We start from the raw sequence: 144,179 nt of genomic DNA, 5'->3' as shown, positions 1-144,179 counted from the left end.
CGTGTCCTCGAGCCAGCTCTGTGCCGGTGGCTTAGGGCCATGCTGTGCTCCAGACGGATCAGGGCCGATCTCAATGAAGTATCGCTTGTGATCGCACCCACAAGGGGATGTCCTCAAGGAGGCATCCTGTCACCTCTACTGTGGAATCTAGTAGTAGATGGTCTACTTGAGGACCTTACTAACAACGGAATCTATGTCCAAGGATATGCAGACGACATAGTCCTTATGGTACAGGGAAAATATACAAATGTTGTTGTTGATATCATGAATACCAACCTTCAACATGTACACAACTGGTGTCAGGGAGAGGGACTGAAAGTAAATCCCTCTAAGACAGTAGTTGTACCATTCACTAGAAAAAAAGAACCTAGAGTCTCTTTCTAGGCTGAAACTCGCATCCACTCAGCTGGAGTGGTCAAAGACAGTCAAATATTTAGGACTGACTCTAGACCATAAGCTTACGTGGAATGATCATCTTAATAATATCCTGCACAAAGCAAAGTGGGCGCTCATGACGTCCAGGAGACTTGCAGGAATCTCATGGGGCGTAAAACCCCATATAGCACTATGGCTTTACAAAGCAGTTGTAAGGCCTCAAATCACTTATGGTTCATTAGTCTGGTGGACAAAGGTGAATCAGGTAACTGCGCCAAAGCCAAGCTTGAAAGCTTACAAAGGCTTGGCACAATCTTTGTAACCGGAGCATTCAGGAGCAGTCCCTCAGCGACCCTCGAGGTGGCTTTAGGACTTCTACCTCTTGATGTCCATATAAAAGCTGAAGCGCGTAAGTCAGCTTATCGGCTGATGGTTGCTGGCTTGTGGAGGAATGGCGCGTCTAACGCGAGCCATGGCGCCATCACTGAAGCTGTAAACCCAAGCGCTATTCTCGAAATGGTCTCCGACACAATGAGAACGGAGTTCGTATTCAATAAGCCATTCTCTGTTGACTTCTACTCCAGAGATGAGTGGAAATCGCAAGATAACATCCCAAAAATAAGAAAGAGCTTTGTCTGGTACACTGATGGCTCGCTTATTAAGGGTAGAACTGGATATGGAGTGTTTAGTCAATCCCCTAGAACTGCCCTTAGCGGCAGTTTGGGTCGGAACTGCTCCATATTTCAAGCCGAAATCTATGGTATCCTAGCCTGTGCCAACCTAGGCCTCACCAGAAGTTACCAGGGAATGAACATCTGTATAATGTCAGACAGTCAGGCAGCTCTTAAAGCTCTTGACTCCAACAGCATTTCATCCAGGCTTGTGTGGGAGTGCTTTAACACTCTCTACAAGCTTGGATCACGCAACTGTGTGCGTCTTGGTTGGGTACCGGGCCACACAGGCATAGGTGGCAACGAATGCGCCGACAGGCTTGCCAAAAGCGGAGCAAGCATGCCATACACTGGTCCAGAACCGAGTTGTGGTATAAGCAAGTCAGCCGCTTACCAAACTATAAACAAGTGGTCCAGGAAGACACACCGCTTGCGGTGGCAGAGTCACCAAGGACAAGCACTCGGCAAAAGACTGCTTGCCGATTCTAGCTCCGGATTCACCAGATGGTTGATGGGGCTGGGCAGGGATCGGGTTAAGCAAGTGATTGCCTTGATCACTGGACACGGCCACTTCAGGAAACACCTAAACACTCTAGGTTTACGAAATGAGGACTCGGAGTGTAGACTCTGCAATAAGTCTGAAGAGACTGCAAAACACATAATACTGGACTGTGAGAGACTGGGAGCAAGGATAAGGGCTCTTTTCGGTGATAAACAACCAGGCGACGAACCAGATGCTAGTATCGGGGAAAAGCATCTTAGCCTAATTAAGGGCACGAAGATAGGCTTACCCCTCTAACATCAAAGGGGCACACAATAAGCTCAGGTTGACGTGTGAGGTTCTATGAATCCACCCCAATATCCCAAAGGAAAAAAAAAAAATAGATGACGCAGTGTCTGCGAACCAGCATCAGACCGCAGCCGAGCCGAATGTTGAACGACGCCGGAAAAGAACATTCATTGCTGAACGACACTTCGGAACCGACATCTGTATCACTCCAGTTTGACTGTTATGCGGACGTTGTGAGAAGTAGCAGTTTGAAGCGGTCGTCAAGCGGTGGGAAGCAGCTGTTAGAACCCTCACTTCAAGTTGCTGATGACGTGGAGAGCCACACCAAACGATCGGAGGCAGGCGAGTGTCAACATGGGAGCGTGATGACGAAGTTCCAACTAAATACATTGTTTAGAAGTAGGAAAAAACAATTCCAACAAATGTAAAATAGGACCCAAATGTGAGATGCCGGTACCTCTTCCAAAAACATTGGTCAACACTCAACAAATTCCATAAAAAAGTACAAAATTCTGCACCAAACTCTCAGACCGCTTCAAATAAAACTGACATGTAAAATCTGTTAGCTGATGATGTAACGCTACAAGTAATGGTCATTACCGAACATTACTTTATTAATAACGACACTATTCAACAATTTCGACAAAAAATTATTTCTAGAGTAATTATTTTGCTCGAAAACAATTTAAGGGTGGGGGTGTCGTTTTTTGTGTGTGAAAGAGAGAATTAAATATGAAAGGTGATGCAATATGGTTTCTCATGTAAAAGATTTTGACTTTTCTTCTATATTAATAACAACAGAAACAAAACAATATTTTTGATCGGCCTCTATAGATCTCCTAATGGAAACTTTGATACTTTTATGGACCAAATGAACCTTCTTTTGCAAATTATTTTTTCAAAACAACAGATCTTTCGTTATCAAGAACGATTTTAACATAGATGTACTTAATGTAACAGACACTAAAACAAGGAGATCATGGGATCTGTTGAAGACCTGCAACCTGCACGGGTCCGTGAACTCGCCGACAAAGGTGACAGCTACCACTGCCACCACGATTGATAACGATGTCACTAATATTCCATTCGTGGATCTATCATTGATCGTCATGTCTGACTCCAACCATGACGCATAGCTGGTTACTCTTACTGAGTGTGTGCCTGTTATCCTCTAGCCTCAGACTATTACTAGCCGAGTTACCCGACCCGAGAATATTTCCATTGAATATATTCCCGTTATACGCATTATTGAATGACTGTCTCGACAATTGCTTTGGAGCTTATCAAATGTTTGTAACATTAAATAAAGTATTATTGTACCATCTGGACATTGCATGAAGATATTTGAGGGTCATCAAGATATTTGAGGCTTTGTTTCTCACTCGGATGTTTTCTTTCCTGGATGAGCATGGTATTTTCTGTAAAGAAAAGTTTGGTTTCCGAAAAGGAATATCAACAATTGATGAAGTCACCCAATTGATTGACATTGTGGTGGAGGGCCTTGAGAGAAGAATGCCTACGCTAAGCGTCTTTCTACACCTGTATAAGGCATTTGACGTCATAGATCGCCAGATCCTTATTTCCAAATTACACAAAATGTGGCATACGAGGCATACCATTGATGTGGCTTGAGTCGTTCCTCAGCAACCGTTACCAACAAGTTTATTTAAATAGCGTCTCATCAAAAAACGCCCTAGTAAAATATGGCGTTCCACAGGGATCTATTCTTGGCCCTGTGCTTTCTTCAGTTTATATATAATATAATAAATTATATAATATAATAAATAATATAATAAATTTATTTCCAAATAACAACAAATAGTTACAATAAATCCAACAGTAATACAATAATTCGAAATAAGGTAAACATTACATAGCATATATAAAAAACATAAAATAGCATATACAAAACAAAAATGATTTGCTCAGGCTGACCAATTAATTTTACACTTACCAGTTAATTAAAAGGAAAATACAATGAACATTATTTTTGTTGGTTGTTTTTGGAAAATGAAACCTCCAAGGCAAAGCCTGATTGGAGGAAATAACGTGTACTTATTGGATAAGAAATTGCCGTCAAGTAATACAGGGCTCTATATTCCAGTATCATTGACCCAACTCCCTAAGAATTAAAATAGTATATGAAATTTGAATTCTTATAAAAGACATTATTATGAATTATATAAACAATTTAATAAGTAGGCCTCATTGAACAATATAATATGAGAGACCTAGCAAAAAAATTTGTATCTTGAGTTAACAAAATTAACCGCTTTAACTAAACGTAAATATCTAGAATATTAACATTAATAAATAAAAAATACGACCTATACTCAAGCACAAGAATTCATTCACAAATCTCACAATAGAATATCATCAATATGTATCCTTATATTCACTAATACAACTATGAACATGTACACATACATTTTCTCAATACACACATACATTCACATTACACTTGCATATTCACAAAAATACATGCACACACACACCCTTGCATACAAATAGTATAGAATAATTTATAAAAATCACAGTAATTGTAGAAGTAATTTTTCAACTTTGGATTTCAAATAGCAATTCATTTATATCTTGCACTGTGATTAGCCAATCTTTGAGTTTTCTAATAAATTTGTGTGAAGTATCTAAAATTTGTATTTCATTAGGCAATCTATTGAATATCAGAGGGGCTAAAAAGTTATATGTTTTAGTGAAAAAGGTTTTTGATGGTCTAGGTACAGCTAGATATCATGGTCTAGATATCATTGACTTTAGGTCATCTATATCATCTGGTCGAATGGTTTATTACGCAGAAGATACAACCCTCTGTTTCCAGGGCAAATGCAAAGATTCTTTGGAAATTGATTGCTTTGTAAATTCAAATTCATGTCTTCAATGTTTATCAAATGTGAATCTACAAATAAATTATTCAAAATAAAACTTTATCTAGTTTTCAGGGCGCAGAGCGCCCAATGAACCCGGTTCATTAGTTGTACTGAATGATGTGGTCAATGAAGAAGTCTTAAGCACTCAGTTTCTAGGAATTCACATTGATAAAGGTTTGTCCTGGGAAAAACATTTGGACGTTGTCTGTGCTAGAGTGTCCTCAGGCATCTATGCTTTAAGGAAATTGGCCGAATTTTGTGGAATACACACTTCTGAAAATGGTCTATTATGGCCTAGTTTACCGAAATATATCATACGGCATAACATTGTGGGGAGAGGGTTCAAATATCCATTTCCAGAGGTGTTTCGTTCTTCAGAAGAAAGCAGTACGAATCATGGCAAAAATAGGAATTAGAGAATCTTGTAGGGATTATTTTATAGAACTTGATTTATGAACCTACCCATCCCTATATATGTAACTACGAGACCGTCTTGTACTTTCGTTACAACTGTGAGGTAACGCGGTGCAGGTACGTTCATTAGTACAATACCAGAGTTTAGGTTCGTTTAGATCTCCGCATTACAGGCTCCAGGCTTACGAAGCTCTACCACCTAAACGTTGGAGCTAAACTGTTCAACAAGCTGCCCTTAGACTTGCGTGTAGAAAATAGGAACCCACTGTTTAAGAGGAAGCAAAGGCACCTACTGGTGCAAGGAGCCTACTACTCTGTTGGTGAGTTTGCAGATCACGACGATTAATCAATTCTGTTAGGTTTGGGGTGCCGTTATGTGTAGCACTTTAGCTTTTTACCTTGCAAAAATTTTTGCATTCTTTGCTCACAATATTAATAACTAATAAATAATCGAATTTTATATTTTAAGGGTACTTCTTTGTTATTTGTATTGTCTTGTAACGTTTATTTATATTCTAATTTGTTTTAATCGATATGACACTCGACATGCAATACTGTAATAATTGTCTACGGCAATTTTTTTTTTTATTTATTTTACATTTCAACGGACATCTCCATTTTTACAGTTTTGAACAATATTTAAACAATGAAAGTACACAACCACAGTGACAAATAGAGCAATAACGATTAATAAACTATTTAAGTGACGAAACGGATATAAAATATGAATGACAATAACGTCATTAATTATTAGTGTACCGTGATTTAACTATGGAAAACAACGAGCAATAACAGTACCTGACCACTCTTGACACCCACCATTCAAATAAATCTTTTTTGAATAGTCTCTAGTTCATCTATGAGAAACTTCTGGTGGGGGTTCCACACTGGAGAGCCATATTCAAGCAATAAAACAATTATTATTATTATTATTATAAAACAATTGGTTATACTTTGACCCATATTCTACTGCCTCCCACAGATTCTATAAAAATTACTATTAGCAATTTAATATACGTCATCAGCTACATAAACATCATACTAAAAGTTCTATTGGTTATGACATGAATTTGTGTGCGTTTCCTGTAATATCGTTTTGTGACTATGTTCCGCGACTGTCAAACAAAATGGATTTGCAGTATTGGTACTAATACACAATATTCAATAATTATGTAACTAACGGATTCAGTTACCTGACCACACAAACTTGTAAAAATAAAATGAATAATAAGTAGTATGAGAAGTAAATACAGATTATAAAATTTTAATTACTTTTCTCATCGATGAATACGTAATAGCAATACAAATATTATTAATAACTAAGGCTTTACATAGTTTACGTAAGAATGTGTTCCTTTTTAAATTTTCTTGCTTCATGAAAAAGTCTTCTATACCATGATGTTTTAGGGCAATTTAACATGCATTTTAGAGTTATTAATGTTAACATACGACATGGTGGTTGTGATTCAAAATGTATGCTTTTCGCAACGCTCTGATATAATTAGTTTATTTTAACCAAAATGTTAATTACGTGTTATTTACTGACCTGACGAATGTATCAGATTGCACACATCTAAACGTAGTGTTACTAAGATTTTTGGAAAACGGGAACATTATGTTTTCTTCACAGCTCTTTTATCGTAAAAAACACTTCAAAGAAATATAAGAAGGGTCTTAAAATATAAGAAACTCTTTTTCTTTCCTAAATTTTTTACTTTAATAATATAAAAACAATACAATCGTTATCACTTCAATAAGTACTGAATAACGTACTCGTATTTTCAGGTAAGTTATACAATACATAGTTAAATACCAGGTCATTTAAGAAAGCAGTCTTGTTCCTTGTTACGGAGCAATCTTTACTGTACATGTGATGTACAAAATTACTACAACCGTTCAGTACCCTTAAATAAATGAAATTAATAGTAACTAACGAATTCTTTTAATATTATTGGTCTTACAAGTGGATTACAGTTATAAGAGATATATTTATAAATTTAATACAGGAAAAACATATAGGCTTTTTACGTTCAAAGATTAGCATGAAAAGGTTCTGAATGCATCACGTTTAGATAGGTTGTTGATCACTACTCCTAATCAAAGTGAAATACTTGATAATGGAATAGCTTGCCTTATGATTATACTGTTAAGAGTAATACGGATTCATTATTTTCACATATACCTAAGGAAGGGGATGCTCTTTTACAACACAGTTCTTTTTAAATTTGCAATTAACAAAATCGTTCGATACCGGAAGCTTTAAACTACTTATCTTCGTGAAGTTTTTAAGATATATTTTTGAGTGTATGACACCTAATATGTACCAGGAAATTTAAGCAATACGAAAAGTAATTTGATTTGGAGATAAAAAATAGTTTAAAATTTACATTTGCTTGCCCCTGTTTTGAGCTACACCAACATGCGGCAAAAGAAATCTACTTTTGTCATTAAAACGTGCGAGCGGCTCTGATTAACACTCAACAAAACATTGTAGTGCATCATATAAAGTGAAGAAACACGATTTAAGGGAACTCTAACATTACATAATTTAAGTTATAAGAATTTTTAATGTTATTCATAATATTTTAAGCTTTAATTTTCATGTACCTAATTCATTTAAGATAAGAATGTGAGGAAAATATAAATAGTGAAATAGACTTTGCTACTGACTCCACTTACAATTGAATGTTGAAAATTAAAAATTCTTTGATAACTGAAAATAAATCATAAAATATTTTACAAAAGTAGTGGATTTATCAGGGTGTTATAAACGAAAGGAGACCATTTTATCTGTATAAGCCACAGATATACAGAATAGTAGCAAGGCATTTACTGTAATCCGGAATAGCGCATTAGCCAAGCCCTGGTTTATCGTGCCCTCTTCCACCCCATCCACCAGTACTAGCTCAGAGGTAATCGACTGATAACCTACCAGTAATTGAATTCCCAACAATAGCTTGTGATATTTGGTTGGACCATAATATCATCTTGGCAGCTACTTTCTATTACGTCGATACTAAAAATAAATTTGGAATGTTAGTAAAAATCAAAACTAATCCTGCCTTTGTAATGTACAATGAATGAAAAATTATAAATATAAACCAAATTTAAATAACGTTTCAGTAAATATTGTTTAAAAAATCACATCAGCAAGTGTTTTCCGATGTTTTGTAGTGTGTTATAACTTCACATTTATATTAGTCGTTATAACGCAATTTCCTATAATTTTTACATATGCTGTATTATTTGATTACGAAGGGGTCTTCTAAAACACGATAAGTAAGTCATTTCGTCATATGTTTAAAATCAAAGTCGGGGCTTTTAGGCGAACTATCTCTAAAATATAATTTTGTTATAGAAACTTGGTGCAATAAACTTTAAGGTTTAAAAAAAAAATTGTATACATTTGAAGAACACAACTATTAGATCATCCGGATTTACTAAGTATATAATTGAAACAAAAAAAAAAAAACAAATTAGAGATTAATACTAGTATTTTTTAAGTCTCAAACATTTTAATTGTTTCATGTTTTATAATAACTAATATTATAAAATGTATCTCTATTCCTATCTTATAATATTTATGAAATAAGGACCAGCAGAAAATACTAACCCCACACTAATACAATAATAAAAGGTATTTACTATTTAAACGTGCTTTTTGGAGTATGTCATGGTCACATTTATTATCATAGCTTCAAAATAATAAACTGTAACGAAATGAAATCCAAAGCACATATGTTGATAATACGAACATCTAAACGATGAACTAAAAATCGTTGTTCATAAAGTCTACTGTCATATTATAGGGATTATTTTATTAATTTTTAAACTGGTTTGAATTAATAATTGAAACTCTATCGTGGTTGAAAGAAAAACACAGTTCTTTTTCAAAACATAACTTTCCGTCCCTTTTCTCAAAGACTAATTAGGAGCGGGTTGTCCTAATTATTAACTAACCCTAAATTTTAGATGGCAAAAATACTGAAATATCGCATATATATATATGCAATATTTTCAGTATTAATATATATATATATACGCGTTTTTTCAGAAATGACAAAATACGTATAAGTAAACATATTTCATATTGTGTTTGTAAAAAAAAAAAAATTGTAAATTATTATTATTTACATTTAATTAATTTCCTAACCTACTACACAGAACCAAATTGTATCAACTGTTGTCAACCTCACGCATATCAACATTTTAATAAAGATATAAGGAAAAACATGTTTCCTTCAACATTGTATTATATATATATATATATTATATATATTTTTTTTTTCTTCAATATATTCTGTATTTTACTAAACGTATACCTCCTTCCATTGTTTCTCTTTTTTCACATAATATGTCCCCCCGATATTTAGCTATTATTTTTAAATACCTCTAAATAGCAATGATAATTTCTTACATAAAATATACTGTTACGTTGTTGTTGCTGTGTTGTTTGACATGCAGTAAGCGATATGCCAAGGTTTACAGCGAAAAGAAAATTAGTCTCATAATATTGCAATTTATATTTTACTGCTTAATTTTTGAGTTTGTAAAATGAGCCACAATAGCATAATACACATCATCACACATGTATTTTGGAGATAACTGAGTTAAATGTTAATGATTATATATTTTCTAAAGGTTAAAACCTAAAATTAATTACATCTGCGCAAATGAAGTGTAGTGGTTGCATCAGCATACAGTGATTTACTACACAATACCAAGTATGCTCAGATATATCTCACATTTGCATTGCATAACCATTAAATGGAGAGATCAATCTGTCAGGGAAACAAAGGGTCCTTAATTTTCTGCTGTGAATATTTATAGGTTTGTACAAATATATTCAGAAGTGTGATCTCGTTTCAAATGTTTTCTCTTCACAACTGCCAAATATTATAAGGATACTGCAACGCAAAACCCAAACATATCTAGGGACATACCTGTACTTGAATATGTATTTTACAATTATGTACATTTATATATATATATATATATATATATTATATATATATATATATATATATATAAATGTACATACATAAGCCGCCATAAAAAAAATTAAAAGGTGGCAGTTAAGCTTTTAGAATTTTTTCACCTCAAAATATCGTCTAGACACGTAAATAGTGTGGACACAACATCTAAAGGTAACAGGTACTTCTCTAATTACGGGTAGCCTATATTAAATATTCGTTAAACAAATTGCAGCTTCTAACTTCAAAATCTCGTGCAAAATGATCATGTTTTACTTTATTTTCTACAAAACTTCAAGTAATTAACCTAAAATATGTTATTATTTAGTTTTCAATCTATCTATACCTAATTTATTACACAATACTGTGTTAGCTTATTTTAATTTATAGGGATTTTTATTATTAACCAAATATACAGTTAACTTTTGCAGTTTATTCACTATTAAAATGATAAAATTAACAACTATAAAGAAGTCTTTTTAAGGGAAGTTTAATTTGATTATCCTAATCTATTTTATGCTGAAACGGTCCAAACCATTTTGTAAAAATTTATTTACCTCCACGGAATTGAATACGCTACCCCTTAGTTAGACAGCACCAGTGTTACCCTACGCTGCGGTGTAGATGGACGTGTTAGAGAAATTTTAAACCCCAACTTGTATTTCCAGCCTAAAAAATATAAATACAAATAAAACACAAATTTTAAAACAGAAGATCAAGATAACAAATTGGTAGAGTTAGAGAGCAAGGAAGTCAACAATTACATATGGATTGTAAGTGAAGTAAATAAGGGTATATGGTAACGTAACTGATAAAAACTGTAAAACTGTACATGAAAAAAACTCAAAACGATGTCAATCTCAACAGATTTCAAGCGGAAAGCAATTAACTCCGTCCCTTTGTGACGCATCAAGCAGATTACAGTGCACCCACCCTTTACCATACCTTACTTCCTACATGATCTTATACGAGGCGTCTATTGAGATGCTGTAGTAAGAGCAATTATTCTTTATAAATCCAAATTGTATCACCTCATCATAACTAATTATAATATAAATGGATTTATGTTTAAAAGTAATTTATATTTTTTGGAAATAACATATAAGTAGAATATTTAAATATAAATTAGTAAATATCTATTGAGATTTATGTCACAATACAGTATCTGGTGGTTTTTAGTGCCATAGGCTATTTAGTTTTTTTAACCCAATTAAAAATAGTTATAAATATGTGTTATTATTACAATCCGGTTTTTCCTCACTGTATCCGGTTATAATCCCGATGGATCTGTTAGTGTGTTCATTAATTAATTGTTATTACTTAAAGAAAAGAGAAACATTCTATTTAAACAGATGAAAATACAGGTAACGATTTTCCGAAAACATAGAGCATAGAGTTAAATATGATAATGAATGGCAGGTCTAAAATTGTCAATGAAAAAAGGTATGAGTAAAGCACAACACGTGTTACGTAACAGGCTTCGTTGAAGTTAAATGCAAAATGTTGAGTTTAAAAACATTTCATGAGGTGTTACCTGTAAATGTGTTACTATGTTACATGTAAGATTATCTTTAGTTCTTGTAAAAATTATTTACCCTACGAATTTTCCTTTACCGCCATCTTTACCATAAACAGCCAAAGTAAAATAGACTAACGCTAAGTAAAAGAAATCATAATTGACTTAAATCTTGCATGTGTAAAAATTTAGCATCATGTAAAATTCTTTAGATATGTACGTTTAAGAGATTCTGTGTGGACATAGGAATGTACGAGTAGATGTTATTTGTACGATCCTTCGTGTGAAAGGCTTCTTTACTGCTCAGCCTATAATTCAATTTATTTTCAAGACACTTTGGCATACCTTTCTCAAAAATCTCCATATTCTCTGAGAATAAAACTCGCTTATAGTTTAATGCATTAGTATTTCATTAAAGTATTAAATTAAACTATAATGTTTAGTTTTGACATTATAACTATTCTCTAAGGTAATAACCAAACACAATACGTTTTTTAATAATCATCATAACAATGCATATTACAGAATCAAAACACCTGGAATCATATTTTGTCTAAAATATATCCATTTTAATGAAGAACGTATCTAGATAGAAGAGTTCCAAATGGTAATTTTTATTATTGCTCACATATATTCATAAAATGATACACCACGCTTTAATTTTATTGCAGATATGTAAAATAGGGTCAAAAAATCTCAAGAGGAGAGTAAGGAACAATTCCTTATGGGAGGACACAGACTTCTGTAACAGAGATACTCTGGCATTCATATTTATGATGTCGTTTTGTTACGTTTATGTGCGTGAATGTATTTTCTGAGATTACTACATCAAGAAGAATTGGCGGAGTATATATTTTTTTACTCTCGTACAGAGCAATACTACTAATCAGTGAGTTATTATTATTATTATTATTCCATACAATGGAATATAAATTGATAAAAATATGTTTCACTTAGGAATAACAATTTATCATGAATCAAATAATTGTTTCGGGTTTATCGTAAACTTAAGATATCGTAATAATGCTTACCTATTATTTATAATACTATCCCTTTCAATGATAAGTGCTTCTATAGAGTAACAGTCTTTGATTTTAAGCTCAAATCTCAAAGTCTGTCTTTCATAAGACGGTTACCAATGCGTACATTATGTAAAAAAGGAAGACAGAAGTTTTTATGTTACATTCTTACTATTTTCAGCTACTCCTAACACTATCACAGTTAAAATGTAGGGGTACCACTAATGAACATTTAACAAGTCCTAGCTTACGTATAATTGGTCAACAGTAGCATTAACTAGGATTAGGGTTAGCACATAAGAGATTATGATAATCTCCTGCTTGTCCTTAGCTTAACTGGTGGTTAATACTACTCAAGCTAGGGCTGGTGACATGGGAGTTACTGGTAAAATCTTACACTAGCTATAACTGGGCAACAAACACTAGCATAGCTTAGACTTATGGGTGTCACATATGAGTTCGTGATGATTACTATTCCATAGCTATGATTGGTCAAAAATAGAAAAAAACTAGGGTGAAAAATTTTACATCTTTAATTACTATTAAACTTGTAGATTTATGACTTAGAATTAAAGTTGCAATTCATTTATAAAGTTTACGTTTTGTAATGTCATATATAACATATAACATATTCCTGGATACAGTAACCTAAAAAATGTGTATGTTCGTGTACGATGTTTATGTTTCCTATCTGTTGGTACAAAGGAACCGTACAAAAATAAACAGTAACATTAAAAAAATACCTTTTAGTTTCTAGGAATTTCATAAGTACATACAGGTATAGTACCAGTTACTTACCTGTCACGGTTATGTTTTGAATCCTTACCCTAATTAGTACAATAACTTCCCTTATCTCGAAATTTTCATGCACAAATCTATGCCATTGGTTGCTACATCTAATTTCCACTCCATGTGGATACAAAATTAATAGCGTTAACACTGACAGGAATTTGGTACTGATATGGATCTCTTTTATTATGATATTATTACGTATGGTTTATAATTCACCTTTGTATAGAGTAGCGAATTGTAACACGTGAGAATCTATTTAATGACAATTCGTTGTCAAGTAGAGATCCCGGATTGATTGCTGATTGCATATTTATCATGCATCTAGATAACTAGTCCGTTGCGTTACCAAGTGCGATCTATACTAGAAAAATAGTTTTTTTATTTGTATCTAGGCTAATTTACGCTCATGTCTCTGTTTAAAGTTTAATATTTTTTGTACAAAGCTATATATTGTAATATGAAATTTGTAAACAATTACTAATCAACCTATTTTTAAAGTTCTATGTCAAAAATATAATAATGATGATGTTTCATAGATACAAGCTGAAACAGGGCAAATAATATGATCTGGAGTAACGAATTAGATTACTCCTGGTTTATAATTGACATTTTATATCAGGCACTAATCACTGATTCTCGTTTAAAACTATCTGACACTGGTTGCGATAGTGCTCATGAGACATCTTGTTCCATTTTCGACTAACTACATTTATTATAGTCAGACTCAGTAAAACTAGAGTAACTTCTGAGTAGTGCAAACGCAGTTTAATATGTCATATGTTGTAACTCCGTATGATTGTACTCAGATTGTTTACAAATTTGCTTATACTGTTATTTTCTTGCTTCTTGGACATGTTTACCCATGTGACCACTGTAACCAAGTTCGCTGAAGTTCATGTTACCATGTAATGCAAAATAATAAACAAACACAGAAGATATATATTTGTGTAATTTTTACGTGTAATTACAATCTGACATCCCCCAAATGTATTACCGGTATCATAAAGAATTTACTGTAAAAGTATTACTAGTTCCTACCTTAAAACTATAGCCAATATTAGCCTGATCTTGGCCATAGATCTTGGGTTATTCAACGCATTCTGCTAGAGCTCAACCTTTGCATTGTGGGATATCAAATAAATTTTCTTTATACATAGTCTCCTTTCTCGGCTAAAGTCTGTTACTTCTTCATTGCAAAAAACATGTATGTACAAATTTATTTATCATACAAATGTTTATAGAATTATGTGTAATAAATATATGATACGCAACTCTATATTATATTGTGAGATTTGATAATGTAGTACTGTCTTGTTTCTTAAAGGTATACCTTATAGGTGATAATTATATGTCATTGATTCAGTTTAAACCAAAGTTAACACAGTTTCACTCCTCCCTTAAAATATTAGTATGAATATGTCCAATATTATTTCACACATTTTGGTAACATATGTTGCTAGTTTAAAAAAGTACATAGCGTTAACAGAAGTGTAAGCTTACGTATTATTTTATTTTTTTACAAAACAGTATTCAACATTGTATAGAAAATAAGGGCATACACTTCAAGGGACATTTTTTAAACTAATCTCTGCAGTTGGCTGTTTGGCTATTACACTTTTTATACTAGTGGTCTGAAACATCTTTTATAGATATTATACACACGATACTATAATATTTATTGTGCGCCTCTAAACGCACAGCAAGCTTTTATGATGCTTTAGGATTTAAAATCTAAAACTGCAGACACTTAATGGTGCATATCAGATGCATGCATAGTTAGTATGCTCCGGATATTACTAGCTATTAGTATACTCCCCTCTCTACAGATGTGAGTCATATTTCTTATAAAATAAATTATTTTCTTTTGTTCATTTTCTTTAAAAAATTTTCTTCCCGTTTAATCTCCGCGTTGATATCCACTAAAGAAAATCGGTTAGAAACTATAGAAGAACAGTCGTCCACTATATGATATGAGGAAATTTTGCATAGTTTTAATTTTTATAAGGAGGTTCATTCTATGACAATGGAATTTTTAAATAAGTATGTCTAATCATTTTTACAGTAAATAAGTCTAAATCTATTTGCAGACCATAATTAACATCTGCGGCAATTTTATCCGTAATTACTTACAGACCAGAGCCTCCTACGTCACGATGAAGACAAGAATATGTTTCCTGAACTATCAAATATAGTATATTACCAGCTATTATTGGCGATATCTAAGCTACTCTATACATTAGATTTAATAAAAAATATTATGTAAGAATGTGAAGTAAATTTATATATTTTATATCAGTGATGCTAAATATATTATTAAAAAAATGAAAATAAACTCAATGCGATGTCAATCCCAACAGGTTTAAAGCGGAAGGAAAGTAATTAGCTCTGTCCCTGAGTAACGCATCAAGTAATGTACAGTGCTCCCACGCATCTTCCCCTCACTTTTTCCTCCCTCCAAACACATCACTGACTGAGTGGTAATCGACTGATAAACTAATCTTATACGAGGGATCTATAGAGATCAACGCTGTACTTAGGCGCGTAACGCAAGGATTCTTTACAGAAGCAGATTGTATCATTGCATTGTATCCCCTGGTAATAAGAATGGATGGTTTTTTTAATATATATTTGATTTTTATAAATAATATTATAATAAGGAAATATTTCTCGAAACATTATGTATCTCTTAGTGATTCTAATATCATAATAGTATATAATGTAACAAAATTATTTCTGTTAGCATTTTTCAGCAGAACAGAAGTAACGTAGGACAAGTGTACACAAATATATAGTTATCTCTTATTTTCTTCATTTTAAATTATTAAAGGATAATTGTTGTTATTATTGAGTTATGCCTCATTACCTTTGATGAGAGTCCCGATGGATTTATACTTTAGCGAGATGTAAAAATTTTAATATTTTTACAGATTATTGGCTTTCCGGTCAATTTTGTTAATGTATGTGTGACATACAATATTCTAATAAGATAAAATCATAGTATTAAAACCTCCGTTATTATATTTGTCATAAACTGTCTGACATCTGGGCCATTGTTTAGGTGTAGCAGGTGGAGTAATATTTTAAAATAATTTTTTTGTAAATCTTTAGATTATGTACTAAATATAAATAATAACTCATAAACTGAAATACAAGATTTATTACATAAATTTTACTTTGTTATAAACTTAAACTACTTGTTCTTTGAGCTTGAAAAAGAGGCTTATCACGTAGTGTGTTCATATTTATTTACCACTCAAAGGACTTACTAAGAAGTACCGAATAGTAAGTTGTTAATAAAGTACTATGTATAAAACTGTATTAATACAGTTTTGTTAAAAAAAAATTAATGTATAATATATCCACTCATGTTTATTTCACTACTGTTTACTTATAGATTATTTCCAACATACGATATAGTGATACTTTTGTATTTACCTACTATCATCAAATAATCATGGATTTTAATTTTATAAACCTACGAGATAGGATTAGAATAGGTCACGTATCCAGCCCTCACTAAGATCGCATGCGAAATTCCATGTCTACAGCACGTTTCACTCTCAAAATCATCTGTTGTCAAAAAAGTAGTGACAAATGATGCGGAAATATATTCTAATATCCCCTACGCATAGAAAAAGATATTGTATCAGTATAGTAAGTAAATCTTAAATGACGCTCTTAGCCAATTTACATGGATTGGCATGGAACCATTATACAGGTCATTCTTTTTCTATGTAGAAATCAAGTATTAAAGGCCTGCAGATGGTTTTCATAGGAATATCACCTCACACAATATATTCTTTTCTTTATTATGTTAGTGTTCGTAGGCAGTGTTTAATAAGACAGTTTTTGTGAAATGAGGAATGTAAATACAACACAAGAGTGAGTCAAGTTACCATATTCTGAAATTTTCTTTCACTCTACAATCCATTTATTTTTTACTATATTAATAATCCACATGTATTAACATGCTTACTTGATAAAATCTCATCTGAATATACTCAGCTTGTTTACAAGTTTGTTTATTCTATTTTCTCATTGGTATAATGGTTACCGTACTCATTATTTTAACGTAAAAGTATTAGTCAAGGCTCATCCAAACCCCATGAAGTGACATGCATCATCGTGGAGATCAATGCTCTCCATATATAAATGAAGCTTCATATGCATGTCTTTCGGTCAGTTTCGTTTTTGAGATATCGTTAGCAGAATAAGAGAGATAGAGACTGACAGACAGCAAAGTAATCGTTTAAGTAAACTGTATATGAAAACCTACTCAATGCTTTTTTCGAACTCAACAGATTTGAAGCAGAGGGAAAGTAATTTGCTCTGTCTCTGAGTGATTTATCAAGCAAATTAGAGTAAACTCTTCTTCCTCTCACTTATCCTTCCCTCCCAACACATAACTGTATCAATGATAATCGAATGTAAACGTATATTATAACGGATAAACTCAAATACATGATTTATTAAATACTAGTTTACGCATTTTGATTTTAAAATACTTGTTCTTTGAGCTTGAATGTAGTTATATCACCAAAAGGACTAAACGAAAAGTGTGTTTTTTTAACTACTATGTTCAAATTGTATTAACTATGATTTATTGTTTAATTTTAATTGTACTTATGTCCGTCATAGTCACTACTCTAATGTTTACTGATATTATTATTTCCAATTTACGTATTGTGACATAATTCTAGCTACCTTACCTTCTCCCATAAAATAGTAAGGAGTACTCCTTAGGAAATCACACTAGTTTTAAATTCCATAAGTTTTTGATTGATTGGTAAATGTAGGCGGTGTTATACTATGAAACAAAATAAGCTTTATATAGCTTAGAATATATATTTAAGTTCAATTATAAAAAAAATTAAATTTAAAAAGTAAATTTGTATACAAAAAAGAAATTACCATATCAAACAGAATTGAATAAAAGAATGAATAAAATAAAAATAAAAGTTTTAATCATAAATAGCAGTTATATGGTTTTTAGCAATACAGCGTTGGAATACAGAACACTATGGGCTACATTGGGTTAGAAGCTTCGTCGAAGTTGCAGGTAGGATTTAAAGTCTATAGCTCATTACTTTGACTAGATGTGTTATTAGGTTTAACTAACATATGATTATCCTCAGTTTTCGACAAATTTATTTATTTATTTTACCTTTCATTTTCTCGCCATCTACATTGTTAACAATAAGAACAGTATAAAAATAATCACTAAAACTGAAATTGTATGGAACATCCCTATAATCCCTAAAACACTACTTGACGTTGCATATATTAATATTAAGCTCCAGTCAAAATATCTGTTATTTTTTAAAATATGATGTGGATAAAAACATTTATAAGTCTGTTGAGTAATAGTCTTCACTATCACTACTAATAAATCCAGATTATTTTCAAGGAACACTTCAAAGCTAGATTTTAGGTCTCATATTATCTTACAATATTATATTTATATCTTATAATTATTATAAGAGATTTTTTTTTTAATTTTGGTATTACAACTTATAGTTCCAACGCCATATAAAATATTTAATAAGTAAATTTTATAGGTAATTTAATGAAACGAACTAGATCGATGATTTAATATAATAACAAATACTTTTATCAATTTAAATGCCTAAGAAACTAAATAGTTTTTAAACAAGGCTATTTTATAGAACACAATTGTTTTACTCTGTTGAGATATAGATACCAAATGTACATTTTTAGCATTTTTACAAATTAGAAAATCAAATATTTTCATGAGCTCTAAAGAAGTGTTGTGACTTATGTAATTGCATTATGTAATTGCTCGTATTTTACAAATTCAAGTCTGTATAAATTATTATTGACATTTGCAATTGCAGTCATTAAGTAGAAAACAATGAAGTTCTGGCGTCTTTGCCGTGAATATTTATAGGGTCGTTCAAATATACTCGAGAGTGTGACCGAGTTTTCAGATTGCTTCGATTCAACATTGCCAAATATTTACAAGAAGCCTGCCAAATCAGGCACATATGGTAAAGTATTTTCTTATGTTTGTGTTACATCTTACAAAATAAAATTGATAATCGTTTTGAATTTGTTTCCATAAAAAACTTGTAATAAGTAAATTTTTCATCGATTAAAAAATTTCCTACACATATTTGAGCGGACTTAAACAATTGTAGATGGATAAAAATGTGTTTTATAGAGTGGTATTGACGTTAAGATTAATATATTGCCTTGATTATGCATCTATTTTTGTCTGGATTTGAGACTCCAAGAAATATAATTTTACCAAATGAAAGTGTTGTATCTTTTTGGTTTCCGAAATAAAAAGTAAAAAAGCAAAGAAAGAAAAACTCTTAACGAAAAGAGATAGACTGTTAGTTGCATCTAGTTATGAGCACCTTTTGGTCCATACAACAATATCCTATAGTTTTTTAGAGAATTTTGTACAGGGTTTTAACCTGTGTCAATCATTAAAGAAGATTTAATGATTGACTGACTGACTGATCCATCAACGTCCAGCAAAGACCATGAAAGATGTAGAAAAGTTAGGTATAAAATTTTATCTTCTACCTTTTAAGCACACTAACGAGATTTTTTCTAACTTCAGGACTCCGCCCAACTGGCCTCTAATATCACAAAAACTACTATACGAAATGCATAAGAACAAAAATTAGTTTTCAATTTAAAGAAATTTTATAAACATAATCAGCGTTTTATTGGAAACATTATAATGTAACAACATAAATATAATATGTCAATTTAAGTGACATTTTAAATTGCTTTACATTTTTAGTACAGAAAGATTACAATATGATTAAAAATAAACAACACTCCTTGTTTTAACCATTACTGTAATCACTGATAGACCCACATAATATAATTTTTATCCAGACAATAAAATTTGAAGTTTTAATACAGTATAATTTTAGCTGCGAATTGTAGCAAATAATAAATACGCAGAGCTTGCTAAGGAGTGTAAACTAAACACAAGGGCGCAATCAGTGAGGAGCAGAGAGGGCAACCACTCCTTGAAGCAACATTAAAATAAATGGATAATAAATCTTGTTGTTGTAAAATTATACCAATTATTGAAAATTTAAAATTAATATTAAAAATTCACTACTGATAATTATTTTGTTAGTGTAATTTATTGTAATATTATTGTCAATTGAAATTATCATTAACAAGTACACAATTACTTTATAAGGAAAAAATTAAATATACTATGAATAGGACAATTATCGTAATCATAAATCTTCCAACACTCACATGGAACAACCTGGCAAATGATAACAGAATTATGTCAGCTGGTTAATAGGATTCGAGAGAGGGAGATGTCTCATTCTGGCTCTAGAAGAGTCTATATTAATTGGATAAAAGAGTATCTTCTAGAAGTTTTTCCTTCCTCCTATTTGGTCTAGTGAGTTCGGCGTCACTATTTAAACTGAGCTACCCGCCACTAGTTTATCAGTATTTTCCTTGCTCTGTAGGTTTTTTCCATAACTGTAAATTGAACCATTTTAATAAACATGTCTAAATAGCAGAGTTCCAAAAGTTTAATTAGTTATGGCTCATACAATACAACGTTGTGTTTTTAAGTAACCTCAAAGTATGTTCAGTGTTTGTTATAACCTAACCTTGCAGTATAATTAATTATATTGTAGCATAATTTATAAATTAATATATTTACAAAATACTTACCGCCTTTGTGAATTTATTTTTTATGATGGTTTTACAGTACTTGTGATGCATATACAATAAATAATTGATACTTTGGCTAGCACTCTCCAAACAATTTAATTTTGTATACATTGCTCAGTTTCTATTTAAAAACTGATATACTGCATACTTGTATTGCATTGTAGATTTTGTAAAAGAGGGTCAATGAATGTCAAGAGGTGAGTAAGGAATTCCTTACTGGAGGAGACTTACAGTCCTCAAAAACTGAGATACTGTAGCATTCATATTTATGATGTCGTTTTGCTACGTTTATGTGCGTGAATGTATTTTATTAGAATATTAACTCAAGAAGAATGGAAGGAGCAGACTTACATATTTTGCGTTTTGTACAGTATAATATTGATGTTTACGTTTCTCTTTAAATTAACTAGGTTAATTTACGCCTAATTATTTTAATAACAAATCAATTAGTTATAATTATTTATTTTAATACCATACATTGGAGTATGATATAGATAAATTTAAGTTTTACTTTATTAACCTGTTGTAATAAACGTGCCTATTAATTTTAATATGACTTATTTGAAAGGAAAATGCTGCTATATAGTTTTCGATTTTATTTTGAAGCTGAAGTCAGTCTTTCATAAGACGATTAACATTGTGTACTTGTGAGGGAAACAGGATTTTTCCGGACATTTGCCATCTTTCACTGAAACAAGAAATCAGTAACACTACGTTTCGAGATCTGCAATCTGATCTCTTCTTCAGGTAAAGAACTAACCTAATTCATAATTACAAACTAGGTTAAAATAAACAAATCTTACCAAAGCGTTGTGTCACGCCTTTTTCCTTCACAACACTTCCATCGTCAAAAAAACCTTCAAACAAAGAATTGTGTACTTTATGTAACATAGCAAAAAATGGGGTGGTTATTCTAATTTCAATATTTAAAGCTTACTTATTGTTCAACGCTGTTACAATTAAAGGTTATGGGAATCACATTAGTGTTACTAATAAACACCTCCTATTTCCTAGATAGGTATAATTGGTCAACAGTAACAATACCTAGGCATTAGGGTATCACATAAGAGTTACTTATGGAGTTTCAAGCTTACCTGTTCGTCAACACTTAACATCGTCGGCTCTCTGTCATTACATGGGAGTTATTGATCGAACTCCTTTGTTCGTAGCTTACCTGTTGGACATTACTAATAAAGCTAGGCCTAGAGTAATCACGTGGGAGTTACTGGTAAAATATTACTCTTGTTATAACTGGCTATAAACCTAGCCTAGGCTCAGGAGCATTACAAATAAATTAGTGATGAAATATTATTAGTTCATTGTTATAATTGGTTAACACTAGAACAACCAACGCTTTAGGGGTATTGCATAGGAGTTACTGATGAACTCTTACTTATCCCAGCTTAGCTATAATTGTTCAACTCTAGCACATCCTATACTTTGTAGTACCACGTATGAGTTACTGATGAACTCTTACTATTTACTTATCCTAGCTTAGCTATAATTGTTCAACTCTAGCACAACCTATACTTTGTAGTACCACGTATGAGTTACTGATGAACTCTTACTTATCCTAGCTTAGCTATAATTGTTCATCTCTAGCACAACCTATACTTTGTAGTACCACGTATGAGTTACTGATGAACTCTTACTTATCCTAGCTTAGCTATAATTGTTCAACTCTAGCACAACCTATACTTTGTAGTACCACGTATGAGTTACTGATGAACTCTTACTTATCCTAGCTTAGCTATAATTGTTCAACTCTAGCACAACCTATACTTTGTAGTACCACGTATGAGTTATTGATTAACTGTTACTATTTCCTAACTTGGAACAACAGTTGCAGTTTATTTCTAAATACTAAGTATTGTAATGTCAAATAAAACATACTGCTTAATGTAATGCTTTATTATTATAATCCACGAAAATTTTCTGATCGTACACGTATTTTTCGTTTAAATTCTGTCAATTCTGAGAAAACATAAACAATAGACATAACCAGTAAAAAATACTTCGTTTAATATATAATTTTGTTAATATCTCGTAAGTAGTTACAGTACCAGTTCCTTGCCTGTCACGATTATGTTTTGAACTTTTACTCTTATTAGTTTGTCTGTCTGACAATAAATAAAACTTATCTTTGTCACTGGTTGCTACAGCATATTTCCACTCCAAGTGGAAACAAATAGCGTTGACGCTGAATAGAATTCGGTACTGTTATGGGTCTCTTTAATTATGATTATGGTCTGCAACACAGAACTATGTGTTTTAATGGCATTCAGTTGTCAATAAGAGATCCTGGACTGATTGCTGATTGCGTTTTAAATATGTGTCTAGGTAACCAGTCATTGACGTTAGCTAGTGCGATAAATACTAGAAACAATGTGTTTTCCTGCTTATTGCTAATTTTTCTTACAAATATTGTATGCTAATTTTTATTCTTTGAAGTTTTATGTTTTGTACAGATTCAACTATGAAATATGAAGATTTTACATAAATATTAAACTATCTTGTTTTAAAAGCCGCTGTAAAGAAATCATGGTGTTTCATGAAGTCACAGAGATAAAAAAATGAAACATTGCAATTACTACAATACGGAGTAGCGCATTGATTATTACTGATTAATCATGCCTCACCATCCTACCCCATATCAAAACATTGACTCAGAGGTAATCAGCTGATAACCCTACCAAAAACTGTCGTTAAGTATGTCAAAAAATAAAATTAAAAAAAATATTATATATTCTGCATTCATTTAATTTATTTATAAATTAAATACTTATAGCGTGGACTTACATTAAAAAAGGATATATCTTTATTAATACAGTATTAGTTATTAGTATTCGTTTATTAATCAATTATATATCTAGATCCCATACAGGTTACCCATTTTACGAAAATACTCTACATTATTCTATAGAAATTACCAATACCAATAAGGATATTTCCTTATTCTCAATATCGATGTACTTTTTCAGTGGTTTAATAATACTGTACCACTGAATGAATTTTCATAATAATTATTCCAAATTTACGTAATGACATAGGTATAACGTAGTATATACATTTAACATCGATACTCGTGTATTAATCTTCCGAGACTGTTGTTTTCATTAAGGGTTTTAAACGTTTTATTAACAGCATAAGGTATTTTTATCCTAAGCACATCTTTGTTTACTATTACTTAATTAGCCAACTAGCATATCGTGTAAAATTACAACATATATGTTTTTTTTCTTACATACTGTTACATTTTATTATAATATCTTTTAAATTTTCATTTTCTAATTTCTCCCATTTTCAAATATTCCAACCACAGCTAGAGATATCTGGATGTAATTTGATAAACTCAAGTAATTTGTTATCTTCTTTTGTTAACCCGTTTTTCCGCTAGTTTCATATATCTGATCATTCAGTTAGTTTCGTTTGTTCAATATTTGATATTTAATGTCGAAATAGCATTTAAAAAAGGTAATTAAACATTTGTTACGAATTATGTGTATGTATAAATGATTACCTAATGTAAAAGATACAGATATAACATTTTATAGCAAGATTATATTGTTCATTTTAATAGGAGTTTTAGGTTAATTTCACACTGGCGAGAATATATTTTTACGAAAACTTGAGTAACTGCTGTCGCATATTATAATTAAGGATACAGTGTGTTTAGTACTTTTGACTACTGATGTCACTCTGGGTGCTGTAACAGTCAGTGCAAAGTCTGTTTACACAAGACGGTAATATTCGGAAATTTTTATATTTGACATTTTAATATCCAGTACTAATCTATGATTCTCGTATACAATCATCTGACACTTGTTGAGATAGCGCTCATGAGAACTATTGATACATTTATAAATTATAGTGTAAAGGGAGCCCAATGTATATGTTGACCAGTATCCCTCCTTAATTGATTTTCCAACCTATTACACGGAACAAATCGTATCATCTATTATCAACGTCAATCTTATCTAGGGTTAGGATCTGATATTTTTAAAATTTGGAAACAGTACCATTATCTCCTTTTATTTTTATCTTTGTAACACATCTAATAACTACAAAATATTTGTGAAATTTTTTGGTATAAGGTATATGTAAAATTCTAATATCAGGGGAATTATATAGTAGCTTTATTATTTTATTTTACTATCAATGATAAATACGTATATAAAAACATACTTTTACATTGTTTTACTACGTAAAGTGAGCCACAACTCACACTGTACTGAGAACATTAAAAATTATCATATGGCAAGTGAATTATTGCTTAATATTGAGGTTTGGAAAGGACCACAATAGCATATTACATGTTTTGCAAAATAACACTATCAAAACATGTGTACATTTAGAAAACAGGATCAACTGTAAATGATGGAATTTTTTTAAAGAATAATAAGTACAATTAGTTGTACTATCGATAAATAAACGTTGTGATTCCGTCAGCATAAAGTAAATTAAAACACAATATCCAGAGTGCACGGATTTAATAATCATATTTGCTGTGTATGGTTATTAAATGGAGAGATCCGTCTGTCAGAAAAAAGGGTCCTTAATGCTCTGCTTTGAATATTTATAGGCTTGAGCCAACATATTGAAAACTGTGACCGAGTTTCAGATTGATTCGTTTTACCATTGTAGAAATACACGAATGAAACTTTTACAGCGAACCCAAGAATATGTGGTTAAATATTTTCTTAGATGTATGATATAGCTTGATTTATACAGAGCAAATAAAATCTATATACGTTTGATACTATTACGTGCTTATTCCTTCAACAGTTTTAATATGCATTAAAATACACTATAAAGCATTCAAATAAGGAATAAAAATGAGTTCGATATACTGAAATATTTTACCCCTACATTTAATAGATTACTTATGGTTGAAAATTTTAAGCTTCAAACACTCGTATTTACAATTTTTATTTAATCTGACATGATTTACTCTCTATACTCAATCCTCAAACTTTGATATTTATTGAAAGTCTATAATGTGTAAAATCCTTTACACTATTATTAGTTGAACAGGTTATGTTTTTAATTTACTTAGAGTATAATAGAAAACGCGCACCATCCTAACCTACAGATCACCTGATCATCAGATGTATTTAAAACAAGTTATTTAAGTTGGGAATCTTTGAATAAAAAATCATGGACAGTAAGCTTTATGGAATAGACTTCAGAAATATTTATTAAGATATTAGCTTTTATATACAGTATTTATAAGTGTGATTTTTATGTAATTTTTAGTGCTATAGTACGAATTTTGTAAAGAGATTTTGATATTTTAAATAATTAAGGTATATATACAAAGTGTTGTATATTTAAAAGATTACCATACCTTATAAAATTAACTGTAAAATCATTATAAAAATATAAATAAAATAATATAGTAAAAGGAAATAAAAGAAACAAAGATTTTTAGTAATATTTACATGGCTGATTATTTCAGCAACCAAATATACGTAAAATAATAAACGCTGCAATTACAAAGGAATGACGTAAACTTGTATTCTTCTGGAACGGAAACCAAACAAATAACACCAAAGCCAAGTAATTGGTTTTACTTTTGGCACTGCTCCGAGTGTCTTCCACAGACTTGGCCGAAGTTATTCATTAGCAGTCAGTTGCTCAGTGTCAGGTACAATGTCTTTAAGTTTGAAAACTAAGAAGGCTGATTTTATTAATAATTGGAATAAATGTAAAGTTTTAGCTATAATGACCACAATCAAATATAACTTGGTAATCAATCTTGCACAGCGTCTAATCTCATACGGGGTCACTCTTATTTATATTAAGACTAATGTAAAACGTGGTAATTTATACAAATTTCATGATTGTGCCTCTATAAATAAAAATGATAATCATCACTCACTCTCTTAGCCCCTTACCCATCCTAATTTTCAAACTTCTCTATATCTGAGAAAACAGAAATTCAGCATACTTATGCTTCATGACTAATTAAAAATCATTGTAATTAAGATGAAGCATGTATAGATGTTTATGTTGTGTTACAGCCGCTAGAAAACTATTCTTAGCTAACAAGCTGGATTAATTATTATATCGGACTATAATTCCTGTATTTGATACAATTTACCAGGTGTCATTTTGTGTAAAATCATGCCCAATTAAACGCAGTATTCAGGTGGAAAAATTTCACATTTACGGTAGTATTCTATCTATAAACATTAGAAAACTTCGATAAATAACTGTATTAATGAGTACGAAGTGGGTGTTTAAATTATAGTTTATCTTTTAATGATTTTTTTATAAGACATGTAGCTCAGACATTTACGCTGAATATGTAACCAGGCACAAGTACATGGTTGACGTCATATTTATAAAAAACTGAATTTTTTTTATTTATGTTATTGTTTGTCCTCTTAAGTCCTTAACAATACATAAAAACTGAAAAAGTTTAAAATAACTGAATAATTATAAGCATTTAGAGGGATTGTTGATTGTTTTGTTGTTTTTCTAAGTATAATATTTATTTGTTAAAATGTTTCGTATCCCTAAAATATATTAGGATAGGCAGTAAGCCTCTTAATATTTAAAGAAAGTATATGTTTTATGTATGCTATTATTTATGAATTAAGGAAGGATAGAAAACATTACGTAGCAAAAGTAATGTTAATTTTCCACACGTGATAATTCTCTTGTAATGTAAAATTTTAGTGAAAGGTTATGAAGTAATTAAGTGTTATTTTTGCTGGAATGGTAAAACTGAGAAGTCGTACACCATCGCACAACAAGTTACAATATTATCTTGAATCTGTTTTCAATACAGAAACAGAAAAAGTTAAATCTAAGAGAAAAATAATATATCTGGAACAACGCCCGGGGATCAGTGAAGAGGAATGTGTTTGTTTCCGTGGGCAAACAATCGACTGTAATATACATGTGTCGATATAGATTTACTTGTCACACTTTAATATGTCTCTTTCTATGTTATACTTCTTTACATAATACCACTAAAACTTTAAAACTTTCACAAATCTCCTTACAAACGTTTCTCATAGAGTTAGAAAATTATACGTAACGTAATACTATATTTGATTTTAATCAGCTCAGAAATAAAAACCCCAAATTAAGTTAAAATGTTTAGTTAAACAAACTTTAAGGGAAACTTAAATACCACTATTTTCCCCTTATTTTTTTCTAACCATCAAATCTTTTGTTTTTACTAGTTTCTTCTTTTCTTTTTCAATTGGCTTCTGGTTTTTAAGCTATTCTTTCTTTTTCTGTACTTTTTCATTCTGCAGTTTCTTGTTGGTACTGAATGATATCAATATATCTTCTGATATACTTTTTCCTGTAGTTATTTCAAATTTTCGACGTTTTGTTGTCCGTGGCTGAACAACGTCTTGTATTTTTTCCTTAAGGTGTTCGATCAAAGTTTGTCCTATTAAATCAAGGTAAACAGGAGCATTGTTTGATGGCAATCGCACGCCAATCTCTTCTTTGCTGATTGCGTGGATTCTAGCCTTTTAAAATCCAGCCAAAAGATTATAGCGTACATTCGGGTTCATGATGTCTAAGGACTTTTTTACCAACCTTAGGGAAATATCCTTTTGGCGATATAACTAGTAAAAGCTGATTCTTCTCCTTACGACATGACTTTAAGGTGGCCTTGGAAACTTAAAAATGCATTCATCAACTTTATTTTAATAGTGCTTCGGGTTATTTGAAAATTTTATGTAGCTTGCCTTTGTGCCATTTCATCAGATCTGATGGTTTCTAAACAAGTTCCAAGATATTCGTTGTTGTAGTCAGCATAATTCTGGCTCTCAAGGAGACGTTTGTAGTTGTAGGAAAAACTGAAACCAAACACATGTAATATAAATATATTCTACAACTACCCAATTCGCAAGCTATTTATAGAACTTTAACACTAAACATCGTGTGTATAAAAGTACAAACTACAAGTACCTTTGGTCATAACAAAATCTGGGTCAAAGTAGGTCGTACTGTGCAGGTTACCAGACCTGATTTAAAAATAAATGAAAATGGGAAGTCACGCTGTGTTTCACAGAATTGTAACTACAAGACGACATTAGTAACTTAAAAGAGTTATAAAAAACATAGTCACATTAGAAGTTCCTGAAGAAAAGTGTGTTCTGAAATGAAGAAGTTTTAAAGGTTAAAAATTTGTTTGATTACACGAGACACCAAACTTATGGTCCTTCTCCCTAGCAACGGACCGGGAAATCACATGAACTATCAGGAAGCTTATTTTGTGGCACCACCTAACGGAAGCAACCAAAACTAATTCAGATACTGTCAAAAATGCTTAAAAAACTGGTTTCATTATATTTTGCTTTTGGGCCAAAGTAGCCCTTGTTTATGGTACCTGTATCACCAATGAATCAAATTTAACCAGTTTCAAAATTAAAAACGTTTTTTGAATAAATTACTTTTGTGCAGTTTAAAGAAATAATTAACGAATATAAATAATACACTAGCAACAATACGTCGAAAGCCCAGCTTAGCAAAAAAATACATTTAGAATAAAAAAGTAAAACATTTAAATTGCCACATCCATTTACTACACTGCTATGTAGTTTAAAATATTTACTATTATTGTTATTGTACTATTTTTTCACATTTTACACTCCCTTTCTACTGAATCCCTGAACAAATTATAAGGGAGTCAATAGTCTAGTGATTTAAATATTTTGTGCTTATCTTTAGTTTCATATATTGTACTGTGATAAATATACTTCAACGGAAAAGTACTTTAAATATTCAACAATTTCAGACTCGAACAACTGATTTAAATGAAATAAAATGTTGACTGTAGTCATACCTACGGATGATATAACACAGAGATTATACATAAAACAAACATGTTCTTCACGCACTGCACAACTAAAAATTTATCGGATTGAATACGTGGTATATGGGAACAATCCTTATTTCCCAGTAGTGGATCGAGGAAATATATTGGTAAAAATACAGGGTAGCTTAGGCTGACATGTTTGTATTACTCTGTTAAATATGGGCTTATTGTTGAAACATTTGGTGAAGGACAATATGTGGCATCATAGAAATTGCTTGTTACTTATTTAACGGTCGTGTTCTACGCTAGTAATATTTGTCTACTGTCCGTTACAAGTGGTCCGTCATCATTAAAACTTGTGTAACACAATATCAAAAACATTCAATTTTAGACAGCATTGTATATAATTGTATTGCTTTTCATTGTTTTTTATAGTGGAATTTACAAAAACAATTCAGCAGTACTGTTCTAAGAATGTCTTGCAATTTCCCTAGACTTTTGCTCTGGGAGATGTCATCAAGAAACGTGAATTATTTGTTGAGTATTCATTATTTCTAATGTATTTATCCAAATAACTGCATTAGAGTTGTGAATGATTTCTTTGGTTAATAGTTAGGAAAAATATAATATGGCGTTTCAAAAGTTGTTACTTACACACTTATTTCATATCAAACTTGATGTAAATAAAAATACACCTGTAAATGAACAGTAAATGTAAACAATTAACTACGGACATGCTGTATGTAAAATGTGTATCGTACTACCAACTCTAACCAAAAAAGATAATTAAATTTATAAAAACAACACACAACACTTTAGCGCAACTTCAATAAATACATTACACGAAAACTTGGTTCAGAATATCTATAACCTAACCCTAGCAAATATAATATTCTTAACGGTGTAGGATGCATTGCAGCCTCTACTAAACTTTCAAACAAATATTTTGCCAGATTTCAAATTTTCCAACGCACTCTACATAAATAAGAAGGCTAAATAATATTTATCGCTAAAATATTTGACAGGAATGTATAAATAAATATTAATAAATAAATAAATATATTTATTAGTTTTTCAATATACAATATATATAATCAAATTCATTAATCAACAGAGGATACCCTGCAAAATTAATTAACAGTGAAATAGCTAAGCCTAAAAACACAAACCATGTTTTAAGTGTTGTGGAAAAAGATGCCAAATTTGTAACTCAGTACCATCCTGGATTATACAAAGTAAATGGAATTATGAAGACCGCCTACAAAATATTGGAACAATCTCCAGAAACAAAGGATCTTTTTAATAGACCTCCTAGAATTATTTTCAAAAGACCACCAAATCTGAAAAATCTATTAGTTCATCCAAAATACATTAAAGATAAAGACAACAGTCAAAATTTCAAACACAAATGCCATCCATGCAATAAACCACGCTGTGGAATATGCAATATGATGCAATCTACAAACTGTTACAAAAGTTGCGTTACGCACAAAAAATATTCTATTGCAGAAGATATCACATGTAACAGTGAAAATGTAGTCTATAAATTATCCTGTCAACATTGCCCTAAAGACTACATTGGAGAAACATCTACGTCACTTAGGCTGAGGATGAACAATCATCGTGCAGATGTTCGACATCAAAATTTACTTAGACCCGTATCTGCACACGCTGTCAACACAACAAAACCTTTGAAAATTGTTTCTCTCTAATTGGCATCAAGAAGTTTCAAAATTATGACAATAAAGAATACACAATATTATTACTAAGAAGATACGAACAAGCAAACATAATGGCTCTTCAATCAAAATCACCAGTTGGATTAAATTTGAGACACAGCTAATTTAAATTTATTATTCAAACTTTTTATCTATCTCTGTGTTTAGGAAAGGTTACATGTTTAATTTTCTTCTTTGATACCATATGTTTTGTTTTGTTGTTTCCAATGTTTTTTTTATAACCTTCATTTTTATATTTGTTTATATTTTATTGTATACATGCTTTTGATAATGTTACTGAAAAGTAACGAAATATTTAGCTTTTCAAGTTGAAGAAACATGTTTTGTTTTCTTTTATACCTATATATATATATATATATATATATATATATATATATAGTATTAAATATAAAAAGGAACGTCTGTTTGATTCTAATATTTTTTATTCTAGATAAGAATATATATTTAATCTAAAATAACATCTACTTTTTTAATGGGAAGATTCCCTTTTAAGCCTTATTCAGTCCGCCCTCATGTGCCACTGGCCTATGTGACGATATTATCAAATAGAGTATGTGGGAGAGTAGATACAGTACAATGTCGATAGTACTAATAAAACGTGCAACGGTCAAAGATAGGATTTAACTGCGCTATATTTAACTCAGTCTCAAAGTCCAACGTATTAGACCGCTCAGATATGTCACTTCCATAATATATCTTACTACGCCATAATAGTTGGTAAGACACCCATAACTTCAAGTAATCATAAAATTACAAATCAAAATGCAATAATAATAACACAATATTATAAGCTGTTTGTTTGTATTCGTTCAAGGTAAGGGAATTGAGACATTGAGACATACAATTTAGTTTGACTTTATATCGTGACATTTAAAATATTCTACCTCGTGGTAAAGATGCAAAATAATCATTATTCACACGTTCTTAAATATTTATGGTAAATTATGTGAACTATAAATTTGGTCAGGATTAATACAATTAGAGGCATTTCATATTAACAATACAGCCTAAAAGGTATTGCAAAAAGATTGTATTTTCCATTGTTGAATTTGGATTTTAATAATTCCTGGTTTTATTTTATGTACTTATAAATGTGTGTCATCCTCTTTAAATGGAGTAACAATGCATCATATATATAGCATATTCAACTGCTTTCCCTGAAGCCTGGAAAACAAGATATGATTCCCAATTCGGATGGAAATCCTAGTTTTCATGTGTTTTCGTTGTCATCCATAAAGCCCGTGCTACATACTAAAATAACAGTGTATGAAAACTTATGAATGGAACCTTTTATTATATAACTGCTTCTATATAAAATGGAATAAATGAAAAATGTATATAGGTCAACACTTTTTATTAGCTTACTTATTTTATTACAGGGTCCGGTATTCTAAAAAAATATAACAACACTTTTTTTTTAATTTTGGTTATTTTCAAATAAAGATTTAAATTCTTTTCCTCACCCAACTAGTACAGAATTAAAATTATTTACCTCGAAATTTTGAAGCCATTTCATAAAATATTATGTTGATTAGAAACGCAGTTTCAGTAGGATAATTGTAATATTACTTCTATAAATATAATTAAATAATTTCTAATTGTTTATAGACTAAATATAATACGGACATTTATAGTGTTGAATTATGTTTGGTTATTCCTTAAGTAATTTATGTTTAAAATTATCTTTTTTTAAATCCATTATTTCACTTTTTTAGTCATTTAATTTATAAACACTACAGTGTTTGATTGGTAAAACTTTAAGTAGTTCCAGTGAAAAACTTCGTACAGCTGACGAATAAGCTGGTGTATTGTTATTTTAAGAAACTATTTTAATTTAGAACTTTTATACATTAAAGTTTTAATACAATCTAAAGGAATAACTGTAGAATAATATAAACAGTGTGGACGTAAATGTTTCCTTATTCCTACAGACTTCCAAACCTCAGAAACTGAGATACCATGGCATTCATATTTATGAAGTCGCTTTGTTACGTTTATGTGTGTGCACATATTTTCTGAGATTAATGCGTCAGGAAAGACGGGTGAATCGTACCTTTAATTAAACAAAAACTCGTCACTTGTACAAGAGTAATATGTCTCTGTGCCTTCGTTTCTTTCTCGTAACACGGTATAAGCACACCTCACCATGTGTTGCGTAGCAGCAGACTTTTCTTCAGGTACGTAAAAAATTTCAAATTACTAACTTATTTCGTTGTTTAGATACCCCACGGACGGATATATGGACGTAGAGAAAATCATGCAAAAAATTACAGCTTTCCCACGAGAAAATGGGAAATTGTGTTAGCTCCTGAATATATTGAGCTTCAACAACGCACAGCCAAATTTCATATTTATACTTGCACTACCATAAAACTCAGTTTTACCTATGTAGAAAATGTGTACGGGAAATTCAAAGTTTAAAAATTAAATATGTCTATAGATGTCTTGTCCCATGTTTTGTTAAATTTTTATGCATAGCAATATTTATTAGATAATTGTTTCGTTAATCTGTAGAGGGTACAACAATGCAAGAATGTTTCGTAATCAAATAATTGAATTTATTAAAATCATTGAACTTCCACTCTATTATTTTCTTCTGTTAATTTAAATTGTATTCATTGAACCTCACATGATTGTACTTAGTTTTTTAAGAACCTGATTCGGTATACTATTTCTCGTTGCCATAATGGTTGCCCGCTACACTAATGTAAACATATTCAATAACACTAATCCCATTACGATAAAGTTACAAGAATCCTAGTGAAATTCCCTGTTACTCAAATAAAAATGAAGCTTAAAATGCGATATCTCTATACTTACAATGTTTCATGTTTATATAATTATGTGCCTATTTCTCAGTAATCATATATAATTGAAATTTACTGTTTATTTATTTTCAAATTTAATACTGTTACAAGTGAATTGAGTATTAAAGTTGTTACATTTGGTGTTATAAAATAAACTCCTCACAACTATGTGAGTACGTATTTCGTGCTGAACCCGGCAGCAATATTAGTTCTTCTATGGCGTCCGAAATATAATTCGTTAATTTAGAGTGTCTAACATAAGCAAAACTTTATGTCACTTATCTAACTCCACCATTATGCATCAACTATAAGTATAAAAAGAAAAATATACAAGTGTAGGACTTTTTTCACTTTGGCCTTAAATTATTAATATGCTACGTATATGATTATACCTATTCAATGAAATAAAGCAAATAAGTAAAGAATGTTTTATTTTACCAAGCGATCTAAGAACTGGGAAGCCCTCTCTAATGCAACCTTATGACCAGAGTCCTCCTCTCCATTTAAGATAGTAATTTTAAACAAACATTTTAGTTACGCCATTTATAAATAGTATGCACGATTTCATCTTTAAAATTTAGCTTCTCCAATCTATTATCTTTTTACTAAACTTAGTAATAGTAACAAATCAATGTATACAAATATTCTAATACTGTACCACGGACTATGAAGAGCTAAAATCTATATACAACCAATGATGTTCATGCTTTCGTTTAATGCCTGTCTATTTTCAAGATTTTTTATTTAATTGTTCTACCTAAAGAAAATTAGTAAAAATACAAAACCTAAATTGCGTACAATAATCTTTCTCCGTAAGGAAAAATCTATGTATTTCTTTCCTTATCACTTTTCTAGATAATGGATAAAAATAAAAAAAAAATTATGGAAATATATATTGAATATTAAAATCTGCTTCATTTCATTAAATATATCTTCACACCTAGATCATAAATATTGGTATTACATAATGTAGGTATAATGATTTAACTGTTGCGCTGCACGGTTAATGACTCAGTAAACCTTTAACCAGAAAATTTTCTCGGTGAATTAAAACAGTTAATATATTATATCTACACTATTTAATGTCCGATTTTTGTGTTGTGTGTAGGTTTGAAATTAAACACAGCTGTGTATATAAATCGTTCTTTAACAAGCTTTTAGGGTGGCTTAAAAACCATCCACTATCTTTATATGTGGTATGATCATATATTATTATATTTCTCTCGATTGGAGACTTCGCTCAAAATATTTGACCAACTTTCATTATTTACATATACTGGTTTCTTAAATAAAATCTAAAAATTCGTACAGACAGATAAATAGAACAGATGCAATAAAAGAAGATACACTATTTGTCGAATTTTAGTTCCTAGTTCCTCTTAATCCATGAAAAAAATCGTAAAGTTTGTTTGTAAAGTATATTTACGTCCTTAAAAGCAATGTGTTCGTATAAATTCATGAGATCATACTCAATAATGGGTTCTTGGTTCAATTATCTTTACAAAAGCTCACAATCTTGCTATTGTTTACTGCCACAAGATTAAAATAGTACGAGGTTTTTGATAAGTTGACAAATAAATGGTCACCTAATACTGATAATTATGATATTCCTAATATGAAAAATTAAAGGAAACTTTGCAATTAATACTAAAAATGTACAGCACACAGTTCATCGTAAACGTTTTGCTATCTTCGTCATTTGTCTGTATACAGGGTGCTTTATACAAGCATTCCAAATGTCTAACGATCATACGGCCAACTGCAAAGATATAGATAAAACAAATGTCTATTCTGTAAATTACAGTGTGTCCCATAAACGCAGGTCCCACGTTCAAATCTAAAAACTTTCAAATGCACGTCTTATTGTACATCATATTAACACTCCTTTCATCACAAACTATTTATTTATTAACTTTATAACTATTTTAAATTGAAACCCGTAATAGGTTTTAAATTAATCTATCCAAACTTACTTGTAAGTATTTATTGACCTAACATAAAATCCAACCCTTAACCTCTCGCCTTACTCCTACGCTACGGTGAAGGTGAATATAATGGTTAAACTTGATAGAAAATATTGTTACCAGACTGTATGCTGATAAATTACACGATTTATTTCAGTTTATATCAAAGGCAACAAATCAGGGTAATAATGGTGAAGGGTCCAAATTAACCATATATGGGAAGTTCAGTAATATATTTATAGGATACAATTGCTAAAATAGTTATTAAACTGTGTATGAAACTCAATGCAATGTCAATCCCAACAGTTTTCAAGCGGAAGGAAAACAATTAACTCTGTCCCTGAGTGACGCATCATGCAGAGTACAGTGCAGCCACCCTTTACCCTCCCTTACTTCCTCTCTCACATCACATTACCGACTCAGTGGTAATCGACTGACAAAACTATCTTACACGAGGCACATATTAAGACCAATGAAGTAGTTAGAGCAAGGATTATTTGCAAAACCAACATGTTTCACCACATTACATGCTTTGATAATGGAAATGCATTGATACTTATAATGTTGTTGTTATAAACATTGTATTAGAAGAATATTTAAATATAAATAGTAGTATTTTTCATCCAAACATTATAATAGTGTTCATATGATATGTAAGGTTACCTCCAATTTTTTTTTTGCAAATCCTCATTAAATTATTAATGATGTTTTTAAAATTATCACTTTTTTATTTTTTATTCTATATGTACTTTATTAATCATTACAGTATTTAGTAGTATAAAAACGTAATCAAATCAAATTAGGTAGTTTTTATGGTTTTTGAACTTCCGACCACATTTTATAAACATATGTATGACATAGGTAAACCTAATACGATAAAATTATACTCAAAATCAAAACCAGTATAATTGTTGTTCTGATTAATATGAAGATAATAATTTTAATAGTGTAATGTTTATTAGTTGATCTTCCTGTTTAAAATTATGTGAAACAAACAGCTGTTGCTGACACTTATCTACCTCTGTCAGGAATCACTGAAAAGTATTTATAATTATTTTTAATATATATATATTTGGTGTAAATAATATTTATCGACCTTACGTTTTAAACCTTATTTTAAATCATTCACTAATTAATAATTCACTTCTTCCGCCACTATATTTCTTCCACTTTACTAGATTTTACTACTCACTTCCATAAAATGATTTGGTCTCCAATTTCTAAAAATCTTTGGAATCAAGTATTGATAGTACAAATTAGTTATTACTATCATTTTATAGATGTATTCTTTGTTGAGATGCTTCTTAACTACTCATTCTAGTAAAAAATTTTTTTAGTAGAAGTAAAATTAGAAACCAAAACCATCACAAATTTTGTAGTTGATAGATAAATGTTGTCAGTGTTATATATGTCAATTTTGAAAAAAAATCGCCATATACATTATTATAAAGAGTGTATTTGTTATTCTGTTATTTTACTAATTGGAAGTAGGTATCAAGAAATAATATACAGTACAATGTTATTGTTTCAAAAAAAAATAAAACACCCAATGAAATAAACAAAGTACAGACCAAAACCTTTACTAAAACAAAGTGTATGAACAATTTTAGGTGTGAGTGGTAAGATTAAATTTGCATACAACTTTTCGAGCCAAATTTTGTTCGATGTTGTTCAAATAAATTTATTTACTCTGCTTTTTCTGTTACAGTTATGGTTACCGTTCACAACCAATGCAAAAATATAAACTAACGCTCAGAGGAATTCCATCATCGAACACAGTCAATATGTAAAAATTAAGCATCAAGTAAAAGTGTTTATATCTCAATTTTTATATATATATATATCGTGCGTGATATGGTGAAAAATAATTTTTTTGCTTCGTGTGAAAGGCTTCGATATATCCTCATTCTTTAAACCAATTTATTTTCAAGACACCGTTACAAGCATAGCCTGTTTAAAAATCTCCATATTCTCTTTCAATAATATACTCTTAAAGTTCAATACACTAATATTAATTTAAGATATAATTCTAAAACTCGAAAGTTTATTTATAACATTTCAATACTTGTTAAAGTAATATATAAAGACGGACGAGGTTCGAAAACATTAAATATTTTATTATAAGTGTTATAAAAGTTATTATAATAAATTTTACTATAATAATTTCTGTTTTAATGCTCTAAAATGACCTATATACTTTATTTTTAAATAAAACTAGTTTAATGGACAAAATCATAAACCATAATGATGAAAATATAACATTAATTTTAGCACACATATGAAAACAATCAATGAATGTAAAACAAATTTCGATGTTGTTTTTATATTAAGGCTTAATTTATAAAGCAAAAGACTTAAACTTCCTCCCCGACTTGTAAATTTCTCTTTGGTCGTCGTGTAATAGTGCTAATATGTACTTAATGTGTATGCCAAAAGTATTCCCTATCGTCCCAAGGAGTTTCTAAACAATTACCTGTTATACATATTTCTCAATTTTTAATTGTAATCTGATATACCGAATACTATAATATCATTGTGATTTTGTTTAAAGGGCCAATGAATCTCAAAGTTACGAGTAAGGAGAGAGACTTATGGACCTCCAGAACTTAGATACTGTGGCATTCATATTTATGATGTCGTTTTGTTATGTTTATGTGTGTGCATTTTAATGCATTTTTTAAAATTACTGCGTCAAGGAAAATGGTGAGGGCGGACATTATCATCCTATATATTTATAATCAGAATAACATTTCTATACGATCTGTTATAATTATTTAAGTCTATACATTGGAATATGAAATAAATATATATAATTTTTTACTTACTAAATAACATATTATTATCGTTTATTGTAAACTTAAGATTTCCTAAAAATGTTTCCTCACTATATTTTCTTAACATAGCCCTTTCAATTCAAAATGCTGCCTTATAGTAATAGTCTCCAATTTTATGCTCGCAGTTCAAGAGGCGATTAAAATTTTGTATATAATTACAAAACAAAATACAAATAGATATGTGTATATATCTCCTGTGTAGATATATACACAGGAAGAGAGGTTTCGAAGGTTACATTCTTACTAGTTCACGCATGCCTGTTATTTCACACTATCACTATTTAGGGTTATGGTAATCACGTGGGAGTTATTCTAGAGTTTTACTTGTTCATGGCTTACTAATTGACCAAGACTTAAACTTCTTAAAAAACTAATAACATTTTACAACTGTAGTAAAAACAATAAAAACGTACAAATTCATTGAATATGAATCTTTTGTGTAATGATTGCATGTGATTGTATCAGACTTGCCATACATTCAGTACAGGTACCACATCATATTTTTTGGATAGTGATATTATCCCAACTTAAAGCTCTAACATACACCAGCTTTATCTGGGCGCAACAAACTGAACGCATTCATTTAAAGCTTTACAGTAACATTCAGTCGTGTAGAATAACTTATATTAATACGATGTATGTATTAAGGCTGTTTCATCTTTAAATCAAATAGCCTGTATATGTAAATATATCAACTATCCATATATTTTGTAATATTGTATATTATATGCATGACCCAGTCCTCCTTACTGTACTAAAAAGTACATTTATTAATTTAAGTTAATTATTAATAAAATGTCTAAAGAACATGTATAAAATGTAATTAAAAAAAAATCATTAATACATGTAGTTCTTAGTTATGAGAGTGTTGTTTCTTTTCGTCACTTATATAGCAAAGACAGCTTAAAATTAATGCAGAATAAAAGAACATTTTTTAACTTTAAGTTTTATTAACACTAATTCTGGATTTTATACATTTATTTCAATAATCTTAATCCAAAAAAGTGTAACTGAAAGCAGAAAATATCACAGTATGGTGCAAAATAAGATGTGGCTACAAACTTTATAATATTCTTGTAAATAATTCCTTGGACTAGATTTTATAGTAACTAAAGGTATTTCCATAGAATTTTAACTTTTGTTTCTCTAATTGTGTATTCTAATATTTTTTTTTCATACTTATTCTATCATTTTATCTTAAAAAATTAAATGTATTCCTCTATTGAAAATAAAAATTACGATAGTAAATAGCTATAAAGATGAAAAGTATCACAGTAAACCTTATAACATTGTCTAGCTGATGAAGCAATAATAAATTAACTAATTACTTAGTTTGTAATATTCGTAGCTTAAAACTACGGTATATTGGTAAAATACATAACATTTAATATATTATTATCTATTCATTTTAAAAATATGTAACTTTTTCTTTAATTATAAGGTATTTGATATATATATAATTATAAAACAAACTTGTACATGTGCATAATTTAAAAGACAATTAAAATTTATTGTTCTCCAGATAAACCCACCGTGCAATAAGAGAGATATGGACTCTGCTAGATACTTAAACAATTTCGTAGTGCATAAGTGTAAATGTATAAAAACGTTTTAAGATCACTATAATAGTTACATCTAAGATTTCTTTCATTCATTCAGTCATGAGCAATTTAAAAACAATATAATTTAATATTTGTTTAATATTGATAATATATCTACACGTAACACAAACACAAGACTATTAGTGAAATGTATAGTAACATACACTGTATGGATGTTTCGACAGTCTTAACTTATAAAGACTTTTAAAGATTATAATCACTTAAAAAGTAAAGATCAATTAAGACATATTTCACACAAGTAGGAGAAACATAAATTGACAAAGTTTTTATGAGAAATAAGTTAATTTTATCAGTTGAAGCCAGAGATATATGGAATAGTAACAAAGCATTTACTGTAATTCGGAGTAGCGCATTAACCAAGCCCTGGTTTATCCTACCCTTCCCCCAACTCTCTCACCAGCATCGGCTTAAAGGTGATCGACTAATAAGCTGTCAGTAATTAAATTCGCACTAATAATGGTTTTAATTTGTTTGTTTTATAAAATAGTATTGTCAACTACGTGCTTACACTATGCTACTAAAAATTAATTTCAATGTCTGTAATATTAAAAATGTACCTCGATCACACAGTATATAATGAAATTTGAATCGAAAACATACATGCAAGTTTAAACGTTAAAATGAGGATTAAGCAAATATTTCTTTTCTCAATCACCTTATTATGGTTGCGTAGATCCCTAAAATTAGAAAAAATATTCTTTTATAACCATATCACATTTATTTACTAGTAATTATACCAGTACCTATAGTTTTGCCTAGAATACATTACTTAATTAGAAACTAAAAGTTCTTCAACAATCTGTGTTTTGAAGTCATTTTGTCAAACATTTAAAACTCTAGGACCGACGTTTTTTTAATAGGAACTATTAGAAACATTAACAAATTAAGTAGTAATAATAGATTTATAGGTCTATTTCTAGAGGAGTTGTACCTATAACAAGCTAAACAGGTGTCTTTCCGGTTTTATTCTTTGCCTTAATACTTTGTAAACTAAAGTTGTTTTATAGATAACATTTTAAACTGTACAAAATTGCAAAAAAAGGTTTTAATAAATAATTTTAAGAATTGTATTACGGATACAATTGTATGTATAATAATAACAACTTAAATTTACTAGACCATACTAACGCAGCGTACTAATATACGAGGTTATAAGTATGTAATATCTTTTTTGTATCTATATAAGTATGTAATAAAATTTTTTCTTATGTCTTTAGACGTAAAAAAACTCGTACACCTAATGTTACACGGATTTTTGAGACAATTTCACGAACAAGCTATATATTTATAAAATAAAGTAAAATAAAAATATTAGTGGATAAAGTCAACTGTAATATCAATAAGATTACTTTCTTCATTTTGGGATTAGCTTAAATTAATATTTAAAGCTTTTTCATATTTAATAAAATGTGGATTTCTTTTTTGAACATTAAATTCTTTTCCTTTTCTCAAATGTTATTATTAAAACTACGGATTGTTCATGTTATAATCTAGCGTTATTGTTTATATGAGTACAATAAATACCTGATTATACATGAGCATATTTTCATATTTGTAAAGTGACAGAAGATAACTTCGTTTATTTATTATACGTAAAATGAGCATAAATAAATATTTAAATTATTACTCTTTAAATAACTTTCAACCTACTACATTTCTGATACTACTAGTCTTGTATCAACAGTTATCAATACCGTTTATGTAATATATCTCGGTTGGTATTTTCTATTAAAATACTATACATACATAATACAGTTTAGTACATAATAAAGTTTAGTACATAATACATATGTACTTTTTATATAGATTTCACATTTTGTATTGTCTTTAGACGTAATCCATATACTACAAGATGTATATAAGTTTTTATAAAATAACACATATTTTAAATACCTTTATCGGGAATATTACATTGCCAGCCATACATTCAGTTTTATTTTACAGTTATTCACGTTTCTATTAATTCTGTACTTTTACTGCATGTATTTGTTTCTGTACATACCTCACTCAGATATTTTCATACTTAATTTTTTTATTCCATTGAGAGATTCTGTTCTTGCAAGAAGCACTGCCTGCCTGGCCGATGGTTGTGGTTTGGATCAGACCTTTATGCCGTTTTTCCTAGGTTAAAAGCTACACAGGGCTTCTTGGCCCAAACTTTAACTGGTAAAATAAGTCAGCTTTACTTTAATTTCTCTTTAACAGACATCTAACCCTGCTGTGTTACTTTTATATCTTTGCATTACCTATAAAACACTGTATCTTTCAGAATTTTATACATACATTAAACGACAAGTCGAGCTAAACAGGAAACGTAAATAAGAATTATATGGAATTTGATATTTGACTGCTTAGTTTAGCAGTTTGTTATATGACCTATACGCACCATGACAAAATGTGTAAATTGATAAAATCAAAGAACACGAATCAAATAATAACTAAGTTAGAATATTTTATGGCTAACAACAGAAACAAATTGCATGACCAGAGACAAGTGCTGTGATTGCATCAGCATAAAGTAAATTACTACGCAATACCCAGTATGCATGAACTGATTACTCACATTTGCATTGTATATTCATTAAATGGAGAGATCAGTCTGTCAGGGAAACAAAGACCTTATGTCTCTGCTGTAAACATTTATAGGCTTGTACAAATATATTCAGAAGTGTGACCTAGTTTGTTTCGATTCACCACTGCCAAAATATTACAAGTAGACTGCAACGCCAAACACTAACATGTATGTAGTATTATAGTTTTATATTTGCATGATATAATATAGTTATGTTACTAACATAACGTATTATGTTACTTTATGGAGAAAAAATAACATTTATAACTGTGTAATATTTTTCACGTATTTTAATATATTTAACAATAATATCTAAATGATACATGAATTAATATGACTTAATAAGATTTTATGAAATAAAGATGTGTGTTGGTATTGTGGGTGATTTTAGCATAACGTTTTATATTGATAATAGCTTATAAAAATTTATCTGATAGAGCTTATGGAGGTGTTTTTTTAAGACTCATACCTGAAACTTTGAAATTTAAAAGGAAGTCGTATAAGGAGTTTAAAAGATGAGTTTTGATTTCCTTGACTTCATAATTTCAGGTTGTCTGGAACAGATTAGAGATCGCCCACCGTGATAATACATAAAGATTGATTGTTCATTATACTTTGTAGATACATTTAAATTATTCAAGTTAGAATCTATGGCTTAATAATCACTGACATTAGCTTCGATCGATTAAATTTCAGAAACGATCTTCAATTTAATAGAAATTTCCAAAATATGTTTAACTATGATTTCTGTTGGCATTTATATTCAGTGATATATTTTACATATTTCTAGCAGATTTTTTTGTTAAAATAAGTAAATGGAGATGTATAGGAAACATTGTTTATTTATCAAGTACTAAAATACCTCAAATATGTAACTATAAAATCATATTATAATGTTACAAGAAAATGAAATACACATAGAAATTTATATTAATACAATTTTGAATATGTTTATAGAACAAATTAATATACACCAACTAATAATACGCTTACAAAGGAATGACGCACTTGGTATTCTTCTGGAACGGAAACCTTACAAATAATACCAAAGACAAATAATTGGTTTTACTTTTGGCACTGCTCCGAGTGTCTTCCACAGTCTTGGCAGACGTTATTTATTGGCATTAAGTTGCTCAGTGTTAAGCTTAATGTCTGAAAGTGAGAACAAAAATAATCAAATCAGATTAATTAATGAATATAATTTAACTCTTACATACCAGTATAGAAAGAATAGAATACACTATCACTATACACTATACCACTATAGATATACATTTGGGTAATATTACTCAATAAAACCTCAATCTTTGCAATGATCAGTATTTGTATAAAAAGGCTCATTTAAATCTTAATATCTGTATAAAAATTTCATGTTTTTATCATCGTTAATAAATAGAAAATTCCCTCACTCACCAAGCTCATAACTCATTATAATTATCTAACTTCACGATGTATCGGAAAATCAGAAATTAGACACACTTATGACTCATTACTTAAATAGAAACATAAAACTATTTTCGTAATGAATTAATATCTAAAGGAGCTAATGTTTTATTACAACTACCAGAGTAACTATGTTTCAATTTAAAATATTATTGTCGTAGAAAGATGTAATTTGCCGCACACGCAACTAACTCTCTCAATAGATATAAGTTAAGATGTTTATGAGGATATTCATTCATAGGAGTTTAAAAAGTGTTACAATCAATTAAATACTTGTTGAGATTGTTGTCGTCTCCCCCATTTTAAAATAAACTATATTTTACTTAGAAACTGCAAATGATTATGATATTAATTATTTTTTTTTTACATGAATGATAAAGTTCTAAAAAAATAATCCCAATGCACACACACACACACACACACACACACACACACACACACTCACACACACACACACACACACACACACACACACACACACACACACACACACACACACACACACACACACACACACACACACACACACACACACATACACATATAAGTAGATAATAATATGGCGGTTCTGGACCACTTTTGGGACAGCCCAAAAATCAATACAAATACTGTTCAATACACCATAAATATGTAAAAACAATTCACAATACAATTTACTTAAATAAACTATGGTAAACTGTATTCAAGCAATTTTTCATGACAGTATGACAACATAAATTGTGGAATTTATAATACTCGAATGTTGAATTTAGAATATGTTGGCATTACCGTTGAGCGAGAAATGTTGGTAGCACTGCGCGGCACACAGGAGAACAGCCTTTCCCGTCCAGACCTCACACTAGTCAGTCATATTTAAATTTTACTCTATACTTTTGATCCAGGAATGTTAAAAGTTCACTGTTTACTGGTTTAATATCGCATTCTCTTCATCTTCAGCTCTATTTGGAACAAGACTTAGTGAAATTAATCCGTAGTGACAAGTTCAGTGCTTTATATTCTACAATTTTAACCACGTTACACCATCTTTAAGACTCATCCATCATAACATCTCTTCCTTCAAGACAGTGTGAATCATTCAGTTCATCAAGACATTTTCTAATCATGCCTATTTCATTACTTCAAGCGACACTATGATGTGGTCTACAGTCACTGATCTGCGTTGTGCAACATCTCGAAGCAGCGGACGTGTTATCACCATGACGTGATCTGCAGTGTTGTGCAACATCCTGAAGCAGCCGACGGTCAAGGACTTGTTATCAACCGCAGCCTCACACTCTGAACATCTGGCTATACTGCCTCAACACTCCGCAACACCTTGTTTCATCACTCGACCCCTTTCTGCACCCTCCAACCACGTCATCGCAACCCTCACGAAGAATGAAGATCACAGATGAGTTCTTAAAGAAATTAAGCTTAATCTATAGATTTAATAATGTAAATAGCGCTTATCAACACCTTCATGAACTAATTTCAAAAACCTTTCTAAAAAATAACAAACCAAAATTCAAAATTCATTCAGATGACAAAAATTGGCTTACAATTGGCATTCAAACCGCCGTTAAAGTTAGAAATAAACTGTATAGACAAAAGAGATTTGAACAAGCAAAATTTTATAAATCGAAAATTAAACATTATAGCAATATTTTAAAAGAAAACTATTATAAAGAACTGATTGAAATGTCATCTGATTCAAAAACCAAATGGAATATTATAAACAAATTTTTAAATAAATCCAAAAAATCTTGTAGATACACAGGTGATTTAAATACAATGAACAAATTCTTTGCAAACATTGGTTCAGAATTGGCTTCAAAGATTCCAGATCTAGAAAACGAAAAAATGAAATCAAATCCGAACTCTATATATCTCTCTGAAATTACCAAACTAGAAATTGAGACCAAAATTAAACTTTTAAAGAATGATAAAGCAAGTGGATCAGATAAAATTCCAATCAAACTAATCAAAAATCTTGTATACATAATAAGTGAACCACTAGCATACATTTTTAACTTAAGTATTCAAACTGGCATTTTTCCCGATAGATTAAAAATAGCAACAATCAGCCCAATCTACAAAAGTGAAGGAATTTTATCAGATCCATCCAATTTTCGACCAATCAGTCTACTACCAATAATTGGCAAGATATTTGAGAAATGTTTGTATGAGAGATTATATAGCTTTTTGGAAAAATACAATCTGTTATCAAGAAAACAATTTGGCTTTAGAGTTAACAAAAATACAGAGGAAGCAATCAATTTAGTTGTTAACAGTATTGATCAAAATACACTAATCTCATTTCTAGACCTTAAGAAAGCCTTTGACACTGTAGATTTTAAGATATTACTATACAAATTAGAACATTTAGGAATTAGAGGTAAATGTTTAGATTTATTTGCTAGTTATCTTGATAACAGGTTCTGTAATACAAAAATTGGCAACAAAATTTCAAATTTAGAAAAAATCACCTGTGGAGTTCCTCAAGGAAGTTGTCTTGGTCCTCTTTTGTTTATAATATATATCAATAGTATAACAACCCTTAATTTACATGGCGAATTAGTACTCTTTGCCGATGACACAGCCTTAATAGTTAAAGGTAACGATTTATATAAAAAAACAAACGAGGACCTGACGAAAATTAATAATTGGCTACAACAAAATAAATTAACTTTAAACTTTCAAAAAAACAGAATATATAGATTTCTCCAGAACTAATGACCAATTACCAATAAAAAAGGTAGAATGTTATAAGTACTTAGGCTGTATCATAGACTTAGACTTAAATTTTAATCAACATATTAACCTTATAGAAAAACAAATTAAAAAAGCTTTGAAACCGTTATATGTATGTAAAGAAGAAAACTTCAAAAAGTCAGTATTTTCAGCATTTGTCATGTCTTTTCTAAATTATGCAATAACCATTTGGGGTAACAAAAATATTTCAAACCTTTCTAACATTCAAAAACATATTATGACTAGATTCAAGATAAAAAATATCATATCTTTAGATTCTTTATATACATATAACAGGATAAAATTAGCCCGTAAAAAATAAAACAGATGTAAGTAGTTTAAGTAACATAGAATTAGATATTTTTAATAAAAATTTAAGCGATACCAAACTTAAGGCATATTTTAACTACGAATATATACCAAATAAAAGTTATTACAATCTGTAATTATCTTGTTTCAAAATTATCTTATTTCAAAATTATCTTGTTTCAAAATTCTTTAGGTTCAATTGGGATCACTTGGCCATTACTTTAAAACAGATTTGATTGTAGGAAGTATGGCCGAGTTTTTCTCATTGTATCTCCCTTATATTACTCCTGATTACATCATATTCAAGCAATTTATCAGAGACAACGACAACATAACAAACCGCATTGGTAACCGCACTCTGAAAATCCATATTGATAATTATATCGTTCTTTGAACCAGAAATATTTGTCAAACTCTTTGTTGTATCAATGACATAAATAGGTCTATTCGCTAAAAATTCTTTAGGATTGTAATACATTTCCTTATTATTACAGTAAACTTTCTTAAAATCTTGATACATCTGATACATGATTCTGAAAAGACCTCCTGAAATGTTTAAGTTTTGTAATTCATCTGGATAATAAGAACCGTTCAATTTTACTCTGATATTTTTTACATTCAAACTATCAAACTTTGATGGATTTTTTTCTTGATTATTCTGTCTATCTGTTTGAAAACCTATAATAATGAACTTGGGATTGAAGATGTTTCTATAAATATTTGTGATATCGAACGAATAAGTTGTTCCGGAAATACCTTTTTGTTCAATACATTGCCAATCTAGAAAATTAAACATAATGTTTTGACTTTTTGTAATTTCATCAATCAACCTAATTTTACTCGTGGTTTTATAATCAATCATTGGAACTCTAATAAAAAAATCTGTAATTGTAATTTTGCCATCAACTGGCATATAATTTCCAGTTTTTGTTTTTAAATATCGCATCATCGTCTTCTGCTCTTATAAAACTTAGATAAAATCCTCCTTTATAGATCGGAATAGTAACATTTTCAAAAAATCCTAATCCAAAATGAGATAAATTTCCAGCTGCTTCAAAAACACCAAATTTAAAATCTGATTCAAAGCCATTAGAAGTTTGAGAAATAACATCACTTTTTGAATACGAAATAGTTCCTTTAATAGTGCTTAATTGGCCACAGTTTTCGACTTCTTCTATCAATTTATTGTGTTTTCTTACCTCAATCTTAGAAAATAAAAACGGTATAAAATTATCGATTAATCTAACATTATCAGTTCCAAGATATGCTTGACCATCTTGTTTTGTTAAAGTTCCAGAAATATAAAACTGGAAGTTAGACGAGCAAAAGTTATCTCCAAAATCAATATTAAACTCAGTTCTTTTATTCGGTTCATTCAAATGTTGTTTACTAATTGGATAGAAATTTTTAAACTCCGCCCTTTCAATATCACTAGCATATTTTCTGTAGTCCGCCATTTAATAAAAGAAAATTTAGAAATTTTAAACATCATGTATAAGAAAGATATCATTTTTTTCATCGATCTAATGTACGTTTTTATAAGAAAAGATATAAATTTTAGTAAAATAATTAAAAAGATTAGAGTCATTTTTAATGATCTACTTCGTCATATTCAGGATTCTCTTCCTTAAATTTTGCGATCTCGGTCACATATTTCAATAAAATTTGCACAGGATAGTAACCGCTATCTATAATATTGTTCCAATCAACTGTATCTTTATTTTCATCCAAAAACTTTATACTCAAGTGTTGATAGAGACAAAGAACAGACATATGATCTTTTAATTGATAATGTATATTTTCTTGAATGAACTCTGATGATAAAGTTTGATATTTAGCAATGTTATACCAATTCAATTTGTTTACGTATAATCTCATCATATCTTCGGATAATTCATATTTTTGAGAAATGTCATCCCAATGTTCTTTTTTCAAATCTCTTTCGTGTTGCATGATAAAAAGATCGAAAGCACTGTAATGTCCCGCCATCTCTATTTATTAGGGAAAAATTTCAAATCAAGTTTTTATAAATTGGCTCTTTTTAGCGTTACATTCAGCACATTTTCCAGAAATTCTCTTAACTCCATTGATGTTTGCATAGTATTTTATATCATTTGTTGCAGTTTTTTCTTTACATCTCACACAATATATGAGCGCCATTTATATAAGGAAAATTAGTCATCATAGCCGCCTAATCCATTAAATCTGTTATCAATGTTTTCAAAAGATTTATTAACATCTTCTTTAAATTTATTAAAGTTTTCTTCTAGTTTATTTACTTTATCGAGATATAAAGAGTATCGATCATCTATTCTTTTAAGTAATTCATTATTATGTGTTACTTTCTCATTGAAACGTGTACCAAAATTTTCAAAAAAGTTTAATTTCTCATTGAAATGTGTATCAAAATCTTCCAGAATTTTGTTAATTGTTACACCAACTAATTCATTAACATTATTTTTATATGTATTAAAGTTTTCTTCTAGTTTATTTACTTTATCAAGTAATTCACCAACATCGTCTACTGATCTTCTATTTCTGGCTTCTAACTTGTCATAGACTTCTGTTGTAAAATCTTTAACATACTGTTTATGATTCTCATAATTTTGTTTTAGTTCATTAAACATTTTAATATGATCTTCTAATTGAATCATTACAACAACATCAAATGGATTAATTCCTTTACTAACACTGCTAATTCTTTTTCCTTTAAAATCTAAGGCATTTTTAACATTCGGATCATGTAAATCAACAATATCGATGTTTTCTGATAATTTTAGAGGTTTTAAAATTTGTTCTTTAACAACAACATCATGTTTGTCAATACCAGGTCGAACACCGACAATTCTTTTTTTATTAGCCAAAACTAACATAATTCTTTTCAACTTTGATCGCTTCAGTAATTTTATCAGCTTTTTCGATATGAGACATTAAATTGGTAAATAATTTTTTTACACCATCATCAACTTCTTTTTCCAATGTTTTTATTTTATCAGCAACTTCATTTGAACTCATGAAATTTGCAAGTTTGTTATCATATTCTGCTTTAAAAATCTTCAATCTCGACAGCAAACATATCTGAATCTGGAAGGTTTTGTAATAAATTTTCTAACTTGTTATCAAACTCATTTCTCAAACTATCAAAATTGAAACTATTATCTACATTTTGAATAATTTGTGTTCCAAATACGTCAAAAATATTTTGTGAATCCATATTTATTAAGTAATAATTTGTTAACAACTTCTTTAAAATCTTTACCAGTACTCAGTTCATTCAAAACAAAAACACATAAATGACCACAAATTGGGGGATCTTTATAGTCTTGAATCTGAGAATCATTGTAGTAGACGCTTGATTTTTTCAAATATTTAATCAATTCTATAGGTGGTTTGTCCTCAATTCTTCCATACGAATCAAAATAACATGCATTCTTATCATTTTTATAATAACAAATCCAATGCGTTCCACTTCCCATAATCGAGTCTAAATTCACAATTCCACATTCAAATTTCTTAACTTTTTCAGGTAATGTATCTCTCATGAAGATTCCTCTAAAATGTTTAATATTTTTGCAGATTTCTTCCAATTCCCCGAATGTTAAAGGTTTAAATTTTTTTTTTCAATGTTTGATTTCACGTAATTCAAAGTTTTTTCATCTAATCCAGATCCTGTAACATCTTCCAACTCTTTATCTAACCAATTTAAAATGTTTTGAACAATAGGAATCACATCTTTTTTAACGATTGGAGCAACTTTACGAACATAAGGAACAACATTTTTAACAACTGGAATATTTTCTCCAAAATCTAATAAATCTTTCAAAAGTCCACATTTTTAAGTTCTTTCAACTGATTATAAAGAAAATTCTATTCTGGTTCCTTTATTGTTTTTCTTATGTTTTTCGAGTTTATTGTATTGTCTATTTGTTAAAAATATCTTATCTTCCCCATTTTTTAGTTGATCTATTTTAAATTGAATACTAACGGGTATTTTCTTCTTAAAAGCGGATTTTATTTTTTCTTTCTGATTTTTGCTGAAATTTACATTCACCTCCATTTATATAGTTAAAATTTCAAGTTCTCTTCGATTCCCATTCCTAGTTTTCTCTTCAAAAACATTGCTCCAGCTGTTGGAAGTGCAACAAATCTTTCACCTAATCTAGCATCTTTTGATAAAAATCTATCCATTGCCTTATCTTGCAAAACTTTATCTGCTATATGTCTGGAATTTGTGTCTCTATGTTTTGCATAAAAAATATCGTGTTCCATAGCAGCTTGATCTAATTTATTTATACCAGTATCTCCTCTTTTTAGTCTTTTTTCGAGTTTTGTGCCAGGTCCCAGATATTCATAGCCTGGTACGTGTAATTCAAAAGGTAAATTGTTGATAAAATCATTCAAAAGTCCGCTACCTTTAATCATAGATGAACTTATTGCCGGCAAAACTCGTTTTAAATATTTAATTCCATCAGGTTTTTCAATCATTTCATCAAGTTTGTTCGAAATAAAATCCTTAATCGCTTTCTTTTCGTTCAAAAAATTGTTGTTTCCAGCCTTTTCTTGAGCATAAATATAATTAATAATTCCATCGAGTTTTGTCAAATCGTTGATATATCTGTACTCAATCTTATTATCACTGTATTTTTATTACACCTGATCCTTCGATTCGTTTTTCCCAAATTGGTTTAATTAATTTCATATATTTTTTACCTCTACTTGACTTAGGCTTCTTAGTAGATGGATCATTATTTTTGTAAATTGAGTCAGATTCCCATAAAATTTCTGTATACTTTTGCAAATCTTCTTCAGAATATAAATTGTCTTTTGGGACATCATTGTCTGTTAATAATCTCCATAAACCCTGAGTTCCTTTATATGTTTTATCTTCAATAATTATATCATTATGTTCAAAATTAACGGGTAAATTTCCAATCATAAAACTTTTCTTTTTTTATCCCAATACAAACCAAATTTATCATCCTTTGCTCTAGGAAGAAATTTTTTACCAATTTCACCAATTATTATATCCGTTGTTCCAGGACTTATTGGTTCAACTATTGTAGATTCTTCAATGATTCTAGGTCTAAATGGTGTTGACGATGGTAATTTTGGCAATTCAAACTCAGATTCTGGTATCGAAATATCGGCAAATTGTCGTACAACTGGAACCAAATTCATCAAATTTTGATTATCGCTTAAAACATTTTCAATTTTTCCCTCAACATTTTTTATTGCAGATGTTACAGGTTGATTAATTTTTTTAATAAATTCTTGTTCTTTTTTCATCAATTCGAATCTGTTCTTTAAATTCTTTGATTAATTTCTTTTCTATTTGATCAAGTTTTTTTGCTTCTTCTGAAGTTACGTTCGCCATTTATTTAGGAAAATTTTGAAACGTAGAACGTGAACGTGGAACGTGAACACGAAACGTGAAACGTGAACACAAAACGTGAACACGAAACGTAAAACATGAACGTGAAACACGAACGTGAAACGTGAACACGAAACGTGAAACATGAACGTGAACGTGGAACGTAACAGATTTACCGTTTTTCAGTTGTTTTCATAATGTAAATAAAAAGTAAAGATAATGTAAAAATAATTGTAACAAATATTTTATCGAGACCACTGAGCAGCATTTATATTAGAAAAATTTATTCAAATATTTACCATTTTTAGGCTTCAAAGTTAGATTAATTGTTAAAAATCCGTAGTCTTCCTTCCAAATTTTATCACACAACTCAATAAAGTGGTTTAAACTCATATCAGAACCAACATAATTGTTGTAAATCTTTCTCGAATAGTGATCGTCTTGCTTAAAAACACACAAAATATTCAGATTATTTCTTATAACTTGTTTATCAACCTTTGAAAAGCATTGAGAAAGATAGATTACAAGAGATATTTTTGTGACGGGACATTACGAAATATTCCTTAATAACGTCTAGATTTTCTAAAATACAGTCATCGAAAACGATTAAAGAATTCGGTTTACATTCGCTTAATGGAACTATGTCCTCGGAAGCATTATAAAAATATGATATTTTCTTACTTAAGTTCTTCTCAATATTCTCAAATCTTTCTTGTAATTTTTTATATGCGTCTTGTTCTAAAGATTTACTAAAAAACATACAAATTGGAATAAGGAATCAACCTATTGTAGATAAAATTCAATAATAAAGTTGTTTTTCCACATCCACTTGAACCAACAATTAACAATCTGATTGGTTGATCTTTCTTATTTTCTTCAAACGTTTGAAAGTTTTATCTGATCTTTTTGCTTTAAAAAATTTCTCCATTTAAATAGAAGATTTTCATCTTGAAGCAACGCTTGCGAAAATGAAGCTGTTCAAGTTGACTTCAGAAAGCTCTCAATTATTTTTAAACTTGGAACATCCTATACACTTAGAGGAAGAATCAAATTATTTTATCGGTTTAAGCGGTTTTTATTCTGACAATTTTGTAATAAATATTAGTGAAAGTTCTCCTTATTGCATAGGATTTAGTGAGAAGAACATAACAAAATACTATGGTTTAAACAAAGGATATTATACTTTCGATCAAATAAAAAATTCCCTTAAAAATTATCTGAAAACATTCAAACAATCAGATAAATCTTTAAACTTTGACGAAAACAAGTTTGAAATGCAAAAAAATTATCTCTCTAATAAAATTCAAATAAAATCACCAGTAAGAATAATGTTTTCAGCAATTATTGTAAATTTATTAGGGTTTGTTCAAGAAACTATTGAGCCAAATCAGGTATATTTAGGAAATAAAAACGCCAAAATTTAGACCGTTTGATGTAATTGAAGTGCACTGCAATCTCGTTGAACCTAGTTTTGAAAATCATACCGAACATTTACACAAAGAATCTGAAATTTTGTACACTTTTTTCCCAAGTGTTGCTTATGGATCAAAAATCAGTGAAAAACCAAATGAAATCGATTATATTCCAATTAGAAAAAATATTAAAAGAATTCAAAAAATCGTTCTGACTATTCAAGACTCTGAAGGAAATCTATTAAATAATGAGAGTAAACCAAACAATATATTTAAGATTGCAAGTAACTAGTTAAATTTCTTTCTATCTAAATGGAGTCAGTTGTAGACCTACTCAATAATCAACTAACATTCAATAATAAAGACATTGTAACGATTGTTGACGAAAACAATGTAATCTGGTTTAAGGCTAAAGATGTTTGTGAAATATTAGGTTATGAAAAAACAAAACACGCAATTAAATTAAATGTTGATGATGATGACAAAATTCAATATTTTTACTTAAAAAACAAGGGGCTATTTGAATGGCCCCTTAACAATCTTCATCCTGACACTGTTTTTATCAATGAATCTGGACTTTATTCTTTAATTTTGAGATCACATAAAAAAGAGGCAAAAATCTTCAAAAATTGGGTTACAAAAGAAGTTTTGCCAAGTATTCGTAAATTTGGTCAGTACAAACTTGAAAACAAGATTAAATATTTAGAGGACGAAGTTAAACACTTGCAAATTAAAGATGAAATAAAAACGGAAATAATCGCAAAACAAAGTGTAAAAATTGACTTAATGAAACCAGAACTTGTTTGTAAAAATTTTGATAAGAAAAAACACCATGTTTTTGTATTAATTAAGAAGAATCACATGTGGGAATATCCTTATTACGTTATCAGAGCTCAAAAGAGAGGAAATACCGAAAAGATTGAAAGAACTTGAAATTGATTACCCAGAAATGGAAATTTTATTAAGACATGGAGATCCAAATAGTATAAATCTCTACAACCAAATGAAAGAATCTTTGAATATTTTTATACAACGGAAATCATTTTACTACAAATATGGCAGAATCTCGACTGATTTATAGAATATCTAAATTACACGATGAAAATGTTTCTAAATTTTACTAAAAAACTCTCGATTTATTATATTTTGTTTGTAAATGTTTAGCATAACTAGGTAACCATTGTAAAATCTTTTTTTCATATTCACAAGGCATTTCGTTTTTATAACTTTCGCTGAAAATTTTTTTAGCACAATCTTTGCAAAAAGCATCTTTTCTATCTTTACTATACTGCCAGTTATTAAATTCAGAAATATTTTTAATTTCTTTACAAAAGTAACAATTTTTTTCTTCTAAAGTTAATTTGTCCATTTTAACGTATAATTCCTTACAATAACAGTCTTTTCTATTCTCTTCTTGACACTTTGTACATTTCTTTTGAGACTCCATTTAAATAGAAAAAATTATTACACGATGAAAATGTTACTAAATTTTATTAAAAACTCTTGACTTATGATATTTTGTTTGTAAATGTTTAGCATAACTAGGTAACCATTGAAGAACTCTTCCACATTCGCAATGAGTCGGTTTATTTTGACTTTCTCGGAAAATTCTTATAGCACAATCCTTACAAAAAGCTTGTTTTTTATCTTTACTATAATGCCAGTTGTGAAATTCTGAAATATTCTTAATTTCTTTACAAACGCAACATTTTTTCTCTTCTAACGTTTAATTTTTCTATTTGTTCGTATAATTCTCTCTCATATTTACTACGGCAATCCTTACACATAGACCCTAATCCTTCTTTTTTATTCTTATTTTTATAAAAAGCTTCAAAATCTTTAAATTCTTGACACTGTGTACATTTCTTTTGAGACTCCATTTATATAGAAAAAATTGCAGCTTTGACTTTCTCAATTCATATTCATAGAAATTTCCGGTTATTTCTTCATTATTTAAATCTTTTTATACTATAAGTTACAGGATCTGTGTTATTAATTTGATAAATTACAAAGATTTCTCTTGACCAATTGTTCTTATATTTGCTCGAAAATGTTTGTTTCTTACTAACAATTCTTACATGATCATTGACTTTAAATTTAGTTTTCGTGTGAATTTCTGGTGGAACATACTTAAAAACCGACTCTAATAACTCTTTTTCTGCATCATTATCTACGTCTTTAGGCTTCATTTTGATTGTGCTATGAACAGTATCGTTATATTTCTTTACGATTTCTTGAAGAATATCGATCCATTTAAAGTTTTTATTAATCTCAAAAAGAACCTTCATTCTTTCATTTTGAGTTCTGTTATATCTCTCTACAATACTTGATTTCTCTTCGTTTTCAGTATGATAAATCTTAATGTTGTATTTTCTCAAAACTTCGTTAAATTCTTTATTTTTAAACTCTAAACCCTTATCTGTATGAAGTAGATTTGGCGGTTTGTGATTGATCTTTATCGCGTCTTTTACTATATCTTCGAAGGCTTTTGAAACATCTTTACCGTTTTTTCTTTTGATAGCTCTTGACCAAGCATATTTTGAGAAAGTATCAATAACATTTAACATATACTTGAATCCATCATTTTGATCCGAATAGTTAGACATTATTACTAAATCTGCTGCCCATAAATCGTCAATTCCTAAAGATATAGTTTTTTCTCTTTTTAAACTTTTTTCGTACTGGTGCATGAATTTCTCTAGCTTCAATCTCGATTTCTTCCTTATTCTTAGATTCTTTCTTTACTTGTTTTTCATAAGGATTCTTTATAAATTTACTCTTATTTGTCTTACATTTTGAACATTTTGCTGCAATTCTATACAATCCGTTTTGAGTTTGAACAATTTTAGAATCTATATTTTTCGTTTTTTTTCTTACACTTGTGACAATGTATTAAATCATCTTCCATTTATATATCAAAGTTTCCAATTTTATTTAATTCATCTAAAATATCTGTTTTATATCCATACGGTACTGTATCGATCTTATTTTCTAGGACAATTCTCTTATCATCTTTAGCGTTCAGTGCTAACTTGTTTATAGTGACGGTGTACAATTCATGTTTGTAGCTTTTGATTACTGTCATCTCCCTAAATTCTTCTTTATCTTCGAACAAACATTTCTTCAAGTTTTCGATATTTATTGTTTTATTTACAACGCTTCTCTTAATCCCTTTGCATCTTACTGGATTTTTGTCTAGATATTTGTACGAGTACATTTTCGATCTCAATCCACAAAATTCTTCTAAAACTTCGCTATTTAACTCATCTTTGAATTTCCCTATTACCTTCTTATTTTTAGTAGTGAAACATTCATGATCTTTTGGATAATCACTTGTATCAAACACATCTAAATTTTCTTTAATAATTTTAAAAGGATCCCGTTTCAGTTCTAGGAAATAACTGTCTGTATCCAGGTAAACACAGATTCAAATCTGGATCAAAACTCTTTAATTTTTCATAATAAAATTTATACATTAACAACTTTGACAAATCAAGAACTGAAAACCCTATGTAAATCGGCTTGTTAAATTTTACCTTCTGTTTGTACATGTGACTCGCTATACAGTTGTCGTCAAAGATAGTGAAGCATTTGAAAATTTGTCTTCTTGGCATGTTTCATTGAAAATTCTTCATTACCGAGTTTGATATCAACATCTATTTCGCACATTTTCCATACTTTTTCCAAAAACAGAGTTGTTCATTAACTTGTAAAAGTCCTTCTCAAAATCACTTGTAGCTTTGGTCCTCATATTAGTATTAAAATCAATGTACTCTTTCATAAAAGGCTTCTGATCGAATGCAATAACTCTATTCACATGTTTTAACACCATTCCTTGTTCGAGATAGAATTTCAAATTTCTCGAATGAACAACGTAATCAGTTTTATCCAGTAGAGTTGTGCACAACTTGTTTTTAAAATGTTCAGGAGCAAGAGGCAAATCCTTGTGATTTTCATGTAAATTTGTTGGATATCCTAGATCAACTTCAAGAATATAGCCATAATCTTCGTCGCCAGCGAGTTCTAAAATTGTTTCTTGCCATTCTGCTGTTGTATATGTTTTCGGGTTCATCCACTTGATTTCGTTATATGGTAAATTTTTGCATAAGACCATAAACCATAAAGATTATTGGCATCGACGTACAACAGATAGCTTTCTGGTTTTTGTCTTATCGAAATCTTTCAAATATTTGTTATTTGCTTTCACATATCGCTTAATACATTGAGAAATACCTCCACGAATACCTTTTTCAATCATTAAATACATATCGTAATCGTGTATCAGTTGAAGCTCGATTTTCGTTAATTTTAACATAGCGTCCCATGCGAGACTTGGAGCTGTTAGATAATGTGCCGGATCAAGTTTGTAACAATTTAGACAAATGTTTCTGAAGTTTTCGAATATATATCAGCGAGCAATAGTACATCTTGGATATTGTACAAATCAGAGTAATTTCCAAGATTTTTATCTTTTAATTTGTTCCAAACGCTCAAGTAGTGTTGATAATCTTTCTCCAGATATGCTCTCGTCTGTCAAAAGTGAATAGAAATCTTGAATTTTTCAGCTCTTCTGTGTAATCAAGTTTTTTCAATACTATCGATAAATTCGTAAGGAAATATACCTTTCCCAGATAGAATTTTAAAGATTTCTTCTTCGTCATTTGGTTGTCTATCTAGAATTGCGTTCAATATTCGTCCATCTTGTATTAAATGATTTGTATGTTTGAAGTCTTCTTTCTTTAGATTTTTAGCTAACTTTTCTATAGACGAGGCCATGAATCTGAACGTGTCTACGAACGAAAACTTGATGAATTTTCTTGGCTTATCACCTTCGAATTCATATCCATATCCTGAATTTACTGAATAATTTAATATATTTTTCATCTGTGTTTTGCGATCAAATCAACATTTCCATATTGTTTAGCCATCTCTTTTATGTACAAAATGAGTATCGTAATTTGACATATTATGGACAGAAAACTGGGATGTTCTGGGGAAATTTCAAATTCAGATTACAACATGAATGAGCTGCGCCTCGAAACTTGCCGGTTAAATGACAATGATCTCTCACTTTATTATAACTCTTATCTTTCCAACTATCAGGAGTAAAACCATACTGAATTGACCCAACATCATAAGGCAGACCATTCGCAAATATGACAAACGTTTGCATTTTGGTATGAAATTTCTTCTTCTTCAGTCAATTTCATAGGTTTTTTTGTCTTAGAATTATATTTTTGTAGCTATGTATTTTGATATTTTATTGAGTTCTTCAAACAATTTTGCAGGAACATTTGGCAAATCTTCTTCATTTTTTGCTCGATAACATATCGGCTTGTACATACGATTGCTCACATTCGAAACTAAATATAGAGTAAAACCATAAGGAATATGCTTCTGAACCTTGGTTGTAGTCGATCGTGGATTGTTTTTGCATGTGGGAATCTTCTCTAATATGCTTTCAAAATCCATAAAATAACGTAAGGATGAGAAAATTTACTTTTGATAATTAGTAAATGTTGTTGTTTGACCTGGAAACGGCATAATTGGCTTACAAACTTCATGTTGCTTGCAAATTTCTAAATGATCTGTTAAATCTCCAGATTTTGTAGAAATGGCTTAAACATCTTCTACAAAGAAACTTTTTGTGCTCATGCTTAGATAACTGAGAAGAAACAAGCTTATTTAAATCGGTTATCAAAAACATAATGAGATTTATCATCTTGTTTAACATACAATAAATCAATGTTTAATTCAGCGTCATATTTTCTGAAATTTGTAACGGAACAATGTTAATTTTTTCATCAAAACTGTAAACATTCACAGACATTTTTGGATATTTGTACTTAGGATTTGAAGCTTTCGTTTTTCAAAATGATTGTATATCTTTCAGAGACATTGGATACTCAAAACCCGAAAATATTTCGTCATTCACAAATTTTTCGTATTGCTTTGCTCTGTCAACATGATCTCAGGTTTTTCAATAGCACATCGGATAGAATAAATAAAACAGAAATCATCTTTATTTTTTATATTTATACAAGCTTTCTTAACTTTGATATTCTTTGGTAAATCGATGTACGATCCTGCATTCATCATTTCGTGTTTGTTAAGGCTCAAAACTAGTTGTTTGCAGCTTTTTTAAATGTCCATCCGGAACCTTTTATTTGGATGATTTGGTCCTGTTCTCTATGTGTTAATTTATTAAATTGTTTAGTGATAAAATCGTTTACATTGAAGATTTCATCTGCTTTTATAGTAAAGTACATTGGGCCAAGTTTGTGGTTCACCATTCACTAAAGTTTCGTTCGTATTCACATTCTAAAGATAGATAACCTTTCATATTTTTAACGGATTCTTGAAATTTTCGATTAAAATTTGATTTCTGGCCTCATAATTGATAGATTACTTGTAAATTGACATGAAATCATCGTTCAAATTCGTTAAAATGTATTGTTTGAACAGACCGTGCATAGAGGACAAAAACTTCGACATCGATGATATTTTCAGATTTGTGTTTATCTATTTGTTCGATCGTTTTCAGACTTAGTTTTTTTCGTTAGTGTTGATAGATAATTTTTTCGGCGATTGATTGAATTTTTTCATCACTAAATACTTTAAGATCTTTCTTTTCAACTTTAAAATTTGTCTTTAATTTCCTCAATTTATCTATATTATACATCCTCTCGTGATTAGCAATTTGATTTTTCTCTGGCCCATTGTCTTAAATAATTTAGTTCATTATCGTAAATGTTTTTTTGTTCTTCAAATGAATCTTTTAGTTGTAGTGCCGATCATAATGATGTTTAAAAATTTTCTTTTTTACAAAAGGGACATGATACTTTTCGCACTCCATTTAATAAGGAAACATTTTATGAGTTGAGTTTCACTATTTAGTGGAATGTCTTTTTGTTTAACGGAAATTATTTGCTAAATTCATATTTTATTTCTTTCATTCCTCCTAATACTTCAAAAATATACTCTCTCGCTGCTGAAAAATCTCGATTTCTTCCGTAATAATCTTTGTAATCATAGACAAAAATATCCTAAATAGTTGTACAATAGAATGAAATTATTTCTATTTATCTCTGTTGTAGAAATGTAAACATAAACAATTGTGCTGAAAAATTTATATCTTGGTAGACTTAGTTCCATAATCTCCATTTATAAAAAAAAAATCTTTTTTGTTTAAATGAAGAGTACAATGCCAACTGTTACAAGTGTTATAATAGAGGAGAAATTATTGATAAAAAAATATTTAGTTTGTAGAGATTGTAATTTAATTTTGTACGAAAGACCTAAACCTAAGAAATTACGAAATAAACTAACACATTTGAATAATCTGCTTATAAAATTACAATACGGAGATGAAAAAACAAACAAAATTTGTTACAGAGTTTAGGTAAATAAATAAAAATTTTTACTTATCTCTTAGAACCGTTGAAAAATTATTTTTCTCTTTTCAAAGAATACATCAGGTTTGTAGGTATCGATACACACGTTTATTATGAAAAGATATTACCTGTATTTTTTCATTATCTGGATGTTGAATTTGTCTACGACTTTAAAGCCAGAAATCCTCGATGATTTTTATAGTACATTTGGAGAAATTAAACGAAGAACCTCGTGAAAAGAATGCGGTTTTACTCACATTCTCCCCGACTTCTCGAGTGATTGTTAGCAAATTTCATTTTTTCCGTCTTTAAATTTTTTTCTATTTAAATGGAGTTCTTGAAGGAGTTAAATGATATTGGAGAATGTAAATTCAAAAGAGTATAAGAAGTTAAATGAATTGGAAGAAAATAAGAAATACAAAATTTTGAATTTGGAGAAAATAAAAGATAAATTCGTGTTTACAATAATTGCCGAGTTTGGAAGATTATAAAGTACACTTACCGAACAGACTTTTGACTGTTTTGGATGAAAAAAAGATTAAAGAATTAAACAAAAATGAAAAATTACACTTGATTGTTACTGGAAAGAAGACTATTAAAGATAAAGAAATTACAACAATTAACTTTGTAGAATAAGGATTTATTTCGTGGCTTGATCAATATACTTCCAACTCCTCGGGGCTCCAACCGCCATGTAAACGCTTGAATTTTTCAAGAATTAGATTTTCTCTTTCTTCTTTAGAATCACAAGGAATATTACGAACATTAATGTGTTTCATTTCATCCAAAATGTCATCAAAAACGAAAAGCAAGAATTCTTTGTTTTGTTTAATGAATTTTATTGATAAATCTTGATATTGACAAAGAGTCTCTAGTAATGCTGTATAATTCCTACATCCTCTTTTCATAAACACTTCTGTAGCTCCAATCCTTCATAGTTTTGATCAATTATGGTGGATAAAGTTACAATAGTGCCCAAAAAACTCTATACAAAATTGCTTAAAATATTCTGTTTGTTGTTTTTCTTTTAACCTTTGTCCAAGATCTTTTGAAATTAATTCATACATGTCCGCTAGAGCTATCCGTGTTGAAATATATTTGGGGAAATCCAAGTCCTTTAAATTTAATGCTGATATCAATTGCAGTTTGCAATATTCTGGTAACTCTTGGAACTCTTTATAATTTTTTTCCCTTGGTAACTTCTTGAAATGCTAGAATTGTAGAGACTTTGGAGAGTCCATGTTGTTTGGTGACTATTTAGTAGAAAAGATTTTTTTATTTAAGAAATATCATGTTCATTAAAATTTGTAGAATATAAAGCACTGAACTTGTCAATACGGATTAATTTCACTAAGTCTTGTTCCAAATAGAGCTGAAGATGAAGAGAATGCGATATTAAACCAGTAAACAGTGAACTTTTAACATTCCTGGATCAAAAGTATAGAGTAAAATTTAAATATGACTGACTAGTGTGAGGTCTGGACGGGAAAGGCTGTTCTCCTGTGTGCCGCGCAGTGCTACCAAACATTTCTCGCTCAACGGTAATGGCCAACATATTCTAAATTCAACATTCGAGTATTATAAATTCCACAATTCATGTTGTCATACCTGTCATGAAAAAATTGCTTGAATACAGTTTACCATAGTTTATTTAAGTAAATTGTATTGTGAATTGTTTTTACATATTTATGGTGTATTGAACAGTATTTGTATTGATTTTTGGGCTGTCCCAAAAGTGGTCCAGAACCGCCATATTATTATCTTGTTTTTACATATTTATGGTGTATTGAACAGTATTTGTATTGATTTTTTGGGCTGTCCCAAAAAAAGTGGTCCAGAACCGCCATATTCATATCTACTCTATATATATATATGATGATGTACATCCCGATATATATATATGGCAAGTGAGAGATCCGGGTTCGACTCCCGGCGGAGCAAGTAATTTTTGCGATTCAATGTTTATTGAAAATTAAATAAGGCAATTGCCATTTATACAATTTAATGTAAATAAAAGTCGTTTGACAGGTATTTGGTCTTCCGATCATATGTTAGTTTGCTTATTTAAACGCATATGTGACAGATACGGCCAAATACAAAATAATTGAATCGGAAAAAAGTAAGCGCTCTGTGGTGTAATGGTAGCACATTCACCCGGCAAGTGAGAGATCCGGTTTGACTCCCGGCGGAGCAAGTAATTTTTGCGATTCAATGTTTATTGAAAATTAAATAAGGCAATTGCCATTTATACAATTTAATGTAAATAAAAGTCGTTTGACAGGTATTTTGGTCTTCCGATCATATGTTAGTTTGCTTATTTAAAACGCATATGTGACAGATACGGCCAAATACAAAATAATTGAATCGGAAAAAGTAAGCGCTCTGTGGTGTAATGGTAGCACATTCACCCGGCAAGTGAGAGATCCGGGTTCGACTCCCGCGGAGCAAGTAATTTTTGCGATTCACAATGTTTATTGAAATTAAATAAGGCAATTGCCATTTATTCAATTTAATGTAAATAAAAGTCGTTTTGACAGGTATTTGGTCTTCCGATCATATGTTTAGTTTGCTTATTTAAACGCATATGTGACAGATACGGCCAAATACAAAATAATTGAATCGGAAAAAGTAAGCGCTCTGTGGTGTAATGGTAGCACATTCACCCCGGCAAGTGAGAGATCCGGGTTCGACTCCCCGGCGAGCAAGTAATTTTTGCGATTCAATGTTTATTGAAATTAAATAAGGCAATTGCCATTTATACAATTTAATGTAAATAAAAGTCGTTTGACAGGTATTTGGTCTTCCCGATCATATGTTAGTTTGCTTATTTAAACGCATATGTGACAGATACGGCCAAATACAAAATAAATTGAATCGGAAAAAAGTAAGCGCTCTGTGGTTGTAATGGTAGCACATTCACCCGGCAAGTGAGAGATCCGGGTTCGACTCCCGGCGGAGCAAGTAATTTTTGCGATTCAATGTTTATTGAAATTAAATAAGGCAATTGCCATTTATACAATTTAATGTATATATATATATATATATATATATATATATATATATATATATATCGGGATGTACATCATCATACATATCTCTATATAGATAAGTAAAAGTGATGAGTTAAATAATTTATTTTTTCTTTTATAATAATTTTGCTATCGAAGTTAAAATTTTCTTGCTGTTTGATCTACATGTTGAGATCAGCTGTAGAGAAATCGAATATTTTCCACAAATGACATTTTGACACTAAATATGACACCTTATTTTTTACCCCTTTTTGTAAGTATTAAATTTGTTGTTTATCATACTGTAATAATAAGATAATCTCTTAAAGGAATTTAAACATTTTTTTCTAGTTTTTTAATTTGGATATAATTCGAATAAACAAATTATTTGTATAAATTAATACGATTTACCAAATTATTGACTGAAAAGATATATAGTACGTTCTGTACAATATGGTTTTGTAGAAAGCCTAATACCAGTCTAACGCGTACACTAAAGAAGGCCTCTTACTAACTTCACATGACCTATTACTAATTTAGAAGATATATGTAAGATTTCCGGTCATATAAAACAAATTAGGTAACCAGTTAAATAAAAAGTCTGAATTTATGCTTAAATCCTTTGCCACTTTTATATTTTTATAATGTTGGCAAGGGATTACACCAGTTTTCTCCGTGTCACTGAAGCTGCTCACATCGCCTGTAAGGTCTACGGCATACACAATAGGAAAGCCTCTCACAAACTTCACATGACTTATTACTAACCTAGTAGATGTATGTAAAATCCCTTCCTGTAAAACAATTCTAAAACTATAGAAACAACAACCAGAGTTGATGCTGTTGATTCAAAATGATGTGACTGTTTTCTCCAAGTCCCTGAAGTCAGTTCGTTAATAAGGTGTATACAACACCACATGAATTCTTAAAGCGGTATTAATTTTAAATAAAATACGGTTTTATGGAGAATCTTTTGCACTAAAAGTTACGAAGTTTTCTACACTATGATTTTGGATTTTTCTTTGGTACTGATATGGGTCTCCAAATCTGCAAAACATGACAATATGTTTTATTGAGACTCAGTTGTAAAGTGGAGATCGTGGATTGATTGCTGATGGAATTTTAATTATTTCATTGACGTTACCAAATGCAATTAATACTAGAAACATAGTAATTTTGCATAGTATTTAGCATGCATTGCACTCATTGTAATTTCTAAATTTAATGTTTAGTACAAAGATAAAGATATAAATATAAAATATTTGCTCAATAACAATAATCTCTACTAAACATTTGCTATCAGAAAAGCGATCATTGTGCTCTTGAATCCAGAGAGATACAAACAGAAACAAGCCAGTTACTGTAATCCGGGATAGCACATTAGCCAAGTCTAGGTTTATCCTACCCCCTTCCTACTCTACCCCATCATCAAAGCATTGACTCAGAGGTAATTGACTGATACCGCTACCTGTAATTGAGTTGGATCAAATAACAGTTGCTATTTTGGTTACATTATAGCGTTTTGTTTACGTACTACCAAATCTCCTGAATAATTACTTTGTGAGAAAACTGAAATCTAATTTAAATAAAAATAAATAATAATGCGATTTTTGAGTAAATGATTACTTTCCAATGTAACTGATTAGGTACGTCAATAAAAGATTATAAGAGAGATTTTTTATTTTATACTGCACATTGTAGTATGACACACTTACATTTTTTACGCTTAAATTTTTTTGTATAACAACGTTCTTCTATGCAACACTAACATTGAAAAAAGAGGGATTTCAACAATAATAATAGTCGTTAATTTTAGTTTGTTAATAATTTAAATATCTGTATACAATTATGGACTTTAAAAATAGTAAATATTAATACATAATAGTTAGCAATTTGTAGCTTGAATAAAAATACTCAATATTGATATCTTTCTTTTAGTTATTTAATAAACCATTTTCAAATGAGTGCATTTCTCCTTAATATGTTTTATCTAAAGGTCAAAATTAGTTTCTTTTAAAAGAAATGTCTTTATTAGAGTAATAGCTTCTATAAGCAATTTTCTAGAAATGTTTTTCAAGTTACATTTACATCATTTTATAAATCACTTGGGTTCTCTACTATCCACATTTAATAACATTTCGGAGTTTGTAGTTTATATTTACATTTTATATTAACTTTTTATTACAATGAAGTAAGTTATTTCTTATCTCCAAATATATTAGAAAATATTTCATTATTACATGAATAGTTATTACTTAATTCACAATTAAAAAAAATACTTTTCAATTCTTAATTCCAGTTTCTTTCCTTTTTTAATTTTATTAATTCGTTTATTAATTCTTGTAAACGCCCTTAATATGTGTCTCACTTTATTTGTTGTTCCGTTCATCTTAATGTGCGTATATTTCTTTATCTGCATTTATAGAAATATAAATTTCCTTTAGATAAAAAATTTAGATTAAAAGTATATGTTGTATTAAAAAAATTAAATACCTTTATCACGAATCATCTGGATGTGGAAATGATTATACGATGTAAATGATACAAAAACTAAACTTTCGATATGAAAGAAACCTTATTGGCACACAACTGCTTTAGTATTTTACTTTAAATATTTCTAACAGGAATATTAAATCAAGATATAAATTTATAAATACCTTTCTACAAAAAAAAAACTTTATCGTTTTTTAAATGATATAGTAGTTTTGATGCGATTGATTTTATTGTGAGTGGTACACAAAATTAATATTTTAAAATAATAGAAAGCGTGTATAGATCATGAAAAATATTTTTATTTCAAAACATTTTAATCACATGTCTTGGTAAAAAGTATTCCTACATTTATAACATAGCCTCATTTTTAAATACTAAATAAAAAAGGGATATAGCACTTAATACATATATTTTAAAGGAGTTAATCTTCTATGGGATAACCTCAAATACATAGTAACATTTTAATTGTACAATAGTGGTTTGAGGCAGAAATACCTTGAACTGATATCAATAATTATACACCTGTTTGCTGAAAATGTAGTAGATCTACATACTTAGATGTTAAGTATGTGATAATTCAGTTTGCAATACCGTTGTACAGTGCCCTAGTACATCATAGCTAATATATAATATTAAAATGTTAACTTAACCCATTGGCCTAGACTCACGTATATACCTCGTGCAGTGATGCACGGACCGAACCTGGACTCACGTGCGCAGCACGATCTCGTGACGTTGCGATGTACTATTTAAAGTATTTATAGTTTTTCCCGTTAGATGGTATGCCAGTACGCTTTATGCAGATCTTTTGAGTTGTTGGTGAGATCAGGTGTGCTAACTATGGCAGAAAATTATTACTTTTTTCAATAATTGTAATCTATTACCAGTGCTTATTTTGTGTTGATACTAGGATTATGTTACGCCTAATATTACGGCTAGCACTTCTGACAATTTTATTAAAAGTTTATTACAGTAGTTTTATAAAATCCATTTAAATATTTATTTGTTATATTCGGTAAAATTTTGTTTTGTTGCAAGTACAATATGCAAATTGTGTGTGAATGCTACAAATCTGCGACCCGTGCAAACTTATGGAAAAACTGGACTTGATGAGTATACTCAAATATAATTTTTTTAAATAATAAATGTTCAAATACAAATTTTTATATAATTTATTTTTCATGACAAAGAGTTACTGAACAATAATATATATTCAGTTTTTAGATAATAAATAATTTTAATAGTGAAAAAATGTAAAACTAAAGTCTTTTTACATAAAAAACCCAACATTTTTGTTATATTTAACATTATTAGAAAATGTAAAACTAAATAAAAATTCATTTATAGCTGTAAAATGTAGTCTAGTTTCTTAGAAACATGATGGTAAAATAACCATAGTAATAACTTAATTAGTTAGGTTTCTATAAAAATTATATGAAACCTTTACACTTTCAGCAAAATTAATTGCTATTTCAGGTCCAAGCAGCACCAGAAAAACTACTAGGCCAATGGGTTAAGTAGAGTTTTTTAATGAACTTTAATTGTTTTAAACTGGCCGAAAACTCTAATAGTATATTGGATATTTAATAATGTTACAATGTGTAATCTAAGTGGAAAAAAATATACTAATATATATGTTTAATTCGATTAAAATTCATATATAAATATTAAATATATTATAAATTATGTACGTATATAGTGTTATACTTTTAAGATATTTGTGTACACACTTTTGGAAATGGTTTATCTATCTAAAATAAATACTCTACTCTATTATAATTCTCTGTACACTTAGTTTTGGACGTAATTTCATGTATTTTACAAAACACCTTAATCATTATCGAAGTTATAAGTTGAAATGAAGAGGATGTCACAAACAAGTTACTTTTTAACAGTTATAAAATATTTATACAACCTTAGCGAAGCGTATTATGTGACAATTGGTGTGGTATACTCTTACCTGACTATAATATAGAAAAAAAACTTCACTGTCCTGTAGAAATAATATGTAGCCAAGTTGTAGTTTTTAATTGAATCCTAACAAAAAAGCCAAAACTCCGAGAGGTTTTCACAAAATCTTGTGTGTAAATTAGTAAGTTTTTGTTATGCTTAGCTGTTCTGTATATTTTGCCGTGTTTTGAAACTATAAAATTTTTTCACAGTTTCACGTTTTTGGTCACTTTCACTGGTAGATAGATGTCCTTAAATCCTTAAATTTATGTTATTTTGACACCTAGCAATAGCATTTATGTACAAATACTGCCCTATTAAACTATTTTTAGTTTCTAATGACCTTAAATAAATGAGGTTACGATGTTTAAGTGAAAGTACGATTGATTTTACCAAAAGAGTTTTACGCTTTATTGCTGTACAACGTAAGCGCTAAACACTAGGCTGAAAGCACTCAATGGTCTAATCGGCATCAGACGGTCTGTTGAAGAATAGCCAAAATTTATTTTTAACTTTTTTTATATTGCAGCTTATAAAGAAACAACCAAGGATTATATATTGTAAATGTTGTCTAAATAAAGTCAGAAAGAAAGGCTTAATTTTAATACGTTCAGACAACGTTTTGTAGGGTAAAATAGATTTTTACTATATATCTCCTTATAACAGTTATTTTAGTTCCTCTGTAATTGGATTTTACAATTCAGGAATTCATAACAGTTATTGCAACATAAATAAATAATGATGGTGTGCAGTTTATGATAAATATTTTGACACAGAGTACTGATACACGATAAAATGTTACATTCCATTAAGTATATTTTACAGGTAACAGAGAAAATTATGAATTGGAAAAAAGTGCACTTCACATTGTATATTAATTATATTTGTAAATGGGAAACTATTTTAGCATGGTCTGTTGAGTTGGGTGTTCAGCCCTCAGATGTTTGTTTTAATTTCTAGAATTACATTAATTTATTGTAATGATTAAATTTTTATTAACGTATCGCCAAAACTGTCAAGCACTTTAGCTCACCTGAATATTTAGTTAGAAAAATGTGTTTTAAGAACATATGGTGTCTAACCGTATTTTATTCTACGTAAAACTTATTAGCAAATATAAAGTGAAAGGAATATTGTAATTTGGGTAAATGTTATCAGTTTAAAATAATGAGTTTTAGCTGATAATTGTTACTTGAATGCAAGTGCATTCAAAAACTATATATGTGTAATAAATCACGTGAACTTATTGAGGCATAAATAAAATAATTTCAATATACAGTAAAAAAAGTACTAATGCGTTAAAAACAGTAAGAAATGAAACAGACTGTTTTCATTTGCAACGGAAACAAAAAAAAATAACACCAAAATCAAATAATTAATTGTATTTTTGGCATTAATCCTAGTGTCTTTCACAGGCTTGGTCGAAGTTATTTATTAGGAATAAAAATGCGCACTTTCACGGATAAATACTGCAGTTGTGTGCATTAAGATAAATGTTTAGTGTATTTATACAATGATGTTCTTCGTACTTAGTTAAAGATTTAGTTTTTACGATTATTTAACCCACTATCATTAGTAATTTGTATATACAAATTTTATTAACGTGGTAAATACGCGTATTAATAAAATACATACATCGCGGAAATAACAATAAATTATTCCATTTGATGTTTAACAGTCAATATGCAGAGATAATAAAAAAACATATTTCAACTCTTACATATACAACTCCCGGCGGAGCAAGTACTTTTTGTGATTCAATATATACATTATATATATATATATATATATATATATATATATATATATATATATGGTTATCCAAAACAGTCAAACATTAAAATATATAATTGCCTAAGACATTGTGCAATTTTTCTAAAGGTTTTTGTATACAGTTAAAAATATTATGGTGTATCCAGACATTCTAAACGGATTGTCTATATAAACAATGGATCAAATTAGTATTGTAATAAAAAAAATACTTAAAAGACTCAATTACATAGTACTATGTTAGATTATTAACAGCTACTATTTAACAGTAAGGGCCAAGAACATTGCAGTTGGCACAACACGTCAACTGCCGCCGGGCCTCAAACTAACATAGTTAATTGGTTACCTCAGTCCTCGTTGGCTGCTCCAAGGTCACGCGCCAAATAGGTTGTTCCCTTAATTTGATCCTCTGGTAGTCCCAAATGTTGTTCCAAATAATAGTTTTTTGTAAGTTTATCTTATGCAAATATAGTTAAAATACAACACAGCACGGGTTGCGTAACAGGTTTCAGCGAGGTCTCATGGAGAATTTCAAGTATATAGCTAATTTACTTACTGATTAATAGATAAAACAAAAGTCAATTATATGACAAAGAAATTAAAATCACTGGAAAACAAAAGGAAAAAATTATATTTTAAGTGACAAAATACAAAGAAGCTCAGTTAAATCCCATAGTAGGACATGCAACATCATAGAACTCATCACTCATCGTTACGTACCAACAAATTTTAATTTCATGTCCGTACATTTTAAAGTATGCAGATAACCTTATTCTTGTCGATATATTTTTACACGTAATACATTCTCATTTTTTCATGTTTATTCATTTTAGTTATAATAGTCTACACCCTAAATCACCGTAAATTAGGTGATATGTATTAATATATCATATGTTATACCCTGTTATTAGTATACTGAATTTGTTTACAAATTTATTTATTCTGCTATTTTTTCTTTGGTGTCATAGACAACCATAGGACCAATGTAAAATAGGACAACATATTAGCTAACGTTCAACCTAATTGATTTGTGTAACATGGATTATTATCTAACTTGGAATTTATTATACATAAATTTAGTTTTAACCCAAATATGAAGTCAGGTCGGTTTGTTTTCGAGATATCGTGTAGAGGGTTAGAAATATACAAACTGAAATGACTTTTCTTTAAGGGCCTTGGGAGATAGGCTTCGCTAGTGCATAGCCAATTAAGAATTGCAATCCATAGTAATTTACTTTAATTCCCTTATTTTTTTTTGTGATGTACTCTACTGACACAACTCAAATGAAGTCTCAAATAATTTATGATATTTTAGTGTGTTATATTTTTATTTTTCTGAATTATAGCAGATGCAAAAGGAAATTATGATTCTGAGATTTAGTATACAAGCAGTTTTACCTTTAAAATCCTTAAAAGAAAAAAATTTGTATCTCAGTACTTAATCATGTAATACAATGCATGTAATGTAAAGCTTAAATATATTGTGCTATTTGTACAAAGTTATTGTTTGGGTTTTACTAAATTGACTTTTGGAATATAAACGTGTCCTAATTTACAACTGAGGTTATGTAAAAGATTTATGTGTAGGTCTTAGTACACCATTTAAAATGTGAACTTGCCGGTATATTCCATTCAAAACTACAAATGTATAAATATAAAACATATTATGACTAGTTTTAAAATATCATTTGGAACAGTTTTAATAGACTCCTATAAATAGGACTATGGGAATGAATAGTGTAAAATTGACATGATTATTCCATTTAATGTGGAAATATTTTAAAATACTAATGTTTTAATAAGAAAGTATTATCATAACTAAATTTTCTGTTTTTTTACGATTAAAAATGTACTGACTAATAAAAATCAAACAATTATGCTATGTGAAAAATAAAGAACTGTTTCAAGCGAAATATGCCTTATATTCCATTTCCGTATTTCATACAGTTTAAATTAGGTTGTTTACAAAATCTACCAACATTATTCAGAAAGAGAGGTTATTTAAAAAGTTAAGGAGTTCAGTTATAAATTAAGTATCTGGTATTTTACGAGAATGTGTAAAACTTAATATATCACCCAAAAATGACCTAAGTGCTATAATCTTACAGTAAATCTTTCTCAGTAGTTCAGTTGTACTGACTCATTGACCTTAAATGTGAAATGCTAACAACCGATAAAACACATTGAACATGACAGCTACTGTGATGCTTGCCACTCATTTATTATGACGTATTTATTGATTTCAAGGTTATCTAAGAGGGCATCTGCCATGTGCTGTAACGTGTTATTTATTACAAGAATAATACCTAAAATTTAAATGTATTCTAGATATAACTCTCGCTAATACTAACTCGTGTTACTAACTCCATGTTACAGGGTTATCTTCATATTAATATAATGAATAGTCGACTAAAACCCTTTTTTATTATTTTATTACAATACACGTGTTTTGGTATTTACAAATCGTGTTGGTATACTCGATCGATGATCGAGATGATCGATGATCGATGAATACTGAAACATGTGTATGGCAGTTATATAATTAAAAAAGGTTTTAGTTGATTATTCATTATATTAATATATATATATATATATATATATATATATATATATATATTATATATATATATATATATATATATATATATAATGTGTTATAGTCATAGTCTTAATCCATATCGATTAATATAATCTTCTTAAATAAAATCTTTAAATAGATTAAAACAAATTTCGAGGTACAGATAATGAGTTCCTAATTGATTTTATAGATTTAAATGTAGTTAACTTTCCCACTAAGGTTTTACTTAATAGTATGAATATCTGTTATAACACAAAATAATCAAGAAAACAATATGACTAGTATAACCACTGCGAGGTTCGAAAATTGTTCTTTATTGTTGTTAAAGATGTTTATTCTAAAGTCAATACAGATATATAGCAGTATGATAGATATGTTAATTTTAAAATCTTTCAATTACTTCATAATTAATTCAATTAGTTCCTAAAAGGTAATTACCACTAAATTATTTCTAATAATTTTAACTAGCATAAAAACTATTACATTATATTTAAAAAATCAGGACCTTAGACGAAGTTTCCGTACTTAGAATGTACGAACATGTATAAAACACTCAAAAAATTGGTCTAAAGTCTACGAGGTGATCATACGTCACACTCTCAGCAAGTAATGATTCTTTTACCTTACACGAAAAGAGGAAAAAAGAAATAAAACACGTCACATATAACTGTTGAGAGATAAGCCCGGTACTGTTGTGCGTGCAACTATGTTTATTGACTTCATACTTATCTAAGTGGGCATCTGCCTCTTGGTGTAATACGTTCTTTGTTGAAAAACAACACCCAAACTTTTTCTGGATTTATTCTCGCTAATATCGAAATATGAAATTTCAATATTTGTTACTAATATAAATATTGCTCATTAGATGATGTTAAGTCTCAAATTCAATGTTAGCATGATTGAACATTACATATATTAAACAGCAAAATACTTAGGGCAAACAATGAGCCCGGTGTAACCAACCAGTATACATCTATATGTCTGTATCTTATATTTCCAAATACTTTAATTCTAAACTCAATACAGGGATATAAAAGTCTGTTAGATTTAAACATCTTTGGATTACCTGACCATTTCTTAGGCTTAGGTAATTAAGATTTTACCATACAATTATTATAAAATTATTTTCAATCATATTTACGAGTATAAAAACAAAGAACGATTATTTGTTTCATGGATTACTGAAAAGAATGCTTTCAGTTAATTAAATCTTCTAGTAACTAAAGAGTGTAATTAAACGTTATTACATCCGTTGTTCATTTTAAGATTGAAGTAGTGCTGTTCTCATGTTTATTAACATGGCTGCATATATAATCTTATAAACAGTTTCTAATAGTTGCTTACATTGCATACACTTGATTTTCTCAGCTATTTAACATACTAATGAACATTTTCTTGTTAATATTTCTAAAAATACGCTTTAAAAAAATTGTAAACCTGGAAATCTATGACAGTTTTGAAGCCAATAACTACATTTTTGTTTGTTTTTACGTAAACGTAGCGTAGACCCTTTTAGCACTTGAGTTTACGTGGTCAGTATCCTAAGTCATGTTAAAGTTTTCCGGTTTACACTATTATTAATTTGCTATATATAATTGATCAATTATTTGGTCTAATTGATTTTAACTACTCTCGTGTACGAATATAGTTGAAATTTATGTAGTAGCAGTTTGTGCTGTGTGTGAAGATTTCAGGTTGCCGGATTACATGCGGTGTGCCTGGATTAGGGTCGAACTACGGTTTAAAGAGATTGCTTATAAGTCCTGCCCACTTAAACGACTGTTCATACACGATTCCTATTGTAGAATGAGCTGTCTTTTTCAATTAAACTAATGTTCTTGAGAGAAATTACTTTGACAAGAGAAAAATACTCGTATGTATGACAAGTTTACGTTTAAATAATAATGAATAATAATAATGATTTATTTTCTCAAAATACATTACAGAATTGAACAGAAACCGTGTTTACATCCAATATTACCATAATATCTACTAATGTACAATAGAAATACAAATATAAAATATACGTTCTAATAGAGAAAATAACTAACCTCCAAGGCAAAGCCTGTGTGGAGGAAATTAACACACAATTTTTCCTAGAGTGATGACTAAATCTTCTATTTAACATAAAATATATGGATCCAAACTTTAACTACTATATGTACAATACGTTAACTAATATATAAATTTTCACAAAGTTGTTACTAGTGGAAAATTAGGAGCCTATAAGTTTCATATAATACAATTTAATTATGCAATAAGCCAACAAAAAGCATAAAATGTTACAGAAAAAGAAAAGAATCTCAACAGAATTTAAAAATTATTACTTAAAAGATTTTCTTGAAACTTAAACATAAACACACAAGAGGAATACAGCGAAAATGTTTGCCTGAATTTCCACATACAACTTCATTATGACATACACAAAAACCTGAAAAAAAAATCCAAAATTGGCAACTTATTGAAAATATGGCATTACTGTTCATATACCTAATCTATTAATTAATTCTATTGCAACTTAAATACATAGGAAAAAACACATGGTAAAGTACACACACATCATAACCGAACCAATTTACTATTTACTAGCAAAACAGAAAAATAAAAAGATATGTTACCTTTCTAGCTATTTACAAGTAATAATTCATCAATAAAGTATGTTGAATGCTTAAAAACTGCCAAGACCTCAATCTAGAATTGAAGAAGGTTAAAGAGTTGGCATTACGAATTAAAATGGGTAATTGGTTAAAAATTCTTGGAGCTAGGAAGCTATAAGTTTTAGTAAAATAGGTATTAGCTGGTCTAGGCACATACACATCTCTTGCATTACGTAATTTCGTCTTATACACATTCAAGTACGTATTGTTTCTACTACGATTAAAAGCAACCTTAGTACTTTATAAACATACATATGTCTCAAGGGTAAAATTTTTAATTGACAAAATAACGGAAAGGTCGGATCTGTTTAGTTTTTTTTTTTCAAAATTAATCTGATGAATTGTTTTTGAGAAATAAATAATGTTTTAGTACTTGTTACATAAGTTCCCCCCCAGCAAGAGATTCCGTACTCCAATCGGCTTTGTACCAATGAAAAATACAACATTCTCAACAGATCATCATTACATATATTTCTTAGGAAAAAGAAAAGCCGCAGGACATTATTAAGTTTTTGTTTTAGATAAAAAATATGGGTTTTCCATGTTAGTTCTGAATCCAAAGTTAGACCTAGATACTTGACACTCTCTGCAGGTTTTACCTCTACACAGTTAGTGCTGCACGTTCTACAGCTGCAAATACAAGTAATGCATTTTGAAATAATTTTAATTGGAAAATCTACTTTCCCCCGTAAATTAAGATTTATGTAATTTGTTTTCGTAGGACTTAAAACCAAATTGTTTATTGTAAACCACCATTGAAGCTTGGTATTTCAAGTTATACCGAAAAGAAAATGAAACTTTGTTCGTAAATTTTGTGCACTGGTTTTACAGAGACTTTACCTTTGTCATTTCAAAATTTCAAATTAAAGATTGAATATTTTCACAACACTAATGTCATAATAACTCTTATTGTTGGCATGTTGTCATAAGCAAATAAAAATAATTGACTAGAAGGTGTTTTGGAAAAACTCTACAGGAGTTAAGTTTCCTTTAGCTATTGTTTAACAAGTTCATAGTGGAAATTTTCCAACAGCAACTCTTCTCGAAGGTATTACGTAACACCTTAGGTTCATATTTTGAATCCTAGTGATATTCTTGTAGGAATATAACCTAAAATGATGAGAACGTTAATAGTGTGCAGATATTGTACGTTTGGGCTAAATCAGAATTTAAGTGTTATATAAAGAACAGGAAAAGAACACACCAAAATTATAATTTTTCTATTAAGTACGGTTATCCACAGTAATGCTAGGATTGTGTGTCATTGAACTGAGAACAATTTTAAATAATGAGATTATGACTCCTCCAACGAAATATATCACAATTGCTAGAACTAGCTGTTAAATTTAAGTCAGGTGAGTTTGGTGACAGTCGCTTTAGGCCTGTTTTACATGAAAAAGAGTAACAATACGGAATAGATTAATATTTATAACCTTTATTAAATAAAAGAATTACCTTAAGTTAACATGTTCTCTGAAATGAAATATAGTATCCATAACATATAATTCTCATTAATCGTAAAGATTAACTCAGAGTAACTTAATCTTGATATATAACTACTTAGTATTTATGAAGAAATGTAATTAGCACTTATAACAAAAAATAAAAATGAACTTCATTACTTTTATTCAGATATTAAATAATTTGTAAAATATAAATTAAAGTTAAAAAACTGAAAAAATTTCAGATATCGCTTTTAAATAACTTTTCTGTTAGCAAAATTGTTATTTTAATTTTCAGTTTATTTTAGTAAACAAATCTCTATCCAAACACTTTTATTATTTTTATAATTCATGGTAATTGAACTAATCTTGATTTAAGACTTACATTTACTTAAAATAATAATAATTCCGTATTATGGTGCGAAAATATGGTTTGGATCCCACTTGGTTGAATGGTTTGTTTAGTTTATAACAACCTTTAAGGCAAAGCCCTTTGTTTAGAACATACAACTAGTTCTAACAATAATTAAACACAATAAATTGTAAAAAACGTAAAGTATAAAATATACCATGCAGAAAAGAAATTATGGAATTATAGTTTTACATAAGAACCACTGCAAGTCCCGTTTGTTCTATTGAAACTAAAGCCACACTGTTCAAAAAATCCGAGTAGACTGAGTGAGGCTGTGGAACACTTGCCACAGAGCTGGCCAGATTGGGCGCGGGTGTCGTTTATCAAAACTTAGTTTTCCTCTATCAGTAACGAATTATGTTATCACTTCTCTGTTACCATTCTAGTTAAAGGTAGGTATAAATTAAATGATAACCGTCTTTTGCAAATATATTCTTTTTATATGATACTTTCTTTTATCACGTTTATTAAAATTAAGTGAACTTAATTTTCTATTTACTATAATGGAAATATGACTGTTATAAACATACAACATGACAATATAATAGTGAGATATTTTCTTATTATAAAATGGTTTTATAATGAGAAGGCATGTTTAGAATCCTATTAGGATAATTTAGATAACATGGAAATTATTTTGAGTTTTTTGGTTAGATATTGTTTGGTTGGTAGGTGATTTTATAATGATGGAAAATTATTTGGTTGGATTACGTTACCTGTTGCCAAAACATAACATTTATTTATTACTGCAGAACAGCACCGACACGAGTAATTATTTACACGTATCATATGAGTACAGATGTTTGTTAGATCTCACACGAAGCTTCACATCGCTACACATCGGTCGTTCGTTTTAGTACGATTAGTAAATTTTTTTAACGGTTATTTTAGTACGGTTTTGCCTCTAATTACGGTTCTGTTACTACCAACACTATACTTCGCTGTTTTATTCCCGGATGGAATTAGTAGTTATCATATACTTACAAAACAAGTATCTAAAATTCTTAAATTGTGGCTGTGTCAACAAGCTGAAAGAATATATGCAAACAGACACAAGTCTTTGCGGTTAGAAGTTCAATTACGTTAAATTAATAAAGAAACTGATATTAAGCTTTTATTTGCCCACTTAATTTTTATTCATAATAGAGAATGGTAGTTAAATGTAATGTTTTGTTGGGCAATGCAGAGAGGTATTAGAGGAGTGAATTTAATTGAAGGTGGAAACTCTCCTGAAAAATTAGTTTTGTTATTCACAATTTCCCACTCGTGTGGCTATTTCTAATAGTGTACATCAGTAGATTGCTTTTTTCGTATTATTCTTATATAATAATGTTTCAAAACCTGGACAAAGCACCCTAAACTATACTTACAGTATGTAATATTTAACATAAACACGTATGGAAACAAAGAAAAAACTATTTTACCAAATAAAATTGCTGGATAGTTAAATTTTATTTATATTCCAATACCTTTCCTTATGTGTAACCATAGAAAATTATAACACCTATTGAATTATAATATGAGCAATAATTTTAAAGCAGAAACAAGTTTATGTGGATTAATGTAAAATAAACAAACAGTGATGTAAAATAGAATAGAATAGAAAGTAGCCGAAAAAATATCTGTATGGTAAAATTGATGGTGAGTATTATCAGTCAATGGTTACATAATTTATCAGCCAATTGTACACCACATTGTACCGGTTCCAAAATGAACCAATGTCACAATGTAGGTGTGCCGCAATGTAGCGGGTCCCCAATATAACAGTGCCACAATGTAGCGGTGACCGTGTCGTTATCCGACATTAAAAACAATTTCCTTGCACAATAAATCCTACGCAATTAGGCAATGCTGAAATTTGAATTGGCTAAGTTTAAGGGAAATTTTTAATTAACTTAGGTAGATTTTTAATTCTTTATTTAAGAAGAAAACATAAGAAACTAAACCGGCTCTCTTAATATTAATAATAGGTGTTTTAAATAGTAAACTCTGTAGTACAATACCACTAGTGTGTGTACGAAAAATCAGGAAATACAAAAAAAAAAAGATTCAGAACGAGATTAAAGCGAAAGATAGGTTTTTAAGCAGCCTCTAGAGTGCATTTTATTACCTGAGCTCTTTTCTCAAGGGATTTGCTCATAAACAATTTAACTTTGACTTCAAATTTTAGTAACTTACTTATTTACCTGTCTAAATATTTATAGGCAAATTTAAAAGTTTGTCGTCAAGAATATCAACATTAATATACAAGTTCTTACCTAGTTGTGTCTAAAAATTTAATCTTATTTTATTTCTCTTTTAAGATTGTTTCAAACAGCAAGTTATATTTTTATCCAAAATCTTTTATCGGGCATTAATACCGATTTATTGGACGTTGCTTTTGTTTTAAAGAAATTATCTTAATACACGGGTTTAAATAATTATTAATAGGCTAAATTGATTTTCTAGATCTTTGACACTGTTCAGCTTATAAAAACCAACTAGGTTTAGAATAATAGATATGATACAATGGAGTGTTTAAATTTTAACATGATTTCACTCGAAATAGACAACGTATGATTTACAAACATCAATATACATTTAGGTGGCTTTAAACCTTGTCTGATTATTTAAAATCTCTACAACTTAACTCAACGCAATAATTATAAACACACTATACCATTAACCATGTAGTGAATTTTATTGCATTATACTTTTAACTATTTACCCTTAATTACATAAACCTTTGCTAAGGAGATAAATGCCACTGCAAAAAAGATATTACTGAGTGAAAATGTAACTAGTTATGTATAGCTTGAAATGGTTAATATTTAAATAACTTTAAAATAAAAAGTAAATTACATGAAATTAAAACATCAATTATTGTAGTCCAGTTAGTTTTGTTTTACAGAACAATATATATTTTCAACCTAAAAAATTGTTCAACGTGTTTAATAATATCTATAAATATCGCATAACCATAAAAATAAGTAGCAAAAGGTAGAATATATTATTATATAATTTAGGCTTATTGGCTGACTTATATTTTAATTCCAGCATCTTATACTTAAATCATTACACATGACATGCAGTCACTAAAACATTATGTTACTCTACTATTCCTAGTTAGCACTTTAATAAATTATTCCAACTAAACAATGATGAATACGGAAGTGAAATTTTATGGTTATGTTGTACTCCTGGAACCGAGATCTAGTTTCCAGTGTTTAATCACAAAATTTACAAGTAGTTACATTTTAAGACAAAATTTTATCGTCATTAGCCACAATAGTATCACTAGCGTAGGTTATCTGATTACTCAAAAAATACTAAACAATTATACTAATATTCAGAAATCCAAAATTCATGGTTTTATAATCTTATGACACCCATTACCAAAAAAACAAATTAAAAATATCTTTAGCCAAACTCATAGAGACTGAATTTTTGGATAACAGTGACGATTTTATCTCGTAGTTTAACGCTTATATAGCTATTATTCAGTTCAATGACGATTCGTTTTAATTCTGGAATATTAACATTGTTTAATGATTTTACCCTTTTCCTCTCATTTTATTTTAATATCCGATTTTTGAACACTTGCGAAAATATTGCAGATGAAAGTAACTTATTCTTAGAGGACGTTACTCTATTCATTACACGGCTCATTGTTCATCAAACATGTTCTGTAAAATGACTGATAATCTGTGAATAATAGATAATCCAGGTTTATTTATGACTGTATTCGATATATAACCCAGGTGTATTTATTGCAATGTTTTACATTCAGTAGAGTGAAATAATTTGTATCTGATCTACTATCCATATACGAGAAACGGACCACACACCACACATGTGACAGGGATGTTAAACCGCAGTTGTTCTATCCCGTCTGTTACCAACCTCACTCTATCATTATAATGCTTGAAATAATACGGGTTTACTTCATTGAAAGGAATTATTTTGACTATACATAATGATCTATGTATTGCATTACCATTATTGAACTTTTTGACGTTACACAATATTTCATTGTTTTCAAACTAACAAGTGTTAGTTGTTTTAATGGAAGCATTATTTAAAAGCTTCAGGACTCTATACAAGCATTATATTTTTTCAATCTTGTATATGATTATAACACATGTACGAATAGCCTACTTACATATTCAGCTAGAACAAGCTCTGTAGATTAGATAGACGCTCTCCTTAGCTGTATCATTGTTTTGTAACCCTCTTACAATATTACGTAAATTTTTAAAGTTTTAGCGTCGGAAGTAGATTCCAGTAATTCTGTACTGTAGAATCCCGCTGTGTACTATTGGGATATTCCAACCATTATATTGATTTCGGTAATAAATCTCATGGCAAATTAATACATGCATGACCTTGCATAAAACATAGTTAACATATAAAAAAATTATTTCATAATAATCTTATTTGGAGAGCATAAAACAGAAATACACCCATATTTACAATTACATAACGACAGAACAGGTACCTAAATTCGCAGACAAACAGTAACTCCTTACAGTTTTTGATTGATACTACAGCTGGAACTTATGCAATGTGAGATCCCATGTGTTTGACCATAGAATTTAAATTTTTACTAATTACTAAACCATATGTTTTGGCACAACAGACGCACTAAAGGCGTAAATATGTGCAAAGCTATATCTCGTGTTTTTTACGTAATAGCATAAGTAAAGTTGTAGAATTCTTCCTAAGTATACTTATATTTTATACCAATCATAAGTTTCAAAATTTAAGATGGTTAGTATGCAATTTGGAAATTTGACCTAATAATATGGGAATATTGCAGTAAAAGTATACTTTGTTGATAGAAATGGTATTTTGGAATAATAAAGTTAATCACATATCTTGGCATTGCAATGTTAAAGGGGAACTACCAAATGATTTAAATTTTGTATTACATCAAAACAAATTTATTGATTTCCAAACTCAAATTTCTCATTTAAATGGAAAACGAAAAATAAGGTTATACTTCAATAAATCAACTCAATGATTTATATATTTTCTATACTCAACATTCAATTGTCTTATGAAACATATTGTACAGCAAGAGTTACACAAAATAGCTGCGATTCTAATATTAACCACAAATATTACATTATATATTAATACCTTCAATTCATAAAAAGGATTATAATAATTCATCATGTGGAAATTTAGCATTATATACACATGGAAAATTGGTTTGCTACATTTTCTTACATAGTATTAAGGAAATATTTGTGGAGTTAACCCCCACCGTTAAATACCGTTTCTCCTTTTAGAAATTAATAGTGACACTCCAGAAAAGTGAATATGTTTCCCCATTTAAATTTAAAGACAGAAAATAATGATCAGTACCCTTATTCTATTACACTATATAATAAATTTACTTTTGTAAGAAAACCCTTCACTAGCAGTTAGAACAATGCATACAAACAAGCAAGGTAATTATAGGATGCAAAGAAATGGGAAGTGAATTTTACACGTCAATAGGTACCAATAAGGAAAACCTGAGTTTAAAAGTGTAACTTTTATTTAAATAAACCTCTAATTTACGTGCTCCAGTTGGCCCTACGATTGTAACTTAACCAGAGGCTCGGAGCTTCAGCAAACATTAGCTTACATCGTTTAAGACTTTTAGCGCATAATATTGCGTCTAAGTACGCTGCTATAAGGCAGAAAAGAAGGAAATTAACTAAGTTTTAACTTACAACTATTTAAAATGATTAGATTTTTTAAAACTGTATTTTACGGTTCAAATATATAACAGAAATTACAGTTTATTCAGCTACACTTCTTGACCATGTTACTGGTTTGGCAGATTCAACCTAATATACGTATTATCTAGCTTACTTTTATAGATAAAAGAGTTGCTATATATATATATATATATATATATATATATATATATATTTTTTTTTTGTTAATTTTTTATGAATGTACAACAACAAAACTACAAAATTGTTAATATTTAATGTAATTTAATGCTGTTACAACGTCTTTTTATATTATTAATCTAAATTTTAATTTTAATATAAAGCCCTTTTTAGAATAATATACCAAGGAGTTTATAAAATTACTCTATAAATCAGAATAGAATATTACAGCTGATTATAAAAATTCATATTGTTAACTTTTAATTCTTACATTATATACACTCTTTGTACCTTTTTCAAAACGACAATATAGTCGAAATATTAAAGGATTTATATGCAGTATTTTTCTTCTATTGTTTAAAGAAGCCTCTGAGCATTTATTTTCTGAATACAGAATATATATATATATATATATATATATATATATATATATATATATATACATTTGGGGTTGTATTGGAATCCCATTATCATTCTAAACCTTTTAAAACTCTTCTGGAAGAAATAGAAAGATACAGTGGAATGAGTTAACAGAGATGAATATAGTGAAAAATTTTAATATGCTAGTGTTATTTCATTATTTTGTTTATAATTTATTAATATAAATCAATTAATATGCTTTGTGCACTAAATTGCCCTTAGGGTTAAATGAAATTATATTTTCTCATGTTAAATCGCCACTGAAAATCAGATATATAGAAACCCAACAAAAACCGGAAGCTGTTATTTATCACGCATTCAGCTCTCCTCACTGCGGACGTGACTATTGAAGGATTGAATGGTAAAAGGGAATCCATTCGTTATTCAGTGCCTCTTGAAAGTCGTGGGTTGAGATCAGTATTGAGACTTTTAGTGAGCCTTAAGTGGTATAAATTCTTTTAAGGTTAAATAATATTGATAGCTATTAATATATAAATATTAATATCTACGATAAACTGTTTAAATTTTACATAATTTACCTTTTATTTATTTTGATAAACCTATTTTTGAAAAATTTATGAGCCCTTTAATGCTAAGAATGCATTAGTATTAGTCAAAAAATACACAGGAACAAATATCACAGAACGAGGATTTTGATTATATTGTCCCTGTCCATAAATTATGATTCATAAGATAAGTTCAAAGATCTTACATTACAAGCCAGATTAACATGTAGTATTTAAAATGAAAAGTATTAATATACTAAAAATTTCATAGGTTTAATCAATTTTCAATTTGATATATTTCAACGACATAGTGGACTAAGAGTGTACATTTAGGGTTTAAACGATTAAAAATAGGTTCTCTTATTTAAATATATATCAATGAACCCCTACCATTCTTTATAGATGATTAAGAAGTATTATATGTTTATAATATGTATATATATATATATATATATATATATATATATATATGTAATATTTTTTATTGAGATTTATTAAATAAAAGATTATATATTATCATTTGTCTTACTATTAAACAAATATATAAGGCAGGTATTTTAATTGAAAATCTCTATATACAAAAATTAAAGCCTTTTCTCAATCATATACTCTCTCATTACTAATACTCCAAATATTCGATGTACCAGAAAATCGAAATTCGGCACTGTATGCTTATTGTCTAATAAAACTTAAACAATTTTCATAGGGAACGAACATTTATAGTGTTTTTATAGTTGCAATCCCTGGAAGATATATATTTTGGTTTTTTTTAATTATTTATGTCGTAGAAAAATTTTATTGACACACAATTACTTTCTTAATAGGCAAATAAGAGATATTTTATAAATATTTCCTACCATTTGGGTTGAAAAGGGTCTGCAGACGATTTAATTATTGAATTTTTTAACTTAACTGTGTCCTATAAAGATGAAATGAAACAGACGCGTGTATCCTCCCTTAAATACTAAAACAACAGAATTGTTAAAAGGTTAAATCATACATAGGGGTTTGAATGGGGTTGCAAGTCGTATTAAACTTGTCGCTGGCTTAGAAAAATCAAATACAAAGGCGTTATTATCTCAAGAGAAAAAAATTAAGATAAAATGAAATATCTGGGCTTCTAGAAGTATAAAATTTAGTATTAACTGTTTCTGTCTCCTAACGGGACATTTTAAACACATATTATGCATATGTTTAAAATGCACTATGGCCTTAAGAGATTACCAGCGAAGTAGACGCTATTAACTAAAAATAAACATTCTAGACCTAAGTAAGTGTATATTTTCTAGATCAGGGCCACAATTGGAACGCAACTATGCAACCTAAAATATCGTAATCCTGAAGTAAATTACAACAACCAGAAAACGTCGCTTTTTGATAACATCATACTTTTCTAACCATACTACAGTATTATATATATATATATTTAATCGAGACAGCAATGGAATCGTTAGCAAAGCACTGAAAATATTATTTTTTGATAAAAGTAGACTTTTTAAAACAACTTCTGTAGATTTCCTAATATTAGTAACTATTCAAATGCTGTTATATTACCGGAAGTATATAAAAATAGTCGTAAGTAGGCGCTTTTTGGTAAAAGAAGATTTTCGGATCCATGAATGTATTGATGTTTGATTAATGCTTATGTATAAATGTTTGAATATATTCTTGAATGGAGCAACGATGGTTACGCTGTTATATAACCAAAAATACCAGAGATCGCAAGGATATTAAAACCCCTAGAACGAATTTTGACTTAATTAGTCTCAGACCAAGTATGATTAAATATAATTTAATTGAGGTAACAAGCCAAACTATTCTCTAACGAGTAAGATATTATTGATTCAAACCAGAAATGCCTATTCAAACGCTAAACCACAAATAAAAATAGAAGATATTCTGTTAATCTATCCAATATCATAAGGTTGTAAACAAATAATGCGTATTATAAACATGTCTACTTCCAATTCAAAACTCTAACACTCTTTCATATTACATCATATGTGTTTTTCAAAAGATTATAACGATATATATATATATATATATATATATATATATATATATATATATATAAATTATGTTTTAATGATTTATATGTGTGATTTTCCTTAGGACTCATAAAACTGTTTCAATATCGGAATTCAGTACTATAAAATATTGCTCTTTCAACTTCAGTTTAATTATTTTACAGTGAATCAGGAAACGTTCAGAGATCATTTCTTATTTTTATTAGTGTTTCCTAATCCAGAGAACACAGGCTTATGACCTGTTACTTAATAGATGAGTAACAGCGAGTGAAAACGCGCTCGTAACTAAGTACAGTTTTATATAAAATATAACTTTTACCAAAGTTGATCATATATATTTATACTACTACTGATGTTTTTCTTCGATACAACTGTTCATGTATTTTTTTATCGACCTTTGGGTTAAAGATTTGGATAAGTGCTAATAAACGCACGATACTAAATGATGTAGGAGATGTTAAAAGTTTATTTATAATCAAGTTACTTTTCCTACTGTTATTAAATGTTATGTTTAAGTTTACTCGTCCGAAATTCAGTCAATGCAATTATATAAAACATATTATTTAACAATATTTTATTTGTGCAAGCAAAGTATGCTGAGCCAAATCAAAACTTGAAAAATAAAATGAAAAAGAAGGACACGTAATGTTAAGAGTGAGTTCTTAATCTATTATTAATTGCGTGAAAGTATAGATTAAATAACAATCATCTAGGCATACATAACGTACGATTGACGCTTTGTGGTCGTTCTCATTTTAATCCCTAACCATTACCCACATTTTACTTGTTTATACTATTAATTGTCTATACTATTGGTTGGGATTCTAATTAAAAAATGAGGCAGATTGACAACAATGACGAAATCTGATTTTAGTATTTGTGTTTGTACACCTGATAATATTAGAATAAATGAAATATTAGGGGTCTGGTGTTTCTTTAAACTCTACCTTGACTCCCTATTATACTTATATAAGATGTTGTGTAAGAGGTAAACATCGGTTAATATTATTAATTCTCTCCACTAGAAATACATGAGCCACTCCCATATTTTCATGAAACAAGATGTGATTTTAACTGTTTAAAATTAATTATAACTCTTAATAATATTTTTAATAGTTTCGTTGAAGTAATCAATATTTAAATATATGTATGCGTTGGAAATAAGGTGTTTAAATTTATCATAACGGAGTTCAAATCTATGTTCATAATTATATATAACAAAAAGAACAAAGAGCTGAATTTTTATTAATACCTTTTTACATAACTCTATCGTGATATCTTAATGGAAGAACACTTTGTAAATTAAATATTTCTCCTCCCTCACATTAGTATTATACAATTACCAGCTCACGGCCACTGGATAAAACAATCGAACAAAACTCGTTGGATTGTGTGTTATTGAGTACTGCCAAGTGCACTTAGCCTCCGTTACTATGGTGAGTACTTCACACTTTATGGAGGACTTTGTTCGGTAATCAACATCACAGTTCCACAGGCCTCTTCTATTCTAACTAGCCACGTTTACAAAAGAATACATCAGATTTGGATCAAAGTTCTGTTAAATTACACAATAGTACAGTGTGAACGCACCATACATTGTTGTTATTAGTCGTGGAAAATGTACTGCAGTGAATTATTTCCGTAATTTCAGAAAGTTTCTATTATTTTGTACCCGAATTAGCCATTATTTATTGAAATTTTTTCATAATTTCAGAGATTAGATCTAAACTGGTTTGAAGCATTTATTTTTGTACTTTAACATAACATCTATATTTTCATGAATAAACTATATAGCTTCAGTATTTACTATTCCAACAACCAAAAACTTTCTTCAGCTTATTTTATTAATTCTAATTTTCTTTTCTTCTGTAGCTTGCCATTATTAGTTAATTGTAACTAGTTATTTACACTATTACAAGTTATAAACGATCCGTAGACATTCAATATTACAATTACAATACAATTATACGAATTATAAACATGACAATTTCTAAGTTATATAGTGACAATTACAATTAATTATACAGTTTTGCTGATTATCATAAGAAAGTGTGTATAACGTCACTGCTAAACATTTAAAATAAATACATATATGATGTAACCGGTACGTAGTAATCAATATAAATAAAACAAAATTCATATAAATTACTAACTTTAAGAATTAATATGTAATATATTATCCTGAGACGAGACACTATTATGTACAAAATGAGTTTATTTCTTTTTTAAAAACTATAAACTATTATAAGATAGAGGCAATGTAGCCTCACCAAGTAAGTTCTGTATCCCCGACTACTAACAGCATATGCCTGGCCTCATTATTTTACGTATATGTTGGAAATTAAAATGTTTATGTCGTTGCAGTCATAGATGGTCATCCTAATTAAAACACTACATACTATTTATTGAAAGAGGAGCTCTTCTTTTTGGAATACACTATTGTATAACAACTGATGAAAGTTAAGTCGCAATTATCCAATAATTTTATTTTTATACACGTGTCTTTTCAACACCAAAGATGCCTTCGTGAGGTGTGAAACAACAATTTGAATATTATGGTTAATCACATTTTGAAGATCTTCAAATCTTAACGTACATTTCATAGCGACATTAGGATACAAAGAAGTAACGTCAAATGAGATTAAATATTCTTCACTGGGAATTGTAATAGATTTTGTGTCATTAAACTGGTTTCTGTCGTTAACAGTTAAACTTGGAGGTTGTGGAAGTTTTAGAAATTGTTGAACTAATTATTTGGATAATAAGTATGTCGGAGAATTTATGTATGATACTATTGGTCACACTTTATTCCATGGCTTATGAATCTTAGGTAAACAATATAAACGTGGTAAACATGGATTTTAAACTCTTATTTTTCTGCATAATATTTTGATCGGTATGAGAAAATTGAAGGGAGAAAACATCCATCGTCAATAAACTATATTTTAAAGCATATGTAACGTTTATTAAAGCATAAACCACCATCCCATTTATTCAACACATAATATGAGATAAAGGGTAAAAGAATTATGGACACTCATACATAATTACAAAGATGATTGTTTTGTGGTAAGTAATATAAGCTGAAACTCCTATCATATACAGCAACCATAAAATTGTATGTCACTTTTTCGAATTATAAACTTATCTCATGTATACCAACGAATCTAAAAATATTATTCCTTTTTAGTGTTCATGTTAGGTATAGTTTGTACTAATACTAAGGTTGGAATTGGATTTAAGACTTCTTACAGATTTCATATACTATTTTCCATATCTTCATGGTATGCTTAAAGCTTTACTGATATAGAACAGATTTCTATTAATTTTAAAGACACTAGTTTTATAACATCCAAATATTTTGCACACAGAAAATACAGTTTTATTTTTAAGTCAGAGATCCATATTATTTAGCCAATTAAATATTAAAACTTGCATTGTTTTCATACTTTTTATTGTTGCCATATCTGATAAGATTAATCTAAATCATTCATTACAAAACTTCTGCAACATTAAAAACATTACTTAACGTCTATTTTAAATGAGATTATTACCTTAGCTATTGTAGTATAGCTTCTATAACAATGAATACGTGGAGGTAGAACAATAAATCAGAACGCTATAACTCGAAAGAAAGAACAAAGTGGCGGAATAAAGTGACAGGTAGAGTAGTTAAGCCGCCTCCAGAGGCTCTTTATTATCAAATAACGCACGATAGAACTGGGGGGTTTTCATACGGAAAACTGTAATGGTTTATAATGATGTTTAATATGTTTTGTTTGTTTGTTTTGCTGCGAAAATAAAAGTTTGGAATACTTTGAGAATAGGCCGAGATTGCACTATTCCAGTTTATCTATTCAGTATGTTGTTGAATGCACAAATGTGTAAATATGCTTATTTTTGATATGCAATTCAGGACTCGTTTGTCACAAGAATTTTAGGTTAGATTATTAATATTTTTATAATAGTTGAAAATTATATGTATATACAAGCAGACGTCTCTGTCAACAAAGTAAATGTATAGATTAGTGCGAAGCATATAATGTTATTTTAAAGAGCTAGTCTATTATCTGCTTAAACGCATAGTCTTGTAAAAGTATTTCTTCAATTTTATAATTGTAATTGATATATTATAGTGGTAAAGTTTAAAAAATTTATTAGTTATTTTTTTATTTTTGCAATGAATAAATAGATACCCGTACATTGAATTGGTATACTGAACGTTATAAACTTAAAATTTTCTTTATTGTAATAGATATCAAAACAATCATCTGAATGGAGTATGCGTTTTATCTCTTTTTCATTCGTAAAATTTGCCATTATTTACAACACACAAAGTAAAACACTAATAAGTAAGATACTAATTATCATAAACTATAAACTAAACCTTGGTTGATAAACACAAAAGCTAATTAATAAATAAATAATTATCATGCAGTTTATAGGAGAATTCGGAGTTAGGAGCCAAGCGAAAATTAACAGATGTGGTGAAGCGTCTTTTATAAATCAGTAATCACCGTAAAAAGTACTGATATCCACCACTGTAAAAACCAACTACTTAAAATTATACAAATAAATGTCTTAATCATATCTGCTAGATATTTAGAACAGGAAATACTTCGTTTTGACCGAGAGAGCGGTCTGCGTTTAAATCCGCTGTCTCGTATTCTATTGCTTTCAATACAAGGCTTGTTTAAATAGAAGAATTAAAAAAGTGCGTCTACTACAAAATAACTTTCACATGTTGGTTCAAGTTATATTATTATTAATCTTTTTTACTGTAGACACCAGACAAGGCTACTTTCTATATCATATCTGTATGACAAATTGTTCTTATTATAATTATAAACCAAAACAAAACGTTAAGGAAGATTGGGATAGGTCGCAATAAGTATTACTTTCTTAATGTTCATAATATACAATAGATCGGATATGTGATTCATTATATATTTGTTTTCTTATGCTTGACATCCATTTATTTCTTAAGTAATTGATCCTTCAATTAATTATTTTTTCTAATATTTAAAAGTTTCATGGTCTATTATGGTACTAATACATATATATTAAATTTTATTTCGAATGATGTTGATATGATTACTTAATGTAAATAATTATACAAAATATAAATTGTAATTATAAAAATATATTTGTTCTGAAATATCATACTATTTTAATATACATTCGTACAAATTATTAAATAGGACGGTTACTGATTTCATACGTATGAAAATAAAAATGTAGTTGATCTTTATTTTTAGACATTTAGAAGGTTAGATTCTTTGTACAATAATAAAAAGTGATAGAATCACAATAAACCTTTGTGAGTTATTAACGAGTGTGTATTGTTTGGTGCACATATTTTCAATTTAAAATAATATAAATAGCTATACATTATTAAGTTACCATTGTTATTATATATAGAAAATAAGTCTGAGAGGAAAGCAAAGTTCTGGCGCCTCATCTGCGAATGTTTATAAACTCCAATAAATATATTCACAAGTGTGACTGAGTTCTAAGAATGCTTCTATTCAACATTGATTACTTATTACAAGATTACGTATTACTATTACTTATTATGAACAGTGTATAAACGAATTATTGTATAGCAAAAAAAATAAAACACCCGTAATTGTAGTTATTGTAAATCGAATATAGGTATGTGTGTGCTACCAATGATTTATTAAAATATACATAACATACTAAATTTGAGTTTCTGAACAACAAAAATCCGAACAGTCTACTAAATCCTTAATATTTATCTTCATATTCTACAATAAGTAATTGTTTTAAGTAAAAAACACTGCCTTTTACTACACGAAAGTTTTTATGTTTTTCCAATTGTTGTCCATATGGAACTTTTTATGCAACCAATACATTTATAAAGAAGGTAGAACTAAAACTGAATTTATATTTTGTGATAGGCCATTACATTTTAACACACTAATCCTTAAAATTTTTATTACGTGGAAAATGAGTTATTGTTTTATGTTAAAAAATACTAAATATTTCAATATATGAATTTTAAACGCATTACACCACTTCTCAAATCATTATTTTAATTTTTTATATTAGCAAAGTTTTCTTAATTTATTCGAAAATAATTTGTAATATAACATTTAAGAACCTCATATGAAAAGTGTGTACTAATGTCCGGGAATGTATAACATAATATTTTAACCCTCAAAAAATGTTTTAAAGTCTACGAGGTGACAATAGTTAAAACTCTCAGCAGGTAATAATTCATTTACTTTATACGTGAAGTAGAAACAAGAAATAAAACACGTCACATATAACAACTGAGAGATAAAGACCGCCGCTGTTGTGCGTGCAACTCAGTCTCTCTGTGACATGTTTATTGACTTCACACTTATCTAAGTGGGCATCTGCCTCGTGCTGTAATACGCTCTTTGTTGGAAAAATCACACCTAAAATTTTGTCTGGATTTTCTCTCGCTAATATTGAAATATAAAATACCCATAGAGTCTAAGTTATGTTTGAATGCGTATATTACGTAACTCGCTGATAATTATATATAAATACATACTTATATGATATTAAATCGTAGTGTAATATATATATATATATATATATATATATATATATATATATATATATATATATATAATTTCACAATAATTAAGTTATTTTACAAAACGATTATGAAACATTATTTTTAGTGAATAATTTATCAGTTTAGAATCTCAATTATTGAATATTATGTATTTCATGGATCCTCAAAAGCGTGCTTTTAGCTAATGAAATCTTCCAATAACGAATTCATTTCATCCCTAAGTAATTGGTATCTTTAGTCAAATTTTCTGAGATTTTAAATTGAATGTATATTAAATATTTCAAATTTTAAGATTCAAGCATTACTCTACTCACCTTCAACATCAAGGGTAAATAAATAATCTCAATTTATCTAATAGAACAATCTGGTAATACTTTTAAGTCAAAAGTAAATTCTTTGCATTACAAATTTAATACAAATAATCCTGTTATACATAATATTTAAGTATGGAAACCTATAAAAAATTGAAGACGTGAATTACATTTATTTTTGTGGTTGAAAACAAATTATGAACATTTTGTTTAGTTGGTTTCCTAACTAACATCAAATATTTTCGGTCTACCGAGTTAAAACACTCTATACAAAATTATTTATTCATAAATTATTTACGCTTAGCTCTAGAGAGCCGTCTTATACCTACACATAACATGGTGGGAAAACGTCTCAGTGTTACTCCTGAAAAACTTCAGGAATTTAATTGTATAAGCATTTTTTAGCGCGTTGAGAAACAGTTGTCTTTAAAGCTGATAGAGAAAGATTTTGTAGGGAAATAAAGCTTTCTCTGAGGTTTACTCGAAAAACTAGTTTTAATCAAATATACGCAATATTCACTCTTAGCTCTAATAAAACTTAGTAAATAAGTATTTATAAAAACAATGAGTATTTACATCAAAAGTCTTAAAATACCTAAGATAACATAATGTCTATAATGATATTTGAATATACTTGATAAATTACTAATGAAACAGTAAAACTCAAGAACCTGTCTATTTTTATCTTATTTTTTCGTAATATAAATGATTGCAATATAAAATACATAGTTACTTCTGAGTTATTTCAAACAAAATTTCTTTCCAAATTGCCAACCGAATACTGTTCAGTTCTACCAACTTTGTGCTTGCAATATAAAAATTAGTGTAATTGTACGAAACTCATTTCTCACCAACTTTAATCATGAATCATATATTTTAGTTACTAATTTTCGTATGAAGTTGAAATTTCCCAGGAGTATTTTCTTTTGGGCTGTTAATACCTGCCAGTATAACTTGAACAAGATACAGAAAATAGGCCTACTGATTTAACAGCCTACCTATATCTAGGCAACCGAAATCATGTGTAGCGTCGCCACATCGCAAACCGAAAATAACGAGATATTGAGTAAAGGGATAAATGAATAAGTCACGTCTGCTTCGGAGCATCACTTTTGAAGTTACTGAGCTCCCTAACTGTTAAAAGACAGTAGCTAGCCTGGACCTAAGGGAGTACTACCCTTGCCGGAGACTAGACAGACTAGTACAGAGCTTGTTAACCTTCCTTCGGCCCCAATTGACTTGACTAGGATATACTTCTCACAATTCCTCATCATTGTTTTAGACAGGTGGAAGCCTGAATAAAGAATAAAATATCTTTTCCTCAAACAGTCAGAAGAAGTAAGTGATTTTACTTGGAACAGAAATTATTAAAAGAATTTAAATACGTGCTCGTGTACGTTGTTCTGTATACAAATAAAAAATAATAAAAATAATAGAAACAATTTTAATATTATTACACTATAAGGAATATTGGATGAATTAATTATATATGAATAGTAAATTTCAATATTCGAGCAAACAATTTTTAGGATAAAAATTTACTTTTTATCTTATATTTTTAGACCAAAATATACCTTTTACATGACTATATTGTGCTTTCAGGTTTGTTGTAAACAGCCTAATAGCAGAAAATTACGATTTTTAGTTAATAGAATATCTGATATTGAATATCAATATAGATTTCACATTTTAAGTAATAATATATGTATATTTCTATGGTAAAGATGGTTGGAGCCAATAAGTATTTGATAAAAAGCTCAATACGATGTGAATATAAAACTGATCTAAAGGAGAAGGGAAGCAATTACTGCAGTCGCTGAGTGACGTAACATGCAAAGCACAGTGCATCCACCCTCCACCCTGCCATAGTCCCTCCCTTACAACACATCATCGCCTCAGAGGTAATCGACCGATAACCTGATCTTTGACATTTATTATACCTTTAGTTAAAACCAAAGGTATGTTACAAAATACATATTGATTGGCCTCGTTAAAACTTTAAAATTACAAATTTAGTTTTTATTATAGTAAGAATAGTTACACTTTAAAAAATAATTGGGGTTTCTATATTTTACTCTAAATAATATTACAGGTGATACTATGTTACAATACGTATATATATATATATATATATATATATATATATATATATATATATATATATTTATATATATATATATTTATGTTTATATATAAAATGTATATTAGTTTGCAAATACAGGCTCAGTACTTTTAAGGATTCTTAACACATGTTCTTTTTAATAATTCGTCGTTAGTTCGTAGAGCGTGAAAAATACAAAACTTACAAATTAATATATCTTTAATGTCAGGTTTTTTTATATCTCAGCTACTGAACAAGTACTAAATATCATAAAGTAACTTCAAAGTACTACCCACGATTCATTTTGCCTACATATTAATTATAAAATCAAGTTTTTTAAATAGTATTTGTAGGTTTTGTTTTCTTAACGTTGGAGTTAATTTCTTTTAGTTTTAAAATACTCCTCTTCAATCATTAACCTCACTTTTTGACGAAAGTGGTATTGTCAAACAGTTTAAAAATAATGCTCCTTTAATGTATTCATGCAGAAAATTTTTTACGAGTAACTCAGTGAAGTGAAGAAACAGTTCCCAAAATAACAAAGACCACGAGAATGTATTAAAAATTTCAACTATCTGCTAATGAATCTAATACATTCATTATTAATTAATTATATCTAATATTCTTTAAGTTTTAAACTAACACCATTCGCTTTTACTGTGTTCCCACAAAATGGCTCTCAAAGATTTCAAAGAATATCCCAACACAACATAATTTAATATCTGGAGTTAGGGAAGTTAATCTGTTGGCTTTTTAAGTCCAAAAACTTTAGTTTTACATAAGGTTTTTAGTATATTTTACGCCTAAATTTGGATTATTTTTTGTAACCAAGGAAACCACTCTGATATAAACATTTCAATTGAAAAATACAGGTTGATTCAAAAAGAATACCACAACTTTAAACATTTGTATTCCATAGAATAAACATAACAGAACCTTCCGTCATACATCATTGCAAAGAGTACTAAACAAATGTTCACTAAAAACAAGTTTAGATATGTTTAATATGTTTCTCTCCCCCCTCTAGACCCTCGAGCTATATCAACCCGATACTCAAACTCACTCCACACTGTCAGTAGCATATAAGGTGTAACAGTTTGGATATATGTTGTTATTTCTTGTTTCAAATCATCAATGGTGGCTGGGTGAGGTGGCCGAAACAAAATATCCTTAACATATCCCCACGAGAAAAAATCGCAGGGGGTAAGGTCAGGACATCTTGGAGGCCAATGATCAAGTGCTATGGCGCGGGCTGCCTGGCGGCCGATCCATAGCCTCGGGTAGTTGACGTTCAGGTAGTCACGGACATATAAGTGCCAATGTAGTGGCGCTCCATCATGCTGAAATATAAATTGTTGTGCTTCTTAATCAAGCTGAGGGAACAGCCAATTCCCTAACATCTCCAGATACTGTAGTCCAGTTACAGTAGCACGTTCGAAGAAAAAGTGATCAAAAACTGTATTCGCTGAAATTGCACAGAAAACGTTTACCTTAGTCGAGTCACATTCATGTTCAAATATTTCCCGTGGATTTTTGAGTACCCTTTATACGAATATTGTGCCAGTTGACTTTTCCTTTAGTGTGGAATGTAGCTTTATCACTAAACAAAAACGAAAGCTTTATCCGTTCCCATTTGAAAAAAGATAAATTCACAGAAATGGCTGCAAAATTATCAGCTGCAGAAAGGGCTTGAACCAATTTGAGACGATAAGGTTTCATTACTAACTTTTCTTTAGGTCTCTCCATACAGTTGTTTGTGGAAGTTGCAGCTCTCACCTAGCTCTTCGAGTCGATTTACCTGGGCTGCAAACAAATGCTTGCTGTATGCGTGCTACATTTTCATCACTCGCGCGGCCTTGTCAAAAGCGCCTCAAGTGAAAAAATTAGCAACTAAATTAAACTTTAGAGATTCCTTAATTCGCCGACATATAGATCTTAGCTCTCCTTTTATTATCTCCAGAGTTATACATTTATAAGTTTGTGGTATTCTTGTTACATATCCTGTATTAAGATTGTTATGATATTAATGTACTTTATATAACTAATAAGTGTGATTTTAATTTAAATATCAATTAAACAGATGTTAGCTGTTAGAAGTTAGGTAATAAATGGACCTGATTTGTAGTTACGTCAGATGATTATTATTCTCGTATGTTTTTTGAAAAAATAAATACGGTAACAATATGTGCAGATATGAGATGAGTATCAGGAGAACATATTTTTTATAAACTATCTTACGAAATCGAATCTGCACTTCTTAAGCTAAGGTCGGACGTTATATTTATTAAAAATAAAAAAAATAATTTTTATAAAAATAAATTACTCTCATGGTGTTGCCTCACCATCGTTATAATTCCCCGGTGTATTCCCGGATGTAAATAGATATTTGTCAAACATCAAGAATGTAGCTCATACTCTTACATAAGTGTGCATACGATGCACAAAAATGTACAAACATACATTAAACATGTTTGTATTGGGAGAGCAATTACTATATGTTTGTATTTAATGAATAAAATCGTAGTCCTTAATATTTTAATTCACCTATTTCATTGTTATTCTTAATACATATAGGAGATGATATAATAAAATATGTTGGTGGGAGCTGCAGAAAGGTATGAGTAAGTGAATTTACTTGTAGATGGAAACTTACTTGAAAAATGAGGTTTGTTATCTACAAGTCTCCACTCGTCTGGCTACTTCTACTTGTGTATATCAGGGAAATACGTTTTTCATATTTTTATTATATTATAAAATGTAAAAGCCTTAAACAAGCTACCTGTACAATCTATAGTATGTGTAATATGTTTTTAAACACGTATTTAGACAGATCCAAAATACGTCATTTCGTAACAATAGTTAAATAAATGTTTATGTACCAATACTTTTCCTTATTTACTTATACATAAATATAATTTAACTATCATGGAAAATTAAACCTTAAAAACTATTAAACCATGTTACTATTAGAAATACATGATATAAACTTTTATATTTATTTGAAGCGGAAACATTTTTATACAGATCGATGTAATATCAATAAAACTGGATAATATACAAAGAAGTGATTGAATATAAGAAAGCAAAAGATGGAATTGATGGTGAGTATTATCAGTCAATGGTACCATAATTTATCAGCCGATTGTACGCCACAATGTAGCGGTGCCACAATGTACTGGTGCCACAGTGTTGAAGGCCACAGGCGGTGATCGTGTCGCCACCTGACACCAGAAACTAATGGTAACATAGTCTACAAAACTTTACTGGCATAATGAATTAATGAATTTCACACATTTATACAATTCATTCTATCAATACAACTAGTTTTCCATGTTTTAACTTGACAACTGATATTTTACCTTAATTCTTTGAAGTAAATTATAGAAGTCATGAATTTTGGAACTTTTATTCTACAAGGATCCAGTATAATAGATCCAATAAACTATTTGGATTCTTATAAATATCTATATTTATTAATAGCGGGTGTCTTAAAAGTTCCCCCCGCCTTATTAACTTTCTTATGCTTAGAGACGGAGTGATTTACTTTGGGGGATGTTTATATGAGCAAATGAGGAGATTTTTGACGTAAGAAAATGTTTTCGGAATTTAGGTGTAAGTCAATCTTTTCAAATAGGAGTCTTAAGTAAGTGACACCGCATTTTAAATATATTATACAAAGAAGAAGAATGACGCAAACTATAGGTCTGTAATGTTACTCTATCAAACTTGGTGGGCTATAAAACTTTAATATTTTATTAAATTGAGACATTTTAAATTAGATTTAAAGTTGATGTAAGGCAGATAAAGCATTCATTCACTAGTTGTTTTGAGAACTTAGGACTTAATATTCTACAAAAAAATCATTAAAAGAATCAACAAACATCAAAAACCATGATTAACATAACTTTATTAGATTTTTTATGTCTGACCGAAGCCATTAGAAAGTCCTGGGAATATAGCTGGTTTTGCCACTTCATCTCTTATAGTTTACCAGTAAGTATGTGAGACACATTTAGTCAAGTTAATGTGTACAAAGTGGTCTTTTAAGACGCTCAGTTCATTATGTTGAGATAATGTTTAACTTATTCACAATTATTGTGGCCCACAGTAAAGAATAATCATATAGTTGGAGAATTTGAAGATTATTAATTTTATTGTTGTGAATTCATTATTATATCTCGTTTCTCTGTAATATAATGTACATTATAAAAAAATTAAGCTTATGAGTAAATACCTATATTTCCAAAAGAAATCAATGCCCCTATTCAAAAACATTACCTAAATATACCTAAATTTGAGTTTTTTATTATATATGTTTAAACGCTAACTAACTTCATATATCTAAGATTTCATATATATATATATAATGTATTTATATATATATATATATATAATGTATTTATTTATTATGAGCAGCTATACATAAATAGTAACCGGTATTCTCATATTTTCCTCTGTGACGAAGTAACGTAAATCGATTACATATTTCAAACGACTTATTTATTTAAGCAGAAGCGCATGCCAACATTACCTAATCAACGGACTCTATCCAAATTTTACGGAATATGTATTAATCACACCCAATAAAAATGAACTGTTTTAGCGGCAAGTATGTTTTCCAAAGTCTTGTAAAGCAATATTGAATACGCAGGTGAAATGGCATGGTTATCTTTTTTTCTAGGCACACATCCAGGAACAGGAATTCGAGTTTGCAATGTTTGAGCAAACAACTTAGTTTAAAAAAGAATTTGTTTGGCAGCCTTTATTAATGGTATCAATGGTAGTCTAACTAGGTGAGTAAAATACAGATTTAGTAACATTAAATATTAATTATTCTCTCACATTACAATTTCATTGTTTCACACTCTTATAACCAATCACAAGTAATGTTAAATAACTTTAAACATCGTTAGAGAACCAGCAATGACCAACTTTATGGATATACTTAGTGATGTATCTCATGACGTTGATAACCATTGTTTATATGAATGAAGTTTTATTTTAAGTGTATAAACCAATGGAACATGTTATTTCTTAGCAATAATATTATTTAAAATTTAAAAACCACTATTCCAGCCCTTACTTGAACAAACGCAGATGTTAATTAATTTACTTCTTTCGAGAAATACTCTATTGATTTTAGGAAAATCTTAGTTTTGTACTAATGCAGAACAATGTAGACTCTTGTCTTCTAAACTATTACATATAAAACCTGTAATATATGAAGCATATTCAATACTACCCTTGTTCTATGAGCAAGGTTTGTTAATTATTATTCTAATGTCAATAGAGTATAAAACTTAATCTGTTCTACAAACCATATATACCAGCCACGGAACACCCACCATACGTGTCAGTGAGGTTAAAGTGCAGTTATTAAGTCCCGTTTATTTCTGACATCGCTGTTTCATTACATTGCATTTAAAAATACGTTAATAGTAAAACAATTGGAATTATTTTATTTAAAAATTAATTTATTGAAAGTAGCTTTCTACATAATACTATATTTTAATTATTGATTTACTCTATGTTACATAATATGATACTCATCCTAAATTGAAAACCTTAAAATTTAATTTTAAAAGAAGCATTACTTAATAGCTTTTGAACTAGAACTTATACTTTTAATTATTTGTATAAGATTATTTTTCAAAATATTATACGTAAATAATATGCTAAGGAAAACTGAATGACTAATGTAGGTTCTCTTCGCAGCTGTATAACTGTATAGCGACCCTCTCAAAAACTTTCAGACCTACATAGGCGCCAGCTGTCTTAAGCATCGGGAATATAATTCACTAATCATATGGTATAGAATACCACTGTACTCGTATACCATTCGGCAATCCTGAACATTGTATTGAATAAGATTATGTCTTTTTACTAATCAATTAGTAACAAATTTCAAGGCACACTAATACATGTATGACGTTATATAATTCAATGTTAACGTATAGGAATAATAATATAAAATCATTCTTATTTGGAGAGAAGAAAACAGAAATACTCCACCCATATTTACAGTACAATAACGACAGACCAGGCACCTTCATTCGCAGAGAACCCGTAACTCCCTACTCTACAAGACCAATACAATGATTAGAACTTGTACAGTCTAAGATCCCATATCTCTGACCAGAGGATTATTACTTGTCATAGTTACAAAACCAGAGTTTCTGTCACAACCAATAACCGTAAAGGAGTAATAATGTGCAGACATGTATCTCTTAATATATTATAATTAATAACAATTTTAGTTAACAATACAGTATGCCTCCATAGTACTTATACCACATACCTCTAATAAGTGTAAGATAGTAGATATGCAATTAATACCAGCCGACAAATTAGTGCAATAGTATAAAAATTACATTATAGAATATATTTTGTTGATAGATGTAGGGTTTTTTGCGAAAAAAAAGTTATTAAATCTTATTACTTTGTAATTTTTCCAGGAGATATAGGAGAGGATATTATACTGTTTGGAAGTCTCAAATGTCTCCTTTAAAGTGAAACCAAAAATACCATCTTCAAGAAAACAGCTGAATGATAGATTGTAATTAAACACTTTATTTTGAAATAGCCGTATAAAATTATGTAAACACAAAATAAAAGGAGATTACTTTCATTATAATTTTACTAAAATATATTGAGTTTAGAACTGCGATTCATAAAAGAGATTATAAAGCGTTAAACAAATTTACTCAGATAAATTTGTTAGGCCAAATTTTAAGAATAAATTTGAGGAGTATACCGTGTAACGTTTATTCTTTTGTAAATTATACGGTGCGCTCAAAGAAAAATGCGTATTATTCCCATTTAAAGATAATGGCAGTAAGTCAATGATCAGTGCTTTTATTTTATTGCACTAAATAATAAATTTTACATTTGGTAGGAATACCCATTACTGGTGGTTACAAACAACACAGCAAAATAAACGAAGGTAAATCTAGTGAGCAAAGTAACATTCGAAATGTATTTTACGCATCATTTGGAAAAGGAGGTAAACACGGGTTTCAAAATGAAATTTATCTTATGGTATTTATTAAAATAAGTCTCCAATTTTACATTCTTCAGTTGACAATAATTTTTACTTAACTCCGTAGGGTGAACAAGAGCTAGATGACATCTTAGAGATATTGCATTTGAGTATAATGCGAGAAACGTAACGGAAGGAATCTTTTTTATTTAGCATTTGAATTTTATATTTGATAATTTATCCTGTTTAATAGAACAATACAGTTTTTTCAAACATATTTTGTTTTGAAAATAAATGTATTAGAGAAAATTTGCATGTTTTTCATTTCTGTTACTGAAAGTAATTTCTAGTATTATAATTTTTGAAACCCATGCACCAATTCATTTTAGTGTTCCGGTATTATGACAAATTTCCAAAAGCAAAAATTCAAAGCTTATAAGAAGTCAGAGAAACCAGTAAATAAACTAAATATTAATAATTTTATGTAATGTAATACAATTTTCATTGTCTTTCCTAAATCTGTAATATCTGCCTATTATTAATATACAGTTCAACGGATTTAATTTATAAATAGTAAAAAATAATAAAATGTTAGCTTCACGTAATTTTTCAAAGCATTTTAATTGTACTTTTTCTGTAATATTCCTGTTGCTGTACCATATCACATAGCAGATATTTGCGCATATGGTTTTCTCTATACCTCCTTATCTATATATAATTTAGTAAAATATAATATTTACAAAATACTTTTGTAAATTTTGTTGCTGTGTTGTTATTTTTTATTATACCTTTCTGAAAACGGTAAAAGGTGAAATATTAAAGGAACTTTATATCAAGAAGTCTAATATATATATATATATATATATATATATATATATTTCCTATCATTGAAATAGAAATTTATCAACCTCTAGGTCTCATCTTTTATAATCTACGTTATTTTTTCATGCTTCGTAACTAAAATGTTTTACATATCGTTACAAGTAAGTAACTTTGGTTTTTCATGTTTTCACGTAAATTTTGAGTTAAAAACGTAATCCTAAGGTTTATTACCGCAGAAATACTCATTCTTATATGGGCAACCAATTACAAGCCTTTAGTAATTCTTGAACTATTAAAAAGCGGTGGGATGCAGTTATTTCCAACTATATCACCCAATTGACATGTTTGGGGAGATATTGGAATCCAAGTAGCTTTTGGTGCCCTTCCTAAAGTGTATTACGCGAAATAGAGAGATAACGTTTACATAGATGAATAAGATAAAAACATTAAAATAAACAATTTCTTCTTTTAAAAAACATTTTTAGATAAGAGAAACTATCAAATACTGGCATGAGTATGACATAATATTAGGTTTGGACATGGATTTTGGTAATGAGAAGGAGCATATTCAATTTATTATTATTTTATACATATTAAATACTACAAACTTCATACACAGTTTATGCACAATCTTTTTGTTGATTTGAAAACATTGTTTTTATTCATCATTTAAGCACACTTTCACAAGATTCTCTAGAAAAATTTTTAGAGCCCCACATCTAAAGCAAATTAATATTCTTTTTGCACTACATTACCAATTTTTTCCATATAAATCTGCTCTCTTATGGTAGAGAAACATCTATTTTCAGATATATAGAAAGTTAACAAACACCGGAAGCTGTTATTTATCACAGATTCGCCTCTCCTCACTGTGGACGCGACTATTGAAGGATTGAATGGTAAAAGGGAATCCATTCGTTATTCAGCGCTCAATTGAAAGACGTGGGCCGGGATCGGTATTGAATCTTTTACTAAGCTTTAAATGGTATACCATCTATCTTTTAAGTGTTATTTCAAAACTAACAAATCATTTATCTTAGTTTTTATATATACACATACTAATTTAATTCGTTGTTTTCGTGTCTCATTATTCAAATGGTTAATTAATTACAGGAATAATTATTGCTTTAATTAAACAGATAAACCTATTGATCTCAACATTTAAGGGCCCTGTAATTAAATGAGCTTAAGGAACTATTTTCTAATTTAATACCACAAATATCATGACGGAAAGCATTTAATTTTATACCCAATATCCTTATGATTATGATTATTAAGATAAACACCAATATATTATGTTACATGCAAGATTAATTATTAGTGGTTGAAATGACAAATATGATTAAAAATCATAATATTATATATTAAAAACTGTTATAGATGTTTTTGAAGCTTTTGTTATAAATCTCTAATATGGTGGACTATACATTAGGGATTAAAATATTTGTAAGCAGTTCCATTTAAGTAAATATATCTCAATGAATGTAATGTATCTATTATTCTATTAGATAAGTACATATTTATATTTTTTTTTTATACGTCGTGTTTGTACTGTGTTCTTGAATTTTAAACTATGACTACTCCAAATGGATAATTATCATTTATAATATTTATTGATACAAATTAGTATTATATTATAATTAAAGTTAAGAAAGACGTATCTTCTAAATGAATTTATTCCATAAAAACAAAAATAATATAATGCAGAGATTACGTTTTCCACATATGCATTAAATGTTGTGATGGACTACTTCGCCATTCAATACACTGTTTCATATAACGTCTGATTTTGAAAAAGTACTTGTAGACAGTTGTGAATAATCCAAACAGATCATATGTTTGGGGAAGATTTTATTTAATTAACTATTGAATATAGTGATACAGGAGGGTTCTTTATTTCAGTATTTTACTGTATGATACCTCAGATGGAGTAAATGTAGATTAGTGCGGGACGGATACGTAGTTTAAGCTTTTCATGGATGACCGCGGACCTTAAATTTTTTAATGGAAGTTTTATAATTTATGATGCAGTTTAGATCAAAATCCATTAGAGAGTATGTTCCACATAAGAGTGAACAACAATTAGCTGAACGCTTATTGCTTTGGTTAAAAAAATGAGCCTCAAAAATCGACCTATTCAACAAAATAACCTATATTATATAAGTTAAATAGGTGTAACTAAAAGTCATGTGCTGGTCCTAGCAAAATTTTCAACTTGAATCCTTATTATGTTATTAAACCAAAATTATTCTATTGTCATATATTACATAAAATAACCATGAAGTTTAAAACAGGCTTCAAACCCAAAAAGTTTCAAATGTGGTTATTTTATGCAAATAACCATAGCAATAAAACATTACCTCAATAAAAATAAAAATTACTAAAAACTTGTTTACGTGAGCCTTGTTTGTACATCATGAATCTTCCGTTGTTTTGGAGAATACGTGACCATTTATTTTTGGTTATTAATTAAGAATTAGGTTTTGAAACGATATTCTTTTGAGAGATTATAACTTAGTTATGAAATCAATTAAATACAAGGAATTTCAATGCTACTGTTCTTAAGACAGTTGCAATAAATATAAGGTATATCACTCACTGTTCATATGGTATATCATTATATCGTGCGTTAAATTATTGAAACGGTAACTTAAATTGTCAGAAATAGTGATAAATGAGAACAGATGTCATGTCCTATAAAAAGTGTAATTTCCATGAGTTGGTATTTATGTAAATGTTATGACTTTCAGTTTTTATATGAATATTTCAAACTATTTCTAAAGAAACACAATGGTTGGTGTAAAAAATCATTATCCATTGTGTACAGTATTAATTCTCTCCTGGTGTCACATTCTCCTTTGCCTTATTATAAACAGCTGTTGTCATTCAATCACCTGATATGTGATTGTACCCGTATATGAACTTCGTAATTTGTTAAGTAATATAATCATAAACATAAATTTCAATCATTTTTAATGTCCCAACAATATTTTCCTTCCTCTCATTATGCGTAAATTAATATGAAATTAAGTTTATGATTTTTTTTAATTTTAATTAAATTAATAATATCGTGTATATCGTACATATCGTGTACGAGTCGTTTAGGTATTTACCTTAATCTGTGCACTAACGTTTTTGGGCGAATAATCGTTTATTAAATGAAGTACTAATCTTATTCTATATTTATTCAAAACCTAATATTTGTAGAAGGATAATGGAATTATAGACACTCTGGCATAGGTTAATCTTATTCTATATTCATTCAAAACCTAATACTTGTAGAAGGATAATGGAATTATAGACACTCTGGCATAGGTAAGAAAATTGTCGTCTTTGCGTTACGTATTACTAGCTAACAAGCCTATAATATACAGTAACGATAGAATAAATGTGTAAATTTTTCTGGTTATTAACTTTTGAGGTGCATTTGAATGACTATGGAAGATTGGTTCTTCTGAGTGGTCGTTTCAGGTACTGACTTTAATCGTACTAAGCTTGAAGTTTGTTGGTTAAAATGACGCTATGATTGTTTCTCATATTGTTTATTCTTTCCTATCCTATTCTAATCCGTTTTAATGGCATATTTAATTTCATATCAATATATAATAAATTTAAGCATAAACGCGGGGTATTATTGTTAAAATACTCCCGGCTTTTGAATTAAGTTATTACAGGTGTAAGTTTAAGTCTTAGATCCAGATTATAGTAATTGAAAGTGCATCGTTGTACGTAAGAATTTTCTGATTTGAAGATTTTTCTGTGAGTCATTAGATACAGAGTATAGGAATGGAAAGTGCATCGTTGTACGTAAGAATTTTAAATTTGAAGATTTTTCTGTGAGCCATTATATCCAGATCATAGTAATGGAAAGTCCATTGTTGTACGTAAGAATTTTCTAATTTGAACATTTTTCTGTGGGTCATATTTGATAGTAATAATTTTACTTCATCAGTATGAATGTAAAAAACTGTACTTTTTTAAAATTTCTTTTCAGCTTAAAAGTGGTATTGTTTTGACACCATTGATAATCGATAAAAATTCAATTTTTAAAATGGGTATAAGTTGCTAAAGCTCCCATAAAACAAATGTATAGCTGGAGGTAGAACAATAAATCAGAACGCTAAAAAAGAAAGAACAAAGTGGCGGAATAAAGTGACAGGGAGAGTAGTTAAGCCGCCTCCAGAGCCTCTTTATTATCAGACCCCGCCACGTTAGGAGTGGGCTTTTTATACGAAGAGCTGTAATATATACTAACAATGTTTAATATTCTTTATCTATCTTGCTGTGAAAAAGTATTTTCATGTTCTGACACTATGCCGGGACAGTGCTAGCACTGTTTAAGTATTCACTATAGGGGCCAATTAATCAATGGATAACATTTACTATTGTCTAATAGTTCTAATACAAATTTAATTACAAGAATTTTAGTTTTTCCTATACTATTTGTTATATTTATTCATAAACTTTGAAGAAATTTGCTAATAACTAACTGTTAATAGCAAATTAAATATGTAGGGTAATGTGAAACCTTTTATCTAAATAAAACCAACATAATTCAGGACATCACCTTCGTTTCACCCTTTCCTTTGGAACTCCTTAAAGACATGGCCAATTATATTGTCGTGTATATAATATAATATAATATATATAAATATTGATGAATCATTGTACCCTTGATCAATAAGTAAATATTTTACTGTATTAATTTTCTTCTCCTGGTATACCAATATTTTTTAGAATATATTGCGCTAATGGAAAAATATGTACTATAATTTTAGGAATTTTTATAAATGTTATAGTTGATAGGTTGTTTACGTACGTAATTTTCTTTTATAATCTTTTTACTATTTTATAAATATAATTTGGGTACGTTTAATTTTTGTGCATGTCGTGTAAATTAATGTTATTTAAGCTCTATTATTAAAAAGGGATTCGTTTCATAATAATGCAATAGTTATCGGATCAAGGTTTTGTGGTTAAATTCACTTTCCTAAATGGAAGATTTAATTTTAAAATTTTCTTAAAATAGTTAATATAAATAAGCAGTACATGAGTCATGGAGGGTATAACTGAATAAATTGACATGTATAAGGCTCGCTGGCTTCAGCAGCTGAGGATTTATAAAGAAGCCATTTCTTCTAGATCTAGATACCTTTTAATAATTTTGCATTTTTTGCATCATCTATTAAAAGGCAAGTGTTTCGATGTTATATAAAAATATTTTGTTGATAGAATCAAAACAGTTTCATAGATGCTATTTTATCAAAAGCAAGAAATCATGAGAACCCCGTTAAAATTATGTTGAGTCAAAAATATTTTGTTATAAAAATATTTAATAAACTTTAATTTAAAAAGCCATAAACTATAAATCTTTTGGTTAGCATTTAGCAATTGTTAGCAGTTTTAAAACTAATTGCTTGAGTAAATATTATTAATGTTCTGTATTTAAAGGAGTATTATGTCTATATCAATTGAATTTTAAATTGAATCTGTCCAAATCCATTTAAAAATATTTATTCACTTTCGGGGGATTCAAACTAAAGGCATCACAGTTACAAGAAATCCACCAAATCCACCACCTCTACGCTACTGTGAAGGTTAATATGTTAGATGAAAAACATAACAAAGTATTTACCAGCCATTATGTAGAAAAGTAAATAAAATTACACCATACATTTCAGAAAAATATAAAGAAAGCACACCTGGGTTATAAATGCGTGTATATAAAGTATTAAAGACTAATTATAAGTGAAGTGGCCTCCACACATTATCAACCTGTATATAAAAAGAGACTCAATGCAATGTAAATCTCAACAGGTTTGAAGCGGAAGGAAAGCAATTAACTCGGTCCCTGAGTGACACATCTAACAGAGTACAGTGCAACCACCCTTTACCCTACTTACTTCCGCTCTCACATCACCAACTCAGTGGTAATCGATTGATAAACTGATCTTTTACGAGACCAAAGCTTTAGCGGGATCATGAATTATTAGAAAAATGTATTGAATAATTTAACTACGTTCTATAGTTAATATAAACACACACACACACACACACACACACACACACACACACACACACACACACACAAAAGGGCAACATTTATTAAAACTATAAATTATTAAGGTGCGAGCCCGGATTGATCAATTAATGACTCTTCATCTTGTTTTATTTTTATACAGTTAGACATATTGTACAATGTTTACCAATGTAACTGTAGAGTAGTAGTGATTCGTTACCTTATCTGATCACACGATGTTTAAATATATGTACGGGTGTATTGAAACCAAATCAAAGCTAATAAAAATATTAATATAAGGACATTTCTTTTTAAGAGTGGCATGACTCCTTGACAAGTCTAATGTCTGGATTCGATTTTTTATGTGTTAGGCGAAGACATTTTTTTTCTAACCTTCATTTAAATTAAACGAAGCTGTGAATGGAAATCGTGAATTAGGTATAGTATTAGTTATTAGAAATAGTTTATTTATGACTAATAATTATCTTACTCGTTTTATTTTCCAATACTTGTACCTCCTGTTGGAAGTTGAGAAAAGAAGCCAAAAATAATACTTGAATACATACTTTTAATATTAACAGGGCTTATAGTCAAATATTACAAATTGTTACTGTAATTGATTACTTATGTGTAAAGTATTTTATTTTTAATTTTTAATTTATTTACTTCTTATTACCACAGTATTCTGTTTAATAAAAACTTTGGATTCCCGGAAGAGATGTCGTGTTTGTAACTAGTATAAACCTAATTCAATAAAATAATATTATTTTACATCTCTACAAATGTATTATTTTTGAATTATGTTGAACTGCTGATAAAGAACCGTAGATAATATTGCCTAAAGTATATATAAAAATATATAACGTTTATACTTGCGTTGAGGTTCTTCCTAATTAGTAATCCTATCAGTAAATTAATTACTAGAAAATAAATTGCCAAAACAATTATATCAGAAAGTTTATTAATTGGTAGGTTGATTAGTATTCATAATGTTTTAGTGCTGATAACAGCTGGAACCCCATACACAATTACAGAATATGTTTGTAGTTTCAGTTATTTTCTAATAATTTATTGTTTAAAATGATATTTATTGATCAATTTAGAAAAATAAAATACAATGCGAATTTGTATAAATCAAACGTAGATTATTTATCAGTCTAATCATTCTTTAGGAAATTTATTCACTGGAAAGGGCTGATATAAAGTAGTAGGCTACATTATTGACTATATTGAAAAGTGTAGTCCACAAAGGAGGATTAAGAATGTGTAACATAGAACAAAAAATAAATTTATTACTAAACACTAACAGCAATTTATTAAGTACTGATTTATTCTTACTAATTATTAGCTTACGTAATTGGTGAACACTAGCATGAATTTGGTTCTTGAGATCAAATTTACTATAAGAATAAGAATGTAGTTTACATTCCACCTTAAGTTTTGTCCTCTCTATATAGTAAATAAAAATTTGTTTGTATCTCTTTTTCATTGGCTATTAACTATTAAGATTCATCTTTATAACTAAATGGTAGTACACGTCTATGTATGAAGTTATCAAGCACAAAGAAAATAGATAGGCTGATAAATGTTAAAACCAAATTTCAGGTTTCGTTGAGAAAGAAAATTTAAAAGTCTTATGTACCTTATTAGAGCTATATATCTCTATTTAACACATTCGAGAATCTTATTTGTGTACGTGAGTTAAAGCCGCATAATCGTACTTAGATATACGGTAATATGATAAAGTTTTAAACATTGTATTTTTTCTATGATATTTAGTTTCTGCTGATTTGTATTGTTAGAAATTCAATCTTATGTACAAATATAAGACATTAATATGAGATTATTGCGCATATGTGATGAAATTCTCGTACACTAAGGTGTTATGTCAATAAAACCGAACATTGTATCTCTTGAAGCGAGACAGATACAAAGATAAACAAGGCAGTTGACTGTAATCCGGAGTAGCACATTACTCTAGCTTGGTTAATTCCATCCTCCTCACCAAACCCCATATAAAAGCATTGACGCAGTGGTGATCGGCTGATAACGAAGTTGGCACCAACAATGCGTGCTATTTGATCAAATTATTATATCGTGTATACACACTTTTATTTACCACTAGAATGAAATTGATAATTTTTCTAATAAACTAGCACCACTATAAATACAAACCGTATAACACAAAATATCAATTTGTAAATATTTATAAAAGTAAAAAGATATTGTATCTAAAAATTTTTACCAAATCTATTCCTAAATTGAAATAAAATATGTATTTTTTTTAGTTTTGCTTTGTATCGCTAACATATTGAAGAATGGTAAATAGTAATATTTCAATACCAATAATAATCTATGATGTATCAACAATTTTAAAAAGAGAATTTCAACATAGCCGTTATTTATATTACTCTCCTATCATCATTTAAATTTCTAGATAAATAAGGTTTAGAGTCTTTAGTAAAATAGAAATTCATACAATTTAGCAGAAGAAAAACGGCTAGTGTCTGTTACTAAAATACACGGTTTTTACACAACTTCATCTTATTTACATTTTTTAATATACTTCATTGGTACATATTAAAACAATCTATTAGATAAAACTGGTAGTCTCACTGTTTTTAATGTGAGCGCTAGTTGCTGTTTTTAAACATTAGTAGGTTAAATGTAGAAACCAACTCTGTTGAGATGTAATTATTATTATAAAAATTACTTTAATATTGGTTTCCTTATGCGTTGCAATGAAAATTACGTGTATTCTATATAGATATACATAAAATAAACCGTCAAGGTAGTAGCTTTTAATTCAATTTCATAACTTATTCCGTATCCCCTTAGTTTTACTACAAATAACGTAGCATTGATTCTATAAGAATGTTTGAAATATGATGTTCACTGTAAATGTACATTTTCATCTATATTACGCTATATTTTGTATTTAAGGCGTCTCTGGCGTCTAAACGATGTAAAGAATTCACCGTTATTTTCTTAGTCGCCGAAGTTCTTTTTCCCTTCAGGGAAACATAACTGCAGATTCCAGGAGTCACGTCTATGACTGCGTTAGATTCCGAAGGTGAAACGCCTTTTCATGAAGGTGAACTGAAGCTAAACTCAACATGCGTACACCATAAGTAGTTTATATTTGCGAAATTATCCTTGTTCGTAAATACGAAGTAGCTTTTAACTATATATTTGTTACATATTGACTGATATATTTATCTCTGAATCAAATTAGCATACTTATATCAGTCAATTGTTTTTCATTTCTAATTCCTTTCTTTCCAAACTTTCCTTAATTTTTCTAGACATCTAGATGTATAACTCATTAAATTCTTGTCATATTTTGCTTAAATCTACAGTAAACAATGTTTTCTTGTATTTTACGAATCAAAATGTATATTTAATTTACAAAAGAGCAATAACTTATAAAAGAATATTATTAACGCGGAAATTATTACCAAATTAAAATGTATACAGAAATAAAAGTTTATAATATAAAAGAATAAAAGTTGCACTGAAATATTTCAGCCTTACTGTGAGAATGTAAACATGTATATTAAAACAATAATGCACAAATTTGTGAATGCGTACGTTTCTAAACAAACATGAAAACATTTAATTGATTTTTTATTTTATTTTAACTTGTGGCGGTTTAATTACAATACAGAATAATGCAAGAAGTGATTAATTTAAGGTTATGAATATTGCAATGTATATAGGTTAATTGAATATATGTTCGTAAAAATAATATAAGGCGCTTTACATTTTTAATTCAATAGTTTCATTATATGGAAAATAAATATACAAGGAAAAGAAAGGAGTCCTGGCATCTCTGCTGTGAATATTTATAAACTCCTCCAAATATATATTCACGAGTGTGACCGAGTTCTAAGATTGCTTCGATTCACCATTGCCAAAATATTGCAAGCTAACTGCGACGCCGAGACCGAAAACATTTCGTGGTAAAACATTTTATTGCATTCGTAGTTTGTGACATAATATAGTTTTTAATTTTACTTTTTAGCAGTTAAAAATGTTACTAAAGTTATTTATTTTATTGGATTGTTTTAATGGCACGAAATATAATGTTCATTTACATTCTGAACAAGCATATTCAATACATGGGTTAGTAAACTAATATATTTCGGAACCTGGATGGTTGTTTCAAAAGAACTTCCTAACCGAATTTCCCTATGATAAAAAAATATACAACTGGCTATATCAAATTGGTTCTATTGCATTCGATGAACAAAATAATGTCGGTAAACAACGATCCACCATAGCTTCAGTTTGAGAGCATGGTACTAGATGCAATTGCTGAAACGACTGAAAAAGTAACACAAATTTGATGGTTACATAAAAGAAACTGATACATCCCTTCTAAGTTTAACAAGTCCAAACTCTACTGCCACAAGTTATACTCTTTGTATAGTTAATTGTAAATGGTTTAAAAAAATGTATTGATTTTAACTTTTCATGCGTAATTTTATTTACTGATAAGCATTATTTTTCAAGGACGACGTAATCAAAATATTTTGGCAGACGAGAATTAACTTGCTATCGGACAGAATCGTCTAAAACATTAATATTCAGTAAACTCGTTGGTCTGCATTTATATGAGAAAATCTATTTATTTTTAGGCCCTTACGCTCAATAGAATGACGTATTTAGATTTTTTTTAATAAAATATTCCTTCTTTAGTAGATGATGTACCTCTTCAGTAACGGCAACATACATGGGTTATGCACGATGAAGCTCCTGCACACTGTAGAGTTGGAGTCTGTGGTCACGTACATTGAGTTTTCCAAACCAGTGTGTATCACAAGGACCATTTCAATGCCCAGCAAAATACTTAAATAATCATTTCTGAAATCCATACAAACATTTAATCTTAGCAAATTAATATCTTGGTCTATAAATATATTCCTGGTTCACTGTTTTTTTTATTACCCTGAAATCCTTATATAACAATTTAATTTGTTAATACTGGATATACATAACTAGTTTTTACCCGTAGGCTATAATATCAAAACAGCTTACGAACCAAAATACCATTTTTTTATTAATACCAAATATAATATCATCAGGGTGAATTTAAGTTAGTGTCGAAAAATTTTTTTGGGTGATACTACTCAGTATTATAGACCAAAATATGAAAATAAAAAATCCCTATCCCATCTATCTTTTAACTACGACCAATTTCCCTATTTAGTTAAAAAATCATGTTTTGTTTCAATAAAACTCAATTTCATCCATTATTTTTAATGTTTTTTTTTTTTTAATTCTGAATCCATTTTTGAAATCTACACAAAATTTTATATGGGAATAATGGAGAAAAACTGTCTTGAAAATAAGTTTGATACAAACAAATTGCTAAAAATCAAATTCTTAAGTTTTCGGCAAAAACATAAAAAAAAAATATTAGACCCGAGGAATTAAATGAAGTTAATTCTGAAGAGAGGCTAATACCACAAAAAACTTGCCCATTTTGTGGGCTTTAAAACGACATAATGCATTGTCATATCTTATCAGTTTTTACCCCTGACTATCTTATCTCTACAATCACAAGTATGAAGGAATACCCCATTTTTCAGGTTTTATTACGTCTTTCAGCTGACTTTACCTCTATCCACTTAAAAATAGTTATTAGAGTCGTAGCTATCATGGATTTCACATCGAGAGAGTATGCAGAGATGCATTTTGTATATGGTTTTTGTGGCGGGAATGCTCTGGCTGCTCAGAGAGAATACCACGCTCGGTGCCCAGATCGTATAGTTCCTCGTGATAAAGTTTTTACGAGGCTACATCAGCGTTTGTTGGAGAGAGGGACAGTTCACAGGCAGCGTAATGAGGTAGGTCCTTTTCTTCGAGATGTTGGCTTAGATGAACGAGTTCTAGATTTAGTTCAAGAAAATCCTGAGGTCAGCAGCCGACAACTTGCCAGAGAAGTTGGTGTTTCTCAGAATAAAGTGTTAGAAATCTTACACGAAAATAACTTCCACCCCTATCACTTTACAAAGGTTCAAGCATTAGAACCAAATGACTTTGGTCCAAGAGTAGAGTTCTGTCGCTGGCTGCTCAATAGTGATATTGAACAATATAATTTTTTGAGAAACATTTTGTACACTGATGAGTCTACCTTCACTAGGGCTGGTGTTTTTAACACGCATAACATGCACCATTGGGCCGAAAAAAAATCACAGGACTTCAAGAGAAAGTCCTTTTCAAAGACGTTTTCATCTCAACGTATGGGCAGGAGTCATCGGAAACCAACTTGTGGGTCCCCACATTTTTCAAGGAACCTTAAATAGTGGAGTTTACTTGGACACTTTTACAGCATACCTTGCCCACACTTCTGGATGGACTTGATATGGACCACAATCAGAGGGACAACATAGTTTTCCAACAGGACGGTTCTCCTCCTCATTTCAGCAATGAAGTGCGTCAGTGGTTAACGGACAATTACCCGACATGGATAGGTCGTGCTGGAACTGTAGCTTGGCCGGCAAGATCTCCTGACCTATCTCCTATGGACTTCTTTGTTTGGGGGACTATAAAACAGGAAGTTTACTCGACCACTGTAAACTCTGAGGAAGACTTAAGAAACCGGATAGAGTTAGCTGCCCAAATAGTGCGTAACAAGTTATCTTTGAACGTGACGGTTAGGGCCATGAGGAAGCGTGCGAAAGCCTGCATTAGAAACTGAGGCAGGCAATTTGAAAACAATTTGTATATTACTTACTTTTATGATTATTCTTTTTTGTAACTGTCCTTTATGTGTTTATTCTATGTTTGATTTATTATTGAATTAAACACAATTTGGACTGGTTATTTGGCACCGTGATATTTTAAGTAGACCTTGTTTTCTAATACTGATTCTTTAATAACCAGTAGAAGATGAAAATAAAAGTAACGTTACATTATATCATTTTAAAGCCCACCAAATGGGTAAGTTAAAAAATGGATTCAGAATTAAAAAAACATTAAAAATAATGGAGGAAATTGAGTTTTATTGAAACAAAACATAATTTTTTAACAAAATAGCGAAATTGGTCGTAGTTAAAAGATAGATGGGATAGGGATTTTATATTTTCATATTTTGGTCTATAATACTGAGTAGTATCACCCAAAAACTTTTTCGACACTAACTTAAATTCACTCTGTATATTTTATTCTAATTACTGATGAACTAGCATTATATTGTAAGGAAGCTTAGAACCTAATAACAAGCGGTTGTAATATAAATCAATACGATGTCAATCAGAACTATTCTAAAGTAAAGGGGAAGCAATTACTGCAGGCTATGAATGACGCATCAAGTAAAGTACAGTGCATCCACCCTTCACTATGTCATAGCCCTCTCTCACCGCCTCAGTGGTAATCGACTGATAACACCATATTTTACAAATCATCTATTGGGATCATAATTTTAGTTTAAAAAAGCATCTAATGGAAAACAGACGATATCAGTTTGTCATTATCACATTATTATGTCTTTAACTGAAAAATATTAATTAGCATTAAGTAATTTATTGATAAAATAAAAAGTACGAACTATATATGTATATTGTTTATTTATTCATTATCCCCAATATTACGTTTGCTTACAAATTAATTTTAAGTTCAAGAATAATTTAAATAGTGTTTTTTTAGTTTTCATTTTTTAAATCATTGAATAATTATATAAAGTGTATTTAAAAATAATAAAAATCTGTTGGTTTTAATGTTTGTAATTAATTTAAATATATTATTAATACGGTGACTATAATTAAATGAATATTTTGTAACTAATGGCATCAGTAGTAGGGGTTAGATTTGTTTTTCAATTTTACTTTGTGATAAAGAGTAATGACATTTACAGGTGTGGTACTGAAATGTTTTGATATTTAAAATTTTGATTCCTAGTATTTTAAGTATTATTAAAATCCAGTCAATCATATCGTAATAATATTTAATTCCGGTTTACTTTTAACAGACAGTGTCTACAAATACTTTATAATATTACTAATCATACGTTTGTAACGTCAGGGAGTGTATATATAACACAGTGACAATAATAAGCTAGTTAAAATTATGTTCCCAGTCAAATCAGATTAGTAGTTAGATAGCTCAATCTGACAGGTGATCTGACGTATGGATCCAATAATCTCTCCTGCAGTGATTATAGTCTCGACTAGACAGCTGTTAGCTAACTTTAATAGAGTTATAATAGGACGTATTTATGTAATTTCAATTTGAATAGTAGTGCTCCTTTTAGTATGTAGTACCAGAATAGCAATTACGTGATTTTGCTTAAACTCGCAGACGTTAATAGCATAAAAGAAAAGCATCTCAATGGTAGAAAAACTCTTATAACGTATAGTAACAGTAATTGCAATAAAACATTTTTGACATGACTTTTCAATAACGTAAAGGATCTGATTTCACCTGCCATATGATTGTATGAAAACTGATGAACCCCTGTTGGTTACCAACGATCAAGCTATAAGAAGTAAAATGTTTCACTAACGTCCAAGACTGAAGTACTGAAGCCTTTTAGGACACCTAAAGGGGAAAATAGCTAGTATTGTAACTCATAAAATTGAATAAAAGCATACATTCCATACCACACCTGTATGAAAATAACATTTGCTTAAATACAAACTAATATCGATCCACTAAGCCTTTTAAATTTATTAATTAATCAGTTTTTTCAGTTTATTAATAAATAGTTGTTCAGTCAATGGTAAGGAGATTAATATGGAATTATCTTTGTTTCCACCCAGTTGTGATATTTTTATTGAATTAATCATAAATTTATTAAACCAATAATACCCCGATTTTGATGAATAATTTTATTAATATAAAAAGGCTACGCAATGAGTGATTTGTTTATACTTGTAAAAGGTTGTATCTAATATTAACCAGTCACATATCTAAAACCTCTTTTAAAGGACAAATATCAAGAAAACTAGATTTGATCGGTATTTGTTCTGGTAAGTCGTGTTTTGTGATTCATTTTATTATATACTTGTCTGCATACGATAAAAGTTTAAATGTATGGCTATTTATTGTTCAGCCAATTTCTTCATTAAAGGATAATAGAGCAAAAAATGCATATATGCTTATTATTTTTTTGAAAAGCTCTTCCAAATATGGGTGACGATTAAAAAACCTATTATTTTTTAAATTTTTACTCTTTGGCATTTCTGATGAAACATCAGCTGTGAGGTATTCTTCCATATTCAATATTCAATGAGTTATTGTTTCTGAGTCATATAATATTCATTGATGATTAAAAGCTAATTTTAAAGATATTTTAGGCATTTTTTAGTTAGCATGCCAGGTAAAAAGACACATATTGAATCAAACATTTAACATCAAACTAAATACTTCTTGCTGTACTACTCGTGTATGATTATCAGATATCATTTAAAAGATACCATTTACTAAAAAATAGAAACAAGGAAATAAAATATTAATAAATATTGACTTAGAAGCAGTTTTTGATCGGTTGGAAACACGGATAAAAACGCTATCTAAATATGAAACTTAGCTAGACCGAGTTACAACACCCAAAACCCCCTGCATTCAAAATGTCATGACAGTTTTTGGAGCCGTTTATATATATATATATATATATATATATTATATATATATATATATATATATATATATATATATACACAATTACGATTAAAATACTTGTTAAGTAAGTTAATTTACATTCAATGTAACAATTAAACCCAATAATATTATTGTCAAAAGTACTATACTACTTAAATAAAATATCTTTGGTTTGGAATAACCCCATATGCTTACCGTTAACGGATTCTGAGAAACTATGTAATAAAGGAGTGAGGTTGGTAACTGACGGCACGGAACAGCGGTTTATCCACCCTTGTCAGATGTGTGGTGGGAGGTCTGCTGCTCGTGTCTGGTTAGTAGAGCAGATGTTAATTATTAACTCTACCAACTGAATACAAATCTGTTTAGTAAACCTCGATTATCTGTTATACCAGTCATAATGAGTATGTTATATATACGTACTACGATGTTTATATTTCTTAGTTTAGGATCCAAGAGCCTATTCGGACTGCATTAGTACTTCATTTAGTCTTTTGTGATAACCGGTATGGTAAGTTCTCCTAAGAAATATATCGTTTGTAATATGCATTAGTTTCAGTGGGGGTTGATTGTATGATTTAAAAGTACACTGGGTGTAAAAGGGTTAAAAATACAAACTACTTCATTTTTGTTTGTTTAACAATCAGAAAGGCATCCATAAGTCCTATTCCATAAGTCCATTATTAGTGTTTAATAATAGTATATCAACACTACGCTATGAGTAAAAGTTACCATAGTCAACTAAATAGTTGTTCATGAAGCTGTAGCAACATACAATGATAGCAATATAATGAGATGTAACATTCTGAAGACTCTTGGGTTCCGTCCGGGAAAGTGTTTAGCGAAAGCGATGAAGATATTAGATGTGTCCCGTATTCAAAAAGGTGACCGTGAAGCTCAAGAATTATTTAAAAAGGCCAATCAGAAGTCTAAAATAGCTTAGAGGAAGCTTGAGGAGGAATTATAAACTAAGGACAATGAAGCTGGACCTCAATATGGAGAAAGGCTCTACTAAAAATGGTGATAACCTTACAAAATCCTCGTTTTCCGAAAGTTAACTTTTTAAATACATAATGTTCCTTATCTTATAAAGTTTTATAGCTAGGGATTTCAAATTGTTTCCAATTATTTAGTATAATATTAGTAGCCTACTGAGTTTTGTACGACTATTGTTTAAGGTTTGGGTATTTAAAAAAATTTTTCTATATATATATATATATATATATATATATATATATATATATATATATATTTAAATTAAAAAATATTTTAAACGTTTTAGAAATATATCTTTTTAAAATAGGAAAAAACATTTTCATGGTATTAATAAATTTCAGTGGGTAGAGGAAGCTTTAAGCTAAAATAAAAACATAAATATAACTCTCTATCTTAATTGGTTCCTGAGAAAAGGTACATCAAAGTAGTATAATTTAACATGGGCGGGATAGAGAGGTACGCAACCCCCTTAAGGGTGCGCTCTACCACAGGCCAGAAATCGCAGTACGATGTTTCAAAAATCCGCTTGTGAGCGCTGGCAAAATCCGTTGTAGGGAGGACAGTGAGTAGTTGCTGTGGAAGGGATTGGAACTTACCGAGCGCCTCCGACATTTGCCGAGCGGGGGACCCGAGCCAGGTGCTCAACGTCCGACTCACACACGCGCTGGAGCACACAGCTTCGTTTACAACAGGGATGGGCTAGTAGGCCTTTCCACTCTTCAGTCACTTTACCCACGCCACATGCGAATAGAGCAGACTATGCTTTATTCACATTAGTCTGCCCTTATATACTGACAGTGAATGGACACAAATATACACATGAAAAAACTATCGCTAAACATTATAGAATATTGTAGTATAATTTAGGCAAAACATAATACGTAAAATATTATTGAAAAAAATCAGGACTGGGAGTGGCTTCCTTCAAATATTATATGTGAATAACATGACACTTTCACTGTTATTACAGTACATGTTTTAGATTTGTTAAGACTGCGATGTACCACAGGCCAGAGATCGCAGTATCGGGACTAGGGAGAGCATCTCAGTTATTTGCCGAAAGAAAACGCGTTCGGTGGGGTACGGCTCGTAACGACGCACTCGCGCCACGTAGTGTGGAGATCGGCTAAGTCAGTATGAAACTGTAACCGGTACTTTTCCTACCGTTACTCGTTGGTACAACATACTTTTATTATTATGCAATAAAACGTTTTAGTAAAATATATTTTATTTTTGTTAATTTAAATTCGGTCTACTGAAATAATTTGAAAACGAAACAGAAACGTAATCATTTCCAGTGATATTGTCAGGTCAGAGTGTCTACCGATCTCGAATACGTGGAAAAACTGGGCAAGGCAGGAATTGTTATGAAAAACCATAGCAAATTTTAATAATTTTAATGTTATCAACAAAACTAACATAATTTTATATTAATTCTTTGATACATAATGTAAACCCACACATTTTCATTGTAAAAATATAATCATTCTTTCATTTTTTTAGAATTATCAGATCAAATAAGATTTTTAAGGACTAACTAACCACGCTACCAGCAACAGTAAATTAAAAAATCACATATTTTATGAGCTCAGTTCATATATTTACGAATTAATACACACAGCTACATGTCAATCTCTGTGCGTCTGCCAAGTTAGAATGTAATTATAACTTTGTAACAACAATAAACTTTACAGAATTGAACAGTTAGTAACATAAACAAAATTCAGCAAAACAAACAAAGTCACAAAATAGACATTAAAATTACAATCAAGCTAAATATCACAAGGACCAACATGAGAGAAATTAAAGTTTTTACTTAGCAAATTGTAAAGTATAAAAATTTAACACTGAGTATATTACACTGAGTATATACAGGGTGTGTGGCTCTTGGTGTGTGACATTTTTTGGGTTATAATGCAATGTAAATGTGATACAATGATGGTTATAAAAAAAGTCTAACTCCAAAAATTACGCCTAAAATGAATTATTTTCAGTTTTTCTAAAAAAAACTCGTGGTTTTGTACGTAAATCTGTCATGGAGTTCAATGCGCATTTCCATCACAAAACCCGTAAATTAAAGTGCATATCAGCGTATTCTCCAGTAGTGAACTCCATGGCAGCCTACACTTGACTAAATTGAGCAGAAAATAGTTTATTGGAGGTAGAAGTAATTCAATGTGGACACTGGTCTTACAAAACAAGATAAGGAATGAATGTACAATACTGGTGAAAGTGATAAGATAAGGAATTAAAAAACATTGATAAAGGATGTGGCCATTAATCCGTAACTAGCATCTACAAAATTATTTTAAACTGCTTTACTTTTTTGTAATCTTCAATTCCTTGTTTTTATGAGGCATTTTATAAAATAAAAAATTAAGTACAGTTGTTATTAAAATTATTTTAATCTTTTTTGTAGCTTGCGTGTTTTTAATATTCAAAACCGATAAAGTAGATAACAGAATACTTAACTATGGTCATATGGCATACCCATTTTAAAGCCTCTTAAATGGCAAAGTTTTTAATATGACGACACATTCTTGTGTACAGGGTGTGGTAAAAAGATGGGGTTCAATGATATTTCAGTTTTTCTTAAAACTTAGCAACTTTGCCATTTGAATCGACCTGAAGCTTAATTTTCTTTTCTTACCGTTTGAATCAATAACTTTTACAAATTGAAAATTTAACGGAGAATTTAAAAATGATGTAGTTTGCTCAACATACTTTGCTGAGAAATATCAGATTTACGTACAAAAACACAGGGTTCTTAGAAAAACTTAAAAATAATTCATTTCAGACCTAATGTTTGGAGTTAGACTTTTTTTATAACCACCATTGTATCACATTTACATTGCATTATAACCCAAAAAAATTTTGTCACACCAAGAGCACTAACCCTGTATGGTAAGGTTAGGTTATTTTGCAGTATAGGTAACTTCGCATTAATTTATGTTTCTCTTATTACAGACTTACCTGTAAAGTTATTTAGTTCATGCATTTGCCTGTAGGTAGCGGAAGAGTCTACTTTTTCAAGAAACACATGTTTCGCCGGTTCTGCTTTCTAGTTTTTGTTGTAAACAAAGTTAAAGGTTATGTCTGACACTTCTTTTAGTGTTGTGCTGTTTTACGAGTATAAAGTTGTTTGGTGGATTTATTTTATATAATACGTGTGTGTGGTAGAAGTTCTGGTGTAGTATATGTTGTTCATGAAAGTTTCATTTAATAGTAGTTTGATAATTCTATCCTTTAAACAAGCCATAACCTTAGAAACTAAGACGTTTTTGTTAGCAAAATCACTATAATTGTACACGTTCTGTTACTGTATAGTTAATTTTATTTTTTCCTAAGAAAGTTTGTTGCTATTTTGCCTGATAAAATCGATAAACATACGCATAAGTAATGTTATATGATGATGCATATTTAAGAAATCAAATGTAGGTATTTGCGAAATTAGCTTACCTTTTTCTTACGCTTTATTTTTCACTGCAAAATTACCTAACTGGTTAATTACTGTGTTTTGTGAAACATCATTATCCATATTATTTTAGTTTACTCTTGATTAAAAATTAAAAATGGTTAAAACTAAAGACAAAAGAGTTAAACAAACGTAAGACTTATAGAAATTATGAAATATCTGATCTAAGTAAGTGCAGCGAAGAAAGTGAAGGCAGAAGAAGTAACCCTGTACAAAGCAAGCAAGGACTCTGGGGTTCCTTATAATACATTAAAAGACTGTTTAGCCAAAATTACGACTTAGATCATGCTCATGTTCTCAAAATGGGCCAGACCATTCGCCTTGCCCTGAGATATTGAGTTGCGTGTTTTTAACTTTTTTGTTGAAATGCAGGAATTGGGTTTTGGCCTTACAGTGCTTCAAATTAGAAAACTGGCTTATGACCTTTCAGACAAAAATAGGCAGATCACACTTTTTAACACAGAGAAAACGACGGCCAGCAAATGGTGGTGGTCTAAATTTAAAGAACGCTATAACCTGTGTCTTCGGTAAGAGCAAGCATGGCAAATCCAGTGATGGTGCAAGATTATTTTAAAAAATTAGACAAAACTTTGTGTCTCAATTGGGAATAAAAAACCAGCCAAATAGGATCTGGAATGTAGATGAAACAGGACTCACATATGTTGTAAACAGAATAAAATAGTGTGTGAAGTTTTGAAAAAAATATGTTTATAAAAGAAAACATACGCAGAACGGGGGACAGCCTCAAACAGTATTATGTTGTGTTTGCGCTGATGGAGGTTTTCATCCCACCAATGGTGATTTTTTAAAGGGATAAGATGGAGTGACCAACTCAAAGAAAACAGTCTTTCTAAACTCACTTATTAGGCTATCCCCAAAATGTTGGATACATTCAGAACTTTTCCTAGACTGGTTTAAATTCTTCATTGGTGCTATCTGTCAAGCAAGGCCTGTTGTCTTACTGATGGACTCTCATGGCTCGCATGTTGGGCCTGAAGTCATAGAACTTGCAAAGCAAAATGAAATCTACCTTATGACCTTTCCCTGCACACACAAGTCATTTATTTCAACCCCTTGATGTAGGAGTTTTACAAGTCTCTGAAAAGTGTCTGGGCTAAACTGTTGAACAATCACATGTTACTGAACCCAAACAACATGCCCAGTCGTTCCATTGCCACGAGCTCTTTACTCCTGCTTTTTCTGGAATGTTTCACTCCTCTGAATATCACACACTCATTCAAGAAAGCTGGGGCTTGTCCTTATAACTCCAAAGTTCTTCCTGCAGAAGCATTGGCACCAAGCAGGCTCACTGATCGCTATGGTCCATCTTCACCTGCTACTCCTGTTAGGAAGTCAGGCCTACCTTTTGATCTTGGACAAACACTGTCTACCCTTTCTCCAAAAGACGCCTCTGAAGAACAACTGCAGGATGTAGAAGATCTGCTTGAAGTTCCTCACGCGCCAAAAACAAACAACATCTGAAGTCTGAGATATGGCTACGAAGGGCGCCATAAAACGAACGAAAAACCCCAAAAAAGAGCCACGAGACTCTTCTGCGAAGTGAGTGTCTAAAACCCACCCGAAAATAGATAAAATTAATCAACCAAAACCCGGCACTCCTAAAGATACGCCTGCCAAGCCTGATGACGATTGGAAGTGTGGTGTATGCTTGAAACTGTTCTCGGAGGACGTGAAGAAGAAGAATGGTGCTCAGTGGTTACAGTGTTTCAATTTGGAAGTTCCCATATCACGAAAAAGTGCCAGAAAAATCCTACAAGGAAGCTAATTTATATGTGTGACGCTTGTGAGCCATGTTATGGATGTGAGGACTCGGATTAACCTCAGGTATGCCTATTAGTACAATGTTAGGAAATTACCTACCCACTATTGCGGAATTACCTGTGCTAATGCAAAGTTACCTTACCTTGAAAGACTTATGAAAAACAACATTTATATGTATACAATAAATAAATCAATAAATTTCAAAACTAACGAAAACTTTAAATTAATATGTGTTTTTTGTATTACATACGTTTTGTAGTTTTTAAATAAATATTTCTTGTAAGAAAAGCCAATTTTTTAGGTTTTACTGGAAAAATTGTCTTACCTTACCCTATACTGGATTAGATGCAAAATGAATTAAATGTCTCTAACATCTTTCTTCAAATTTTGGGAACAACTCATTTTAGTTTGTAAAAAATACAATTTCTATTTCCTCATTACGCAAAAAATATTAATGTTGCATTGAAAACTAATAACACATACGGACCTATCTGTCATATTTAATTGTGTAGTTTGTTTTTTAACAGGTAACCACTAGTCTCCATGACTGTAAGGGATAATATAGGTATACATGTGAATTAAATGAATTAGTATATCAGCTGCTCTTGTCACGTCTATTACATTATACTAACATAAAAATTGTAGTTATAAAACATCTAGTCTGTCTCTCACAGGAAGCCCTCAAGGGTATCTTGGGTCAACTAGTTCTGGCAATATGAATTTTGTAGTAAAAAGTTAAAAGTGGAATTTTAATTTAAAATGTTAAAATTATAATTCCTTTATTTTGTAATGGATATAGCTGCTCATGTAATGAGATTTGTTTAACAATCAAATGAAGCAATTATACATTAAGTCAAATAAAAACCTATTATAGTTAGGCTATAATATTGCACTAAACAAAATACCTCATAATGAGGTATGTCACTTATATTTAGAAAATATTGACATTAATCAATAATTTATTGTTCGCCAGGAGGTAGAGGTAGTTGTTACACGTTACGAATTTATTGTTACGGAAAGAGTTCGCCAACACTATTTCGGTGATATGAAGATGTATATGAGAGCTTTCACACGACACGATCATTCATAGCATGGGCGCGCAACGTTGGCGCGTAAGTAGTGTTTCAATAGATATTATAAATCAACAAAATTGAAGGAACACCAACACTGAAAGACCACACGTTATAACCTAGCGAAAAGCGGATGAGAGGAAATATAAAGCAGGTAGTGGTGGGAGAGTTGCCTACAGTTTTCGGCTGTAGCCGCCACGCGCGCCACCTGACAGAGTGTTGAATAGCGCTTGCAGACCTTTCATGTCTGCCTTATTGTACCTTAACTTCAGAACGTTTCAAAAAACCGATTGCCAGTTTTAATCTTACTATATTCCAATCTACGAATGTCTGTATTTTATTCTTTAATAAAATGCACGTTTTATTTTATGAAACGTAGAAAATACCCTTTTTTAAAAAACCTTCCACCTAATGTGCAGCTTAAGTTGAATCGAAATTGAAATTTCAAAAACTAATGCACGTATACAAATATTTTATTTACTTAAATTACATCAATATGTTTGTAATAGCTCAAAAAAATGAGCCTACAATGAGTCAGATTCAAAACACTTGCATCAGCGTTTACCAGAGTGGATAGAGCGCAGCCTTAAAGGATTGGCAAACACTGTCGATACATTATTTAACAGGACTGATGCTTAGTCATACGTGTACATCACAATGTACGTACTGAGTTACGTAACTAATATTTTACATAACTGGACAGGTTTGGATTGTAAATAAATTGAAATTAAAAAATATACCCTATATTAAAGATATTTCTATATTTGTACTCTAAAATATGTAAGATCGTGTTAAAATACAAACACTTGATTATGTTTACTGTTTATATAAACCTTCAATGTCTCAGATCATTTTAAAAAGTTGAATGTCTATTTATATTAATGTGAAACTGGATATTAAATGAATATTAGTTAGCAAACCAGCAAATTTGATTAGCATTTTATTAATCTCAACCTTAGTTCTAGGAGTACAACAGTATGTGTTACTGAAGAAAACAACCTTAAAGTAGGAAACATAAAAAGTTAAATCTTGTATTAACCAGATATAATTATCGATTATTTCTGAGCTTGTTGGCAGTTTCTATGTTATTACCTAATTATAAATTATCCCATCTATCTGACTTTAATATGTATGTAATTATGATTTATAATATCATTATCCTCAATAATTGTTTTAAGAGATACCTGTAAAGACATATATAATCTGGTACTTAACTTCAAAATTAAACTGTTTAAAAGCCAGTCCCTTGTGAAAAGAGCTCTGGTAATAAAGTATAATCTAGAGGTGGCTTAAATACCGATCTGCCGATTCTGATAGAATTTAACGTCTTTTAATACTTACATTCTATTGTGAAGTTTAAGAAAACCTATGTATTTATAATGTTTATAACTATAACTAAAGAATTAAAAATATGCCTAACTACTAGAAATAATTGTTGTACCCTAAAACTTAATATAACATATGTAATCAATTTCAATATCAGATGTTAAATTGTAAAATTATTCAATCGAAGTTAATGCTGCAATTACGATATCAGTAGCAAATACTCAATTTAAAAAAGGTTTTTGTACCAGAAGAAACGTGTATATTTTTAGTATTATCCCTACAATACTTTAAACCTCCCTTGGTCATACAAATTAACCTTCTTCTTATTTTAAACCAATTACTTAATGTAATAACATAGTTGGACTTTAGGCGTTATACAAGATCTTAATAGAACATAAATAAGTATTGTATGTCTATAACATTTATATGTTCAAGATAGTAAATTACAAGTCAATTTCCATTTGTTTTAGATGTTATTAGATATTGTATCTGTCAATAAGTATTTATTTATGTGTAAGTAGAATAGTAGGGGATAGATGGCAACAAAGTCATTACTGATAGCTGGAAACAATGTTCTGATAAAGGTTAATCGCGCTCCATCTACCCAGCTATGAGTCAAGTATTCCACAGCATCGTTTTAGTCTGATATATTCAACGTTTTTGATTTTCTTCAGTGTACACATTCGCTACTGGCATTGGAATTATTACAAAACTGTTTTCCTATAAATTCTAACTACTACTACAGTGTTTACATATATCAATAAATTGTTTCCTAATAGTTCATTTGTGTAAAGAAATACCAAAAGTTTAAATTTATTTATATCTTAAATCAATATTTTTTTTGCTACCTAATGTTGTATAAATTTCTTAAAAAGTTCCTATAATGTGTGTGTATATATATATATATATATATATATATATATATATATATATATATATATATACAATTTCAATAAACATTGAATAACAAAACAGTATTTGCACCGACGGGATTCGAAATCGGATCTCTCACTTGCCGGGCGAATGTGATACCATTACACCAAAGACCCCTCTGTGATGTAATGTTTTTACACCCTCTGTGTGAGTGTTTTTACGATTCATAAATTTTTTATTTGGCCATTTCTTTCACATATGTGTTTAAATAACTAAACTAACATAAGACCGGAATACCAAATACCTGTCAAATTACTTTTATTTATTCATTACATTAGTATAAGTGGCAATAGCCTAATTTAATTTAAATAAACATTGAATAACAAAAAGTATTTGCTCCGTCGGGATTCGAACTCGGATCTCTCACTTGCCGGGCGTATGTAAAACCATTACACCACAGACCCCTCACTTTTTACGATTCACTTAATTTTTATTTGGCCGTTTCTTTCACATATGTGTTTTAATAACTAAACTAACATAAGACCGGAATACCAAATACCTGTCAAATTACTTTTATTTATTCATTACATTAGTATAAGTGGAAATAGCCTAATTTAATTTAAATAAACATTGAATAACAAAAAGTATTTGCTCCGCCGGGATTCGAACTCGGATCTCTCACTTGTCGGGCGAAGAGTTCAGGAGCTACGTGGACTGCAAGTTTTTATCATCAGTCCGAAAATATCCGAAAACTTACAGTCCACGTAGCTTCTGAACCATTAGAGATATAGAAAAACTCTAAAATGCAAAAATGTCTTATTTTGTAGTGTAGAATATAAAAACAACATAAAATACAGGGTGTTCCATAAAATATTTTAAAGTTGGCCGCCATATTGGCAAAAATTATGAAAACTTCCAGTCCACGTAGCTCCTGAAACCATTCGAGATATTGAAAAACTTTTAAAAGCAAAAATGTATTATTTTGTTGAGTAGAATCTAAAAACAACATAAAATACAGGGTGTTCCATAAGAGATTTTAAAGTTGACCGCCATATTGGAAAATGGCGGCCATCTTCAAAAAATTTGAAAGTGTATCCCTGAGTGAAACTTAAAATTGAGCAAGTTCCAAATTTAAAGTGTGGTGCTAAGTCGTGTAATTAAAAAGTTAGCTATTGGATCACTTTAAAAAACTCACCCTGTATATAAAGGAGTGTTTCAGTACTGAATATATAAATTTGAATATTTATAAAAACATGTTGGTGCAATCAAAAACTTTTTTAACAATAACAAGGACTAGAATTATAAAACACATGATTTTAATATAAGTTAAGTAATTTTAGACCGCAAGCAAATTATTCTCCCCGACTAATATAAAGGGTTTTATTTTATACGCATATTTATTGTATTGTGTGTTTTTCATTTATGTGAATAATAATTCATAAGCTTTAATGTTCCAACTAAACATTATGCTATAAAATCTTGCATGATATTATATAAAACTTGAAGAAAAAACAAGTTGTTAGGTTAAGCTTCAGTTCTTAGATAAAGTCTAAATTCAGATAGATTATGCTTAAAAATCTGCAAAACCGAAGACGAGAAGAAAACATCCTCTTGTAATCTCGCGAACCATGGCAGAAAAATATGTAAATTATGAAGCGCCGCCGACCCATGTTGGACCGTCTCATGAGGTTGTGGCCACTTATCGATGATATCGGTCAATTGTGGTCGTATATCTACAAGTATGAGGCTTAACTCGGGTGAACACTTCGGGATGTTCGATGGCGAGACGTCTTTTGCCCTTTTCACCGATCTGAACACATATATTAACAGACCTACATAAGTCCAAAAAGTGCTTAGAATAAGGAATAGAATCCACACCTGTATTATTTTCAATTATATGACTTACAAATTCCATGGCCTCTTAATAAATACAAGGCTTTGTATTCAACAATGTTTAACTATCAATATAGTATCCTAAAAATATTCCTAATTGGCGGAAATAAAACGGAAATGCTATGCTTGTTTTTACGACGCCATCACGGCAGACCAGGTAACTTTATTTGCAGACAAACAGTAACTCCCTACTGAATTTTATCGATACAATGCCTTAAATATTCTGAAATTTCACTTATGTGACTACAAAAATATTACTTGCTCTAGATACAAAGCCAATTTTTCTGATAAAAATGGTCAGATTATAGGTGGAAATGTAAAAAAGTTAAATCATTTATGTGTGAATATTAATTAAACATGTTAACCATTCCTTATTACGCTTATTTCACAATGTTTTGATAGTAGATTGATACGTAAATTGAGCAGTTTAAACAATCCTAAGTATCATAATTGCAATATAAATAGATTATATAGGTGGAAATAGGTACACCGGACTAGAACAGTCAACAGTTTGTATCTGTATTTTTCACTAATAAGTACCAAAAAGCGTGCTTCAACTTGCTAGTGGTAAAATACCAAATATCAAATTTATAAAATAGGTAATGCAAATGTATTATCTTAAAATAAAATTACTGAAACGTCTATTTTAATAATTGAACTTATCATTCTGAAATTAATAAATCATTTATTAAAGAAAACTTAAGGCAGGAATAATAAGAAGTCGCTTGATTAAAACTTTCCACAAAAATATTAATTTAGGCACTGTATATTAAGATGCCTGTCTTTTAAAAAAATTTATATTATCTTATAAAATTTATCACGCATTATGAGACTATTAAATTTATCCTACATAATATTATAACATATCGAATTGGTAATGGGTTGTTACATTTCCTTACAAAATATGAATAATATATTTTTTGAGTTTATCCCCTACCATTCATTATTTTTTTTCCTTGTATAAGTCAAATGGTACACTCACAGAAATATATATATAAATAAATAAATATATATATATATATTTATATATATATATATATATATATATATATATATATATATATATATATATATCAATGTAACAATGTTTTCAATAGGGTTTATGTTAGTATATTAGGGTTTCAATCTAATTACATACGAAACCCAATTTTATGTTTGGAACAATACCAATTGTTAGCGGTTAATACACTGCATGCAAACAATGGAAAAGCTAGGATTATCATGAAAATTGCATTTTAAGGTTAATTTTATATCAATGTGGAAAACTGTGTTTAAAAGTTTAATGACTGCTGATGGGGTTTATTAAAATAAACCTCTAGTTTACATGCTACATTTGGCACTGAGATTTTTACTAAATGAGAGACTCGGAGTCTGGGAAACAATTATCTGCAATCGTGCACGACTTTTAGCTCAAGTTATTGCGTCTGAGTACGCTGCTAGAAAACTAAAACTAAGGAAATGAGTTGAAATAAAACAGAATGACTTTTTAAAACGTTTGACATAGATATATTTTGTCTTATTGTTAATAATTATTTTTAGAACGCCAAATGTTGTGTCGACCATATTACGTGTTAATTTTATTTATTTTACAAGTTTCCAACAAAACAAGTGTATTGCTCCCTTAAAGTGGTTATAATACAAGTAAATTAAACTTAAAGTGGTTATAAATTAATTGTTTGGAATAAATTTATTATTAATTTTGAAACTAATTGCAGGAATATACCATTCTTGAGATTTACTTAATCGACTTTTTTTTTCTCACGATCATATAGCTTCTTAGTAAATGTCGTAATGTCCCTATTGTATTACATGCAGATTCTTATGTATACTTTATTTCTTAAGTTGACTCATTGTTGTTCACTCACATGTTTTCTAACTACTTTATCGTTATTTGTGTTCTGCTGCTATTCCATTATTTAAAATAAATAACTTTTTTATTATTTTATGTTGTCCTTCAACTGGTTTTATCGAGTAATATTTTACTAGTTCATTGTGAATACGCCTTAAGCAATGTGTGTACATCGAGAGATACACAAAGTATTGAGGTCATGGTTTAAAAGGTGTAGGAGGGATAATTTATTACGTGGTACATTTGTATTGACTTCATGATTCCGTGGTACATTTCGTCGAACTGTCCAAAAGAAATAAGAATACTTTTACAAGGAATACATTTTATTACTACGTAAAACTAAGTTAAAATTTTATCTGAATTTCTTTCTCAAAATCCATTATTATATTTTACCTTACTCAGATGGCAGGTTACTAAATGACAAAAACTTACAAATTTACTAGTTTTCAGTTTTAAAACATTTAATATTTGACTTTTTGGTTACAAAAGTGTTGAGTCTCAAAAATAAACCACGGCACACTAATCAAATGTGGTTATTAGTATTTAAACGTGATTAGAACTAAACATATGACTCTAATATTTGTAAGACTAAACACTTAGATACATATAAATTCACTTGTCTATGAATCTAATACAACACTACAAACTGAACAGTAAACCAGTGTTGTTGTATGACCATAACATACGACATACATCATTACAGGCCCAAACTCATTAGCCAGTCGGATCGTATCGGTTTGTTGAGATGTATTCGTGTGGAGATAGATCACATAATTAACCTCAACCTAATTGCTATGTTTTATGGATTGTAATGGTTTTTTTCTGATAACACAATTCATACATATAACTATTACGCATGAATAGTAATATATAGAAAAGTAATAAATATTAATACCTACTAATTTTATAAACGACAGATGTAAATTTGTTAGATAGGATCTGTTATTTAGTACCATCTTTCCCAACTTAACAACAAGATTACTGGATATCAATCATAATAAATCGCCTAGCTAACAACAAACCAAAAGTGTATTTAATATTAACACCTGTCTAACTATTAAAATCACATAATTTTAGGATTAATGTATTTGTTGCCTAAAGAGATATGCACATTCAAGGTTTTATAAGCCTAATAATATTATAGATGCGAAAGAGCCTTTGTTTGTATTTCTTTAACACTTTAACTATTCCTTGATTGTAATGAAATTTTACATAATGTTCTTACAGTTCTTTTCATTAATATAGTCCTATTCTTTTTAAAAAATGTATCGTGTGGCTTGATATTTCAGAAAAGGTTTCAATATGGTACGTGTGCAATGATTGAATTAGGCAGAGCGTCATTGAGCATATCACTTATTAGGTGGACAATATGTCTTAAGTCTGCTGAACCTATGTAATAATTTCTCTTCTGCATAATATTTTACCTGTGCGCAGTACAACTTGAGAATAAAATTACTCAGATCTTCGTATTCGAATTTATATTCTTGGTGCCTTATTGTATGCACATATGAATTACTTGGTGATGATAAATGTGACTAGTTTAATAGTAAAGGGCATAATTTTCTGCAACGCAATTTTGATACAAAATGCTATAAGGTGATATTTAATAGCAGCTTTTTGCTGATTTTTATATTTGGTAAAACACTTGTGGGCTTATGTAGTATAGCAAGGGAGAGAGCCTACTTAAACTGAAGACTTTTCTCTAAATTATCCAGCCTAATCTAAAGCAGATAGCTTTGTTCGCAAAACTGTTATATCCTAATTGAGATTATAAATTAATGCTTAGATATAGTGCTTAAAATATTTAATAACATTTAATCGAAACATTCAAGTTTTTCATATAAGTTAAGTCATATTTGATATAAAATTTCAGTAATTTCCAAATATTTAGAAATACATAATGTCATTAAATTCGTTTTTTTATTTTAATATACATTTTTGTCATAGCAATGACAAATGCTGGGTAGCTGTGTAACGAAGGAGTGAGGTCGGTAACTGGCGGGCCAAAACAACTATGATTTAACCTCTTTGTTACATTTGTCGTGGGTGGTCCACTTCTCCTATATGTTTAGTAGAGCAGATGTCAATTATTATATTCCAATCTGGCTAATACACCCTATCTAATTCATAATAGTAGTAAGGAATGCGTTTCTTACATTACGGGATTTATATGGAAATATGTTAAGAGACAAGAACCAATTAGTAATGTGTTATAACAAAATCAAGCTTTTCTTAAAATCGATATTTACATCATCTTAAGAAATAACTCGTGTCTTGATGTTTGTAAATTTGGAATTACTGTCTTTTATTCACATGATTTCAGTACCTACTCATAATTTTTTAGGTTAATTCGTTTATCTTTTTAATTAAAAGGCATATTTTTAAATTATAAATGTTATTTATTAATAAAATAATAATTATTATTGTTATAAAATAAAAAAATAAAATGGTTTTACTTAACAATGTATTAAAGATAGTTAATGTTCCTTAAATATTTCAATATATGTCGATATATTTGTTTACTTTCAAATAATATGTTAATTCATAAGAGAGAGAGAGGTTTTACCATTTAAACCATTGCAAAATATTTAATACTGATCTCAACCCACGATTTTCAAGGGAGCGCTGAATAACGAATGGATTTCCTTTTACAATTCAATCTTACTGAGCCGGGGCTCAGTTTGGACAATTTATTTTTGTCTCTTATTTTTCCCACCTCGGCCACTCTTGTCAGTCGGTGGGGGAGTCACTCCGTCAAGTATTGATTTTCTGCCTGGTTGGACTGATTGGTCGAGGTCAGCTGGTTGACCTTTACTAGTTTACCGACCAGCTGTTCACCGGCACCGGCACCGGCTTCTGTTCGGAGCGGTCAGACACGTTCGGAGAAGCTACTGTGTTTCTGTCTGTTCACTGCTCGTCCCGTTCACCATGGCTGGCTAATTCACCGACTTTCGGCAGGGTCCCCGTGAGTGCCGTCAGCGGGACTGGTGCGGCGAGTCTGCCCGAACAACTGAAAAATTAAATGCCCGCGCCCTGCCAGCGCTATTGGACCGGCATCCAACCGGAGTGTAGTGCTCCCATTCATTTCTTCTGGAACAAGGTTGGATTAAAAATGTTTTTTTTACTTCTTATACTGAACTTGCGAGGACTGGGGTGCAGGGAGCGCTGCCAGATGTTAGATCTGGAGGAGGGCCAGTATATTAGCCAGTATTATTTAGTTTAGTTACATGAACTGAAGGGGAGGATTTCATCTTTAATTCGGATTCGTGGAGGCAACTAAGCCCCCGCCTCCTTAGAAAATTGGCTTTAAATATTTTTTTTTAATTTTCGGCTACCAACTTGAAACCAAATTATTTTTTAAAAATAGTGGGTCTAGAAATTCTACAACCTTTTCCCTCCCCTCAGTTCATAAAAATTACCAGTTAAAATTTTGCTACTGCCGTACCTGATATTATGTTATTTAGTATATTATATTATTTATTTATTATGTTATTGTTTCTATTTATTATGTTATTGTCTTTATTGGAATTCTATTGATTGTTGTTATTTAGTTATTAAGTTACGCGGTGCACCGTGGTGCTGAAGTAATTGTATTTTGCATGGAAATGTTTGCCACCTATTAATTATATATCATTTACTCGAAATCTTGTCTCTCTTTGTCTCTCTTCCCACTAGTGGCATGTGATTTTTTTTATGATTTGCTCCGAGTTTGGGAGGGGCACGCTTCCGAGGCCTCCTGTCTTTTTCGCTAACTCGGAACATTACAATAGTCACGTAAACAGTGAGGAGTGGTGAATGACTGATAAATAACAGCTGCTAGTGATTGTTATTATTCTAATTTGAGATTCAGTGTGGCTGTAACATGACAGTACAAAATTTTATGTAAGTACAGAATTAAAAGTAATTTTTGCAATATTTATTTATCTTTCCAATATTATTAATATTAAATATGATTGATATAATAATATTGAGTGCAATAAAATAAGCACCAAAGTCATCTTATGTGATTCCTTTACAGACAAATATCTGTAACATACGTAATGTTAATTCGGTTAAACTATAAATGTTTCAGAGGATGTGTATGGTTTGTTTTTTTTAAATGTTAGCAGTATCTAACTTATACATGGTCCTCTAAATCAGGATATATTTGTTTTCATTTTCCATTTGTCTGTAAAGGAATCACATAACATGATTTTATTGCTTACTTTATTGCAATAATTATATTGCAATATTAATAAAAAATATTAATAATAAATCTTTTGTTGTCTTATGTGGAGTTATTTTAATTTAATTCCTCTTCTCATCGCGGACATGATCTATAACATTTTTATTGAATCCTAGCGAAGCATGTTATGTGACACGAGGTGAAGCGTACTCCTATCTTATACAACAACTTTATTGCACACGGTCTTCAGAACTAAAATATAGTACCGTTTAATAATTTTTAAAAATTTAACAATCATGTAATGGGGGAAAAAATCAATTAATATTTTTTTATTGATGGTTTATGCCCATGTTTAAGGATATGGTAGGCAAGTTAGTGGGGTTAGGTATGTAAGTGGAGTGAGTGAGTCAGATATTATGTATGTATTTTATATATATATTTTATATATATATATATATATATATATATATATATATGCTGCTGGGCTGGTGGAGAGACGAAAAAGGGAGGTATAATTGAGGGTACATTCGGATCCTCTGCTGCTTGTTCAATCCAGACTGAGATCACAGACTAGTTAATATGTAGGTTTATCTGGCTCAATTTTACAGAAAATGAATCTGGATTACTATTGGATAAAGTATTTTTGAGGATCAGTCATCTATTCGTGTTCTGAAATAAAAATATTTTTTCTGTAGAAAAAAATAATATTTAAAATATTTCATTACTTTCTACGCAAACTCTGAGAAAGCAACGGTGCACGAAGTGCGAATGTTGCCATCGTGATGTTGAATGATAAACTCTATTCTTCACCTCGATCCGTTTTTCAACTATTAATCCTCCATCAGGCGCTTTGAAATTAGAAACACCATCGGGCGCTCACGGAGGTTTCCTGCAGGTTAGCGAATAATGGATATCATAGTCGTTTAAACTGTTTTTATTTGTTTAAATATTCATACTGATTTAATTACAATGTAATGTATTCATTTTTAGAAATTAAATAAAAATTACTCTCTTATGTAATGAATTTTTTCAGAAATTAAACATTTAAAAAAATGTTATTGTATAATAAACAACATGATTTATTTGAGGAATAATTGCAATTAATTGTAAAAATGTTTAACCTACTGTAATAGTATAAGGATATTTAACTCAGTTTTTAAACTTCTTACCAAAAACAACTTACTTCAATTATTTTGAGATATACAATATTGTAATGTCAATTTTTACTCTAAAATCAAAATTTATTCTTTACTAAAAATTTGTTTAAACACTACACAAAGTTTCAAAACATTTTCCTTCTGGTTCTTATAACGACAATGTTCACTCCCATAAACAGTACTGAAAATGTTCCCTAGCACACGGGTACTGTACTGACAAGTCTCTCGTCTTCATTCTCCATTTCACAAAATTCAAATAAAATATATTGTAAAACTTAAAAAGAAACCATCACAGGTCACACATTTAGGCGCACACGGATTATCACTCCATAAAAACTAAACAAACACTATAAGGCGCTCACGGAGATTTCGTCCAAGCACTAACAAACACAACATCGGGTGCTCACGGAGGAATTGTCCAGTCTCGCACGGAAGTAGACCTCATACTGACAGATTTTGACAAAGATAAGTGGGAGCCTATTGTTTCGCTTCCCCGAAAGATGCTCGTGAAGTACACTGCGGGGAAACGACTGCCAACATCAGAAAAGTTAGTACTATTTTTAATAATAAATAAATACACTGAGGAAAACTCCATTTAGCGCCCGCCGATGTAGGGTTAATTACTCTACACAGGAACACAAATTTTGATTTAGTTTGTTCTATTATAATAATAAACAAGGAACATTTTAAAAAGGAAATTTATTCAAAAACAGACAAAAAGTGTGTTTTACAAGGTTCCTAACGGTACTTTTTAAATAATGAGTACACGATTTTGAAATTTGTAAGGACATAATAGTACACGATGAATCAATACTGCTGTCACAAAATGATCATCTTTTCTTTAAATGTATATTATTGTATATCATGTTCCATTTAATATATTTTTGCAGATTTTTAAAACTTATAATATCTAAAATAGCTCGTGCACCGTGTTGTGACATATATACTGTCCATTGGGGCTTAATTTATTTATCTTCGTCTCTCGGTGTAGATTTTCTGGTTCACGACATTGAAAAATCTGTTCTGTTGTTAAGTTCAGAGTATTTTTCTTCTATGTATACGAAGAAATAAATATTCAACGGCTTCAAGAATATTATTAGCTGGGCTATTGCAAAATATTTTTCTTTTGAATAATGTCTTGTTTCTGGAAATTATCTGAGAGCTTTGGTACAGAAAAGAACATTGCTATATTTAAAGGTTTTATTTAAAATCTTCCCATGATGACGCCGACGCGATGTTCCATGTAATTTAAAATATTATCAAAAGAGATAATTATTAAAAACATTGGCAATATAAGAGGGTAGGCTTCAGATGGTTGTAAATTAAATTTATAAATTCTCACTAGTTCCGAAAGAGTTTGTAAAACCTTCGTGTTTTTTATTTACAGGCTATGGCTAAAATAGTAAACATTTTAAACAAATAGTAAATAACAATCAAATATATTGAATAAGTTACCATGAATACGAAGTGATATTTACAAAGAACGATTTCATATTAATGCACTAATTTATACATATTTCAATCATGCATGAGAAGAAAAGTAGGATTTGCAAAGCTACAGCTGAAAACACAGTTAATGAACAGACATCTAATGACAATATCAGTGTTTAGCCTCTGGAAAGGATGACGAGGTCCGATAATATGGTCGTCTAGCGTCCATCTGCTTCTCCTTGGAGGTCTGGGTTGCTGTCAACTCGACGTTCCTCGTCGAATTTTATGGGGCCTTTGACAGACATTTAATGTAAGTGGCCTGAAACGGGTAAGTATAAATCATATATTCAGTTAAATTCTTCTCGATAAAACTTATTTTACTATAGGAAACCTTATTCTGTCCGTGCAGCTGGAAATCAAAGTGAGTTAAAAAATGAGTTCTTTTAAATTCACATTTTAATTGAACTATGTCCTCTCATTCTTTATTTTTCTAACTATGCACATAAATTATAACAGATATATAGACGCATACGAATGGATTTAACGTTTGCTAATTATTACTTTGCTATATAATAACTGATAATTATCATGTGTTATTTGTTATCATGATAAAACCACTACTTGAAATGTATCTTTCCTTCTGTTCCCCGCTAACTTTCACCTTTCTATCATTTGACATTGTTTTTTGGATTTGTGTTCTGTTTGTCATTGTTTTGCTCTGAGAGATTTGTGAGTGTAGTCTATGAGAATTTAGAATTATTATTTATTACATATTGTTAGAAATAGTATTTAATAACGGGTAACAGTAAGAAAGTAGATACTAGGTAGATTAAAAGAACCTTTAGTGGACGCGTTTTGACCAAAGTAGGTATTGAAAATCAATATGTATACCTTTTCCTTGATCGGGGCAACTAGGCAAGCCGAACTGACTCCGTAAGAACAATAGACCGGAAGTGAATTAAAACAGTCGGAATGGACACTTTCAGTTGATAGAAAGCCTTCAACGTAAGGCTTCTCAGTCCTACCATGTAAATTTTATTTATTTTGACTACAAGCAAAACTAAACTTTTGGATAAATTATATAAATATCTAGATATATCTTATACTATAAATAAATTTCAAGGGTCGCAAACAAACGATTTTTATTCGAGGTTGGTATATACAGAGTGGTCATTTGAAAACTTCAAACTCGTATATAAATACTTATTGCCCAAGTATCAAAATTCGGTAAACGGAAGTGTATAGTACTAATTTACTAATAAGGGGAACACAAAAGATATTTTCAAAATGAGGGTGATAACCTCCATGCCCCCCGTACCCAAAGCTAAAATTTTTATAAGTCAACTAATACCTTGAGACACCTCAAATTGAAGCTCGTAAAAATGCTGTATTAAGGTAAAAAAAATTAAATCGACCAACCCGTTTGGTATTAGCAACCAATAATATAATGTCTTAATCTACAAGTATTAGTCTACAAACTACTGTACTACTGCTAATAACAACAAAATTACTCACTGAATATTGTTGATAATCCTTTGTAAACTTCAAATCAAATATTCTAATTGGTAGCCATTTTTGTTCAACAACAAAAAATAATTTATTTTCAAATTTTTGCCTAACCTTTCTAAATATTTCTCTGGTTAAGCGTTTTTTACTCAGCAGTGATCCTGTTTTTCAAGTCTTAGACACCAGTGAGATGTATTTTAAAAGCTGTTGATTTCAAGTGACCCCACAAAAAAATGGAAGGGTTTTAAGTTTGGAGACCTCGGTGGCCACTTAATTAATCCTCATCTACCGATCCAGTGATCCGGGTATAGTGCATCTAGCCATTGTCGCACAGGAAGAGCATAATGTTGAGAAACTCCATCTTTTTGAAAATAAAACATATCCGCATCTAAATGTAACTGGCCTATTTCATTTACGTGGTTTTCAAGTGTCTCCACAATAAGATGGTCAATACTGTTTTCCTAGCAAATTTAAGTACGATTCTCAATGTTTCCATCAATAAATACAGGTCCAACAATAGTGTCGCAAATAAATCCTGCCCAAACATTAGTTTTTTAAAGGCCATTGGGTTTATCCTTCAATGAATACATGGTTTTGGTCTGACAAAAATCGGTAATTGTGTTTATTAACAAAACCATAACATACAATGTACATTGATCACTCAAGCAAATGTTTAGGTCTACACAAGTAGCATGTTTGGGAAAATACAGCATTTTATGAGCTGCAATTTGAGGTGTCACAAGGTAGTAGTTGCCATTTCAAAATTTTGACTTTGGGTACGCGGGGCATGGGGGTGAGCACTACCATTTTGAAAATATTTTGTTCTGTTCCCTAATTAGTACTATACATTCCCGTTTACAGAATGTTGATACTAATTGGACTATCGTCATTTATTATGAGTTTGAAGTTTTATAATGAACACCCTGTATTTAAATTGCAAGGGGCTAACCCAAATATGGCACCGAAAATACTTTAGACGGAGTTATAATATAAAGGCCGGAAGTTGATACTTCTTGACTTAAATAAGGTTCTAAAACCAGGACAGAAAAACTCAGATATTGTGTAAAAAGTGTAATAGATTTGAACTAATAACGCATAGTTTTATATTAGAATACATACGCAAATCTAAAATAAGAATCAGTAAAAATGTATATTCTCAAATTTTCAAAGATTTGAAGAACATATCCGGACATTAAAATAAAATAAGCGGACTAGCATGAAATTAAATTTTTCTGAACATTGAATTACCTTAAATCATTCTTACAAAGGACTTGATAAGAACTTGAAAAAATAAACTAAATAAATGTTACTAATAAACTATAAAACAATCTTAAAAATGCAATGAACATTGTGAAATTTATCAGGCAAAACCTAGTTTAGAAAAATATTTAAATTAAAAAAGAGTCCACATAAAGTGTGTGTGGGGATATATTACCAACTAAATGACACGGTCCAAGTATTTCTAATTTTTATTAATGTATTATATAAAATCTTTCATTTGAAGTAAACAGTATTGTCACTATCTACATTTTCTACATACAATTTATGAAGAATTCAACCGCAGCTGTACTGTTTTATAGAAGATGTGATGTATTTTCAATTTAATGTTTTCTTATGTAATATCTCCTAATATATTAAATGATTTCGTATGTCCAGCTTAATAAGTAACTGTGTATTTAAACTCTTGTTCTATGACCTAGCTTTGGAGATATAATTCAGTTTAAGTGATCTGGAGTGATTTAATCTAATAATGCATCGTTTCTATGAAAACAGATTTCCAAATTAAAAATTGTCGACATGGGATAGTAACTTGGTATAACGTGGACGTAAGTGAATTGCGGACTACTACTGGTGAGAAGTTACAACAGTTGGTGCAAGTTAACTTAATCATTAAATACCATCTGGAGTTTAACCTAATTCGTCGATAAGGAACTCAGAATAAGAATCCTAGAGGTTCAGTCTAATACATATCCGGACTGGTAATCAAAATATTTTATTCGTAGCTTTGGTCATAACTCCTGCTATATAATTAAGTGCTAAATATGATCTGTGTGTTTTAAGGTTTACTGAAATTTACTCTGTCTGAATAAAACAAATTCGCTTTAGTCTGCAGTAAACTAAAACATCTTAAATATTAATCTAAATAAAATATCACAAGTCGATATTAAAAATTATTTCACCACAATAAAGGGAGCCACAATGCATAGTTAATTACTAAATACTCTCTAAGAGTAACTTAAAGCGTATATTAATGAAGCGTGATAGAAAAACATTAACATAAATTAGTTTATAAGACTTGCAGATAACCTGTTTACTTATTACCAATCTTTGTTCAGTTAGATAAAGTTTTTCAAGTGGAATGGTCAAATCAAATAAATGATATTACATATTTTCCCAAAGACATCTATAATTAAATTAGAACGTCACAATAATTATAGATATCATTGTCTTGCTCCCACGTCAACATCTAAACCATCTCTGGGACAACTATCAATACAGTAATACCATAAATATCTCCACTCTTATCTTCTTAATACTTATTCAGTCTTAGGTATAAAGTCATGCAATCCATTAGTGTAATCATCCAGTTAGTGTAATTGGTCTAGTTGATTCGTAAATGTTTTATATATTTTGATGTATAGTTGAAGTAAAATTAAAGAACATTACTCAGTCTCTTCGCTAGCTATCCTTTTTACACAGCAATTATTAAAATTTTGTATTTTAAATTAGTATTTTAATTATTATTTATTACTTAATCTTTGGGAGCAGGAAGTTATATTGTCACGTGAAACCGAAACAGATTCAAATTTAGGTAAAACCTATAAAATTTCTAAAATTTACACAAGTAAATGCAATAATAAATACCTCTTACACATCGTGTCATCAAATCCCTCACTTTCAATCATCGTCCTCTTTTTTTAAAATAATATAATTCTCTAACATCCATGGGTCTGACGCCCACTCCTAAAGAAGGACGTATACCGTGTCATACAGAGAATTTAACAAAATGAAACTTG

Source organism: Homalodisca vitripennis, chromosome 5 (assembly GCF_021130785.1).
Source record: "Homalodisca vitripennis isolate AUS2020 chromosome 5, UT_GWSS_2.1, whole genome shotgun sequence".
NCBI lineage: Eukaryota > Metazoa > Arthropoda > Insecta > Hemiptera > Cicadellidae > Homalodisca > Homalodisca vitripennis.
Note: the sequence above shows the minus strand (reverse complement) of the source record.